This window comes from Martes martes (genome assembly GCF_963455335.1).
Source record: "Martes martes genome assembly, chromosome: 18".
Lineage (NCBI taxonomy): Eukaryota > Metazoa > Chordata > Mammalia > Carnivora > Mustelidae > Martes > Martes martes.
Genome location: NC_137906.1, coordinates 40,172,678 through 40,307,411, shown reverse-complemented (window position 1 = coordinate 40,307,411; position 134,734 = coordinate 40,172,678). Strand labels below are relative to the sequence as shown.

Below are 134,734 nucleotides of genomic sequence, written 5' to 3'. Positions count from 1 at the left end.
GAGCCCTCCCCAGGGTGCTTGGGGCCATCTGAGGCCTCCCCGGGCAGTGCAGCCCCCTGGGAGGGAAGGGCCGTCCTGTTGGGGGTGGGGCCCGGTGGGGTCCCAGAAATGCCCTGGAGCGTGCGCTGACCGCGGTGTCTCTGCGGGACATTCCACCAAAGCCTTCCTCCTCCTCTTGCCCGGAGCCGAGCCAGGCTGTGGCCCCTTTACCAGGGGCTGCGTCTCTGCTCCCCACTCCACACCCAGGCCTGGAGGGTGCGGGCACAGCGTGGTGCCCAGTAGGTGCCCATGGGCTGAAGCCTCCCCTTCGGAAACCTGGGGTAGCCTGGGAAGCAGCATTCAAAGTGCCCGTCACCTGGTGCCCCCGAAGCCTGAGACCGTGGTCAGGAATGGCAGCCAGCCACGGGCCCCCGCAGAAGGCCCGGTGCTTCCCGGGAGCCCGGGGGTGGGGGGACACACACTCACTCACCAACACTCACGGCCTCTGCAACCAGGACGGACATCACCGAGAGGATGTGGTCTGGGAGCAGCGGGTGGCAGAGTGACAAAGAACCATGGTGCGGCAGCCAGGGTGGGGGGGCTTCCTGGAGGAAGGGGCTTTTGCGTAGACAAGTTAACTGGGGTGTGCTGAGCAGGGATAGGGCTAGGACAAAGATTCAGTCTGCAAGGAGGGAAGAGAGGCCTGCCTGGCCAGAGGACAGAGAAGGCCTTCTGCCCGCCTCCTCAGGGCCCGCCCCAGCCCAGGGACTCTCCTGGGGACACACACAGGGGCCTCCGGGGTGTCTCTAGGTGAACCAGAGTCAGCCTCCGTGGCTGGTGAATAATCAGAGGGAGGCTCAGCCAGAGGCCCGGGCGGGGCTCGCAGGGCTGGGAGGGGAGGGGAGGCAGGCTGTGTCCCACGGCTTTAGCCTCAGGCCCTGCACAGGGGGGGAATCAGGACCGTGGAGGGGCTCACAGCCAGGATGGTGGTCCCCATTCAGGCGGGCTAGGACTCCCCGGGGAGACCATGGGGCCGCTGCCCTGTTGCCATGGCTCCCACTAATCCTCACCCTTCGCTCCAGTGCTGTCCTGACCTCTGCAGAGTGTACCCAGATGTCCCCTCACCTGCTCCTCCTGGGGACTCATGCCAGGAGATGGGGCGACAGGGGGGTGGGCAGGAGGGCGGGCAGGAGGGCGGGCGGGCCCCTCTCCGGGCGCCGTCCTTCCTTTCCCATTGCCTGCAGCAGCACCCAGCTGAGACCACCCAGGGGCGAGGCTGTCTCGCTGGCGAGGGGGTCCGTGTGCCTCAGGGAGCAGCCCAGCCTCCCCATGTGGAGCCTGCGAGAAAACAGGCCCTTGCCTCCAGGCTGGACTCCTTGGTTCCGTAAATGTTTTTCTTCAGTGAAACACATAAACCATGCTCCTTCCACAAGATGTGACATCTCAGAAAAGCACAGAGAAGAGAAGTACTTCTAGATGCAGAGTGGGTGTGCTGCCAGGCCCCCTGCCTGACACACAGCATGTGGCTGTTCTGCATCTACGGGGAAGGTTCCTGGTGTCTTGAGGTTTCTACCATCTAGGGGCCCCCTCTTCTTTCAGCCAGTGACCAGGCTCCCCAAGATGCCATCAGGGTCAGGGCGCTGGGGGCTGCTTCCTGGCGTGGGGAACGTCCAGACACCCACCCGGCCCTCCTGCTTAGCAGAGCACAGGTGCTCAGAACACCGGTTCGGATCAGTAGCTCAAAGGGAGGCCACCCTGACCAGCAGCCGCACCGGCAGCACCTGGAGACCCGTCTGAAAGGCAGATCCTCAGGCCTGCTGCCCCGCCGAGTCCAAGCCCCAGGTGTGAGACCCTGCAACTGTGTTTTGATCAGGTGACTGTGATCCCTGTGAGGGGGAGACCCTGCAGAGTGAAGACAGCATCCGGGAAGTCCCCAAACCATGCAGCCAGCTGGGGCCATCCCGTGCCCCTCCACCGTCCTGAACCCCATCCCCGGCACCGCTCATTCCACCCGTCTGACATAGGCCTCCCGGGCTTTTCCCAAGGGAGGACCACCTCCCCATCCTTAGACTTTCAGGAGGGCGCTACGGGGGTGCCCCTCTGGCCCTGCTGGGCGCGGGCCCCTCCAAGCTCAGGACGGTGGCCAGGGCAGACAGAAGAGGATGAGCTGGGGGCGCCGCCCTCCTAGGAGCGGGCGGGGCAAACGCCGTGGGATGAACGCGCGCTGGCTTCGGGAAGGACCGGGAACAGATCCGAGAGGCTCGGGGTGTCTAGTGTCCGCCCCGCCCTGCGCCCCCCGCCCCCCTCCCGCCGCGCTCGCCCCGCCTCCCAGCCCGCGCCCCGAGTCCCCGAGCTCGGAACCCGGAGCGAGCGCAGCGCGGGCACTTGGCTCCCGCCGCTGGGTGAGTGCCGCGCTCCCCTGCCCTCCGCGGTCGCCTGGGCCGCGCAGCTCGCGGTTATCCCCTGGGGGGTCTTAACTACCCTGCGCTAAGCCCCGCGCGGCCCGGCCGGAGGCGCCCCCTGTCCGCCCCGGCGCTTTCCCTGCTTTCCCCTGGGGCTCACCTGCCGCCGGCCCGGGGCCTCCCCTGCCCCTCCGTCTGCTCCCCAGTCTGGGTCGCTCCGTCCCCTCGGCTCCCTGGCTGCCCTCACCCTTGCTGCACCGGGTGCGCCGGGGTCAGGGCCGAAGCAGCAGGGAGACTGGGACCGCCGCTCCGCCCGCCGCGCCTCTGCCGCCCGACCTCCTCGCGGTGGGCGCCGCCGCTGGGCTCTCCCCGAGGCTGGCGGAGGGTGGGCGGCGCGCCTGGGATGGGTTCGTTCCTTCCGAGACTGCGGCTTGGGGGGGTAGTGGTGTGGGAAGCGGAAGCGGAGGGAGAGCGAGGCGCGGGGCGCACGGGGAAGCGGGTCCGAGGGCGCGCGCGCGGGGGGCCGGGGCACCGGCCGGTTGAGGTGGGGTCCGCCGGGGCGCACCGGGGGAGGCGGGCGGAGAGCTGTGGGACGGCGGCCGAAGAGCAGGCCTAGCTTCTGGGGGTCCTGGGCGCGGAGCCCCCGCATCTCCAGGGCTCGGCAGCAGTGCTCTGGAGCCCTGGTAGTCCTTCCCCAGAAGGGAGCGCGTGCCCCGAAAGTTCGCCGGTGCGCTGTCTCCTCACCTGGGGTCCAGGCGGGCCCTCGCCGCCCACCTGCCTGGAACACTGTCCCAGACTTGCAAGCTGACCTGGGGTCCTGAGGAAGGGCGAGGGGTGGGAGCCCCAGCAGGCCAGAGGGTGAGGCCTGTCTGCAGAGAACAGTTTCCTGGGCAGGGGAGGACGGGGAGCCTCCAATGCGGTGGCGATTGATAGCATCAACGACAATGACCCTCCATGGGTTCCTGGTAAAATGACCCAGATTTCCCAGAAAGTGTGCTGGAGACGGAACAGGGCCTTGGAAACACCTTGCAGGGCCTGGGTTCCCCGACGGGAATGAGGAGGGGGCTGTGCTGGCCAGCCCCCTGTTTGCTGCTCCAAGCCAGCCCCGTCCAAGCCGGGCTGCCCAGGGGAAGGGACACCGCTCTGACCAGATCTGCCTTAAAGCCCTTGGGGCGTGTGTGGGGGAGGGATGGGTGGTTGCCACTGGGGGCAGGCCTGAGCCAGGCCCCCCCATGGGGGAGGCAGGCCTGGATGTGGGGGCGTTGGACCACGCCCAGGGTTTGCCCCTGCCCCACACAGGCCGGGGGAACTCCAGGTGAGATGCGGACCCCAGGGGCACTGAGCCACTCCGGGCTGTTGCTGCCCCTGAGTGGACAATGCAGGCCTGCTGGCCTCCTGTGGGGCCAGTCTTGAAGAGGCTGGGCCCCATCCCCATCCCCAAACCCCTGGGAAGCCTCCAGCACCCTTCTCCTTGGAGCCCAGGGCAGGCCCCTTTTCTGACGCTGGGGAGATGCTGGGATCTTTGGGGCAGGCGGGTGGGGGGCATCACTTGGCGCCCACTGTGGCCGGCACTGCCCACGGCAGCTTGCACACCCGGGCTTTATTTCACGTGACCCTGCACCCACCAGGGCTCAGAGCTGTGGGCCGGGGTGTGGGGCGGGTGGGCGGGGGTTCTTCTCCCTGGGCTGTGTTGGTGGGGACCTCTGGGCCGGAGCGCCCCAGTGCTGGCCCATGGCTGATTCCACATCCCCCCGCTCTGCTAAGTCCCCTGCTGCGGGAGGAAGGGCCCCAGGGACAATTTTCCACGAGTGTAATTTCCGTGACTAACAAGATTGCCGCTTCTGAATAATGGCTCCTGTAGAATTATGTTCCCAGAGGCCGGCGCGCCCATAGCGGCCTAATTTTGCTCTTTACTGCTGTGCAGTCTGAGGGGTTGGGGGGTTTGAGGGGTTGGTAGCACGCCTAGGAGCGGGTCTCAGAGGAGCCCTGAGCAGCCTTTTTAGGGTCAAACTCATGTTCAGCTGCCATGTGCCAGGGACGCGTGCCGGGGATGCATCTGAGCTCGCAGCCACCCCTCCCTCCACGGGTGAACCAAACACATTTGGGGGCTGCTGCTTCTTCCCCACCCAGCACCCTGGGGTCCCACGCAGAATGAGCTGAAAGCCCCTTCTTGAGTATTTTTTTTTCCAAAATGTGAGCAGGGTCCTGGGGCACACAGACGAGCAGGTTGATCGCCACCTGTGGGAGCAAGCCTGCGGCCGGCCACCCTCCCAGCTGGGCACCCGGGGAAAGGTGGGCCTCCCGAACCCAGGAACGCCCCTTCCGCCCGAGGAGCCCTGGCTTTGTCTGGAAATGCAGCTGTCCCCAGAGATCGCACCTCGCCCTGTTTGAGTTACGGCCCCTCGCCTCGCCTCTGGTCACCACGTCACGCCGGGACGCTCAGCACCAGGAGCGGCGAACCCAGCCCGACGTGGGCAGCATCTCGTTCCCCCTGCTGGTGACCCCCCTCCGATTGGGGACCCCAGTGTGACCGCGTCTCTCCCCAGTGCTTGGCGTCCAGAAACCACTGGTTTTTCTGGTCCTGACCCAAGTTCTGCCTGGGTTTCTGTCCTGTTTCACGGCTGCCATTCTCTAGGATTTTCTCTGCACCTTGATGTTGTGTAGGTGGACCCTAATGCTATTTTATCTGTACTCGTCCCTGGGGCTGCTTCGTGCGCTCCAGGATTCCCCGGGGCCCGCCGCTGCCCGTACCTGCTCGTCAGCCTGCCGCGCTCCCAGGGGGTCCCCTCAGCCCCGCTCCCGTTCCCCGATTCTCTCTTCAGCTATATCCAGACCTGAGCAGATTCTGACTTTTGTGATTTTTTTTTTTAAGTCCAAATGATTTTTCACACCCAAGAGTTGTAACTTTCAAAAATACACACTTGTTCATTTTGCTTCTCAGACAGGAGCCAAATTTGTATCATAATATTTTTACCCATGCTTTACTGAGGATCCTACACATACTTATTTAAATAGATCTTAAACCTAGTACTTTTATTCCGTCAGAAATGAAGCCGCTGACCCATCTCCCCACTGCTGACTTTCTGGGGCACATGTCCTAGCGGCGGTTAGCCGAGTGAACTTGGACGGCTGAGTGTGTCTGCCCAGCGGGAGCCGAGGGTTTCTGTCTGACACGGCCACTGTGCTTTATTCTGGGCTCCCCAGCTTGTCTCATGGGTCTGGAGACCAGCCAGGCAGGGCTCTGGGGTGCCTCTGGGCCTGAGTAGCCCTGGCTGGGGCCCCCGGGGCTGCTGGAGTTCCCGGCTGGCCCCTGCCCCCTGGGTGACATGGCCCGCTGGGGTGTCGGGTGCCTACGCCCCCTCCCCTCTCCCTCCTGTCGGTGGAGATGCTTATCTTCTCCCGAGCACTATCGCTTTCATGAACCTCCTCAAACATACAGGAAAGTACAGAAACTGTAAGGACATGTGTGCCCTTGACCTTGAACTGAGGAATTTCAGTTTTCTGCTCTTTCTCTGCAAAACCCCACGTACACCGCGTCCCAGTGGCTGGCGTCCACTCACACAGGAGCATTTCCTCCCGGTCAGAGGCACGGGCTGGGGTTCTCTGTGCGTTCTCTGTGTTTGCTGGCTTACGGCATACGTGGAGGACCTCGTCTGCCCGTTCCCACTCGACGCCCTCTGCCTGGGCCTTGAGAGACGCCGCTGCCGTGGCCGTGGAGGTGATCGCCTGGAGTGCGTCCCTCGCCTCTCTGATGACGGCCCCCCGGAGCGGTTTCCTGCGTCGTCTCCTCAGCCTGAGACAGGCTACCTCGGGGGCAGCTCTGGGAGACCCGACTCCTCAGGCCAGTCTGTGGGCTCTTCGGGGGCTCTCAAGGGGACAGTGCTCCTGAGAGCCTGGTGGACGCTGCTAGAGCCTCTGCGGCCCGAGGTCTGGCTCCTGGCTGTGCGGAAGACCTGGCACCCTCCCGAGGGCCCCGGGTGGTCACCCGGGAGAGCGGAGCCCAGCAGGTGTAACTGTGCCTCCAGCCGGCATTGCCTGGGCGTGGGGGCTGTGTGTCCCGCCGTGGTCCCGGTCTTCCCGTCACCGCCCTGTCCTTCTCCACCTGTCCTGTGCCATCCGCCGTCCTTGCTGGCGAGATGGGGGCCGTGAGGCCATCCCCAGGCCCCTGAGCCCCGAGTGGACGAGGGAGGCGGAGGCTGCGCGGCGGGCTGTCCTGGGGCAGGCGGGGCTGTAGGGACGCCGTCCGGAGAGCAGCAGATGACACAGCGCCGGCTCTCTGCTCCTTCCTCCCCGGGTTGGTTTTCCAAACAATTTGCTTAATGTGACTCCCGGCCGAGCTGGACACGAGTAACAATGTTTACTCGCCGCAGGGTGATCCCGTGCCTCCCAGGCAGGCGGGGCCCTGGGGAGGAAGCACCCTGGGCCGTAATCGCTCTGCCGCCCTCCTTTTCTCCGCAGAGAGGACGCGCCGTGCTCGCGCTCACCCTGCCGGCCCGAGGTGGCCGCCATGGAGCCTCTGTTCCCGGCCCCCACGCCAGTCAGCTGGAGCCCCTCCCCAGCGGTCACCAGCGCAGCTGGCGAGAACGGGACGCTGGCGGGGCCGTCGCCATCGCCGGGGGCCCGCGCGGTGGTGGTGCCCGTGCTGTACCTGCTGGTGTGCGCGGCGGGGCTGGGCGGGAACGCCCTGGTCATCTATGTGGTGCTGCGCCACGCCAAGATGAAGACGGTCACCAACATCTACATCCTGAACCTGGCCGTGGCTGACGTGCTGCTCATGCTGGGGCTGCCCTTCCTGGCCACGCAGAACGCCGTGTCCTACTGGCCCTTCGGCCCCGTCCTGTGCCGGCTGGTCATGACGCTGGACGGCATCAACCAGTTCACCAGCATCTTCTGCCTGACCGTCATGAGCGTGGACCGCTACCTGGCCGTCGTGCACCCCATCCGCTCTGCCCGCTGGCGCCGCCCCCGGGTGGCCAAGCTGGCCAGCGCCGCGGTCTGGGCCTTCTCGCTGCTCATGTCCCTGCCGCTGGTGGTGTTCGCGGACATCCAGGAGGGCTGGGACACCTGTAACCTCAGCTGGCCGGAGCCTGTGGGCCTGTGGGGCGCCGTGTTCATCATCTACACGTCGGTGCTGGGCTTCTTCGGGCCCCTTCTGGTCATCTGCCTGTGCTACCTGCTCATCGTGGTCAAGGTGAAGGCGTCGGGCGTGCGCGTGGGTGCCCCGCGGCGGCGCTCAGAGCGCAAGGTGACCCGCATGGTGGTGGTGGTGGTGCTGGTGTTCGTGGGCTGCTGGCTGCCCTTCTTCGTGGTCAACATCGTCAACCTGGCCTTCGTCCTGCCCGAGGAGCCCGTCGCCGCGGGCGCCTACTTCTTCGTGGTCGTCCTGTCCTACGCCAACAGCTGTGCCAACCCCGTGCTCTATGGCTTCCTCTCCGACAACTTCCGCCAGAGCTTCCGGAAGGTTCTGTGCCTTCGCAAGGGCTCCGGTGCCGAGGACGCCGATGCCACGGAGCCCCAGCCCGACAAGAGCGGCCGGCTGCAGGAGGCCACACCACCCGTGTGCGGCTCCGAGGCCAATGGGCTCATGCAGACCAGCCGGCTGTGAGGGCTGCGGGTGGGGGCGGGGGGCGCCCCGCGGCGTCTGGATTCCCTGCCAGGCAGAGCCTCCCCCAGCATTGGGGCCACCCCCTGCGATGGCTGCATGCTCCACCAGGGCCGAGGCCATGGTGGGTCCCGCAGTGGGGTTCAGGGATGCGAGGGAGTGGGCGGGAGAGGCCGGGTGACCAGGGCCGTGCTCGCGGCATCTTGACCTTCTCTGTCCCCAGCTGGCGCTGCCCTGCCAGGTCGGGGAGTGACCCTCGGTGTGAGCTGGGGACCACTTGCCTCCGCCCTCTGGTCCCCCGTGTCTCCTCACATAGCCCTGCACTGGCTGGCCACGTCGAGTGTGAGTCTGAAATTAAAGACACGTGGATGCACTGGGCTCCCCAGGACCTGTGACTGCTGACTCTGGGGGTGGCAGATAAAGGAGGCAAAGCCGGGCACGGCTGGCAGGGCGGCAAAGGGGGGCTGGGACCCCAGGTGGGGCGTCTGGGGCTGCAGAGCTCTGTTGCCATGGAGAACCCCCACTGCTCACCCCCCGCCCCTGGCTGGCCACAGTCACGGTCGGTTCCACAGTGGGAGGGGGTTGGGGAGCGGCTAGCAAAGTGGCCGAATGGGGGGTGGAGAGTCGGCCCCCCAGGCTTCTGGGTCCTAGGGCATTGGAGAGGCCATCCTGGAGAGGGGGTGGGCACCCACAGCCACCTCTCCTCCTCTGTCGGGGGCTCTGGCCTGGAGGGTGTGGGGGACAGGAGCAGACGAGGAGAACTAGCAAGACAGCAGCGGGGGGAGCGGCCCCCATCGCAAGCAGCAGCCACTGGGAAGGATCTCTGTGTGGGTGCCTGCAAATGCCAGCCAAAGCCAGGCCCCGAGGAATTCTGCAGTGCCCAGACGAGAGCAGCCTCATCCACCCCCGGGGAGCGCCACCCGCCCACTGCCCCCGGCCCACGATGGGGTCCCGGAGAAGATGCCAGCTGGGGACCTTCTGGGATCCCATGTGCCTTGGGCCTTGGCCAAGGCTGGAGAAGGACCAGAACACGGGGGCTCACTCGGTCCACATGCTCCCAGCCCGGTCTAGATAGCCGTGCCTGGTGCCACCCCTCCCAGGCTCCCTGGGTCTGCCCGGAGCAGGACCTCCAGCCCGCAGAAGGGGACAGGGAGCAGGTGCGAGCCGGCCAGGGAAAAGGCTCGGTCCACGTGGCCTGGGCCGCACCGACCCTGGACAGAGGCCAAGGCCTGGAAACATGATAGCGTAACGAGGGCGCTTGTGTTTGACAACCTGATCTCCCGAATAAATTAGAGAATAAAGGTTTGACTCCTTCCCAAAGCAAATATTGTCCCTGGAGCCGATCGAAGCTGGTGCGGCTCAGAGCTCGTGGACCAGAGGAGGCTGGGAGGGGGCAGGCAACTGCCTGCTGGATGTGGGAGCCGGGACGCTGTGGCGAGGACAGCGGCGGCACCAGCGAGCGGGGTCTGAAGAAGAGCAGGTGTCCCCCACGGGCCGGCCTCGGGGGTGGCATCGGGCTGTGGTCTCAAAGGACGCGATGGGGGGCGTCTGATCCTTCCAGGGCCCGCGGACCAGGACAGCGGGAGGCTCGTTGGGGGCCCTCCCCAGGCATGTGGGGGCTGGCTGACTACACTGCTTTGTTCCTGGGGGGCTGGGGTGGCTCCCCCACAGGTGGGGCCTCGGAGCCTAGCTGGTGACCAGACCCACCCCTCCCCACACCATGGTCCAGCATCCCAGGGAGGGAGGGCGCCCTGGGAGAAACTGAGGCCAAGTGCGTTGGCTCAGAGTGGCTTTGGGGAGTGAGCACAGATGGCTCGGAGATCTCTGCCCAGATCGATTTCTCCCAACCGATTTGCCATTGTGAGCTGCCTCCTCGGGGCCACGCCAGCCCAGAGCGCCCGCGCACCCCTGTGTGCGCACCCACGTGTGGGCGACGGACGCTGGCAGCACCCCGGCTGGATCCTGCCGCGCAGGGGGCGGGTGTGAGCATGTGTGAGCATGTGTGAGTGTCTGTGAGCATGCATGAGTGTGTGTGCATGGGATGTCCCTGGAGATCCCAGGCAGCCTGGGGACCCTGGCTTGGGGTGGTTGCTGGGAACTAGGCTCGGCCAGAGTGGACGGTCCCTGAAGACTTGGGTGAGGGTGGGGCCCTGAGCAGGACACAGGAGGACCCAGACACCCCCCGAAAACCTTTGGGGGGGGTGTGAGGTGGGGGGTGCTCAGGAGGCCCGGGGACACGGCCCTCCCACACCTGGCACGGGCTGGGGCCACCACGCTGCTGGAAGCCCCACGTCTCCAGGCCCTGAGCGGGGGCGGGGCGGCACAGAGCAAACGGGCTTTTGGGGGGGGGGGTGACCTGCTTTATGGGCTCTCTCTCCGCCTCGATGAGTTTTATTGGCCGCCGGGCTCCAGTGGCTCCCAGAGTGACCTCGCTCAGGAAATCCGGCCTGCAGGGGCAGGGCTAGGCTGCCTCCAGGACGGGAGGGCAGACGCAGGAGGGGTCTGTTTGCCTGGCAGGGCGGGGCAGGGGATGAGAGGCATCCCCACAGTCAGGGAAACCGAGGCTGGCCCCAGGGCTCTGGCGGGCAGCAGCTCCTCCCAGGCCCGTCCCTAGCAGCAGGGTCCATGTCAGGGTGCCCTGGGTGGGGCCAGGAAGGGCCCAGCGCCCCCCCGGGGTGTCCCGAGGCAGGAGGGTGAGCAGAGAGCAGGTGGCACCAAGAAGGACTTCCCACGGAACCTGGGTGCCCCAGAGAGCTGTGGTGCGCTTTTGGGGTGTCAGGGAGACGGACATGAGGACTGGGTCTACGCTGGTCCCTTCTGGACATCTGCATAGCTCGGATGTCAAGAGCAGGGGACCTGGGAGACAGCTAGGCCTGGGGGTGACCCCCATCCCGGACACTTCCACATCCCCTCCCTGCGGCCAAGCACACTGTCCTATCCAGGCTGGCCAATGCCATCTGGGGTCCTGAAGGGTGTGTGTTGAATGATCAAGAGGACGTTGAATGACGGGGGCTCTGGCTAGGTTGGGGGCGTACCCACAGCTCCCCCTCCCTGCCCCCACCTCCCCTAGGGCTCTCACTCCTTCCAGGCCTGCCCTGTCCCCCTCCTCAGGCTACGTAGCCGCAGACGGCCCTGACTGCGGTGCTTTGGGTGCAGGGGCACCGTCCGGCACTGGGGGAGTCCCCACAAAGGGGCAGGAAGGGGCTCTGGCCCTCAACCAGCCCATCTCTCCCCCCACATCTGCACTTACACCGGTCGCCCAGCCCGCAGCCCCCTGGTGTGGGGAGGGGCAGGTGTGCCCTGGGGAGGGAGGAGCACACAGGTCCTCCTGCCAGGGCTCCATTGCTGGTTCTCCGGTGGAGGAAACTGATCGCAGGACAGTGGGGACCGGCCATGCTCTCTCCTGCTCAGCACTCAGCTGTGGCTCCCTCTCTCCCTCCATGTAGCCCGGGCACAGCCTGTCCGCAGGGAGCAGGCAGTCCCCGCACTGGGTAGTGCGAGAAGGCTTTAATTAACACATGTTTTGCAGGTCTGGGTAGTGAAGTTCCCTGGACATGACAGGTGCAGGGACGGAGTTCTGAGAGCAAGGAGGAGCCCCCTTCAGCCCAGGGCAGCAGCCGTCCTGAGAGCTGAGCCTGTGTGCCCAACCCCATCTCCTGCCTCCCATACCCTGCTGGGCTCCCTGTTGCCAGACACAGCCTGGGAGGCAGCGCTGTGGCCCGTAGGGGTCAGGGTAAAGCTAGGGAGGGGACCTGGGGGAAAGGGACACACCCGATGCCCCCCACCCACATCTCTGTTCTGGGGGCCGTCAGGCCTGGGTTGGAGGGCATGCCGGGAGAGGCCCCGGGTTAGCCTCCAGAGCCCCCAGTCCCTGGCCACGTGGGACCCAGCCTGTGCTGTGTGGTCTCCTCCCTCCCTCCTGACTCAGAGCCCCGCAGACATACCACGGTCTCCCTAGAATCAGACCGGGGTCTGGCCTGTGGCTGGTGTTGCAATGGGGTAGGAGACGGGCATCCCAGGAGAGAGGCTGCCGTTGCCTGGGGCCTCCCGCTTCTGACACCTGGCCATGGCCTCCCTGGCGCCCTGGATGGAGGGTCCATCCACCTGTCCTCTGCAGCCACCCTGCTGGGGCCCGGCCGAGCTGCCGCATCCGCCCAGGAACCCTGAGGGGACGGATGACGGTGGTGACCAGGCAGCCTGTGAAGGCATGTGTGTGGGCGCGGCCTGCCCGAGGACGGGACGGTTCTCACTCCTTCCCACGCCGACGAGTTGTGCCCCCTCCGCTCTCGCGCGTCCTGTGTCTTGCGTTGGGGTTTCGGGCTTGCTGTTTGCTGTTTTTACGGAGTCGGCCTGCCGCTGGGCTGCCGGGAAATGCTTCCACCTCAGTGTTTGGATGGAGAAGTCTTTCCCCGTCCACAGACTCGCGAAATATTTTCACGTGTTTTCAACTGTGGCCGAACACACGTCATAGAGAGCGCGCCCCTCCCCCGCTCCCGGGTGCGCAGCTCGGGGCGCACAGCGCGTTCCCACTGCCGCCGTGGGACCGCGACCACCGTCCGTCCACGGGGCTTTTCCGTCTTCCCAGGAACGTGCCCAGGAACGGCCCCCGCCCCTGGGGACCTCCGCCGACCGTCCGTCTCCAGGGATCTGACTGCGGGAGGGGCCTGGAGAAGGGCAAGCCCGCTGAGTTTGTCTCCCTGCGACGGGCTTGTCCGACCGCTGCCCTCGAGGGTGCCCCCGCCCCCCGTGGCGCCTGCGCTGGCGGGTCCTGAGGAAACTTCCGTTGTGCGGATGGACCACGTTTTGTCCATGCATCATCGACAGATAGCCCGAGTGGGTCCCCTGTTTGGGCTGTTGTGGCTGACGCCACTGTGGTCGGGGTGCGTCCCACGTGTTTTCTGTGGCCGTGTCTCTAGTGGCTCTTTCATTCCACTGGCACGTGCGTTAGCTCATGGGGTTCCCGTAGCGTGGAGGCGTCACAGCCCCCGGCCTCCTGGACACACTGGCCACTCTCGTCCTCGGGGTGCCCTCGGCCTCTGCTGCGGTATCCACTACTGTATCTTCAGGCTCTGCTTCAGCGTCTCCTAGGCTGGGTCAGAATGTTCTAGAATCCCATCTACTCCCTTTTCCAGGTTGTGTCTGGCATTAGTCTACAAAACTAAAAAAGTGGGTTTCGTTCACAAATGTCCCTAATAGCACTATCCGTGACAGCTCACCAGCCCTCGCATGGACACGCCGTGGTCCATCCACACAGTGGGACGGGGCCCTGACACGTGCTACAGCATGGCCCCAACTGGAGGACGCGGCACTCAGAAGCCACGGGCAGCGCCACGTGGCATGGGAATCCAATTTCTGGGAAACGTGCAGAAGAGGCCGATCCAGGGACACAACGAGATCAGGGGTTGCCGGGGCCGGGGGAGGGCTCGGGGTCTCTCTGGGGGGACGAGAACTCTCTGGAACTAGATGGAGGTGCTGGTGGTTCTGCCCCGGGAATGGGCTAAAGGCCGCTGGATCGTTCACTGTGAGGTGGTCAAGCCGACGTTATGTGGATCTCACCTCGGTTTTTTTTTAAAAGGAGGTTTTACTAGAATCCACTAAACCGGCAGACTTCTGTGGGTCACTGGCTCCCGACGGGCGTCCCCCCGCCGCCGGCAGCTCCCGCCCCAGGGCGCCCGTAGTCGTGGTTCTGCCGCGGACAGGCGGCCGCGCCTCTGCCACGCTGCGCCCGCCCGGCTCTTTCCTCTCTGCTCCCCACGTGCTCGGGGCAGCCGCGGCCTCCCACCCAGGCCCGCAGCCACACCGCTCAGCCTGGCCATTTTGGGATGCGGACCACACCCTGGGGTCAGTTGTTCCTTTTTTTAAAATAAATGAACCTGGAGGGGGTGTGTGTCGGGGGGGATGCCGGCATTTTGTCCTGGACCTACTGGCCGCATCCACTGGCTGTCCCCCCCCCGCCACGGTCCGTGGTTCTCAGACCACGTGGTGGCCTCAGCCCCTGGGGGCTCTCAGACGCCCTTCAGGGCCCAACCCATCGTGGCCTCCCGGGTCAGCAGCTGACAGCAGGGCCCAGCCCCAGAGGCTCTGCCGCTCTGTCCCAGCGCCTCCCTGTCTGGGCTCCAGGGACAGCCAGATTCAGGCCACCAGGTCAGCAGACCGCCCTGGACCCGGGCACCTCTTGGCCATGGCCGCTCTGAGACCCGACCTGTCGTCACCCCCATGCTGCTGGATGTGGGAGCGGAGGCCGCAGGAAAAGCTGGGAAGACAGACCCTTCCGTCTCGCCCGCCTGGCCTGCTGCACGCGGGCAGTCGCCTCCGGGAGGGAGGGCGGAGGGGGGCCGGGTCCTTCCGGTCCTCTCACAGGCGCCCCTTTTCTCTTTGGGTGGCTTGGTCCTGCCGCCAGGCCCTCTCTGCCCCTGCAGCCCCCGCCCCGCACCCTGCCGCGCTCTGAGCTGCTCCTGAGGGCCATGCCCGTTGCCGCCACCCTGGCTGTGTCCCGTTGTCGCAGCCGTAGAAGGGCACGGCCAGAGGGCAAAATTCAGTCTGCGGGTCCACCCGGCTTGGCATCACGGGTCGGGGGCCCGGGGCTGCTGCTTCCCATAGCTCCATAGTTCCCATAGTCCCACAGTCCAACTGCCTGGGACGCCCGTCCTGGCCCCCCTGTCCTGTGTCCTTGGCTGACACCTGCCACGTACACCAGTAGGGCCTGCTCGGGCTGGTGTGCTCCTGGGAGACAGGGGTCCCTGCTAAGCCCCCCATGCTCTGCCTCCTGGGGTACAGATCCCTGCTGGTGCCAACCTCCTAGTCGATGACTTCCTCGGGTCAGACCCCTGTCTGGGGGCAAACACGGACCCGGCGTGGGAGGCCTGGGCTGGCACTTTGGAGTGACAGGAACCCATGCCCATGGGACACCCCACTGGCCGGGATGGGCTGTAGTACCTATGGAGGGAGGGTCTGCTACTGGGGCCCCAGGTGTGCCCGTGGGTCATACCTGCTGCTCAAGAGGCTTCGGGACCTGCCCACAGGGTGGACTGCTGGCAGGGAGACCTTCCCCTATGGACAGGCCCTGTGTGGACAACAAAGGGGGTCTCAGCAGCCCCTCCCCAGTGAGGCCCCCTTCCTCTGTCCAGGGCCATACTTGGTGGGGGTAGCCCAGCCCCTGGGGGGCCAGCGCCCTGCACCATATACACTTGGAGGTTCTATACACCCTTGCTGGGCCGCGGTTTCTCCTCTGTCCTGGGACAGGAGGAGCCCCTGACTGTGTGTCTGGGACAATGATCCCTGATGACCTCCCCTTCCCCACGCTCAGCACCACCTTCCCGGGGTCTGCCAGGACTGGGTGGGCACGGGGAATTTATCTCTTGCTAGGCTGGGTGCTCTTTGTGGGGGTTCTGGCGTGAACGAGGACGGAGGGAACCCCACCTCTGGCAGCTGGCGGCACCCATGAAGCCCCAGGCAGGCCCGTGGGTGCTCTTGGTGCACCCAACTAAGGGAAAGGGCTCTGGGGCCTCTGGCAGCCACCTCTGCCTCCTCCTGTGCCCTGGCCTGTGGCCTTAGACCTTCCTTCTAGAAGGTTCCAACATCTCCTGCCCCGTGCGGCCCTTGTGCGGCTCCAGCTGCCTCAGCACAGCCCAGGACCTCACCCGGCTTGTCGGGCTCCACAGATGCCAGACGCTGCTCTGGCCACTGCCTCTGCAGTCTCATTGCCCCAGGATCCCTGCTCAGCTGCAGGGGGAGAAGAGGGGGAGGCCCAGGGAGGAGGCGGTGGCGATGGGGCACGGGAGGGGCTGGGCAGAAGGCCCAGGCGGGGGCACAAGCCAGGAAAAGGACTGGACTCACAGCGGCCCCACGCGGTGGATGGAGCCCTGCTGTGGAGTGAACACGGCCCCCCTCCAGCTTCGCCCCTGCCTGCAGGCGGGAGGTGTGCAGCCTGAGAGATGCTCTGTCTCTGCCAGGTGCCAACTTCAGCCTCCTCAAAGTACACGGTGACCCTGGGGTGTCTGGGGCTCCCCCAGGCTCTGGGCTGCACCTCGAGGGACTGTCTTCCTCCACCATCCAGACAGATGAGGGGACACGGGGCCCTACATTCACCCCGAGGACTAGACTCTCCCCTCCGGCCCAGGACCACACCCCCACGCTGCTTGACGCCATCCTGGCTTGGGGCCTTGGCCACCCTCGTACACCCCGGGGTTCTGTGTGTTTCTTTGCGGAGTCGGCCCTGAGCAGACCGTGTCTACAGGGGCCGCCCCCGCCTGCCCCCCAGCGTCCGCAGCAGGAGCTCTGCAGACGTGTCCGCAGCCCCGGTGTCCGGCTCAGCTATTCATAAGCAGAACGGATGGTCCCCCGTGCTGGGCCCCGCCGGCCTCCCTCCCAAACGTCTCGGTGTGGATACCCAGTCTGTGTGCACCCCATCGGGGGGCCCCAAGTCCGTCCGGCTCTGGCCGTGTCCCTGGCGCTCCGCACCATCGCTGTTCATAGTCGGAGCTCAGGCACGACTAGCTGGGCCGGGTGGTATGTGGCACAGCGAGCCGGGGAGGGCTAGAGCTGGCCGGCTTGACCAGGTGGCCGCTGAAGGTGATGTAGAGGTCGCCGTGCTCACCGTAGATGGCGTTGTCGCTGTCACGCTGGAACATGCGCACCCAGACGGCGTCGCCGGCGGCCGGTGGCAGCCGCAGGCTCCGGGTCCGCATGACACTGCGCTCGCTGGGCTGGGCGGACAGCACAGCGGTGGCCCGCCCGTTGCACGTGATGTGCAGGTAGGTCGCCTTGTGGCTCCGGGTGTGCACGCCGAAGCCCGGGAAGTGGACGCCCTGCGCGGCTCCCAGGGAGCGGCCGGACGGCAGGCGGAAGGCTCCATCCAGGTTCACCGGCTCCGCGTCCAAGGGCACAGCCTGGAAGCGGTCAGTGCCGTGCAGGCCCTCCCGCCGGCCCACCGAGGGGCCGTGTAGGTGCGTGGACACAGGGAGCCTGGCGGCCCTGCCTGCCCCTTCTGGCCTTTGTAGCCCCGGAGGCCGCGGGCGCCTGGCGGGCGCTCCTTCCCGCTGCTGCCGGAGGGACCTGCATCCCCGGGTTCGCCCTTCTCACCTGCAGGAGGAGAAGGGACCAGGGGCCAGGGCACGGAGTCCAGGGTCACGGGGCAGGAGAAGCCACGGCCCCAGGCTGTATCTCTTCTGGGGTCTCGACCGCCCACCGCGCGGGAACGGGAGGGGCAGCGGGGGTGGCGGGGACAGCAGGAGCTGCCAGAGGATGGTCCGCCCTGGTCCGTGCGGGACGGGAGGCTGGGAGCTTGGCAGGTCCAGCTAAGGGCAGCTGCTGCCCAGTGCCCCAGGACGAGGGCTTGTGCCGCTGGCCTCCTTCCAGGGGGGACCCGGGGCCTCCCTCCAGCCTCCCCCGGAGGCTGGGCCTAAGGCCCTGCTGCGGGTGGGTGAGCAGGCAGAGGGGCCTCGGACGCCCTTCTGCCACAGCCCCCTGCCCAGGCTGCCTCGCTTCCCCCTTTCTCCAGCTGCCGGGAGCCAGAGGCAGGTGTCCAGTGTCCCGCCCACGGGGGCCCAGCTGCCTCCATCAGGGCTCTCCTGCCCCACCCCAGCGTGGGGTGTCCTCACGGGAACAGGGCTGGGGTGGGGCTGCCTCCCCACAGACACTCACCTTTGAGGATGGAGATGTCCACAGTGGGACGCACGCGGGGCAGCAGAGTGGTGGGCTCCCCAGTGTGGTGGGGGATGGCAGGGGGCCGGGCGGGCGGCAGCACTGCACACAGGGACGTTGGGACAGCCCCAGGCCGGGCCAGGCCCCTACACGCAGCCCCAGGAGGAGCAGGAGGCCAGAGGCCACCGTCCGTCCCCGAGCCTGCGGGGGAGCAGAGGGGGTCAGCGTCTGAGCCCCGAGCCCCACAGCTGCCTGGGCCGTGCCCCCTGGTCTGGGGGAGAGGTCAGGTGAGGCCAGGGACCTGCCCGTGTGGGCCTCCTGGACCCTCAGCCCCTGCCCCTGACAGACATCACCAGTGGATCCCTGCATGCTTCCCGGGACCTAGAAGTAGTAGCCTCGGAGTCGTCCGGGGCCAGCACAGGGGCCAGCTCGCACCTGGCCCTCCAGAGCCCCCAGCAAAGGTGGCTGAGGCAGCCCCACGCTGTCCAACCTGGCGTGGTCGGGCCCCTTCCCAGGGTCTGCTCGGGGAGGCCCCCCCACCCCTCCCTGCGGCCTTGACTCTGGGCGGGGGCAGGTTCCCTAACAGCCTGCAGCCCCCGCGGCTGGGGCCCCGCTCCTGGCAGATTCAGGGGAGCTGTCATGGGGGGTGGGCTCTGATTCACTCCCCAAGCCCCTACCCCATGGCTGTTGGAGCCCTCGGGCTGCTTCGGGGAAGGGCAGGGCTCCAGGCTGGGAGGCTGGGCTCGGGGCCCAGGTTGGGTGGCGGTCTCCACCAGGAGGTTTCTCCCCGGCTGCCTAGCTGGGCAGAGGGTGGTACCCACATCCTGAGCTGCCAGGGGAGGGAAAGCAACTTGGAAGGCTCCCCAGGGTAGAAAAGACGGTCTTTAATCCCCACCAGGCCCGGGCCTCCCGCCTCTGCCTCCCCTCCCCCAGGAGACCCTGCCGGACGCCTGGCCCATCCACGCTTCTCCTGCTGCATCCAGGAGGCTCAGCCAGGGCTCCTCCATGTGAGGGCAGGAGTGTGAGGTCAGGGTCCTCACTCTTCCCCATCATGCAACCCTGCTGAAAAAAGACACAGGACCTTCCTCCAGGAAGCCCTCAGGGATTGCACCCCAGGATGGGTTTCTTCCTCTTACACAGCGAGGGCACAACCCATTCTCAGGCTGAGCTTTCCTGGAGGGGGGACCCCTTCTGTGTACCGCCTCACCCCAGAGCCCAGCAGACCCTGACCCGCCCTCCTGGCTGTGCTGGACCCTGCGAGCCCCTCCTCGATTCCTCCCATGGAGGGACCTGACAGGACCCTCTGGGGGATCCCACTCCATAGGTGGGCCCGTGCCTCGGGTCTCTGGCAATGTGGCCCCCTGGGCCTGCCCAGCAGATGGTCTGGGCTGCAGCCTCCTTCCTTCTGAGGCCTGGAGGGGAGCACAGACGACCCCCTCCGAGCCCAGCCTGCCTGGGGTACCTGGGGGACCCCCACCCACCCCCTACACTCCCCGTTACCATTACGCCGTCAGCTGCCGCTGCCTGCCTGGCTGTCTCCAGCGTCACTGCCCTAAAAGCCCGTGAAAGAGCCCTTTCATGCCTACTCCAGGCGCTCACAGCTTCGTCCGGAGCATCCAAGACCAACGAGCCCCGGGCCAGTGTCAGAGCTCCCGGGCCAGTGTCAGAGCTCCCGGGCCGGTGTCAGAGCTCCCGGGCCGGTGTCAGAGCTCCCGGGCCAGTGTCAGAGCTCCCGGGCCGGTGTCAGAGCTGCCTTCCACCCGGCCTGGCCCTCTGCCTGCCACCTGCCACAGGGGCTGTGTGGGCCTGCCCCGGGGGCCCCGGGGTCCTCCTGCCAGCCCTGTGCCACAGATGGGTCTGGGGGTCTGGGGTGTCTGGGACTGGTGAGAGATGCACAATTCTGTGGGCTGGCCGTTGTCCTCTGGGGTGCAGACACTTGGCAGGGAGGCAGGCCAGAGCTGAGACTGGTGGAGTCGGGTGAGGGCTAGAGGCCAATGTGGGGGGGCACAGACCGGGGCCACCATGCCTGTGCCAGGCCCACCCGGTGACAGGGACACCCTCACCATCTCTGGCTGGGGAGCACAGCGTCTGGCCATGCCCCTGGTGTCTGTCCCCTCCTTCCGCTGTGCCATGACAGGGTTCCGGTGTCCGGCCGAGCAGACGAGCTGTGACCCCTGCTCGGGGGTCCCCGGCCTTAGCCCAGCCTTTCAGAAGATAAAGGCCTGTGGGCTGGCCCTGCCCCAGGCAGCGCAGGAAAGGGCAGGGTCCGCTGCAAGCCAGAACCCAGCCCACACCAGGGCCTGGCCTTGTCTCCGCTCTGGGCCTGGACGGCTGGACACGGGGCCCAGGGACCAGTGCCTTGGCCTCTGGATGTGGGGACATGTGTTTCCCTGGTAAGCATCCCCCCTACCCAAGCCAGCAGCCTGTGGGGGAGGCCACAAACGTGGCCTGGGGGACAGAGGACCAGGGAGGGTCAAGGACAGAGAAAGGGGGAGACAGGAGCGCCGCCGCCTGTGGGGGACCCCGCGGCCAGGCTGAGGGGGCTCGAAGTGTGAGGGCCGCGGGCAGGGGCGGCGCCAGCTGGAGCCGTGTCCGGGAGCGGACGGCTCACACCGCAGCAGACGGCCCGGCGGCTCCCCGTGGGGACGGCTGTCTTCACGCCCCATCTGCAGGTGGCACAGACGGAGGAGGGGCGAAGCCCGGGGCCCTGTGCCCCGACGCACTGGCCCCGCGGGGCCCCACACCTCGTCAGCGCGTGCCGGGCGCGGGCTTGGCTCCGAGACCAGGCAGCTTCGCGGGAGCCACTCCTGGAGGCCCATACGCGGCCCCTGCTTCCTGGCGCGGCATCCCTGTGGGAGCCCGGGCCCAGGGCAGGCGGGGGCGTCCTCGCTGGCGGTCTCACTCCGGCCTCTCGGGCACCGGAGAGGAGCACAGGCCCGACCTCTGCGGCTCCCTGCACCCGAGCGTCAGTTTCCCACCTGTAAGACGGACATCGATGGGCTCGGCAGTGGCTGGGGGCGTCCCCTGTGGCGGGCGGAAGCGAGAAGGGCCTTGCCCCGGGGGGTCTGGGCGGGCTCTGGCCCTGCTGCGGGCCCCAGCGTCCCCTTGTCCTGAGCCTCCCCAGGAGATTGGCGGTCACTGTGTGTCCCTTAGGGGAGGGGACAGGGAGCTAAATTTGCCCGGTATGTGGGGGGCACCTCAAGAGGAGCAGGTGTGGGGTGGAGGTCCTGGAAGGAACCCTGGGGTCCCTGCGGTCCAGGTGCGTCCCTCGGCTGCCCAGTGTTCACTGAGGAGCAGGTGGTCAGCAGGGGCTGAGGGTGACTCAGCAGGTGGCGGGAGGGCCTGGACAGAAATAGCCGTCCTCAGACACGCCGCCTGACATCTCCGTGACGACGGGAGCGTGGCTGAGCGTCACGGCCCCACGGGTCAGCGGCCCCCAGGGGGCCACAGCGTCACCCGTGGCGGGGCTGGGCTCCCTCCCTGCCTCCAGCCCACTGCAATGCAGGAAGGCCGCGCTGACCGCCGCCTCGAGCCCGGGTGGGGGGACAAGGTGCCCGCACGGCCCCCAGTGCAGCAGCAGCAGCAGCCCTGGCATGGGGGCCCGGGGGGAGGCCAAGTGCCTGTCACCACAGACTCCACTAAATGGGGCCACGCAGGGGGTAGTGGAAGGAACGGACAGGGGCTCCGGACCCGGGCACGCTGCGGGGTCACTCACTCATTGTGAGAGTGACTGTGTGGCCAGGCTGGAGGGCTTCACAAACAGGGAGCCCATGGAAACCGGGGGTAACCCAGCGGTGCTGGGGCAGGCCTGGGGCACCAGGGGGCTCGCAGGGGGGAGTGGGGAGGGGGCGACACTGTGGCCCCGGACCTTCTCCTTCCGTTACCCCCACCACGCGTGCTCCACCCAGCGCCCTGGGACCCCGTCCCCAGATGGATCCTGCCATGCGGATCTGGTGGCCTGATGCGACCCTGTTCCCCCTCCCCAGGACCCTGCTGGCCTCAGGGCCTGGGTCCACAGCTGCGCCACTGCGAGCCCACAAGGGTCAAGGTCTCTGAGGCAGCTGGAGAACCCTGGGCTGTGCCGTGGCCTCACCTTTCCCACGAGCCTGGCCGGGCGGTGGGGGCCAGGATCCCGGGAAGCCGTCCCTCAGCTCCGTGGCCTGGTGGATCGTCCCTACAGGGGGACAAACCTTCCAGCTCCCCGGCAGCCACGACACAACCAGAGACAACGAACGGCCAGCCGGCAGCCCCGGGTCTGTCCCGCGCCCTCCCAGCCCGGGGCCCCCAGCCCACCCGAGAGACAATGAGCCGTGCTCAGCATCCACCTTGCCCCTCAGTCCCCTGGCAGCCGTCGCAGGGGGCAGGGGCTGGACGCTCCCTGAGTTCTGCTCCTGAGCTGCCCTGCACGGGCGGACAGGGACTGGAAACTGTGTGTCGTGGGTGGGGTGGGCGCTTACAGGGCCCTCCTTCACGGAGGTGAGGGGTGAGGGATGGCGCAGGGACAGGTGGGCACTGGGAGCCCTGTACCTGCCGTACCCCAGCCTGACTCACACACCGGTTAAGGAGAGGCCGGACGGGACACTGGCCACCCGAGGTGACCGAGGTGCCTAAGAGTGGGGGGCCCCCCACCCCTGGCTCAGAGTCCCCACGCATCTGTCCTCCGGGGTGCCCTCCCAGTGTCAGGGGGAGGTGGCAGGGAGGGGCCCCAGGGGCCTGCAACCGAAGCTCACAACCCCGGGCCCAGTCCCTCAGGGCAGAGCCAGCCAGCCGCACAGGGACAGCGTCCAGGGCACACAGAGGAGAAAGCCGGGGCTTTGGTCATGGCTGGGGTGACGACAGCTGTGGCTTCCACGGTGGCAAGAGGGGACGCTTCCTCGGCGGGGTCCTGCGGGCGGCTCAGGCAGAGGGTCCCCACCCAAGGCTCAGCGGGCTCCGAGCTGATGGTTGGGGGGGCACTGGTCTCGGTGAGCAATGCAGGGGCCTCTACAGTCCTCTCCAGGTGGGGACCGGGGCCGCCGCAGGCCGCCGGAAGTGCCCGGGCAAAGGCTCTGAGCCCCCACCTCCCACCGGCCTGGGCAGGAGGTCCGTAGGTAAAGCCCACCTGCGCAGGCTGCGGTACCTCCAGCCAGCACCACGCCGACAAGTAGAAAGCTAATACACTCTTTATTTGGGGGCCTGGGGACAGTCCCTACCCGCGTCCAGCCAGGCCGCAGACGCACCCACCGTGGTGCCAGCCCCAGTCACTGGTAGCCGGCCAGCTGCAGAACAGTGGGGTAGCGGGCACGGCGGGCCATGCACTTCTGGCGGTCGATGAAGAGGCTGTTGGTCTTGACGGCCAGGTCCTTCTCCAGGTGCATGCGCGTGTCCTCCAGGTTGCGTAGTGACTGCTCGGCTTCTAGAAGCTTCTCCTTCAGCGCCACGAGGGACGTGTTCAGCTCCTCCACCTCGCTCACCAGCCTGGGGGGCCGGGGAGGAAGGTGTGAGCTGGGGCCTCCAGGCTGGGAGAGGCAAGACCCGGGAGCCCTTGAGGGGTCCCAGGCCAAGCTGCGGGGCCACAGGAGGACCCGAAAGTCCAAAGGGAGACCTGCCAGCCACGTGGAGTGGGCCGGGCCAGGATGCCACACGGGCCCCGCGGCAGGTGGGAGAGGGGTGCAGCGTGCTCTCAGCCTGCAGCCCCACAGGGCCACGGCGCTGGGCCTGAGCTGGGACTTCTGCCGCCACCCCGTCCCCCGCCCAGCCGGAAGAGCCCACATGGACAGCACTCTGTAGGGCTGAGCTCAGTGACACCTGCTGCGGTTAGGTGCAACGCTGGTGGAGTGCAGAGGCTCCCAGGTCCCTGTGTTCCTGGAGCCTGGAGGCAGGCTGGACGGACCCCTGGTGCTGCCCAAGGCCCCAGTCCCCAGCGTGTGCTGAGGGCAGGGAGGGAGCCATGCCGGGGGGATTCTGCCAACAAGGGCAGAAACACCAGAGACCTCATCCCTCCTTGGCTTTGAGCCAGGGCCAAGGAGCCACCCGTGCCATGGGGGGCCTGGATGGGGTCCTCGGGGGCTCAGCCTCTCAGACCCTGAGATCCCTTGCTGGCAAGGCTGCCCAGCACAGGGCTCGGCAGGAAGCGCCACGCTGTCCGTGACACTCAGTGCCCTGAAAGCCACATCCACGTCTAGTTGTGGGGGGGGCGGGGTGTTCGTGGGGCCCAGAGGCCAAGGGGGCCGGGCTGGGGGGGACACAGGCAAGCCTGTCCTCAGGACCGCCCCGGAGCCACAGCCCTGGCGGGCACCTGAACTGCGCGGCGTCCCGGCACAGCTCCACGTTGGGCCTGTGCGAGCGCTGGTACAGACGGGTCTGGGCCACCTTCAGGGGCGCCTCCTTGTCCTTGATGGCCTGCTTCAGCATGGCTATGTTGTGCTCCTGGTCTGTGATCTCCCGCAGCGTCTGCACACAGGACAGTCCCTGGGGGAGCTGGCGTGACCCCCATCGCACCCCCAGCCCTGTCCACAGACTCGGGGGGATGTATGGAGGCAGGAAGATGTGTTCGGTCCCCTCAGCCCCACCAAGGGCACCCAGAGGGCCGGGGTGGGGCTGCAAAGTCTGCTGTCCAGCAGCTCTGGCCTGAGTGCCCCCTGCCCCCACTCTGCTGGCCACGGGGCCCCAACCCTGGTGAAGAACCAGAGAGACATGGCGGCAGCAAAGGGCACCCTGAGAGCCCAGGGTCGGAGCCCTGCTAGGCCCGGCCACCTCCTGCCACCTTCCCTCTTGCTCCTGCCTGACGGCCACACCCAGCGTCACCTGGTTTTGTATTGGCTTAGTGAGGGCCCAGGGAGGAGTGGGTGCCTGGAGCCAGGGGTCCCTCAGGCTGGACAGAACAGAGGAGGCCGGCCCGGTCCCGGCCAGGTTGCGACCAAGCCAGGGGTGGGGCTGGTCCACAAGGAGCTTGGGGCGGGGCGGGGGGTATAGGGGCGGGGCCTGATGGGGCGGTACCTGGGCGGGGTCTGGGTGGGACGAGAGACCCGACGTGGCCTGGGTGGGGCCGGCCCTGGTGGGGCCTGGGGGCGGGGCCTAGGGGCACGGACCGGGCCTGAAGGGCGGTAGCTGGGAGGGGCTGGAGTAGGGCGAGGGACGCGTCGCGGCCTGGGTGGGGCGGGGCCGGGGCGGGGCCGGAGGCGGGGCCTTACGGGGAGGGGCCGGGTCTGGGCGTGGTCTGGTGGGCGGAGCCTTGTGCGGAGGGGCCGGGCGTGGGGCGGGGCCGATCCTGGGCGTGTCTGGTGGGGCGGGGCGGGGGCGGGGCCTCACCTTGTGCAGGTGGTTCTCCAGCCTGTGGCGCGCGTCCTCCAGCTCCTCGCAGCGGCGCTCGAAGGCCAGGTTCACGGCGTCGCACTGCAGCCGCAGGTCCTCGGCCGTGTCCCGCAGGACGCAGTCGACGAGCACCCGCAGGTTGGCCGAGGCCAGGCGCTCGCGCTCCGCGCGGTGCAGGTTGTCCTGGGTGAACCCGGCCCACGTCTCGGGCGTGGAGGCGCTGCGGGCGGGCACGGCTTGCCGACGGCTCCTGCGACCGGCCCTCCCGCGCGCCCCGCGCCCCGAGACCACTGCGCCAGCACGAGTCAGCACCCCCAGCGCGGCCCCGCGGCCCTGTGCCCCCTCGCGCCCCCCGCGCCCCCTGCGCCCCGCGGAGTGGTGGCTGCGCGCCCCCTGCCGGCCGCCCGAGGAGCTGCAGGTAACCCCTCAGCCCCCTGTGAGCCGGGGGTGCGGGTGCTTGAGCCGGGGTCCTGCTCGCCCGCCTGGCCTGTGGGCAGAAGAGCTGCACACAGCGCCCTCCGTGCGAGGGCCTCGGGCGGGGGGCTGGGGGACGGTCCCCAGCACAGGGCGCAGGAGCACTGGCGCAGGGTGGAGACCCGGGTTTGGAGGGGGCTCCCTGGGAGGGGCTGGGGCGGAGTGGCCCACCTGTCCTCGAACTTGGCCGAGTGCGGGTAGAACTGCACCTCCGGGCTCTGGTTGTGGTAGAGGGCGCACGTCTGGTCGATGTTGTAGGCCTCCACCTTGTCAGACCGGTCCGTCTCACACGTTTCCTTGTGCTCTCGGTTCAGCCTGGGGCGGGCGGGGTCTGCGTTTGTGGAGGGGGCACTGGGTACCACCCCAGGAGCAAGCACACACCCCCTTCTCCACTGGGAACCAGGCCACCTCATCTGTCCAGGACGGGGGTCCTCGGGCCACCCAGGCCCTGCCTGGCCAACAGCGTCCAGGAGCAGATGTGGCTGGCCCTGGAAGGCTGGCCTGGGTTCTGGATGCCCAGGCCCCCAGGCCATGCAGGAGGCTGCACCCCCACCAGTTGCCCCTCCCTGCCCCGTCCTCCTGGCTGAGACCTGGGACAAGGCCCCACCTCTCTGAGACTCCCAGCCTGCTCACTCCAGCTTCCTGCCCAGGGCCAGCCCAAGGCATGAGGAGACAGGGGCAGGCATGCCACCACTGAGACCCACCGGATCTGGTTCACGGCCTGCATTATGGTCCTTTTGAGGAGCTCCTGAATGTTCCGGATAAGCTCGGCTTCCTGGGGGAGAAGACCCCACTCCCTGGTGAGGATCTGAGGAGGGCCAGGCCGGTGCCGGCCCATGGTCAGCCCCTTCAATGCCTAGGCCAGCACCTGGCCCTGGCTGTACTTGGTTGGGCCCCACAGCCAGCCTGTCGACCCCTGTCTCTTTCCTGGGAGGCTGGAGGGAGGAGCCCGACTCTTTTTCACTGGGTTTGTTCTGGGCTTTGGAATATTGTTTGGTGGGGCGGAGCGCAGGGTTTTTTCTGGGGGGCACCATGGCCAGCTCCCACTCGCCTGGCACCCACCCAGCAGCCCCTGGGCTCTAGGGGCCATCCCTGCCGCCCGCCCCGGGCCGGACGGCCAACCATCCCCTGGGCCCCTGGCCCCTGGGAACCATGTGCCCTCCCAGCAAGGGCCTTAGAGAGAGGTCCTCTCTCCTCCTCTGGCCTTTCAAGGGGGAACCTGTGTGTGTTTCTGCTCCTGCGATGGCTGTTCTCTGTGCACAAACAGGCCGCCACCCCCATTTGGATTTTTACCTCCATCTGGCTCTAAACCCACGCGTGTCAGGGTCTGTCCCCTGGGTCTGTCTCCCTGTACCTGGGCCATTGTTCATGTTTTCACATCGCGAAGGTGGGGCAACACTTGGGGAGGGGGAGGGGGGTGTCTCTTGGTTTAGGGCCCAGGGGGCTACAGCCAGAGCCCTGGAAGTTCGATGAGCAGCTGAGTGTGGGGGTGAGGTGGAGGGGGACCGAGGAGGGTGTTGGGGCTGGGACAGGGGGGATTCAAGGTTCTGGGCTGAGTCTGCAGCGTGCAGGGGGGGCCCCGCATCTCCCAGGAACGCCCACAGCCTGCAGTTCACAAGTAAGGCCCCCACGATCTGAGAGGTGCTTGGAGCAGAGGACCGGCCTGGGTCATTCCCTGGTGCTTGTGGGCCGCCCCAAGGACAGGCCTGCTGGCCTAGGCATTGAAGGGGCTGACCATGGGCCCACACCGGCCTGGCCCTCCTCAGATCCTCACCAGGGAGTGGGGTCTTCTCCCCCAGGAAGCCGAGCCTGGAATGGGGAAGCCTTGGGGTATGAAGGTGACCTCCATCCCACCCTCACCCATCGGCTAGCTCGTGAGTACTGGGCGGGGCCTGGATTCCCACCACAGGCGTCGGGGCGGGGGAGGGGAGCTGTGGTGCGCTCAGCCTCCAGGGGCTCGGGCTTAGTTTGCATGAGCTAGGATGACCCAAGGGGCTGCCCTTGGGTGCCAGGACCCAAGGGTGACCACGGGGCTGCCCCTGAGTGCAGGAGCCTACAGGATCCAACTTGCCAGCCCTGCCTGCATCCCAGACCTCAGGTGCCCCCCGACTGGGCTCAGCTCAGTCTCCGTCCCATCCATGGGGTGTGTGCTGGGGGGCATCAGGCTTGTGAGTGGGCCTCACCTCCGTGGCCTCTGAATGTCCCATCCTCAGGCAAATGTCCCCAACACACATCCAGGTGTGAATTCTGTCCCCTCACCCCAGGATGAGCAATAATTGGGGTGGGGGCAGCGCAGGGGCCCTGGACGTGGGATGGGGTGAGCAGACGTGAGGTCCAGCTCCAGCCCCCGTACCTGCTCAAACCCCTACACTGGGACCTACCCCCACTCCATGGTGCCCCCAACTCAGCAGGTCCAAGCTGGGGCCCACCTTGCAAGGAGCTGGGCCTCCCCCAGTGTCCACTGTGAGCACTGGGCTCGGGGAAGGTCAGACTGGGCACCCTTCCGGGGTCAGGGATGGCGCCTCTGTCCTGTTATGGCCTGAGCCCTGACCCTGTGGCCCCAGCACCTTGTTGGTCCCCAACCCGCAAACAGAGCTGGCGTCACTGTGCCTGGGTGTGGACCCGGGCGTGTGCTGCACACGTGTCTGTGTGTGCCAAGGGTTACGTGCTCTGGGTATTCCTGTGTGTGCAGAGGGGCGTGGGCTCCACGAGTCTGCGTGCACCCACCCAGCCTCAGCCCGCATCGTGGGGGCGCCCCGGGGGACCACCCCCCTCGACCCTGTGCAGGCCGCGCTCCCTGAGGCGGGGGAGGGCCGCGGGGCCTGCGGCTCCCGGAGCACCTTCAGCAGCTCCATTTCCACGAAGTCGCGGACGAGGTCGGGGTGCTGGCGGCGCTCGCGGCACTGCAGGTTGTCGGTGGCGACGGAGAAGGGCACGGCGGTGGCGTCCAGGGCGCGCTGCAGCCGCTGCTTCTGGGCCAGCAGCAGGTCGGTCTCCGCGCTCAGCTCGCGCACCTCCTGCTGCAGCTCCGACTTCCAGCAGTGCACGTCCTGCAGCCGCGCGCCCACCTTCCGGCCGGAGTCCCCCTGCGAGCGCTGGGCCAGCGCCTCGGTCTCAGCCGCCAGCTGCCGGCTCTCGTGGCGCTGCCGCTCTGACTGGTCGCGGTCGGCGAAGGCTTGGTGGTAGCGGGCATAGCAGTTCTGGAACCACTCGTCCGCCAGGTACTTGGCCGAGCGGAAGCCGGCGGTGGCCAGGCCGGAGGACGTGTAGGCTCCTGTGTTCCGGGCCACATCGTACAGCTTCCGGGGCAGCTCGCAGGCCGGCACCGTCTGCGGGGCCGGCTCCTTGGTCAGGAGGACGTCCGTCTGCGCCATGGTGCTCCCCGCCCCCGCTCCCGCGGGGAGGGACGGTCAGTGGCCAGGACAGCGGTCAGCGGGGCAGGTCCCGGCCACTCTGTGCCCAGCAGGACACTTCTGGTCTCCCAGCGACAGGTACACACGAGCCCTCCTGTTGCTGGGCAACGGGCCCCCTCCCCTAGAGGCTCTCTTAAAGGGCCAGGCAGGCCCCAGCCCCAGCACCCATCCTGGCCCACATGTGGCGTCTGCCCAGAATTGCACCGGGACGGTGGTCTGACGCCAGGGCCCGTTGTCCCCTGGCCATCTTACTCGTCCCAGGGAGCAGGTCCCCCGGACACGCACGGGGGTGGGCCTGTCTTTGAAGGAGTTTGAATTCAGCCTCCAGGGGATACCTTGGACCCAGACACCCGCATCTTCCCCACACGGGTAGAAGCAGATCCCGACAGTGTCCCCAAGGCCACGCAGGGCCAGGCTCATGGCCGAGGCCACAGGAGCAGGAAGGAGGCCTGGTCCCCCCCGGGCACAGCTCATCCGGCCCCATCCTGCCAGGCCCGGAAGCGCCAGGGGCGATCTCCAACACCACCGGCAGAGGGCAGCGTTGGCCGCAAAAATGTTCTGGGAAGGGGGCGGGACAGCGGTTGGGGGAGGTCTCTTCTCCTTAGGTAGCCTGTCCCCCACCCCGACCGGACCCTGGATGGCCCTTCCCACCCCGCACGCCTCATGAGCCCCAGGGGAGCCCCCCAACAGTGCACCTGCAGGATACCTATGTCCCCCCCACCCGCCCCATGCCACAGCCCCCGTCCCTCCGCATCCCATGCTGTCCTGTCCCAGCTTGGGCCACACCAGCCCCAGACCTCAGGTACATCAGCCTCCGCCTGGCTGTGCCCCCTCCTGGGGGCCTGACCTCTGTGCCCTGTTGGCAGGGGCCCGGGGGCCCAGCATGTCTGCCACCTGACCCAAAGTGAGTGCTTCATAAATGTGGGCCTTGGGGACTGTCCCCCCGGATTTCCCCAGCTGAGACTGGACCTGAGCCTGTCGTCAAGGGCAAGAGGTCAGGGGGGCCTCTCTGTGCTTTGTGTCTCTTGACGGCATTGCACACACAAGGCCCACTCAGGACAGGGCCGAAGGGGGGACCCCTGGCCCTGCCTTTTACTGGGACCCTGCTTTTCACCCAGCATCTGTCCTCTGAGGCCAGAGCTGCCCCAAGAACCTGCTGACCCAGGGAGCTGAACACGGGGCCGGAGCCAAGCTCAGGAGACCCTGGGGATGTGACAGGACGTGGTCCCCAGCAGGTCCCCGGCAGGAATGACCGGGTCCCCAGCAAGGCCGGTCCACAGGATGTGACTGGGTGCCTGTCAGGGGACTGGGCCCCCCACCCCGGACAGTGGCAGATCCGTCCCTTGTCCCGAGGCAGAGGTGAACATGCTAAGGGAAGGCGGCTGGGTTGGAGTCTGGCCCTGCCCTTGTCACCCTATGGCAAGGCCGGTGGTCCTGGGCCTGTTTCTCCTCTGCGGAGGGTTCACACCGTCTGCTGCGTGGGGCGGCTGTGCATAAACGGCTGGCCCGGTGCCCAGGGCTGGGAGTGACCGGCACCTCCCGGGCCCCTTCCCGCCCCCCAGCCCCCCAGACTTGCGGGGTCTCTGGGCTTGAAGCGGCAGGCCGACTGCCAGTGTCGGGTTCGAAGCAGTGGCTGAGTGATATGCAGGCTTATTGGATTTGCTGCCAAATTGCATTTGAGCCGAGAAAATTGAGTCTAGGGACACGCCGAGGTGCTCGCCCGTCGCCCTCTCCCCTGCCATGGTCAGACAGCAGTTTGGGACCTGCCATGGGGTCAGGGAGGTCCGGAGGCCCCCCAGCACTCCCTCCAGATCGTCCTCGCATGCCCCCGGGGACGGGGAGCTCCCTTCCTCCCAGGGCCGCTCTGGAGGTCACCTCCTCACACACCCCTGCCCCCGGGGTTGGCGCCTCTCAAGACCTCTCACTGGGCCAGTGGGCCCCTGGCCTGATCCCGAGAGTGAGCTGAGGCAGGAGGAGGCAGGGAGGGGATGGTGGAGGAACGATGCCCCCCAAGCGTTCCCTGGGGCCTCTACCTGTCCGCGACCCTGGGCCGCTACTCTCTGCTCGCACAGAGGGACACTGAGTCACGGTCAGTGCCGTGGGAGGCGGCAGGCCACTCGCCAGCCTCAGACCCGGGACCCCAGCAAGAGGAGAGAGGACGCAGGCGCTGGCATTTCCGGGAAGCCACCTGCAGGGAGGGGGAATCCAGCGGGGCCTGGAGGACGGCCTCACCCCTCCTCGCGCTTCCCAGGCCCGCAGGACATTTCGGTCACTGGAGGAACGGAAGCGTCTCAGACGGCCCTGAGCCTGGCCGGTCCCAGTCCCAGCAGCTGCCACCGGGGAAGAGGGAGGACTGTCCCCCGCCCCCAGGCAGGAGGCAAGAAGCACACACGCCCTCCTCCTGGTCCAGCAGCACAGAGTGTGGACGGGCCCGGGGCGTGGGCTCTAGGAATGGCAGCGCTGGGCAGCTGGGGAGGTCCCCTTCCCTGGGACGGGTCAGGCTGGGTGCTGCAGGAGAGGGCAGGAGGATGTGGGTGGGGGCAGACATGCAGGGGGAGGGGCAGTTGGCGGCTGCAGCCTGCAGCCCGACTGCCTGCCAGTCAAGGCTCTGTGCCACGTCCCTGCACTTGGCAGGAGGGAGGCCGACAGAGGCTGGGGGTTCACGCCTGCTCAGCCCCGGGCCTGTCCCCCGACCCGGCCACGGGCACAAGGTGGGGGCTCAGGACCTTGATGTTCCCCTGTCCACCCTGTGCCCAGAGAGGACACCACTCGATGACCGTGTTCCCGGCCTGAAGCTGGAACCACGTGGGGCTCCCACTCTGGGCAGCTGTGTCCCCCCACGGGGCTCGACCCAGGCCCTGGCAGCCTTGAGACACCGTGGCCCAGTCACTCAGGATGTCCCCAGCACCATGGCCTGGCTCTGCCATGCGAGGCTTTGGAGGACTGTGATGTGGGCGGCGGATCTAGACCGCAGCACTGGACGGTGCCCGGACCATGCCTCAGTTTCCCCATCTGTGAGCTGGGGATAAGGGCGGTCCCTCTCTCTTGGGTGTTTGAGGATGGAGTGACACGGTGTGCATGCCCCTCCCGATGTGGCCTGACCCCTGGCCTCGTTCCCGTTGGAAGTCTCTCCGTCAGCCTCTGTCCCCGAGGGGTCCTTCCCAGGCCGTCTGCGGTCTGTTCTGGGCGCCCACGTGGAGAGGGGGACACGGGGCTGGGAGCCGGGCACCATGCCCCTTGCCCTTCATCACCACTCGGGCCTTCCGTCCTACAGAACCGGCTCCGAGACGTCCGCGTTAAGGGGTTTTTGGAAGAGGCCACGAGGCTGCAGAGTGTGGCCCCGAGCTCCAGAAGACGGCTGCGCGGCACCGGCGGCCGGGGAGAGGCCCCAGCGGTGGGCGGGGCGGGCCAGCGCATTGGACACGGCGGCACACTGACCCGTCCACCTGTCTCTGGTTCCAGAACTTTCCCAGCCCCCCACATAGAAACGGCCCACATCACCTGTCTCTCCCCGACCCCTCTCTGGCTGTGCCCGGCCAGCCCGGGCATCGAGATGCGTTCCCAGGAGGCTTGGCCCTACCGCCTTCAGGAGCGTCCACGAGGCAGCGGGGGTCCAGCTGCGCTCCTCCCCGCCAGTGGTATCCCAGTGCCCGGGTGCGCCGTGGCCGGCTATCCACGCGTCCTTCAGGGACACTTTGGCGGTCATGGGCAGAGCTCTTGGGACCTCGGGCGTACTTTGAGCAATCATTTTCAGTTATTTGGGTACGTTGATATTTTTGTCACCCAGACACCGCTTGGAGACTCCCAAAGCCCAGGACTTTGAAAACACGGGGGTGCGTCGAGGGGCCTGAGGCACCGGCCACTGCCTCCCTGCACCCCATCTCCCAGGGGAAGGCAGAGCGCCGGACGCCCCGAGAGGGCAAGCCCTGGGGGAAGCGCCATGGATCTGTCCTGGGGCCTGACGGATCCGGTGAGCTTTCTAGAAGGACCATGTCGGGTGACCTTGAGAGACATAAGCTGTCCCAGTCCCTTCACGCTTGCCCTCGAACATGACGGCAAATAGGGGACATTTTTCAAAGGGAAGGGAATTGTCAGTGTCCGAGCTACACCACAGTGGGATTTACAATCAGAACAACGATGGAAGAGGCCGCGTAACACGCGGTTGGGTAGGAGAGCCCCAGGAAGGCTCAGCTCCGAGGCATCTGGGGTCTGGGCACAGGAAAGGATGCCTGAGATGTGATCGCGAAACAGTGTTTGTTCCCTAAGACGTGGAGCTCAGAGCCCGCACGGCTCTAATCTCTGCGCGTTGGGTGCAGGCGCTACTTCCCGCAGAGAGTGAGCTCCTCGTCCTTGGAGGTGTTCAAGCAGCCGCGTGTCAGGATGCGGTGAAGAATCCTGGAACAGGACGCCCGGGAGAGCTCATGCAGAGGGAGGGGGGCTCTCCGCAGTCTGTGTCGCGGCGAGGGCCGGGGGGCGCTCCTCCCACTGGGCCCTGTCGGCCCGCCCCGAGGAATGGCGGAGGCATCAGGACAGTGTGGGGGACCCCAAGCAGCTCTCAGAGCCGCCGCCGTCCCCGCCGATGTCCACAGGACTTGGGCCCCCTGCGGCCGTCCTGCACACACGTGTTCCTTACTCCCGTGAAGCACGTCTCCACGGGCTTCTGGCAGAGTCCGGGCAGTTGCGGGGAGAAGGGAGTGAGCTTCAGCTGCAGCGTAACGGCCTCGTTCTGCTTAGAGACACCTGGGTGCAGGCACGGCCGAGAGGAACTGTGCCCGGCCCACCGGCTGCGGGATACTGGGCCCCCACGCTCTCCAGCCCGTCCACACTCTGGGCCTGGCCTGGTCTCTCCTGGACCTCAGGGGCAGCAGGCTCTGTCCCTTGGGCCCACTCCTAGGTCCCCTTAGGCCCACGGCCTAGCACGGCGCGAGGGGGCTGAGACCCGGGCTCCCGTCCTTGGGCTCCAGCACGCATCCCCTCCTCCCTCCTCCCTCCTCCCCAGGCGTGTCGGCACTTGGAGCTCACCATGGAGCCCGTCGGGGCCCAGAGCTGCGCTCCGCACTCCTGTGGGCACCCGACCTTCGCTCCCACTGACCCCCACTCCGAGCCTCCCTCGGGCCCCGCCTGCATCTGTCGGACGCCCCCTCTGGCATGCAGTTGGCTCCCCGAGCACAGATGAGGAAACAGGCACAGAGCTGTGGGTCACCCCAAGGTCACAGAGCAGGGACCAGTCAGAGGACTGGAAGACTCCAGAACCTTGTCCCAAGGCTGAGGCCAGGACTGCTCTGGGCACAGCTGTGGGGGGGCAACACCCGCCCTGTGTTTAATTCCCCGCCATCTGGGGGGAGTGGACAGCAGCCGCTTAGGAGCTGGGGGAGAGCAGGCCGAGGACTAGCCCTGGGCCGGCGTGGGCCAGACCTCCCCAGGAGCCGCCGGCGGCCACAGGCTGCCCGCGTTCCCCTATGGCATGTCACTGTCCAAAGCCAGTTTTAGTAGAATATTCCCATCAGGACCTCAAGGCAGATTTTTCAATCCCGTTTCTTTCTAGAAAGTGAGTCTCCTGCGGCCGCAAGGCTCCTTGTCCTCATGGACCCCAGGGTGAGGCCAGAGCTCAACTCCAGTGGGGGGAAGGTGCAGGCTCCGAGGTCCCGGGGGGAGCCCAGGCTCCACACACCTGATGAGGGGCCCCATCCCCTCCGCTGGGGCCGAGGACAGCCTGGTACTTGGGGAGCTGGAGCCGGTCCCCAAGGGGCCCCGGGTCCTCTACTCCGCAGCAGGCACAGGGGCGGCCCCTGAAGGCCCCCCAAAGCCAGGTGAGGCTCTGTCCCCACTCGGGTGGATGACATGGGAGAAGTGACCCAAGTCCCTCGTGGACAGAGCATTCAAGAGCCAGTCCTGATTCTCCCCCGGCCCTGCCCCTGCCAGGGGGCCCGAGATATTCCACATCCCTGAATGAGGATGTCATGGGGCCCATCACAGTCCATGGGGGACCTGAGGCAAGACAAGATATAAACCTTTGCTGTGGGAAGCCATTGAGGTGACCAGACCCCTGCTACCCCGAGGAAACCCGGCCTATCCCGACTGACTCGGGCCCAGCCAGGATCCAGGGGCTTCTCACACACACCCTCCCCACAGTCCTACCCTCCCTGCCCCATCCTGGAATGCCCCGGGCCCCACTTCTTGCGAGTTCACCTCTCCTCCAGGAAGTCTGCCCTGATTGCCTCTCGCAGTATCGAAGCTCCTCCTCCTCCTTTGCCCTCCGTGGTCCAGAGCACACAGGCACGTCCTGGTGTTTATAAGCCTTCACTGTGAATAAAAGAGACTCAGACCCGCTAAGGAAATGAAAGAAATGCCGAGGACAAACCCAACAGTCATGAGGAAACCAGATGAAAACCTCCCTACCCCTGGGGGATTTTGAGACCCCTTGGTGGACATCAGCCAGTGGGTTTCAAGGCTGACAAACCCAGTGCCCTCTGAGTCACATTAGAAGAGGTATAGTGTCCCAGATGAGGGAGGTGATAGCCCTACCCCTCTCCACACCGGCCAGAACGTGCTTGGGAGACTGAAGGAGAGCGTTCCAGGGGGTGGGTGTTGGCTAAGTGGGGCCCGAGGCAGAGCAGTCAGCAAGGGCGGGCACTGAAGTGGGGGAAGGGTCTGCAGAGGCCCGACTCGGAGAGGAGGGCTCCGTGCGGTTCAGCCCCCCAACCTCTTGCAGTGTGCGTGGACCCCCCTGCTAACAGCACCTCAGGGCGTCCCTTGTGGTCTGGCCCCCGTACATGCTGTCGTCACCCTGGCGTCCTTCACACCTGTCACCTAGCAGGCTGGTGGGGGTCCCCGTGAATCACTGGGGGGCACCTACGCGGGACCCCGCCGACCTGGGCAACCCAGGCCCGCCGCCCGCCCGTCATCGGAGTTTCCGCAAGAACAGCCAAATCCCTGATTTATCAGCTCAGCTTTATCTCCAAAACCTCCTACAATTTCCCAGAGAACAAAATTAAATACGGGATTTGGGAGAGATTTTGCGTCTGCCCAAGCAGGGCCAGGAACAGGCTGACGTGGCAAGGCCACCGGTGCCAGGGCCGTGGGTGGGCAGGGGAGGGGGCGCCCAGCTGCCCGTCTCCAGGGGCCTGAGCAAGGATGAGGGTGTGCAGAGCCCCGTGCCCAAGTTCCCCTCTCCCGGCCCCATCCGGGCTGCCTTGCCTGCGGCCTGGGGGTGCCCTGGCTGGGGTGGGCTCCCACACGACCTTGTCACGGGCAGGCCAGGGTCCCACTTTGTTCCCCAGCAGCCAGCCTGTTCCCAGGGAAGGGACCCGGGGCCTGGCCAGGTCAGGGCATCTCCCAGCCCTCAGACCCCAGGCAGGCGACAGGGGCTGGGGGTTGGGGGTGGCCTAAATGCGCCCCGATCCCAGGGACCCAGGCCTAGGGACAGGACACAGCTGCCAAGAAGGCACAACTCACAGCGTCCCCAGGGAAACCCTGGGCCCCTGGGCTTTGGGAACTTGCGTAGTTGACCCTGACGGTGTGCCCTCGGATGTCCATGTGGGGGGCCCTCGGGGAAGCTCTGTACCCCACCCCCAGCTCTCCAGCAGCCCCAGGCCGGTTGTGGCCCCAGCGACCTTGGGCCACTTTGCGGGGGTGTCGGGAGGGAGCAGCGCTGCTCTGAGCCGCTTCTGATGCTAAGAGGCTCCAGAAACATCATCTGCAAATGCTTGTGTGGGTAATCGAACCGATTAGGGGTGTGTGGGCCCTAGATAAGAGCCGGGCGGGTCACTTGGAGGGCAGACTCCTAGGACAGCCGAGAATGTGTTCTCTCCCCTGCTCCTGCCCCGACCGCTCCTCCCTCTCAGTCTGCCCTGCAGAGCTGTCCGATCAAGGGCATGGAACTGTCCCAGAGTCAGGCCGCCCCGTGGGCCCCACATCTTGCCCATGCGCTGTGGGACTGCCGGCAAAACCCTAGCCTCTCTGTGTCATGTGCCAACCAGGAGCCATGGTGGCCTGACCAGGGTGTCCACGACAAGGTGTCCAGCCCTTGGCCTGGCGCTTCCTGCCCACCCCCGCCACTGACCTCTCAGTCCCAGGTCCCAGGGACCCATTAGGGAGCTCCCACGTGGGAAGTCCCACGGCCCGTCTATGCCTGCAAGTGTTGGGGCTGTGGGACTCCTGCGACGGGCCCTCTTCTGGGCATGGTGGGGCTGGGAGCCTGACCCTTCTGAAGTGGGGTTCTTTTGGGAGGCAACTTTGCCCCCAGGGGACGTTTAGCCGTGTCTGGGAGCATTGTGGCTGTCATAGCGGCAGAGAGAGGGATGCTCTGGCTTCTGGGGGGGGGGGGCTGCTGCCCAGTCGTCTCCAGTGCCCGGGATGGCCCCAGAGCGAGGGATGGCCCAGCCAGAGTACTAGCAGGGCTGAGACAGGGCGAGCCTGCCCAGGAGGGGTGCATTGGCTCTTTCCGCCCAGAGGTGCTAGAAGGAGGTGTTCTGTTCGCAGACCTTCTCTCTAAGATAACACTTGGCCAGCAGGAAAGAGGAGACGGTGTTCCCTAGAACCCCCAGCCCAAGGGCATCCCAAGGGTACCTGTGGGACCAGCAGGCCTGTGGCGGCGCCAAGAGTCCAGGCCACGTGCCTGTGGCCCCAGAGAGGATGCAAACAGCCCCGAGCTCCAGCCCCTCTCGGGACCATGGCAGCACTTAGCCCTAAGAGGCCCTGGAAATAGATGCAGAGGACGCTGGCTGGACAGAGGCACTGAGCCCAGACAGGGCTCATGGGAGCACTGGACACGGCATGGAGCCACTTAGCAGGTGGGCCCCGGGCTGCCAGAGTCACGGCATCTCCCCCAAGAGAAGCAGCCGCCGCCCAAGTGCTGGGACAGGGCAGGGTCACCGTGAGCTGCGGGCCCTCTGCCCGCCGGCCTCCCCAGTCTCCCCAGCCTGGGCCTCCTGCGCGGCCCGGCCTGTTCTGCCGGCCCCACCCCTGCCCAGCGTTCTGAGCAGAGTGGAGGGCAGTCCCCAGGTCCCCCAGGCCGTCTGCCCTGTCCCGTTCACATCTCTCGAATCCTGACTGCGTGCTGCTGTCAGCAATGGCCTCAGGGTCAGATGTAGCTCCTGGGTGTGGATGCCCCCCCCAAGCCAGGCCCCCCAAGGTGAGTCCGCGGACACCCCCATCTCTGCCTGGCCTGGCCGGATGGGGAGCAGGGGGGGCTCCAGAAGTCGGCACAGCCATAGGCGTGGTCCCCAGAGGGACAGGGCCCTTCGCACGCCAGGACGTCTGCAGGACCATCCCTGAGGGCGAGCAGGGCCCACAGGGGCGCAGGGGGCATGGGGGGCTGGCGCCAGACCTGGAGCCCATCCGCGGCCTGGGAGTTGGGAGTGGAGTGTGGCCGGGGCTAGGATGGGGGGCAGGGAAGGCCAGCCCACCCTCCGCCTTGCCCTCGGGTCCCCCAGCTGAGGTGAGGACAGAACCAGGGTGGGCGGCCCCCCGGTGTTCAGTGGTCATCGCCAGACACAGGTGCCAACCACAGCCATCAGGCCAGTTTCCTGAAAGTCATGGAGCCCCCAGCGTGACCCCAGCGTTTCTCTGGGCCCAGGAGTTAAGGGTGTGGGATGTGGACCGCCCCTGACCCCACAGACCCATGGCAGACCTGCTCTCTGACCACCCCCCTGACCTCCTATTAGGGACTCCCCTCCCTCGCTGCCCCCGGGCAGCTCTAAACAGCCACCAGTGAGCCACCAACCGGCCACCGCGTAGCCCCCACGAAGTGGCCAGGGCCAGCCAGTGGGGGAGGACAGGAGCCCCACGAAGTGGCCAGGGCCGGCCAGTGGAGGGGGGCAGGAGCCCACACGAAGTGGCCAGGGCCGGCCAGCGGGGGGGCCCACGAAGCTGATGTACATGGCCTCACTGCCCCTGCAGCTTTCCTGGAGGAGACAGAGGCCCCCTGGGGACCCCGCCCCTGCGAAGCAGGGGCACTGTTTGCTCCGTATTTATTGGAAGCTGCTTCCTGGTGAGCTCCCCAACCCCTCCCCGCCCCCCGTCCCCGGCTCCTGCCTCCCGCAGCTCCCTGGCCTCCTCCTCTGCTCAGGCTGACCTCATGGGGCCACTGCCTCCAGCCACCTCCACCCAGGATGCTCTCCCTCCCAGACTGTCCTCTTCCTCCCAGCTCCCTCCATCCTTGGGACCTGGCCCTGGGGTCTCCTCCTCCGGGAAGCTCTCCGAGCTGTCCTCAGATCCTCCTGTGCCCTCCAGCTGGGCCTCCAGGGCCGCCCACAGCTCTGTCTCCTACAGCAAGTGGCCCTGTGAGCTCAAGGGCCTGACAGGCAGAGAGACCTACAAGACTCATGGGCCAAGGGGCTACGGTCCCCCCTCCGCTGAGCCGGGGTCCACCCCCCGCACTGTGACCATTGCCAGAGCCCGGAGGGGCCACCACTGGCTGACCAAGAGCCCAGGGGAGGCTAGCAGGTGTGGGGTACGTCGGGGCTGGCCACCCCAGGCCCAGCTGACCGGTCAGCTCAAAATCACAGAGTGAGGCCCCGGCCAGACGCTGGAGCATCACTGGCTGCCCCAAGGGCTGGTACGGGGGTCCGGGGGACCTGGGGGGCAGCTAGGAGGGCCTGTCTACTTGGAAAAAGTGCCGAGGGAGGGTGGGGCTGTCCGGCGTACAGAGTTTCCTTTGTTGCAAATTAACAAAGGCAGCGAAGGGCTCAAAGACGCATGTATTCACATTTTAGATAAAGTATTAGCTGTCCACGTTCGAGATGACCGTGATAACCATTATTTAAGGAGACGCGTTCGCTTGCGGGGGCTGTCATAACAAAGGAGAGGAACTGGACGGCTTAACACAGAAATTTATTTTTTCCTAATCTGGAGGCCACAAGTTCTAAATCAAGGTGTCACGGGGCCACGGTCCCTCTGGAGGCTGGAGGGAAGGGTGCTTCCTGCCTCGTCCGGCTTCTAGGGGGTCCGGGTGTCCCTCGGCCTGTGGCTAATACGGGTCCTGAAGCTGGGATGGGCTCCGGCCCGGGGTATCTGCCGGCCAGCTGGGGCCCAGGGCCCAGGCGAGGCATTACAGGGAGAAGTTGGAGCAGGGGGCCTGTGGGATGTGATTCCTGCTTGATGGGAAGCTAGCACCGGCGGGGGTGCGGGCAGGGACCCGAGCCTATTTGTCCTGTTTCCCGATCTGCGGGGGAGAGGCTGCCTGTCCCTACCCACTCCCAGCCCTGGCCAGAGAGGGACACAGATGGCCCTGGTTTACTCTGGGAATGCGGTCTGTTTCTATGACGACGGGTCTCCGGATCTGGGTGGAGGATTGCTCACCAGGCCTGGGGACTGGGGGTGACGGGCGGAGGGCAAGCAGGAGGCTTGTCTCCCGGCGGGAGGCAGGGGCTTCCCCCAGACGTGCCCTGCTTTCTGGGCGTGCTGGACGCCGACGACGTGGGGGTCAGGATGGGCCCTGCTGCCTGGAGAGACAAAGCCCTCCCCGCCTTGGGGGACCCGATTTACAACATCCCAGCCCCCCCCCCATCAAAGTGACAGCCGCCTTCATAGAACCAGGCGCACAGCATCCCGCCCTGAACTTTGGCCCACCGCTGACGTGGATGATACATTGTTATTTTTAAAAACTCTTTAATGGTGCGTGAGGGACCTAATGGGATTTGCCATGGGGTAATTGTCTCCAGATCAATAGGGAGGGGCAGGGCCGCTGCCAGGGCGGCTGCCCCCTCAGTCCCTACCGTCTGTCCCCCTCCCCAGCTCAGCCCCAACATCCTGGAAGGACAGTTGGGGGTCAGGAGCAGGGGGTGGGGCTTGGCTGTACCTCAGGGTCCCCACGAGGACGTGCAGCCCCACCCAGGGGTCTCTGCACCCAATCCCATGCTCCTGGAAGCGCCAAGGGGCTCAGGGCCCCCACAAGGGCCTGTGGCAAGCAGCTAGCCCAGGGTCTGCGTGGGAGCCAAGGAGAGGAGGGGTTGCGGGGCCTCACTGTTGGGGCAGCAGTGACAGCCACAGAGGGTGGTGGGCATGATGCGCGGCCCCCACACTGGGACTGCCACATGAGACCTTCCTCTGTTCCTCCATTCAGGTCTGGAAGCACAGGCTTGTCCCCAGGGATAGCGCTTGGACCCCCATTTCCAGGGTGAGTAGGGCCAGTCATCAGCCCAGAGGGAAAATCCTAAATCCTCCGCCCTAGGGGGCACACACCCGGTCTCAGCTGTCAGCTGCACCGGAGGGGCACGAAGGAGGTTCTGCAGGGGGTTCCTGTGGGGGGGGGCGGGTTTCCCAGAGAGGAGAGCAACGGCCCCAGAGCCAGGGGAAAGGGTTTGCAGAGCCCCGTGCTCACCCTTGGGAGCCAGACCAGGCTGCTGCTGGCCGACGGGGCCGAGGGTCATGGAGCCCGGGCTCCCTGGGTCTCAGCTCCTGGGCGCCCCGACCAGCTCCCTGGCCAGCTCTTCCTGGGCCCTGACAAGGCCAGGGCTCCATGGTGCTCCGTCTCTGGTGCCAGACTGTGCCCTAGGGCCATATTAAGTGCCAGGATGTGCTCACTAAACGTCCTAGGGAATCAAAGCCCAGAAGGCGAGGCCAACACGGAGGGCTGGTGCCGGGGGCTTGTGCCGGGGGCTGGTGCCGGGGGCTGCGAGCTCCACAGTTAGAGGCTGGCGGGAGAGCTCGCCATCAGCACCAGGGGAGCAGCCGGGGGGGCTGGGGAGGTCAGCAGCAGAGGGCCAGGCGTGCGGGGATGCCCGGCCCTGGGCGGCGCCGGGGGCGAGCGGGGCCCCTCCGCACAGAATCCCCCAGTTCTGAGGGTATCGTCCACCGCCAGCACCCGGGACCAGACAGAGCCGACGTGGCCTATTCGAAATCTTACGCAAGCATTTTATGCTCAGTAAAGGGAAAATCCCTGATCTATCTGCCTCACGTGTGCTCGACAGCCGCCCCATCTCCAGACGGTGGCCGAGTGCTCGTGTGGGGCTGTGACTTCACAGGTGGGGGGTGTTGGGAACCCCCGGGCTTGACGAGCGGGGCCTCAGCTGAACCTGCCAGCCTCTAGGGCCCTGCCTCAGGGGTACCCTCAGACCAGAGACGCCCTGGTCTACATGAGTATGTGGGAGTGGAGGGGACGGGGTCCCCGGTGTGCGTGGGGCACGGCCGACCCCGGGCCTGGGGGAGACTCCTAGTGGGGGCAGATCTGGCACAGCCAACCTGCTCAGAGGGACTGGGCCCGTGCGATGGGTGGGGAGACCAAGGCCGTCATGGGGCGGACCCCGTCGGTGGACCCCAGGGGAGGATAAGGTCACAGGCGGTCAGCCCCCTCCCGCGCAAGCAGCCTTCACCCTCCTCCCAGCACCCTCACACCCGGGCGGGTCAGCGGGAGCACCGGCTTGGCGGGAGGCCGGGCTGGGGAGGACAGGGGACCATAGAAGGTGCCGGGGAACCCGGCTGCCCCACAGGGTCCTGAGGGAGCGGGGCTGGGGCAACCGGTTCACCTGGCCAGGGGCTGGAGAGGACCCTGCCCGGGGGCACTGGCATCAGGGGGCTTTCTCAGCCCCTGTATGAGAGCACAACGGGGCGCCCAGGTCGTGCTTTCTCCCCCTCCTGGGACTCCGCCACCTGGCCCCGAAGGACACCATCCCCTGCCCCGTCCACCGACAGTGACTTTGCTAGCAGCAAAGCGTGAGTTTTGGAACCCTTGGAACCCGGTGCTCCGGGCCCGGAGGAGCCCAGACAGCACAGCCGAGGCCCGGGCGGTTGCCTGGCAACCCGGCTGCCTGTGCCTGAGCCCCCACACCCACGCAGGCCGCCTGCTCCGTGCAGCACCTCCAGCTCAGCCCGTCTGAGCGGGGGCCGGGGGTGGAGGCCACCCCAGCCTCTCGGTCGGGCCCCGCGCTCCCCTGGGCGGGTGGTGTGGTGGGGAGGGCTCCTGGGCAGCTGGGGGGCCCGAGCTCGCTGACCCTCCATGTTCAGCGCCCAAGCCCAGAAAGAGGACGCGGGTCCGGGGCCTCACCGCACCACAGGTGCCCAGGCCCACCGGAGCCTGGAATGATCCCCCGTCCTCCGTCTCTGGGCCATCCTCAGACCAGGAAACCGAGACCCAGCGGCCTGGCTGCATCAAGGCCAGGAGCTGCCTGGCCCGGGGCAGAGGCTGAAACAGCTCCTCAGAGAGCCGGAAGCTTGAGTTGAGCCCCGCGGTGGTGTGGCCCTGACAGGAAGTGTGATCCGAGGCTTGCCGGCTCTGTTCGGGGTAGATGCTCGCAGGGAGAGATCTCATCAGAGCCGGGGTGGGGGGAGGCCCTTCCCCATCAGACCTGGAGGTCTCCTCCCCACCCGCTGCCCGTGGTGGACCTCTGCCTTCCAAGGGCTTCTAGCTCAGCCTCTGGGTCCCAGAGGAGGGGTGCGGGATGGAGGGCTCCCTCCGGGCTGCTTCCTGCCCGGGCATGTGACGTCCCAGATCTGAGCCACAGCAGCCTCTCCATCTCCGTGGCCCTGAGAACCCCCAGGCTCCCCACATGGGAACGGGCCCTCTACCCGACACCCCGGGGCAGCAGGGGGAGGGGCCTCTGGGGGAGGGACCATCTGAGCACCGGGTCTCGCGGAGGCGAGCCGGCGTGTCCAGTGGGCCAGGCGGGGGGGCCTCTGAGAGCCTAGGGGTCCCGAGACGGACTCCGGGGTACCACCCAGAGCCAGCCTCTGTTGCCTAACCCATTACACAGCCGGGGGTCCCACACCCACTCCCTACGTTGACATGGGGCCCGCCAGGGACAGTAGACACTGGGCATCTCGGCCAGGAGCTGGCGCAGGGCTCCGGGAGGCCCGAGTGTGACTGTTTGTTGGAAACAGAAAAGCAACATTTGCATTTCAAGGCCATCAGCCCTGGAAACCAAGTATTTTATTTTGGGATCAGGCCACGTGTGCCATGACAGGCAGGCGCCCAGAACCCATCTGGGGGAGGAGGTAAGTGGGACCTGACCTGACCTTGCCGCCTTGGTGCGCCCACCCTGACCCTCAGGGCTGCTCTCTGAACATCAAGGGGGCTGCCATGTACGGGCGGGGGGCTTGCCTTGACCGACAACCTGAAGGTTGTCCCCTGACCGGTCACTGGTTTCCTGAGTCTGTCCTGTAGCATTTGTGCCCAGACAGGCCGGGGTCGCCTCCTGACTGCGCCCACCCCCCCACCCCCCCAGCCCAGCCCTGGGCAGGTTTTCCTGGAAAGCTTCCATCAGAGCCCTCTGGCCAGAGTCTGCTTCCGGAAAACCCGGCTGACACGGGCCTCAGCCTCCCTGGGCCTCTGGTCCCCCAGCTGCTCCTCTCCCAGCTGCTCTCAGACCCCCCCTCCCCAGGCTCCAGCCCGTGCTCGGGGGGAGGTGGGAGAGACCGAGGCAGAAGCACCCTGTGCCTCGGGGGGTTGAAGCTGAATGGGTTGGTGTGGGCAGTGTGGGTCCCAGAACAGGAGGCTCCCAGGGTTGCCCACCTGACAGATACAGCCAGACGGGGCGTTCCTGGCATTGCCAGGGGTCCCCACGCAAGGGAGCCGGGAGGGATCCTGCTTTCCCGCTGGCGGGCTGCTCCGGGGCCCTGGGCCGAGCCTCGCGCTCTGCCTCAGTGCCGGCCCTCACCCCTCCAGGCCTCCCTGCGTCCATGCCCACATCCCTGGCTCCTCGGGGCACAGACCCAGACGGCAGGGGGCAGGCAGGTAACCTGAGGTCCTTCTGGGGGCACAGGGGAGGCTGTGGCTCTGGGGCCAGGAAGGCTTCCTGGCTGGGACCGCTTCTAGGGCCCTCCTGCAGCCCCAGTGGCCCCTGACCTCTCCCCTTGAGGTCTGTGTTGGGGGGGTGGCTCCTTCTCCAGGGCACTCCCAATGACCTTTGACCCCCAACATGCTCCCCACCCCAAAAGCCTTCCCCCTCTCACCACAGGGACCATAGGGACCACAGGGGCCAAGGCCCGGCCAACACACCCACCGTGTCCTAGCACCCACCGGGCTGGCCACCAGTCCCCACTAGCCCGCGGCCCCAACCCAGCACCGGGCAGACCTCGGGGAAGACGGACCTGGGGGGCGGAAGGGACTTGGGACAGGCCTAGAGTTGAGGAGGGCACGGGGGATCAACTCCTCCCGGGAAGGGCCCTCGCCACCAACGCCTTTGCCCCACCAGGTCAGCCCCTGAAACATGCCCGGGGACAGGCTGGACCATGGTGAGGGTGAGGGGAAGGGCCACCGGCCAGCCGTCCCCACCCTCGCCCTTGGCCACACCTGGCAACACTCCCTCCCCCCACGCTCTGGGGACCTCAGCATCGATCCAGGGCCAGAGCCGGGAAATGGGGCCAGAGCCAAGCAGGGTTTGCCGTGTTCTAAGCAGGAGCCCAGCTCCAAGGGACCTGCAGCCCTTGCCCGAGCCCGGGCGGGAGGGGTCCTTCCTGCACCCTGTGCTTTAGAAGCTCTCGTGCTGGTCCTTCCAGACTGAGACCCTCTCCACCATGCCCGGAGGACCGATGGCTGGGAGCAGGGCGCTGCCGCTGGTCTGTCAGACCTGGGGCACGGGGGCAGAGCTGGTCCGGGGCTGGATGGTCAGGGACTCTGGCGGCCACTGGGCCACGGCCAAGTGGTGCGTCCCCTCCCTGCAAGGAGGAGGCCTGCGGACGGAAAGCAAGAACGCCCCAACAACACCCTCTGGACGCAGTCTTGTTTCCTTTGCCCTCAGACCCGTGTCCGTCCTCTAAGTAGAACTGTGGAGGCCAGCCCCACCGTGAGAGCAGAGGGCCCCCCTCGAAACACCCCCCAGATCCTGAGCACCCCCCAAGCCTTTCCCATCTGACCCCCCCAGCCCTAGAAGCAGCTGCCCCACTAGGGGGACACTACACGCACCAGGGTCCCCAAGGGGAGCCCTTGGGTTTGGGTTTTAACCCAGCCCGATGGTCCTGCCAGACATCCATCCATCCAGATGGTCCCGCCAGACATCCATCCATCCATCCAGAACTGTCTGCGAGGCCCCCACAGGCCCAGCAGACCAGACAGAGCAAATAGCCAGGCCATTCCCCCCAGGGTGGGGTACGGTGGGGGAGAGTGGTGGTTCATGCCCATGAGCGGCTGCTTGGGCCACAATCCTACCCACCCTGCCCACCGTGTTGGCTCTACCGGGCTGTGCCTCAGTTTCCCTCAGCGGGTCTGCTGGCTGGCCATGGAGCCCAAGGCTGCCTTGGCCTTGGTGCTTCTTGGTCACTGGCTGGGTGGGGTCCTGCTGGGAGAGGACCCAGCCCTAGGCCTGGCCAGACTGTGGCACACCCCGCTCACTCCAGGACAGGACGGGAGGCCTCAGCAGCGGAGGGGGCCTAGGCCACGAGCCCACCCCTGGGACTGCCTTGTCCTGGCCTCCTTCCTCCCACACACCCAGCCTGGGGCACACGGGGGCCCATCCGACTCCAGCCTCCCCCTGCCTGCCCCCCTCCCTTTAGCCTCCGAGGAGCCCCAGGCGAGACCCCAGGGCTGGGGGCCTGCAGAGCCGGTCAGAGCCCAGAATGAGGGCAGAGACTCCGTGAAAGGCCTGGCCCCCGGGGGGCAGAGGAGCCCTGGCAGCGGCGGGGAAGTGAGCAGGAGACTCCTGCTCTGAGACCGGCATCATCGAGGAATCTGGGTCACAGCCACGGCTTCCTCGGGCTCAGCAGCCTCCCCAGCCTCCGGGGCGGAGGAGGGCACCACTGCAGACCCCCAGCGGCCAGGCCTCCCTCCTCCTGCCCCCTGTCTGTGCATCCACCCCTCCAGCAAGAAGACCAAAGAGGCTGGTCAGAGCACCGGCCTGTGCACTTGGCTCGTGTGTCTACGGCCCACAGCAAGGTCAACCTCAGGCTTGCCCGGCAGTCCAGAAAACCGAGGCTCGGTGCACCTCCCCCCAGGATTCAGGCTCCGTCTCAGCCTCTCCCCGCACGCTCTGTTTTGTCCTTCAGCCCCGGCCATGCCCTCCGGTCCAGCCCCAGACTTGGATGGACTCAGGAAGCCCTGAGTCCACCCGGAATCGCGCCGTCATCCTGGGCTGGGGTGTGGGCTCTGTCTCTCCGGGTTCCTGGGGTCTGCAAGACATCACGAGGGCCCGGCCGCCCTGCTCACTTCCTCCCGCACAGAGCTGACATTACACAGACCCGGCTCAGCCCGGCCACGTGGGGTGCTGTGTGCGGGAGACCGTCAGCTGGTCCCGGGCGCCCTGCCGCTGGGCAGCTGGGGGACAGGGACGCGGGACCCCAGGGGCTCCTGCCTCCTCACGCCCTGCCTGGCATGGGGTGGCCGCCCAGCTGCCCACTGACCTCCGGCCACAGAGGAGGGCCTGAGATCCCGGGCCCTCGGCTGTGGGGCCTCGCTCGTCTGCCTGGAGTTGACGGAGGCCCGGTGAGTCGAGAGGCTTTGCCGAGAGCGCTGCAGGGGCGTGGGCCCTGGAAATGGGCAACCACGTGTGGGCCACAGGGGGCCCAGGGGCTGCACCTCCCCCTGCCTGGCCGTCCAGTCCCTCCCAGAGGTCAGCTCAGGACACCCTCGCAGGGAGCCTGAGGGGTGTGGTGCCACCACCCATGCGTTCTAGAACACCCCTCCTGCTTCCCAGAGCTTTTGGTGTTGGGAGGGGGCAGGACCACACGCTCAGAAGTTTGGAAGGAAGAACGGTGAGGGTCGGCAAGGAGGACTGCCGCTCTGAGCCGCCAGGGACAGGTGGGGGGCTGCAGGCTGACGTCTTTAACCACCCCAGGAGGTCTCTGCACCCCAGCACGGTGCCCACACCCTGCCTACCCCCTGTGTCCGCGTCACCCTTCGCCTCGGACTCGGGGCCGGTGGCCACAGGCTCAGCCCAGCTTACCCAGCCACACGGAGAGAGGGGCCTCCACGGGCTCTTGAGGGCTGGGGCTGCCTGCTGCCCCCCTCTCCAAGCACTCGGGGAGGTGACCCCTGGCAATGGAGTGAATTGTGTCCCCCCAGCAGATAAGTCCGAGTCTGAAACCCCAGGGCCTGTGAATGGGACCTTATTTGGAAGTAGGGTCTTTGCAGGCAATGGAGTTAACATGAGGTCATTGGGCTGGGCTCTAACCCAGGCACCTGCGTCCTTCTAGGAAGAGGGGATCCGGCCGCACGGCCACCGGGAGGCAGCCACGTGGAGGCCGAGGTTGACAGATGAGGCCGCAAGCCAAGAGCACACACCAGAATCTGGACCAGGCAGGAGGGACCCTCCCCAGGGCCTCTGGAGAGCGGGCAGCCCTGGGATCCTGGCCTCCAGACCTGGCCGCCCCGGGGAACCCACACCCATGTCCGCACCGAGCGCCCTGAGGCCATCCCTCGAGCGCCCACCCCCAGGCAACCTCCCCAGCTGGGACCACACAGGCCGAGTAGGTCCGGAGCCTGGCTCAGCCGAATGCACAGCCTCACAGAGGACAAGGGTGCAGGGGAGGGGCGGGAGGGCAACCGTGTGCGGCATGGGGAGCCGGCCCAGGCCAGGCAGACTTCTTGAAGGAGGCAGCCGCTCCCAGCCTTCCAGGGGCCCTTGCAAGGTGTTATTATCCCCCCAGTTTGGCTTGGCATACAGTTGGTGCTCAATAAATAGGGCCCGCTGGAGGGGCTGGAGAGTCCTTGGTGCTCCCAGCCGGCAGAGAGTAGGAACACCCCCGCCCCCCAGTCCACCTTGATATCTGGGCGGCGGGCCTGGGTGTCTGAGGCTCTTGCTCCCCGAGACCTCCCCCGCACCTGCAGACCCTGTCTGCTGCCAGCGTCTCCCGGGGCTGCCCCGCGCCCTGTCTCCTCGCTCTGTTTAAATATTTAATCCAGTTAAATATTAACCCTCTTCCAAGACCCAATTACAATTGGATCGATTCTGGGCTGCCTGAGCTGATGAGTAGCCGGGAGCGTCAGCGGGGGGCCGCCCTTACGGCTGGGGTGCTGGGCAGGAGGCCGGGCGGGAGTCCACTGGGCCTGAGTCCCGGGGAAGCTGACAGCCAGGGACACAGAGATCCCTTCTCTGCACATGAAGCAAGCCTCCGTCCTCCCTCGGGCATGCGGGACCCCCGGGCCCCCACGGCCTTCCCGCGTTCCTGGCCCCAGCCGGCAGCACGGGACACATTCCCGCCGGGTGGGGGAAGAGGCGTCCCATCGGGAGGGGGCACCCCTGTTGGACGCCAGTTTGAAATGATGGGACAGTTCGAGCTCGCCGAGAGGCATGGAGATGAGCCACGGGCGCCCCGGACCCTCCCCGGAGATGAACGCGGCTCGTGGTGTCGGTCCACGCACACAGGTGGTGTCCCCCCGCCGTGGATTCCCCACACGTCGGCGTCTCTGAGGGAGGGTCACCGGGCCACTCACAGCCGTCTGCGCTGACACACACGCAGCAGGCGACCGCACACGGTACCCGGACACACAGTGTGGGGCCGCGGTCCGCAGATACTCATAAATGTGGGTCACTCTTGGTTGTAAGCCCCGCTCCCGTACCCAGAGCCGACCTGCGGCCGCGGAGCGGGAGCTCCACTCCCCCCAGGTGTGCTGTCTGTCGTTCACTCCCGCAAGTGGCCCTCCGTGCCTTGCCCTCACACGAACGACGGACGCTCCGCGAGCAGCGGCTTGCCCTCGAGCACTTGCTTCTCCGCAGCCGCCGGGTTGGACAGCCGGCTCGCCGAATTCTGGGCCGTGTCCCCCGGGTCCGCACGGGCCATCACACCGCGGCTCCAGCCAGACACCTGCTGACCCGGGTGCCTCCCGCGCGGGGCGGTCCGTGCGGGGCCCCCGGGCTCGCCGTCCGTCTAGCCTCCATCTCCCCAGGTGCTCTAACGACAGCGGTATGACGGGAAACCCCGACATGGGGTGAGGAGCCCTCCCTACCGTCCTTCCTGGGAACAAGGTTCCCCGTCCAGCCGGACACACGGTAGGGTCCGCGCGTCAAGGCTCCCGGGACATCTGTTGGGCTCTGATGGAAACGGTGTTGAGTTCGTGGAGTTAACTTAGCAGAGTTTCCCTCGCCGCGGCCTCGAGTCTTCCCGGGCGTGAGGATCAGAGCTCTCCGAGTACTTAGATCTTCTTTTGTGTCCCGAATAGCATTTTTATTCTTCTGCTCCGTCCCGCGCATCCCCCTCCCGGCCTGGCTTGTCTGAGTAGCTTCCTGTCTGCCCGGCGCCCGCCGGGGACACTACCCTGGTCTCTGGCCTCTCCCCGCTGGTGAGGCGTCTGCGATCTGTCACCTGCCGTCCCTCAAAACCACCTGCTTGCTCTACCTGTCCCCGTGGCCTCTCTTTGTGGGGGTCCAGAGGCCGAGCCAAGGGGAACGGACTCAAGCGGGTGTTTGGGGTTTGCTGTGTCCCTGAGTCCAGGGTCCGCACGCTTCACAGACTGCCCAGTGGCCCTCGGTCCTTCTGTGTCCGACCACGCCGCCTCCCCGTCCAGAGCTCCTCGTGGAGCAGGGATCGTCGCCCTCTCCTTCCCTTACTCCCTCGGCCAGCATTCCCAGACGTCCCTGGTTGGGACTTTCAGGTGCCGCGGGCTCCCCGAGGGCTCCCGCAGCCCTGGTCTGGGGCCCTCGGCCGCATCTAGACGCCCCCAGAGACCGGGACTCCGGGGACTCAGAGCACACGTTCTCCACCCGACGGGACATTAAACATGATACATTCCAAAGTAAGAGACGGAAGGCGCCAGTCCTGGCAACGCGAGGGGGTCCCTGGCCGGCCAGGCGGCCACTCGATAAAGCCGCGAGGAAGTTGCAGTGAAAGTCCGCCCATCGGCGTCAGCGGCAGGCATTCCCCAGCCCGCCTGCCCCCCTGGCCGCACACCCGGCTCTCCGAGGCGCTGGGTGTGCACAGGTGTGTGGGCAGAGAGGCCGGGGTGATGCTCCACGGCCGGGCCATGGACCCTCCCTGGGCAGGGCCCCCCGGGAAGAATCCTGCAGCTGCGAGATGGGCCAGACCGTCGCCCCCCCAGAAACAGCCGCGACCTGTGACTGGGACCTCATCTGGGAAAGGGTTGAGCCGTAATTACGTTAACGATCGTGTGATGCAATCGTCCTGGGTTTGCCCGGCGGGCCCTCAACCCAACAACGGCGTCCTCGCAGGAGAAGAGAAGGGGGACGCACAGACGCACCAGAAGGAGGCCGTGGGCAGAGATGTGGCCACAGGGTGGGGGACGCGGGAGCCGCACACCAGAGCCCGCGAGAGGAGGAAGCATCCTCCCCGAGAGGCGTCCAAGGGACAGCTGCCCTCCCGCACCACCTCGATCCCGCATTTCCAGCCTCCAGAGCTGGGAGAATGGGTTTCTGCCGATTTATGCAGCCCCTCCCCCACCCCGCCCGTGCCAGATTGCAGACGCCCCGACACACTTACCTCGCACACCCACACCGCCTCGGGGACGCTAGGACCTAGTGCTAGTCTGGGTCTTTCGCCAAGTGCCTTGAGCGGCACTGGCTGGAGATCCTGCGACAGAGCGGCCCTGCAGGGGTCGGTGGGGAGTGGCTGGTACCCCCCCTTGCACAGGAGAAACCAAGGTTCCCAGAGGTCAGCGCTGGCCCCCGGTGGTGTGGCCCCGGGGTCAGATGGGAGCAGGAACACAGGCCTGGGCTCCCTGCTCTCTCTCCATGGACAGGGGTCAGACCCCCGGCTGCTCAGCCCCAGCCTGCACGGCCCGGTCCTGTGCCGGGAGGTCCCGTTCATCTAGTTTCAGGCTGAAGAAGGTCCTGCCGCTGGAGGCCGGGTCAGTCTGCCGGGCTGGGCACGCAGGGCTCGGCTGCCTTGGGGGGCGCTAAGGGGCCTCTGCGCAGGGAGGGGCTGGGCAGGCCCGTTCTGGTGGAGACCCTACTCTTGACTTTCCCAGATGGCGTGAGCCTCCCTGGGGACCCTTGCCCACCACCCACGTCCGGTCGGGGCTTGGAGCCCCCCCAGTGGTGGGGGGTTTGTGTGAGTCCTGGAGGACTAATGACGGCGGGCGTCCCTTCCTGCGCTGATGTGCCCGCCACACGCCTTTGTTCGATGTTCTGATGTTCGGATCGCCCTCAGATGGGGTTGCTGGCATTGTGCGTTTCGGTTGGCTCTTTGTGCCCTGGACACAAGCCCCTTGCCTACCGGGTCTCCTGTCGCCGTTACGTAACAGCACCCTCGGGTGAGCGGAAGGCGTCCGCCCCATGAAGCCCAGCGCACCACTCTTTCTCTTTGACGCCTTCTGTGTCGTCCTTAGGAAATATCTGTCTCCCTCAGAGCCCCGCGACATCCTCCCATCCCTTCTCGCGGAAGCGTCACCGCTTGGATCCATGCCGCGTCTCGCTGATGTGTGTGCGGCGGAAGGTGGGGTCGAGGTCGTTTTCCTCCAGGGTTCGCCCACTTTTCCCAAAACCCCGGCCGCAGACGCCTCTGTTCCTCCCACTGAGGTACTCTAGCCCTTTGGTCAAAACGCGGCGGAGCCCACAGGGCCCTGTGTGCCCTTGAGACGCGCGCACGGCTGACCTGCCGCCCTGGGCTTGCCCCTCCCCCACTCGTGGTCACCAACCCGCGGCGTAACCTTCCGTAGAAGCCAGCGTGTCCTCCAGCTTTGTTTTCAAGACGCGACGTTGGCTCTTCTGCACCCTTGGCATCTCCATACGTGTCTTCAATCCGGCTGGTTACCTTCTACGAGTAGCCTTTCGGGGCTTGGTTTGGGATTCCCCCGAATCTCACAGAGCCACGTGGGGAGCAGCCCCGACCCGCACGCCCGGTGTGTCTCCGACCTCCCTCCGGGACTCCGGCTCTCCGGTTCATTCCTGAGGTCTGGCACATCTTTTGTCCAATTGATTTTTACGTGTTTTAAGACTTCATTGATTTATTTGCGAGAAAGCAGGAGCGGGGGTGGGGGGAGCCGCGGGAGGGAGAGGGAAGCTCGGGCAGACTTCCCGCGGAGCGCACAGCCCCGCGTGGGGCTCGATCTCACGATCCTGAGATCAGGACCGGAGCCCCGACAAGAGTCGGACGCCGGACGACGAGGCCCCCAGGCGGCTCACGTCTGCTATTTTTGGATGACATTGTAAATGGGAGTTTTCCAAATTTTATTTTGCGATCGTCGCTGCTGGCATATACTTTCCCATGTTGCCTGGAGCCCTCAGGAGCCGCTGCCTTCGTTCTAGTGGGGCCGTGTGGAGCGGCCGGCCCGAGCAGGCGTCCTTGGCTTGTTCCTGATCTGAGGGGAGAAGCGTCTGTCTCTTACCGTCGAGGGGGACGCTTGCCGCGCGGTCTTCCTACACACCCTGATCAGGCTGAGGGGGTTCCTGGCTGTCCTGGCCCCCAGCCCCCCAGGAGGGCCGCCTGCTCTCGCTCTGCTGACCCGAGGCCTCGCCGTGCTGCTCGGGAGTCGGCCGTGTCGGTGTTTTATCTGGATGGCTGGCTGCGTGTCCCCCGTGGAGCCTGGCAGGGATGGGCTCCGTCCTTATCTCAGTAATGAAACCACGGAAGAGGCCATAAATCCAGGAAAATGAAAGTGTCGGCATCTTCTGAGCAGAAACCAGTGTCTCCCGCAGCTGCTCTCTGGCCGGGGGAGGGGGCAGGAGCTGGACGAGGCTCCTGGAGGGGACGTGCCCCTGGGCCCCCACGCTGGCCCTTCTAGACGGTCCTGGGGCCTCCTGCGTCCGGGGGGCCTGTCCTGAAGGCACTGCCAGCTCCCTGAGGGTCTAGCTTGCACAGGGGAACCACTTTGGACCAAAGGGGGGACCCTGAGGGGTTGAGCTCCTGGTACCAGCCTCAAACTCAGCCCGGATGGAGCTCACAGCTACAAGCCCAGGTGCAGGGACTTCTCCCTGCCGAGACCCAGGCCGTAGACAGCTCAGGTGCCAGGGACCCCCCCACTTGACTTCGCGAGGTCTCCCAGGACCCCTGTTTCTCTAGCTGGACGCCATGTGTGGCCTGGCGCATGCTTGCTGTCCTTGTTCCCCGGAAGGGTTCCTGGGAGGCCCGATTCAGCCTGGGTCTGCCTCTGAGCTAAGGTGGGTCTCCCCTGGGAGCTGGGGCAGCTCAGACACGCAGACCCAGGCCCAGCTCTGCGTCACTGCCCACCAGCGCCCCCTAAACTCTCTGCCGTCGCACTCACCGTGGGGAAAGCACTTGAGAAGCTAACTCATACAACATGCGCATGGCTGCCACGGTGGGGGGGTGGGGGGTGGGGGGGGCGGAGTGGGAAGGACTTAATCCAAGGCCACCAGCAAGCGGCCAGACCTCAGGGGCACGGCTCCTCAGGGAGGCCAGGCTACGGGGCTCCCACATGCCCCGTGAGCCCTACCCTCCCGGGGAGGACGAGACACCTGTCACTCTCCCTGGGACAGTGGGCTGGGGGCTCTGCCATGGTCAGGGACCATCCGGCCTGACCCGCCGCCAGCTTGGTGGCCGTGGGCTGGTGCAACCAGGAGCCCCCACCCCCGCCCCCGGGCCGCCACCGGGAACACCTTCTCTGACTACAGTGAGAAGGTGATTCACTAATAATAGACGGGAATGCAAAAGGCCTCCATTGTTGCCTTGCCCTCTGCAGCCTGGGCCGAGGGAGAGGGGGAGTTACAGAAGGGACCCGTGGGGCCAGCTCAGGGCCTCCGGCCGACAGGAGGGACCCCACCCCACCTCCGCCATGTGCCTCAGAGAATGCAGGGCCCGTGTCGGAACCAGGATCACCGAGGCACTGGTCCAACACTCCCCCGGCTGCCTGCCGCACCTGCCGTGAGACCTCCCCGGCCGGTCTCCATCCCCACCTTTCATCTCCACACCACTCGGCTAGTCTTCGGGGCGTCCCCACTGCGTGTGGCCACTTTAGGCTGCAGGGCCCTGGCTGCCCACAGACCAGCTTTGGCTTCAAGGACCCAGGTTTCTTGAGGACCAGGCGGGCCGCGTCCTGCATCTGCTCCTTCCAGGACCCCCGGGCCAAGCGGCTGCTTGTCACAGGGTAGTGCTTGGAGGCAGACCCCAGGCAATCGGAAATTCCTTCCGCAGGAGGCAGGCGTCCCCAGAGCTGGGTGGGCTGGCAGGCCGGGTGTCCAGGCCAGCAGGAGAAAGCAGGCACCGGGGAGCCAGTATTAAGTGCAAGCATCAGGACAATAAACAAAAGACTGTTTAACACTAAATTATGGAAATGCCTTCAGAGCCCAGGCCTCTGCCGGCCTGCGGTGTGGTGGCAGGGGTTCGTGGGCTCCCCCCACCTGCAGGGGGGGATCCCCTGACCATGCGGGGGGGGGTTCCCCACCGCCCCACAGCAGAGCAGGATGTCTGTCCAGAGCGGCTATCCAAATATCCATTTAACAGTAAAGGTCAAACAGACGCCCGCCCTGGGGCCGTGGGTCGAATACATAGGAGGAGGCAGGAATCAGAGGCAGCCTGGCCTCCCAGCAGGGGCCGGCCCCCTCCCTCCCGGGCTAGGAGGACCGGTGTCAGGTGGGGGCCTGCAGGCGCTGGCTGGCTCGTCCTTCAGAAGTCGCGGGGTAGCACATTGGTCTGGGGGTGTCCTCCTGCCTGGGCTGTGAGCTCCTGCCCTTGGCCCACGGGGGTCGGAGAGGCGCAGAATTTGGGCAAGAGGCCAGCACGTGGACCACGTTTCAGGGTTCTCAATCCCCAGTGGGTGTGACTTGCGTCTCCTGGGGTCTCGGGGAGCGTCGGCGCACAAGGGAGCCTGCCAGGCAGAGGAAGCTGGGGCCCTGAAGTTTGGAGGGAGCACTGTGAGGGAGTCCGCCAGGCCAGGCCTCCCTGCAGGCAGAAGGCTTGGGGGGCCGGGGCTGGGGGCCCGGGGCTGGGGGTCAGTGGAGGAAGCAGGGCGGGGATGAGCGCCTGACATCTGCCGCCGGCCTCCCACTTTCCCACGGCCCCATCAAAGTCCTGGAAGCACCCTAGCCAGCACCCCCCCACTTCCTCCCCCCAGGTCAGCCCTCCCCCTCCCTCCCCCGGGTGTGATCTTGCTGGGGGCACCCCACCCAGCCCCGCTGCTCTCCAACCCCAGACTCGAGGCTGAGCCCCCCTCTCAGAGGAGGTCCCACCCAAAACCCCAGGAGGCTGCCCTGACTCCTTCGGGAGAGACGAGACGGCTAACGTCGCACGAGCCCGCCTCCTGCCCTGTCCCGCCCCAGACCAGATGCTGCTGCAGGCGCCTGAGAGCCCCCGAGGATCCGAAGGGACTGGCGAGCGCGGGGAGGCCGCCTCCGCCCAGGCACAGCCCCCTCGAGGCCTGCCCAGCTCCCACCAGGGCCACCTGCACCAGCACCAGCTCGGGCTCCCGGCTGCTGAGAACAGCCTTCCGTGTGGGCACCACCGTGGCAGCGTGGCCTTCTCCTTCGTGGCTCCGTTCACGGCCTCGTGGAGCTGTGATTCACACGCCACACACGGCCCCGTGTGGAATTCAGAGTGTGCAGGTGGTTCCCAGCAAAGTCGCGAGGAGGTGCGACCGTCACCCAGGCCCATTTTTAGAACGTTTCTGTCACCCCGAAAGGACACCCACCTCACTGCCCTCCCTCCAGCCCACGGCAACCTATCCACGTTCCACCTCCGTGGCTGCCCCTGTTCCCGACACTTTCTGTGGCCTTCTGTGTCTGCTTCTGTCCCTGAGCATCACCATGGCCTCGAGGGCCATGCTCCAGGCCGCGCGGCTGGCCCACTCCCTGTTCATGCCTCGGTAGTGTTCCCTCATGGGGGTGGCCTACATTCCGTTGGTCCGTGTGTGCACGGGACAGTTGGGTTGTTTCCAGCTTGGGGAACCGGAGAACATGGTAGGGGCCTCCTCCCAGCAGCCCTTCGGCCCCCACGGGATTTCCAGAGTTGCGAGAGGCCTGAGCCTCCCCCCACCCCCGGCACAGGGGGCCCCAGGGACCTGGTCAGGGCTCCGGAACATCGGGAGCCCCTTCGTGGGCCAGGGCCCCACGCTGGCCTGTGTCCCCTTCCGCAGCACGTCCCAGGCAGGGCAGGACTCCCACGGGCGTGGGCCACACTCGGGCTGTGCTCGCTGCCCTCTCCACCCTCCCTGCGCTCCGTCTGTTACGGTGGTGGCAGTGAGCAGGAGGGGTACAGAACAGGATGAGTGCCCTGCGGGGACAGCGGGAGGTCTAGGTGCCCCCAGAAAATGCTGTTTCCAACCCAGCGGTGATCGAACAGGATGGTTCCGCACCCAGTATTGATACCGACTGGATCGCCTCATGTCAATGCTCTACCGGACTCGCTGCTGCCCAAGAGCTAAGACCCCAGACCACGTCTGAAAGGCCGGGAGCCCCGAGCCCCTCCGGCCGTCAGCCAGGGTGGCCGGATCCCCCTCCCAGCACAGGGCCCTCGGCTGGGCAGGCTGCCCACGTGCCTTAGCACCTGCCGTAGGTCCCACCTGCGCCCACCCCTGCCCCAGCATCTGTAGCCCTGCGGAGCTGTGCAGCCCAAAGTGAGGGTCTAGACGCTGCTTCCCCTTCCGAGTGACCTGCCGTTGGAGTCTGGGGGCTCAAAGGGGCCCTGCCGAAGCCACACCCCACGACCTCCACCACCCCCACACTGTGACCTGAGGGGACCCGAGCTGGCGAGCCTGGGGCTGGGACGGAAGCGTCTGAGCCCATGGCGGGTGAGCGGGGGGACAGAGGCCGACTGGCCACGCAGGACACACACTCAGGGGGCCTCCCCTCCCCCTCCCCGAGCGTCTGCTCTTTCAGGTTGCTCTGACTCTGGGGGAGGGCACCCCAGGCCCCTGCAGAGTGCACCCAGCTTCGGTGGGGCCCGGACCCCTCCTCCTTCCCCGCCACGCCTCCCCTCCTGCTGCCAGGAGGAAGGTCACTGGGGAAAAGACACACCACCCGGTTAAATCAGAGTCTCAACTACAAACACGTTTTTTAGTATAAGTAGCTCCCAAACATTACACGGGATATATTTGTACTAAAAATTAATCATTGTTTGTCTGCGATTCAAAGTTAACTCAGAGGGACGCCTGGGTGGCTCGGTCCGTTAAGCATCCGGCTCTGGATTCCGGTTCAGGTCATGATCTCGGGGTTGTGGGACCGAGCCCCACGTCGGGCCCCGGGCTGGGCACGGAGCCTGCTTAGGGTTCTCTTTCTCTCCCTCTCCCACTGCCCCCACCACCCTGTCTCTCGCAAAACAGAACAGAAGTCAGCAGGGCCAACCTGTATTTTTAACTGCTGCATCTGACGGGCCGCACCCTGACGCCTCTGGGAGCGGAGTGGATGTGTGACTTCTGCAGCTGGGGGTGTGAGGTCCCGGGCACGTCCCCTGCTCGTCCCCGACCCAGTCCTGCCCTGCAGGGACCCAGCGGGCAGAGGAGTCGGGACCAGGCTGGGGCAGGGGCAGCAGAGGAGAGCTGCTCGTCTGGGAGAGGGCGAGGCCGGGGCCAGGGACACGCTCAGAGCCATGGGGGCCCCCTCCTGAGGGGTCCAGCCCCGTTAGAGTGTGAACTTACAGAAGCCCCTCCTTTAGCTGTTGCTTTGTCCTGGAGACTGGGAACGGGACGGAAGGGGCACCCGTGTCCAGCACTGCTGTTTAGGCTGGGCACATGGCAATCGTGGGCGGCCCCTGAGCTGGGGGGACACCAGGCAGGTGTAGGACTGAGACAACTGGCCAGGGGTCTGGGCCGCCTGCCCCAAAATCCACTCTCTGTGGAGCCTGGCCCAGCTTTCCTCACACTGAGGGAGGGGTCCCTCTAGGCCTGGCTTCCAGGCAGCATAGGGCTGGGCCCTGCTTGTCGGTGGCAGTGTCCTGTTGAGGTGGGCTTGAAGGGGATGCAGGAGGCCACGACGGGCTGACAACCTGCTGGCCAGGCCTCGGCACCCCAGAGGGCTCAGGCTCCCCGCTGCCAACGGCGCCGTGAGGACCACAGTCCGGCACACTGACCCGCTGGGTGACCCCGGGCTCACCTGTCCCGGCTTTGGCTCAGGTCCCTGCTCTTAACAATCTCCTTTGGGCTAGGCCTTCCCTGTCCCCCCCGCACCCCCTCCCCAACTGGGGCGGGCACGGGCCGAGCATCACGGGAAGCCACAGTCTGGCCAGAAAGCAGACAGGGACCAGCACACAGCGAAGGGAGGGCTGTAGGGCTGGCTTCGGAGAGCCCCGAGAGGGGCCTGGCGGGCAGATAGCTGGCTACACATGTCAAGCAGGGCCATCCCAGCGGCGGGCGCTGCGGGGCCAAGGCTGGTGGGTCTGTGGCCTGAAGCGACGGTGGAGGACCGTGCCCAGAGGTGGGTCCTGCTGGCTCAAGGAGGCTTGATCCAGAACCCGGGACCCCTGGGGGCTTCAGGAGGGAAGAGGGCCCATGGGGGCAAGGGGACGATCAGAGGGGGCAGCTGAAGGTCTGGACACGGGGAGAACGGCCTCGGGGGCTCCAGCCCGCCCACAGGTAGACAAGAGTGCCCTGAAGGGAACAGGTGTGCCCAGGAGGGACAGCACTGTGGCTGGGGGTGGGGTGTGTGTGTGTGACGGAGGTGCCCTCCAGGCCCCTGAGCTGAGCAGGGGGCCCCAGGTCCAGACAGCCAGGCCTGCCAAGGCAGAGGGACCCCCAAGGCAGCTGGGACGTTCCACAGCCGCACACCTCCGGGGTCTGAGTCCCTTTTCTGGGAGCGGGGTCTTGTCTCTCCCTTCTGCTGCCTGAACAAACGCGCCACTTGCCCCCCGCCCCCCCCCACAACACGCACACACCAGATCTTTGTCAAGGGAAAGCTTTGCCCTTAAAAAAAAAGAGTAAATAGCAAAAAGCAGAACCAAATTTTCCAGAGGCCTGGAGGATTTAAAAGACAATACATCTGAACACTCTGTACAGTTTAATTAAACAATTTTAATGCCAATTTCCAAATTGTCCAATGCTTCATCTTGCTTGAACATTCCTTTCTAGCGATGTGGACGTATCACTGTTTCATTGCTTTTAATGTCATTTTCTCCTATCAACGTATGATCTGCTTTTCATTTTCCCTCTGGGGCGAGACCGTCCCCACGTGGGGCAGAACCCTCCAGTGGGCCTCCGCTGCGTTCCCGTGCGCCCGATGAGGGCCCAGCGCAAGCCCGTGGCTGGGCGGCTCAGCCCCACTGGACGCCGTGGACGCAGAGTCGGCGAGCACCAGGCCAGGGGACACGGAACCTGGGAGGACCATTCCGGCAGGTCCTCAACTTGGGCAAGTGAAGGGGAAGGTAGTTGGGGATGGAAAATGCCCCTCTGGGGGTCTTTACAGCACCACCGGTGGTAAATGCGCCAGGGGTTTCTGAAGGCCATAGGCTTTGTCAGGTTATAGATGTTGTCTTTAAAAAATAATGTCTACTTTAAAAAATCCATGGCCCTGTCCCTTCTGCGGACAGCTGGAGGATGGAGCGTGACAGAAGAGGGTGACAGTCTCTCCTTTAGAATGACAGACAGCTTCCTCCCTGTACCACGAGATCCTGCAGAAGCCCTGTCCTGCCCTCCCATCCCCGGCACCACACCTCACAGTCCGCCCACCACATAGGCACCCCAGGCTCTCTCCGGGTCGGCGTTCTCCTGTCTGCCACAGGGCCTTTGCACAGGCTGCTCTCACTGCTGGGAATAACCCTTTGCTCCTCTTCTGGCTGCTTTCTCGTTCTCAATATGTCTGCTGCTTCCTTTCTCGGTTGTCCATGGCACTGAACACAGTTTGTAAATGTTTTTGTCCTGCATCCAAGGATGCGTTACTGGCTGCTCCTTCCTGGAATGAAGCTCCGGGGAACAAGGACAGGGCCTGTACTGGTCCTTGTCACTGCACCCCAGTTCCACCCCAGACCTGGCACACTGCAGACCCCCCACTAATTTTTGTCCAGCAAATCAGTAACAGCCTCCAACTAAATCCAACCTGGAGCTTCGCCCTAAACTTAATGAGTGTGTAGAAGATCAGGGACCTGCTTCAGCTCTGGTGTCTGTCCCCTCCTTGCAAGCCTCCCTGTAGGGCTGAGCTCTAGGCCCTGGGCTCTCCCAGAGCCTTCTCCTCCCAAGCTAGGGCCCTAATTGCTGTTTGAGGACCTTAATTACCGGCTGGGGCCCTCCAATGCTAAGTAGTAGCATTAAAATAGAGTAAATGTTTTCCTTTTCTTGAAAAGTTCACGTATACAAGAGAAGGTCCTGCTGAGCGGAGAGCAGCCTGTCCAGGGCACCTCCCGAGACCCACACCAGAGCTGCCCCGGCCATGTCTTCCTGTCCCTTCATCCAGTGCCTTCCCAGGGCACAGCTGACTCCTGGGACCTTCCTCCCCCTCTGCCCCTGCTCTGGCCCCTGCCCCACACAGCCCCTCCCCATCAGGGCTACACCTGGCCGTCCGCCCTGCAGGTGGGGAAGCTCAGGCTGGCAGGGACCTAACTGCAGCCTTGCCAGGTGGCCCTCACTCCATGCCATGCCAGCAGCTGGTGAGGCCCAACCAAGGCTCCTGGACTGGGCTTGTGGGGACCACCTGCCTGCTCTTTGTCCAGAGGAAGGGGCTTTCTGGGCGCTGAGGATGGGCTTGGAAAGAGGGAGGGAGCCGCCCCTCCAGGGCTGCCTGGGTGTGGGGAAGGTGCTCCCAGAGGCAGTCCACGGCGGGAGTGGGGGGTGGGGGGATGGAGTAGGAGCCTCCACCACGACCAAGGCGGGGCCCTGGGGTGGGGAGGAGTCACGAGCCACCGGCGCCCTCCCTGCTGACACCTGGCGGACAGGGCTCTCTGTGGGCCTGGTGGGGGCCGCCTGGTCTGGTCCAGGCTCTGAGGTACCGCCGGCCCTGCGCGCGGGGTTGGGCCCCGCGAGGACTCCGCTGCGGAGGGACCCCTGGAACACAGGCGCTCCAGTGACCTGTCCTGCATGTGCTCAGTGTGAGAGCGGGGAGGCTTGCCGGACGGCCTGGCCCCTTCCCCTTTCCCAGGCCCTCGCGGGTCTCCACCCGGGAGGGGTGGGCAGCGGACAAGTTCGCAGAAACTGCCTCGCGTTTGTGTGTGTGCGCGCGCGCTGGTGCCGGGGGAGATGCGGACGCAGGCGCGCCCAGAATCCCACCCACGGACACAGCAGCGCATCACACGGGCACGGTCACACCCAAAACACACACGCGGAGGGGGAGGGGCACGCGGCCTCGCAGTCGCGGCCGCGGCCGCCCACGCCCACGCCCGCCCGGCCCGCCCCCTCGGCGACCCCGGCCCCCGTCGCCGGGGTGTAGGGGCGGAGCGCGGCGGCGGCGGCGGCGGCGGCGGCGGCGAGGGGGAGGGGAGAGCCCGCCTCCGCGGCTCGGGCCGCCCCCGCAGCTGGGGGCGGGGAGCACGTTGGCGCCGCTCCCCGCCCCCCCGCCGAGCCGCTCCGCGCGCGCCCCATGGCGCCCCGCGCGCCCGGAGAGGGGGTGGGGGCGCGGTGGGGTCTAGCTCCGCCCCGCCCCCCCCGGGACCCTGGGAACCGGCGGGCGCCCCCCGCGATGGGGGAGGGTCGCCGCGCGCGTGCCTCGGGGCGGGGGCGGCCCCTCCCTCTCGGCGCCCCTGCGGCCCCGCCCCCGCGCCGGCCCCGCCCCCGCCCTCCGCGGCTCACTCCGAAGTTTCCTGCGCCGCGCGCGGACACGCTCCGGGCTTGCTCGCCGCGCCGCGCCCCCGCCCCGCCGCGCCCCCGCCCCGCGCCCCCCGGCCCCGCGCCCCGCGCCCCCGGCTCGTCCGCCCAGCGGTCCCCTCCGCGCTGGGGCCGCCGCCGTCGCCGCCGGGACAGCCGGAGCGGGAGCCGAAGCCGGCGGGCCGGGGCCGGGGGCTCGGGGCCGGGGGCGGCGCGCTCCAGCCGCGGCCGAGCGCCGTGCGGGGTCCGCGGTGACCGCGCCGCCCGGGCGATGCCCGCGGGGACGCCGCCGGCCGCCGGAGCGAGGTGAGACACGGCGGGGACGCGCGCCCCACTGCGCGGCGGGACCCGCTTCAACTTAGCGGAGCCGGCGAGGGGGCCCCTGGGGCCCCCGCCCCGGCGGTGGGGGAGGGGCGGCCCAGCCCTCGCCGGAGGGAGGGGGCGGGCGGGGGCGGGGGGCGCATTTGTCTCTAATAAGGGAAGACAAAGACATCCCGGCGGCCGCGGCTGTTTCCGCAGCTCCGCGGTGCCCGAGGCGGGCGAGGGGTGCCGTTCCCGGGTCCCGGTCACCGCCTGTCACCCCGCAGGTGCTGCCCGCTGCCACCATGACCGAGGGCGCGCAGGCGGCCGACGAGGTCCGAGTGCCCCTGGGCGCTCCGGCCCCGGGCCCGGCGGCGGCGGCGGCGGCTGGGGCGTCCCCGGCGAGCCCCGGGGTGCCGGGGCGGAAGGCGGAGCCGGGGTCCGGGCCCGGCGCGTCGCCCCCCGAGAGCCCGGCGGCCGAGCGCGGCGCGGAGCTGGGCGCCGACGAGGAGCAGCCCGTCCCGTACCCGGCGCTGGCGGCCACGGTCTTCTTCTGCCTCGGGCAGACCACGCGGCCGCGCAGCTGGTGTCTCCGGCTGGTCTGTAACCCATATCCTTCCAGGGCCGCCGGGCTGCGGCGGGGCGGGACGTGGGGGTCCAGCGCGCGGGACCTCCTCCGCGTGGCCCCCGCGAGGCCGGACTCGTTGGACCCGGAGCGGGCTGGGCGCGCGGGGAGCGCAGGGCAGGGCAGTGACGGTAGCGGGGGCTTCGCTCCATCCCCGGCCCGGGTGTCCCCCCGTGCCGAGCCAGCGCGGGATGGGAGAGGGTGGGGGAGAAGCGGCGAGGCCACCGCGAGCTTGGAGGGCAACGGGGTCGGCCGCGCGGGAAGTCGTGCCCTCTTGGGTGGCGGTCAGGACGGGAGTGCCGCCCCGTGGGCTTACAAAGTGTCCGCCAGAGGCGGGACCCTCGCTGGGGAAGGGGAGGCCGGCGGGAAGCAGAGTAAGGGGAGCGAAGTTTTAGCCTGTGCTTTGCGCTTCAGAGCGTCGCGGGAGACCCGTGGGGCTGGGAGGCGGTGCGAGTTTGCCGGCCCTTTTCCACGGAGAGATGCCGTGACGTTGGCTGTGAACTCTCCTCTCCAGGCTGAACTCCGTGCTGGGGCTGATTTAAGTCATGCGCAGCTGGGGGTGGGGGGCAGGGACGCAGCTGGCTCTGTGCGCTCCAGTCCCTTCCCCTAGGGCTTTTCCTGGCCTTGGAGGATGGGGCCCCCTCTCAGCTTCCAGCCAGAGTGGCACAGACTTTCAGAGAAGGTTCCAGAGTGGTGTCGGGGCAGCCAGGGGGCACTTCTGGGATGTAGGCGGCAGGTTTGGTGGCCCCCCAGCAGATGGTGTTTGGGGCTGTCCTGGTGGGCTCTGGAGGGCCCGGGGTCCTGCCTTTCTGGTTCTTCTGGCTGGTGGTGGGAGCCGGTTTTCAGGAGGTCGTGCCGGGGGTGCTGTGCCTTCAGGCCCCTTGCCTTGGAGGGATTGGACATCCTGGACAGACAGGGACAGGGGGTGGGGGTTGACCGAGGTGGGGACCTGCAAGTAAACTTTATTTATCAAAATCAAGACAGAGGCTAAAGCAGCAACGTGTGTGTATATTTTTCCTACCTTGTGTGTTCAACTGTATAAATATTAAATGTAAAAGAGGAAACTGTACCAAGAAAAGTATAAAACCCACGCTGCTTTTTTTCTCCAAATCCAAACATCGGCCGAGTCCGGTTCTGCTCCCGGTTGTGAAAAAGGGGGCCGTGGTCGCAGCCCAGTGGCCAGCTCAGGGCCTGGCCGCCTGCACCCTCGGCAGCCGGCGGGCGACACCTCCCCCATGTCGCGGCATGGTCCGTCCTCTCTGGAACTCCATCCTGGAGATGGCCCCAGGCACCTCACGGTTGGCAGGAAGGTGGCGTGGCTGGGTGTCCTGGCGGGTGACGGGGCCGTGTCTGTCTGAGCACCCTGGGCTGGGACGGGCCTGACGGTCGGCTTTGCATGCGTGTGCGGCATTTCCAAGCGTGTGCAGAGACCAGATAGGGAAAGAGCCGAGTGGGGCCTGTGCTTTGTCTCCGCTGACAGCCCCGTGTGTGGCTGCTGCGGGCTCTGGAGGCTGAGGGAGTGTGACGGTCTGACCCAGGGGTGCTGGGTGTTCTGTGTCCCTGAGCATGTGTGACAGGCGCACGTGTGTGTGACTCCATGTAGGGGAGTGGGGGCGGGGGTGGTCATGCAGGTAGGGTGAAGCCAGAGCGGCTTGGGGGATGGGGCCGGCCGGGCCTTGTGGTGGCGTCCCCATCTCTGTGCGTCCTTGTGACCCAAGGAGAAGGATGCCTTGTCGCTCTGGGAGCAGGAGGGCCACCGGGCTGGAGGGGGATGGCACTGGCGGGAGGTGGGTTCAGATCCCGGGAGGCGCTGATTTGTGTTCTCTGGAAATCCTGCATCTGTCAGGCAGGGTGGGCACGGCACAGCTTTCGGCCTCGTGGGGGCGGCTGCTGACCTCCAGCAGACGCCAGGCTGAGGCAGTGGGGGCGTGTCGGCTCTGGGGCAAACCTAAAATAAGCCGCGCGCCTGGACAGGTGGGGACCGGTTCCCCTGGCAAGCCCATGGGGCCTCTGCGCGGCTCGGCGGAGCGCTCGGATTCCTGCGGCTCGGCGGGCTGGCCTCGGGCACACACAGGGTGCGCCTGCCGCCGCCAGCTCCCTGTCTGCTCTGCTGCAGGGGACAAAGTCAGAGAGCCAAGTGGGATAATTGGGTTTGCTCTGGGAACCCACACTCGACGGAGGCTGGCGCAGTCCCAGCCAACGTCCCAGCCCCACACCGGGATTCAGTCGGCGACTGGAACGCGGGAAGGGGCCTTCCCCAAGCCCCGGAGCTCTCAGGAACCCCCGTGGGGGTGACCCCAGCACCCACGATACCGCGTGGTCTGCTCGGGCTCTAAGGGGGACTCCCGACGTGCAGCCGGGGAGCCGACAAGGGCAGCCCGCGTCCTTATCGATTGACTTGGCTTTTTGAAAATACAGCGGCGCTGGAACTTTCGGGGCAAGCGCTGTTTCTCCTACACAGGTTTATTTATAGAGGAAGGTGGGTGGGATCTGTGTGTTGTAGCCCGCGTGGCTGGGTTATGTTCTGCCCGGGCTCCCCCTGGGTTCCTGACTCCGCGCCTGTCTGCCAGCTGCACAGCTGCTGTGTCCTAGCACCCAGCCCGTGGGGCCTCTGGGGACGCTCACTGCTCGGGAGGGGGCACCAGGGGAGGCCGGCCGCAGCCCAGCGAGGGTGTAAGGGACCAGGAGGGCGCCGAGGAGGCCCCTGGGGGCTTGGGTGGCACGCACCTCTAGGAGTCACCTCCCAGGGGCCAGGTACAGGGTGCGCCTCAGCCTAGGGCTCGGAGAAGCCAGAGGACACACCAAGGTCACGTGGCTGCTGGAGGGCAGAGCTGGGGGAGCCCGGTCAGACTCTCAGGTCCCTGTGTTGGGCAGGGGTGCGAGGCTGGGCCAGTCCAAGTTTGTACTCATGAGAGCTGCTGCTAGCCGTCCAGCTGCTGCGAGCACGCGGGGCTCACGGTGGGTGTGGGTGTCCTGGTGAGGATACTGAGGGCATTGACCTAGAACAGGCCTGGTCCTTCTCTCCATCCTGCGGCCCACTCCGCCCCCGCAGACCGGAACTGAGCAGGACAGTTACACGTTGTGCTCACCTTCCTGACCTTGTGGCCGTGCTCCCCGGCACACTTTGCCTGACGCACAGGGCTTCCTTCGTGTGCTCTGGGGACGGAGCCCTGGGGGTGCTCCCCTTCCAAGCCCCTCCTCATGCCAGCATCTTGTTCTGGACCTGGGTCTCTGTTCTCCTGGCACCCTCGTGTGTCTCTGCTTGGATTCAGAGTCCCCAGGCTGGCCTCTCATGGGGAGTCCTTGAGAGGTTCTGAAACAGGTGCTGGACGGGCCTGGGGTGGGTCAATGGGAAGGCCATCCCGTGCCTGGTAGAATGAGGGGCTGTGAAGGCAGAAGGGGTGTGTCCAGAGTGGGGGGCCTCACCTCTGTGGGCTGGCCAGGGCATGGTGTGTCTGCACGGGCCTTGGGCTCCCCACGCCGCAGGCCAGTCTCCCAGTGGCTCCCTTTTTCTGATCAAAGAAGCAAAGGGGGACGGTGAATGTTCCGTGTGTCTGGATTGCGCCGCTGTTCGTTCACGCACATGCTGAGCCCTGAGCGTGTGCTGGCTGGGACGGGCCTGTCCCTGCTCTCCAGGCCGGCGTGAGCGGAGACAGGTATGGTGGGGGGCTTCACAGAGAGACTGCTGGTCCCAAGCGCTGGGGCGGGCGGCGGGGCGAGGCGGGTCTGAATCCCTGCCAGAGGCAGGTCGGAGGAGCCCTGTTCTTAGCGTGGTTGCTTCTGGAGGGCTTGGTGGGAGGGGGGTGTCCCTGGACGCGGACCTGACCTCTCGTTGGCCCCTGAGTGAGACCTGGACAGCAAGGTACTCTTTCCTGGGTTCTGTGCCCTCTCCTGGGTTCTGTGAGCTGCTAAGGAGGGCTTCCTGGAGGAAGTGAGGTTGGGTTGGGCTGTGTGGGTGGATAGGAGCTGTAGTAGAGAAAGAGCGGGAAGATTTTTGTGGGTTTTATAAGGGTTCCTGCTTCCCACGAGGAGGCGCAAGGGTTTGGTCTTTGGGAACCCGTCTTTGATGAAAAGTCTGGGTCTGTGGCAGCCTCAGCCTTTGAGGGGGGCAGGCAGTGGAAGGGGGGTTAGTGTGCGCTGAGGTCCGTCTGCGGGGACGGACCTGGCTTCTTGTGTCTCTGCGGCTTCCTTGGGACGGTCCAGGAGGGGTTGTGGCCTAGATTTTTCTCTTCTCCTGTGTCCCTATCTGGGCACCTCTGGGGCCCTGAGCTGAGCAGATGGTGGGTGTTCATTGAGCTTACTGGCGGCCTGCTTAGTCGGGAGAGGTCGGGAAGCACTGATTAAATGGGGTGTGCGTGTGCCGTGGTGAGGCCAGGTGTGGCCCCGTCCCCACATCTGCAGTCCAACTGGACCCTGCGGAGGGCCTGGGGTCCCTGGGGGCACAGAGCCCGGCGGGGGCTGCAAATTCTCTTCACTCTACAGACCTCTCTTGGCCTGAGCTCTGTGCTGGTCCTTGTGCTGGGCCTGCTGTGGTTCTCCGCAGGACTCGGGGATCTCCCGCTGTGTGCTCAGCGTGTCCTGCCATCGGTCACTCTGCATCAGGGCTCCGCTGGCCTGATCTCGGTGGAGGCAAGGCGCTGGGCTGGGGGGACCAGATAGCGGCTCTTGGGGGCTGGGGGCTGGGGAGTTCGCAGCAGCTGAGTGGCTGCAGAGACTGGTTGTGGGAGGATATGGAGCAAGAATGTCGCCTGCAGGGGAATGGCACAAGCAAAGGTCCTGAGGCAGGTGGGATGTATCCGTGAGCCTGGAGCTGTTCGGGTTTTGCTGCGAGGTAAAGGTGATGGGAGGCAGGGAGGCCAGGAGAGGCCTGTGAATATGGTGGGTCTGGACCGTGTCTCAGGGAAGAGCTCTGCGGCCGGGGGGGGGGTGGTGCGGTTTGGACTCACCTCTCAAGGGAGCGGTGATGTGGGGACCACGGTCAGGAAAAAATAGAGGAGAGGTGGGGGGAGGAGCAGACGGAGGGCGCTGCAGGGACAGATGCCAGGAGGCGGGAAGGTGCCAGTGCCCCCCCACCCCCCTGATGCCCAGGCAGGACACAACGGGTGCCAGCCCGTCAGAGGACCCTCTCAGACCCTGTGGGTGTTCTGTCCTCCCTGGCATGGCACGGCCCTCAGAGGGGTCCAGGGAGCTCCCTGCGCCTTCCTGTGGTGCAGCGGGCCAGACGGCACCTCCCGGAGTGGCTGGCAGGACTCCTGGTCCAGGGTCAGGATGTGGGGGAACGCGGGGGATGGGCTAGCCTATCAGGCGTCCCGGAGAGGAATGCAGGGCGGCTGTGCTTGTCCCACTCAGCCTGCTCTCTGGACTCTCAGGGGCCAGACCTCGGCCCCAAGCCATCAAGGTCAGGGGGGAAATGTTATCTCTGCATCCACGTGTCCTCGTGTCCAGTCCCTGTCCCCCTCTCCCGCCATCTCCCCATCTCCTCTTGCCCCCCTCCCCGCCAGAGGCCTGGTCAGGAACAGGCTTTCTCTTTCCACGGCAAGTGGGTGGGGGGTTAGGGTCGCGACGACTCGGTTACGCTCTTTTTTCGGTGGTGATACAGGTAGGAACAGGAGCACTTCTGAGTCACAGGGAGGAGATGGGGGAGTGGAGTCCGGGGACAGCCCCACATCGTTATTTAAGGTCTGGATTCCCAGACGGGATGGGGTGCAGAGGAAGACAGCCCAGCCCTTGGGAGCTGGCAGCGGCTTCGGGCACCGTCCCCAGAGCACCGTGCCTGCCACAGATGACAGATGGGGGCCCTCCGCTGCGCGTCTCCGCTGAGTGAGTAGCAGCTCTGCTCACAGGCCCCCCCGGAACAGACGCACGCCGTGCAGGGGAGGTGAGGCTGTGTGTCCCCGGCCCCCCCGGCTGCCGGGAGGGGTTGTTGGCTCCTGGAGTTGTGATTAGTGGGACCATGGATGAGGGCGTGAAATCAGTGCGCAGGGTGGGCGTGATGCCCCCCGTGCGCCCCAGCAGCCGGCAGCCTTGTGAGGGGAGTCCCGGAGCCGCTCCTGGGTGGGGGAGCGTTCGGGGGCACCAAGAGCCCCCTGCGTTCTTTGTAATGCACACGAGGACCAAGTGTGTTGCACAGCAGAAGTGCTGTCCCCAGGCGTGGAAGTCTCAGTCCCGGCGTGGCGATGGCTTCGGGTCCAGACTGGTACAGGTGGGCCTGCGATCTGGTCGACATCTGGCCGACGCGCTTATGCTGGGCGGCCCCAGGCCCGGCCTCCGCGTCTGCCGACCGCACCGCTCACGCAGAAGAGGGAACTGACGTTAGAGTGCTGGGCCCGGCAGGGGTGGGTGTGGGTGGGCTGGGCCGTCATGCTCGGGGTGCCCAGGGGCCAGCAGCTCCCCTGGCCCGCTCAGAGCCCGGAGCAGGTGAGTTCTCCTGGCCGGGTGCCGTTCCCTATTTTGCTGGAGCTGAGCGAAGCCGGACCCTGGCACGGGTGCTGAGACGTGCTTGGCCAGCCGCGGCCAGCCTGCTTGGTCATGCCGTCCTCTCTCTCCGTGCTCTGCCGGTGCCTCCCCCACTCCCAGACTCGGGGAGGTCAGAGCCCTGGACGCTGGGGACGTTGGTGCGGAGGGTGTGGCCGCCAGCGGGACCCTGTGTCTCAGTTCCTGGGTGGCCTGAGGGCCTTGGGCGGAGAGGTGGGGACGACACCGGCTCTGCAGGGTGTGTGGCCCGAAGTCCGAGCCCCCTCATCCCGGGAGGGCCCCAGAGCCTTCCAGGATTCCTTAGGTGTTCCTGGCACCCCTTCCTGTAGCCTGGTGGTGGCCCCATGCCAGCTTTGGTTTTTCCTCACAGGGTCCCGATTGTCATCTTGGTCACTGATAGCATGGGGTCACCGGGGACCCTGATCAGTGGGTGAAGGGCCCAGGCCAGTGCACTGCTGGCCAGGGAGAGGGCCTCGGAGACCCCTGGGTTTGCCCTCCGTGCCGTCCCCGGTTCTGAGAGCACGCGGGGCTCCCCTGGGTTCCCCCATCCCCGGACTGCGTGTGGGGTGTGCAGTTGCGGACATGGGAACGCGGGAGGGAGAGGCAGAGGGGGGGTTCTTTAGCAAGACCGGAGCTGTTGGGGCGGACAGGGTGTGTGTCCCTGAAGTCCGACGGAGCGAAGGAGCGGTAGTCTGAGCCTGGGGGGTCTCCTGCTCCAGACCTCATTCCTGTGTCGGAGGCTGGGGCCCCTTGGGTCCCCACCCCGAAGCTGAGAGCCGTGGTGGACAAGGGCTCGTTCTGGGGTTGTGTTTTCTGATCTGAGGGAGGGGCCTGCGTCCTGGTCCCCATCACTACTCGGTCTCCAGCCATTGGAGTGGTAGCATCGAGTCTTGGCCGGGGGGCGGGGAGCTGGGGACCACCCGCTGGCTCGTGGACGGAGGGCCACGTATCCCCTGGGAGGATGGCCAGGGAGCTGGGCTGCAGGCCCGGGCCGTCGGGGACAGGCAGGGTTTGGGTCTTCCCCGATGGCCTTTGGGTGGTGCCTATGGGAACAAGCCCCCCAGATTCTCGGGTGTTCCTGGCACCAGACCTGAGGCCGCAGCCCACGCTGCCCACTTGGTGCCCCAGGGACGACCTTTGAACCTCTCCTGCCCCTCGGGCGACCCAGAGGGTCTGGGACCAGCTGTCTCTCTCCCAGCTGTGTGGCCTTTGGGTGACCTCTCGGAACTTGGTTAGGGCCCGTCCTCTGGGCCCTGCCCTTGGTGCTGGCCCGGGGAGGGTCCCTACCAGCCCGGGAGCTATTGGCGGGGGCGGAGGGAAGCAGCAGCAGGAAGGTGGCAGCGCCCCTGCTCTGCGGCAGGGCATCGTGGGGCAGCCCGGGTCAGGGGCAGGCGGGGGCACCGCACCTGGGAGGGGCTCTGGAGCTGTGCACGTCGCCCACTCCAGGTAGTGCGTGGGAGCCAGTGTACTGGCGTGACTAGTATCCCCCAAGTTCACGTCTACTAGGAACCTCAGAACGTGGATTTCCATGGCGGTTGAGTCTTTGTGGCCTAACCAGGGTGAGACGAGGTCAGTCTGCAGTGGGGCGTCCTTGGCATGGTGGCCGTGTGCTCAGGAGAGGAGCAAAGACAGAGGCAGACCGGGCACGAGATCATGGGAAGTTGGGGTCGTGGGTCCGTGCTGCTCAGGTTTTCCTGCGGCCACTGGAACGGGGGGACCGCCAGAAGGACCTGGCATGCCGACACCTCCAGACTGAACTCCTGCTGCCGCAGCTCGCACACCCCGGGCGTGCCCTCTTGCTGTCCCCCCGGAGGGAGATAGAGGGGGTGCTGGATGTCTGACCGGGAGGGAGTCCTTGTTAGGTTATGAGTCATGCCAGCTGGGCCGTGTCAGACTCTCTGACGAGCCACCCGGGGAGAGGGAAAACCGACCGTGAAATCAGCCACTCGGAGCAATTTGGGGTGGATGGAGTGTGTGCCCCTGAAGTCGCAGGCAGCAAGGCAGGCCTGGGCTCTGAGCCTGGGGGATCCCTCCTGCTCTGGGCCCTGGCAGGGTGTCAGAGGCCGGGCTCCGCGGTGAGGAGGGGCAGGGGCGGCGCCTGTTTCTGTGCCCACGTCCTCCGGGCTGCTGGGGGGGGGCTTCCCCAGGGAAGGGCCTGTCCCGATGTCAGCTCTGCAAGTCCCTTTCCTCTGGACTGGCCCGCCCCCCCAGGATAGAGCCCCACAGAGATCCCTCTGGGAGTCCGAGGCCCTCGGACCAGTGTCCTCCCCCGCCCCCGCAGGTCCCTGCAGCCCCAGGGACACACAAATAGAGTGTCAGGACCAGAGACAGAGCCCCAGGTTGAGCCCAGCATGACCCCATCCTGAGACCTGTGGTCGGGCGGACACTTTCTGCAGGGACTGCTAGCCAGCTGAGGACCCACCCTGTCGCAACAGAGACTCTGGGGGCTGGCCCTGTTCCCCTCCGAGAAGCCGCAGAGGGGCTGGGGAGTGGCCAGAGAAGAGATTGTCTCCAGTCTGGGGGCGGCCCCCTGAGGACCCTCCTCCGGCCCCGGAGCCCAGCGCCCCTTCATTCTTGGGTGACAAGGGCGTGCTGCCTTCCCGGTGAGCCCCAGCTCCCGGGGGCCTTGTTTGGGGTGCCGCGGCAGGGCTTGGCTGAGTCATGGGGGTGGGGAGGGTGGAGGAGAGCCAGGCCCTGCGGGGCCAGGGTGTGCAGGTCCGGGGGACGGTTGCTCCTGGGCTGTGGGCCACTGTGGGCAGAGGGGTGGGCAGGTGGCACGTGGGCCCTGGGGAGCCGTGTGACGGGCGGTGGCCCAAGGACCTGGTATGGAGGGCATTGGGGTGTGGGCCCAGGCGGGGGCACTGGGCGTCTGTGTGGCCTGTCCGTGGCCTCAGCCCCCCGCAGAGGTGGAGCCCATGCCTGGAGGCCCAGAGGACATTCCCTGGGCCAGGTGGGGGCCACGTGGCCTCGTGAGCCCGCTGCGTCCCTTTGTCTTTGCACCGGTCCCCAGCCGGCCGCAGTCTGATGAGTCAGCCTGCATTAGCGCCTCGTGGATGTGGACTGGGACGCGGTCTGGGGCACAGGTTGCTGGCAGGGCGGCTGTGCGACCTGGCCCCGAGCTGGCCTGCCGTGTCTGGCACGCGTGTGACGTGCCCTCAGGCGTGGCAGGCCCAGCCCCTTAAGTCCTGAGCTGGAGTGCCCTGTAGGCGCCTCGGGGAGACCTGGTGCAGGGCGTTCCGGGTCCTGGAGGACCGCTCACATGGGGCGCATGGCCTGCCCCCCGGAGGCCGAGGGGGGCTGCTGGGGGCTGGGGGCTGGGGCCGGACATGGGAAGGGGCTGGCAGAGGGCGCGTCGGGGAGAGTCGCGGCGGGGAGGACACCGTCCGATTGCAGGGGGACAGGGCCACCGTCTGGGAACTCTCCGCCTGGCCCCGCTCGCTGGGATTGCCTGGGGGCTGGGGGCCCCGGCCACTGCCCGGGAGCACTGTAGAAGTCTGAATCCACACCAGGGACGTGGCCCGCTGGAGGGCCTGGGGCCAGAGGCTCACAGACCCACAACCACAGACCGCGGTGTCACGTTTTAGAACCGGGCGTGCCTGACGTTTCTGAATGTTCCAGAGCTTGCCTTTTTTTTTTTTTTTTTTTTTTTTAACTTTACTGTGAAACGGGGGTCGCTTGGTTAAGGAGGGGACGCAGGCTGTGGGAGCTTGCGGGCAGAGGCTGGGGGGGGCCCGGGGGAGGGGGCACCAGGGCAGAGAGGAGGGTGTTGGCTTTGGGGGTTCAGAGGGCCCAGGCTGACACCTGAGCACACCGGGGTGGGGGGCCTCCGTCCCTGCACACACCCTGTCCTGGTGTGCCACGTCCAGAGATTTGCTGGCCTCCCACCCCGCGACCTTCCCTTCTCTTCCTCCGGGGCCGGATCCAGCATGACCGAGCAGGGCCCTGGGTTTGCGACTCCGGATCGGGTCAGGGGCCGTGCTGGGACGTGACTGGCAGCAGGCGGGTGCAGTGCGGGACGGCTCATGCGCCCACTGACCGCGGGTCTCGGCGTCCCTCTGCTCCGGAGCCGGCTCGCGGACAGGCAGCACCGGGAGAAGCGTCCTGTCTGCCGCCTCAGACCCAGTAACCACCTCTCAGTGTCAGGGAGTGCTTGCATTGTCACGTTTTCTCGGGGCGCCCGACCGCCCCGCGTGGCCAGGACGGAGCGGGGGGCCCCTGCCGTGCCAGGAGGCCGTGGCCGGGCTCTGGGTCACATTCCCGCCTGCGGCAGGTGTGCACGCCGCGTGGGTTGGTCGCCAGTTCCCGCCAACCGTGGGGCAGGGGTTGGAGGCGAGCAGTCGCCCTGTTCGCTGTGGGGAGCCCCTGCCTTGGTGTCAGCCCCGGGGGTGCGCAGCACTGGAGTTCTGTGTCCCGACGGGAAAGTGTGGCCCAGTGCAGGTCCCTGCGCGGCCTCGGGAACTCCGAGCACACGCCGGCTCGTGCTGTCACAGATGTGTCCTCGCACGACTCACGCAGAAAGCACACAGTTGTCTGGTTTTTACAACCCGCAGAGCTGTGTGGCCCTCACTGTCAACTCTGGAACGTTCTACTCCCCCCAGAGGGACCCCAGCTCCTCCCCTGGCACCCCCGATCTCATCGTGTCCCTGGACGTGCCTCTTCTGCGTGTTTCCTAGAAATTGGATCCCACGCCGTGTGGCTCTTTTCCCGTGGCCTCTGAACGTCGCCTTCTCCAGCTGGGGCCACGCCGTAGCGTCTGTCAGGGCTCCGTTCTGTTGGTGGCTGAGCCCCGTCCCGCTGTGTGGACGGACCACGCGTGTTCGTCCGTGGGAACGTCAGCTCTCGGGCTTTTCCGGCCTGTGCGGCGCCGGGAGCAGACCAGCCGTGTGGTCACCGTTTGGCCCTGATGTCGGTGCTCGTGGGTGCGCGCCCGAGAGCGGACTTGCTGTGTGGAGCTGTGCTGGGACCTGCTGCCGCATTTTCCAAGGCGGCGTCTGCTTGTTGAGCCCCAGCCCCACCGCACGTGGGGTCTCTGCGGAGCTCTGTGGGGGCGCTGGCGGTCGTCCCGGAGGAGGCAGCCGGCGAGCAGCGGGCACGATGCCCAGCCTGATGCAGCGTGAGCGGGGCCCTCCCCGCCTCCCTTCCTGCACACACTTTGGGGTGTCCCCGCGGAGGTGGTCTTGGCTGCCCCCCAGGTCAGAGCGGCCCTTCTGATGGGGCTGCCCTGTGGGGGGCCGTCCAGGCAGGTCGGGGCCGTCGGAACCCCGGGGCCAGCCAGGCGGGGCGAGGCGTGTGCTGTGCGGATCTCGGGGTGGGGTGGGGCTGGTGGCAGGTGGGAGTAACAGGCGTGTGCGTGCACACGCGTGTGCGCGTCTGTCCGTCCGGCATCCGTTCCTTCATCAGCTCTCTGGAGAATTTCAACACCCACACTTGGAATAAGAAAAAAATTATTAATGAGCTTGGAGCGGTTGCCATGGGAACCTGTTGCTAATGAATCTCTGGGGTTCCTTTTACCTTTGCCGAGCAGCGCTCCCAAAGACGACATGTTTCCCACTAACCAGGTTGCCGTGGCAATGCCTGTCACTAATCCCCAGCCGGGCTCCTGGTTTCCTGGCCTGGCCCCGCTTACGTAAAGCAGTTCAGCGAGTGCAGGGCTGCTCCCAGAATGGAGCCCCCTCGGCCCCCAGCCTCCCCAGACACCCATCTCCGCGAGCAGCCGGCCATCCCCCTCCCGCCGCGGGCCCCACGTGCAGTCCCGCAGCCGCGGGAAACAGAGGCCCCCGGCCGGGGTGTTTGCTAGAAAGAGAGGCGGTGGAGGGTCCGTTTGCTGCCGGGCTCGCCGCACGTGCTGCGCGGGGAGGGCTGGCCCAGAGTGGGGGTCGGTAAATGCTGAGTGGGGGAGCAGTGTGCCACTCAGGGCGGGGGGAGCTGGCTGGGGCCCCGGGGCCGGTACCCAGGCCTCTGTCTGGCCCAGGCCTGGTGATGGGAGAAAATTCCAGAAGGAGCGTGGACACCTGTACCCTGAGAGGTGGTGAGACCCCTTCAAGGCCAGGTGTTTTCCGGCAACCCCCAGTCCACGCAGACATCCAGGAGGCGTGGGCGGAATGCCACACCGACTGACCGCGGTGTCAGTTTGGCCAGCTCCAACGCTGGGGCCTCCGCGTGGGGGGGCGACGGTGGTGCGTGGCCTGGGCACCCCCCCCTTGCGTCCCGCCCGTTGAGTGTCTGTGCCGAGGCTGGAGCTTAGGCACCTGGGGCAGGTGGACCCTGCTGTCGGTAGTCTGGCCGCCTGCCTGGGCCCGGCTCTCAGACAGGGCCAGCCGGGTGGGGAGGCTCCTGACTGGAGGGTGTGGGCTCCTTCGGCAGTCGCTCTGGGATACCCTCCGGCTGCCTGAGTGGGTGTGAGGTAGGGAGGCGGGCGGCTCTGTGCAGTTGTCCCCATAGGAGATGTGATGGTGCAGGGAGGGCTTCCTGGAGGAGGCTATCTTCACACAGCTCTGGGAAGAAGGGGGGCCTCCGTCAGGGCGGTTTCCGGTGTGTTTCGTGGGCCCTGACTCCCCTGAGAGCCCCTCCTCCGCTGTGGGTGAGCTCTAAGTGCAGCTCAGGGAGCCGCTGGGGGCACCCTCTCCTGACTCCCTTGCTGTGGTGCTGCCTTGTCTCTGTGTGCGTGGGCTTGGGCCGTGTGACAGAGGACCCCAGCCCACAGCATAGCACAGGGTGTGTCGTCTCCCAGTGCTGGACGCGGGGCGTCCGAGACCGAGGCCTGGACGGGGCCGGCTGCTCCTTGTGTCCTCAAGTGCTCGCTCCAAGTGTGTGTCTGTGTCTCCTCCTCCTGGTTACAAGGGCGTCAGGGACGCTGGGTTAGGCCCATTTTACCCAAATGTCTTGTCCTGTCGAAACGTTCCTTTCCAAGCATAGTCTCTCTCTGAGGGTTCCGGCCTGGGAGGTTCTGGGGAAGGCTGCTTCCCAGCGCCCCCATGGTCCTGGATCACCTCTGGGGCTCCCTGTTCTCCCCGAGCCTCCCGGAGCACCAAGCAGGGTTCCTGGCCCACGTCGGCTCCTCCAGCTACACCTCCTCCATCCAGCTTCTGCAGCCCGCCCTGGGGCCCCCGAGCAACAGCCCCTGGCCAGTGAGCGTCTGGGCAGCAGGCCTGACGTTGGGCTCCCTGGGGCAACAGTTGGTCTCACAGGCCCTGGTAGTAAACCCACCGGCTTCCTGTGGCCCGGCCCAGGGCTTCCTTCTGTCGACAGCACCCTCGCAGGGCACTGCTGACCTTGGTAAAGGTAGGGGGCGGCCTGTATCCCCCGGTGCCTCCGCCCCCCAGGCAGCATGTGGAGGTAAGCCCAGGCTGGAGTCTCGGGTCCTGGAGAGCTCCCCGCCTGCCTCCGGCGATGCTTCTGCCTGGGGCCCGGGGCTGATGGCTCAGGGGTGCTCAGGACAGCAGGGAGGATGTGCGGAAGGTTCTAGATAATTCTAGATGGCAGAGTGATCGACGTTGGGGTTGCAGTCCTGGGGAGTGGGGACCAGAGAAGGGAGGGAGGTGGGCTGCTGGGCAGTGATCCCGGGCCGAGGTCTCCACTCCCCACGTTGCTGTTGGAGCTCCTGGGCCCGTGGCTGCGTCTGGGTCTCCAGGTCCTGCCAGGCCCAGCCTCCACCTTTCTCATTTCTCAGGCTGGCCCGACCAGGAGTCATGGGACATCTGTTCTGAGAGGAGAGGAGGCTGGGGTCTTGTTTTAGGGGCAGTAATGGCCTGTGCAGTCGTGGCTGGAGGAGTGGGGTTTGGTCCTCGGAAGAGCAGCTGGTGGGTGGAGGGGCCGTGCTGGTGGGACGTGGAGGCCTGAAGTCTCGTGGACTCTGTCCCTACCTGCGATGTGTCTGAGCCTCGGGGTGTCCCCTCCCCAGGCGGACACCACGGGCTGAGGGCAGCTGTTACATCAGAGGGTGGGTGCCCCCGGGGGGCCCATGGCCACCCTGCACGTGTCACCCAGGGGCCCCTCCTGGCCATGTGCTCTGCCCCTCTCTCTGCTGTTGCCGAGCCCGATGTCTGCACGGCTCGTCGGCGGCCGCCCCGGCCCAGTCCGGCTTCTCAGCGCTGCCTGGTCTCCTTCCTGGAGGAAAGTCAGCCTCAACTCACTCACGGAGACGTTGATCACAGGCAGAAAGGCTGGGCAGCCGTGACTCCTCTGGGGCCAGGCTGTCTAAGCAGACGTTTGGAGAGGGGCCGTGTGAACGGGTGTCCCCTGGGGCTCGGTGACCCTCCTGGCCTGAGGCAGCTGGGTTGGGAGCTGGTGTTTGGAGCCAGAGCCCGGTGTCCCCTCCCGCCATCGGGATTCTGTGGGTCAGACGGCCTTCCTCTCACTGTCGCCGTGCTCATCGTGGCTGGGATTGACAGGGGTGTCGGGGGGGCAGCCTGAGAGGGGCAGGGGCAGGGGCCCCATGCCTGGCCAGTCCCCTGCATGGGGTACTGGGGGAGAGCTTGGAGCGGACACACCCCTGCCCCGGCGGCGGTCAGGCGGTGGCTGTGTTGGGCAGGGGGCTCTGAGAGGGACCCGCCTCTGGTGCAGCCTCATCCCTGCCTCTGTGCTCCCCGTTCCTGACATGCCGCCTTCTCCCACCTCTGCCTTGGCTCCAAGTCCTCTCCCAGGACCACCCCCAGGGAAGGTGGCGTCCCCTGGACTAGCCCCAGTGGCCCTCCCCTTCCCCCGGGGCCACCTGCTGACTCCTGGCACAGCAGACAGCCCCAAACGCTGGGCCAGGCGTCTGGAATCCTGGGGTGAGCCCCTCTGTTATGCTGCCTGATGCCCGGAAGTTACCCCAGAGCACCCTCTGTCCCAGAGCTGCACCCTGTTCCGGGCACGAGCCCTGCCATGTCCCACTGGGAGCGGGGTGGGCAGGAAGCCTCGGTCGGGGGGAGTCCTGGATTGGAGCTCAGGGAGGAAGGGTCCCCACAGTCTGCCCCCCCCGTGAGTCCCAGCCAGTGCCTGAAGGTGGGAATCTTTGCCCTGTGCCCACCAGGCCTTCCTCTGGGCTGGGAGGGGGCTGTCGGGAGGGTTCTTTCTCCCGACATCCCCCTCACGGATAGTCACAGGGCTCCCCGCGCCTGCTGCGTGACCACGGGAACCCCCGGGGCAGCGGGAGGAGCCCCGCGGTAGAGCTCCGTACCCGTTCCTGTCTTCTCGGGGGCTGACGGCAGGTCTAGGCAGGGCAGCTGGACCGCGGTGTTAGCAGGGGCCTGGGACCCCTTCCACGGCCCTTCTCCCCTGCTGGGAGATCTTGCAGGGTCTGGCTGGGAAGTCTGGGGCTCGAGGCAGCAGGCATGTTTCCTGCACGTTTGAAATACGGCCTGCCGGCTGGTGGGAACAAGGGATGTTTTAATTCCTAATTTAGACTGTTTATCTGCAGAGTTCTGGAGGCCGGGCCGGGAAGAGACAGTGCCCCCCCCCAGGGCGCCTCCCGCCTCCAGCACTCTCCAGCTGCCTGGTGGGCACGGGAGGGGGGACCTCGCCTCGCGATCCGGCCCCCCGCCCCCCACGTGTTTCCGTGTGGTCAGACCCACGCCACCTGCTCCCCGAGAGGGGAGACCCCTCCACACGTCCTCCAGCCTTTTTGGGGCCCGTGGCCGTGGCCAGCAGTCTGGGAGCAGGGTGGGGGTGGGGGGCGGGCTCGTGGGACCTGGGAGTTCTGAGAAGTCTGGCAGCCGGGCTGGGCTGTTCCGCAGCGGCCTCTGGTCAGCTGGGAGTTTTACCGTAAAAGAGGGATTCGGGGAGGGAGGGGTAGGGACCAGGTGGTTGAAAGCATCTCAGCCACTTCCCTGAGTCACCTGTGGCTGCCCTGGGGTCGATGTCGTCTCTCTGACTCCAGCACCTGCTCTGCAGGGGGTGCTCAGCGGGGTGGGGTGAACACCTCGATCTCCTGCTCCCCGCGTGGGCTCGCCCCTCCACTCCTCGCCTTCGGGGCGTCCCCGTCCTAACTCCCAACCGGAGGGCTTGGGGCTCGGGGATCTCTCACGGCTACACAGTGTGTCGTCCCTCTGGGCTGGGAAGCTGCATCTTGGGGCAGGGGAGACTGGCCCAGGGTCCTGCGGCTCTTGGAGACCATGCCCCGGGGCCCCCAGGCTGGGCCGGCTAGGGGACATCCCCAAGCCTAGCTCCGCCCCCCCACCCCCTGCCCTGGCGCTCCCCACCGTCATCGCCCCGACCCAGCCCTGGCTGCCCTGTTCTGGTCCCGCCCCAAGCCTGCGTCACTGTGTGCCCCCCACCCGCACTGGCGTCCGTCTCCCCATTCTCCGACAGTGTGCTGTGGGGTCCGCACGTTGCCCTTCTGGGCAGCCCCACTCCTTGGGGGTGGCGCCTCTGGAAGTTGGGGGCCTGCAGCTGTGGGGGTGTTCCAGGGGGCCAGCAGGGGGGTACGAAGGCCAGGCCAGAAGCGGGGTGGGGGCTTGGGGACACCCTGTCCCTGGGAAAGCCGGCCAGGCTGTGTGGGGCCAGCCTCGGGCTGCCTGACGTCCCCCCGACCCCATGGCCGCTGTCCCTAGGTCCAGCCTGCCCGAGTCCCCCCCCCCCCCGGAGGCATGTTGCAGACCCGCACCCTCTGGAGCTCCTCCACGGAAGCTTCCGGATACTTGCAGGAGGGCTGCGGGTGTCAAAGGATCCTCTGGAATGTGCCTTACGTGTCCGATGGGAACAGCCCTTGCATTCCCCCCGGAGCTCGGCATCCCCGGGTTTCGCCTGCTCCCCCCAGGCCCCCCCACCAAGAGGGCCGGGCCCCCCTCCCCCGGGCAGCACGCCCCACGACGGGCAGAGGGAACCCCAAGATGTGGGCACAGCAGGCGACCGCGTGCCCGCGCTCCTCTGAGCCCGGGGATTCCCTAATTACGGGATTTGTCACGAAAGCGCCGGCTTCCGACAGCGAAGAGACGTGCGTCCCTTTGCCCAGTGCTCCCCCCGGGCATCCGCAGCCCCAGCCCCATGGAGCCTGGGCAGATGCGGGAGGGCGAGTCTGGTGCCGCTTCGGGGGCGTGGGGACCCCTCCGTGTGGCTGGGAGGGCCCAGAGGTGCCTGTGTCCCGGTGGGTGTTGGCGGTGAATCGTGGCCTGGTGGTTCCAGAGACCAGTCAGGACTCTGGGTGCAGGGACTGCACACCGTCGGGGGGTCCCTGGGCAACAGGGGTGTCCTTCAGGGCGCGGGAGCCTCTGGCTCGGGGTGACTTGGGCCGGGGTGCTGGAGCGTGCTTGCTGTCGGCTTGCTGATGGCCTGCGAGCCCCGTGTGCGGCGTCCTCTGCGCCGGGAGTGCCCGGGCCGCAGGGGACGGCAGACGGACGGCCCCGGGAGCGCGTCTTGCCATGTGCCTCACCGGGACTGGACGGCAGCAGGCCTGGCCGTCCTCGGGTGGTGAGCCGCTCCGAGTGTCAGCCTTTCTTCTGTGGCGACACGGAGGCTGAGTGAGGAGGGGCCCGTTCACAGCTCGGCGAGCCCTCGGCCGGCTCCCGCGGACGGACCGGGCGGACCCGCGGGCGGACCGGGCCCCGTCCTGCTGCTGTGGGGTGAGGTCAGGGAGCTGTGGGGAGGCTCCTCGTCTGCCTCGCCTTCCCACGTGGTATTTTGTGGGGTGGACGTGGTTCCCTGTCGTCTGGGCGAGGGGGATCCGCGGTCCCTGAGAACACACACGTGGAGTTCCCGGGGGCCTGACTGCCCACCCTGGCCCGGGCACTGGGAGCCGCGGTTCACCCTGACACTGGGTAGTCAGGCCCGTGGGTCTGTGTGGGTCGCTCTGGGCTTCACAGTCCCTCCTTTTTGACCCCATTCCTTCTTGGGGCCATTCCTTTGGTGGGGACTGGACCCCAGGGCAAGGGAATAACACCCGTGGGCAGCTGGATGGAATTTTGCTCACAGACGCTCGCAGATCTCTCTGCTGGTGGACAGCCTGACCCCCAGCCAGGCTGACCTCGGGGCGGCGGGACGGGGGAGAAGCCATGCCTCGGCCAAGCCGGAGGTGGGAAGGATGGGGCCGCGAGCTCTGGAGGGGGGTTGCTGCTCTGCCCAGGCCCCCGGGGTCCAGTGGAGCTCGTGACCCCCACCCCTCGGGGCGCCTGGTGCCTCCTGACCAGCAGTGGGGGGACAGCAGCAAGCGTGGGCAGCCCGTTGCCCTAGGGAGGGGAGAGGTGCCCCATCGTTGGTTTAAAAAAAATGACTCGGATGATTCACAGAAGCCTCCCCTTTCCTGCTGGTTTCCAGGAACTCGACTTCAACATAATGGATCGAGTTATTAGGGGATCAGCTCGGACTCGGGCGGCTGGAGGGGAGCCAGGCTAGGCCGACCGGCACGCCACAGGGCTGCGAGACTCCCCAGGGCCCCCCTGCGGTTGGGGCTGGTGGGCCAGTGGGCTGGGCTCTCAGCTGGGTACAGGGAGGCTGGGGCCCAGGGCACCAGGGGCGCAGGTGCACCCTTCCAAGGAGGCCTTCCTGGGGGCATGACTCCTGGAAGGTGAGGCCCTACTGTGTGCAGAAGCCTGTATCTGGAGCCCCAGCTGGGCTGAGGCCCTACTGTGTGCATGATCCACCGCTGTCTCGGTGTGCGCACAGGCGCACCTACTGAGCGAAGCCTGCGGTGCGCAGGGTTTTCCTGAGGCTCTGTTCTGCCTTGAGGGTTGAGCAGGCTGTGCTCTGAGAGGCCCGGGAGGACCCCTCACCCCCAGGAGGCCCCAGGTGTGGGGTGGGCAGTCCCAAGGACCCTGTCCTGTCCAGTGCTGCGCAGGGGTGAGGAGTGGGCTTGTCTCGTGAACTCGGGACACAGCCCCGTCACTGGCCCTGGCTCTGCCCCGCCGCAGGTCGTCCTGTCCCTGCTGCTGTGTCCCCTGCCTCCACTGCCGGGCCTTCACACAGCCCAGCGCTCCTCCGTCCCCTCACTTAGGCCTGGAGCGGTTCTCGCCGCACTGACGTCCTTGCCGGACGCGTCACCCGCTCCTTGCCATCCTCCGGCTGGCTCCCTGAAGGCGGGCCCTCGCGTGCTTACTCCTGTCCAGGGACCCGGAGCAGGCCCGACGCACAGTAGGTGCTCAGTGAGGGAGGTCGAGGCGCGCTTTGTGGCTCCCGAAGCAAGCGTGGCGTGTTCCCAGGCAGAAGGCAGACGGTGCGCTGTAGGGGGCCGGCGCGTTGGGATGAACCCCGGCCAGTCTGAGCAGGTACCCACACCTGTGTCGGAGCCGCCGGGCCCCCATCTCCCACCAGCTCCTCCCGCCCTCTCCACCCTGACAGCCTGGGCTCTGCCTCAGGGTCCTCTGTCTGCCCGTGGCCTGGGGCTGCCGTTACCTCAGGGACATCCTGGTGGCCATCTAGGGGGTGGTGCCCGGTCCAGCCCACTGGATTCTGGGGGGGGGGGGGTGCCTGTCCCCACAAGGTTGGTGGCCAGCCACCCGGCTGCTGCTGGAGCGGCACCCCCTCGGGCCAGACCAGGCCGAGCCTGTGTCTGGGAGGTGTTCACAGAGAGCTCGGGGACTGAAGTGTGCCCGCCGTCCGTCTGGGCAGCAGGCCACCACCGATTTCTGGAGCTCGGTGGGGACAGGGCGTCAGGGCCACACCTGCCTGCAGGGGTGCGGCGGCCACCGTCTTTGCTCGCAGCTTCTGTGACAGACACCACGGAGTGCGTGTGTTCCTGCCAGGGCTGGAGGCCGGCGAGGCCGAGGTCCAGGCATAGCTGGGCCGGGTCCTCCTGGGCGTCCCCTCAGCTCTCGTGAGGACGCCAGTCGGAGGGGATTTGGGCCCATCCAACTGACCTCAGTTTACCTAAATCACTTCGAGACCCATTTCCAAACGCAGGCCCGTTCTGAGGTCCTGGGAGTTAGGGCTCCTGCAGGGGAATCGGGATCACAGTTCAGCCCGCGGCAGCGGGGGCTGGGGGCAGGGCTGGGAGGGAGCGCCCCATCGCTGGTGGCTGAGCAGGGAAGGTGCCTGTGGCCCGGGTGCAGGGGGCCGGAATCCCCTCAGGCCTGGCACTGTGGACTCTGCCTGGACCCCAGGATTCCTCACATGAGCGAGTCCCGCCCCCGCCTCCGCTCGGGCCGGAAGGGGCCTCTTGTACTGTAGGTGCACGCGAGGGACCCCGGGCCACAGTCAGATCCGGGCCGTGTTCTGTGCGTTCCGCCGTGGTCAGAGGGATGGCGTCAGCCCTGAGCTGTGGGCAGGCGCACCAAGGATGCTGGCAGGGGCGGCCCTGTGTAAATGTCAGGGCCAGGGGTCGGGCCGGGCTCGGCGGGGGCCCCGGGGGCCCTGGAGGCACCGAGGACAGCAGCACCGGGTGCTGAGCTCAGTCCTGCTGCTTTCAAGTTGAAACCCACCATCGGAGGTTCTGGGCGGTCCTTTGCAAATGTCACCGCTATTAATAACCTGGGGGCGGGGCCAGAGGGCCTCTGGGGTCCCCAGCGGGCTGGGCCAGGGGAGGCAGCTCCCTGTGGGGTGTGGGGGGCCTGCCTAGGCCTTCCCGAGGGGCTGGGCTCAGCACAGGTGGGGGTCTCCTCAGGGGCAGTGTGCTCTCCAAGGGCCAGGAGAGGTGCCCAGCGGGCCTTGAACTTGCCGCACGAGCAGGAGCTTGCTTCTCCCGGGCCTTCCGGTGTCCGTGTGTAAGATGGGGTTCGTCGGAACCCGTGGCTCCGGAGCCTTTCCGGGGGATCCTACAGCTGCCTCACGGGCGGGTCTGGACTGCCTGTGGGTGTGGACGGCCAGCGCCCTCGCAGGGAGGAAGAGCAGAGCTGGGCATCTGGGGGTCTGGGGGGCACCTGCCGGCTCTCAGTGGGGGGCTCCCTGGCCTCTGCTGCCGCGGCCTCCGGTCCCAGTCCCAGCGCAAGCATCTGAAAGCCCCGTGTTCCCATCTACCACCAGCGCCCCAACCCCGAGTGTCCCTGGCCGTCGCTTCTCAGAGCGGAAGGCAGCCCAGCTGCGTCTCGGGTCGGGGGTGGGAGCCGGGCGTCCCACTCTAGTTGTGGCTCCTGCGGCCAGCCCGAGGCTCGGTCCTGCTTGGGGCCGATTCCCACAGTGCGGGGGACATGGTGCTGGTGGGGCCCGCAGGACCGCAGCCCCCGTGGCTGGTGTCTATTGGACATTCATCCCTCGGGAGCCAGCGAGGGCTGGAGCTGCTCTGGGGGGCCCCCGGTGCCCGGGACTTATCCGGAAGTTTCTAGATGCTGCCCTCTCTGCCAGTGGTGAGATCTCCACCCACCCAGCCTTGGACTCTGCTGAAGCGTCCTCCTCGGAGCAGCCCCGGGGCCTCTGCCCAGCAGTTCTCAGCCCGCGGGAGGGCAGGCCCCATCCGGTGGGGCGGCTGCTGCCTCGGGGGCCTGGCGGGAGGGCAGTGCCCGGTGGTGGTGGTGGGCGAATCGCGGAGCAGGCAGCCGGCTGTGGAGGGCGCGTGGCCCCCGAGGCTGGCAGGCTACTTTGACCAGCCAGAGTGGTCCGAGTGCCCTGCTCTCAGGGCCCCCAGGTGGCCCTCCTGTGCCCGGGACAGGGGCTGCATTTCTGCCCAAGCCCCTGGGGATTCTTACCCACGGGAAAGTCTGGGAAGGAGCCCTGTGGGCATCTGTCATGTGGGTGGGTGGGGCTTGGACTCTGGCGTCCCCGATCTCAGCTGGGAGGTTTGGGGGCCCCCCTCCCAGCGGGAGGCTCGGGCTGCGGTGCCCCCGTGGGCCATGTGACAGCAGGTGGCCAGAAGGCCTGTCCCCTCAGTACCCAGGTGCCAGGCGACGCTTGGGAGGCTGGGATTTCCCGGGGCGGGGGGAGGGCGGCGGCTGGTGTTGGGGGCGGGTGTGGGAACAGCCCGGCTGCGGGGCCCCCTTGCCTACCTGTGGGGTGAGCCAGGCTCCCACGTGTACAGAGTGGCGTGTCTGCACATGGTGCATGTCCCCGCCACGGTCGCCGTGTGTGCCGGCGTGGGCAAGACTGTGAGGGACTGGGCCTCCCTGGCTCCAGCCCTCCGGGCCTGGTTCTGTGGCAGCAGGACCTCCTCCAGCTTCCCTCGGACCCTGGGGCCGTGGTCTCGGAGGCCTGCCGGTGGGGGGGGGGGGCGACGGCATCTTCCAGGCTGGGCTCCCAAGGAGGGGACGTCCAGTCCCCCGGGGTCGCTAATTCCGGCCTCGGGCAGTTGTGCGGAGGGCTGAGGGCTGCTATTCCTGGCCCGGAGAATTCCTGTCCAGAGCAGGCCCTGAGGGCCCGTCCCCGCGGGCGGTCTGTCCTCTCCCCGGGGCCCTCCTGGCTCTGTGCCCCCTGCCCACGCCTTTCTCTTCCAGGGTCTGGGGGAAGACTTCACCTGGCAAGGCCGGCCCTTCCAGCCTTCTGCATTCAGGACAAAGCCAGCCTGAAGGGGTGGCCAGGTCCTGGGAGCCCGGCAGGCCCTCAGCTGTCCCAGCAGGAACCAGGCCAGGGCTGTGACCTGGGGATCCGTCAGGAAAGCTGGAGCAGTGGGAATGAAACAGCTCCATTTTCAGACAGGAAAGTCTCCGGGGGAGGGGGGTTGCAGGCCCTCAAGGCGCTTAGGCACGCTGCCACCAAGTGGCTGACAGGCTCCCCGTGAGGCTCCGTGGCCAGCACAGGCAGGCGCCCTGCAGGCACAGTGATGGGAGGTAGGAAGGGGTGCTTTTCCACTCAATTATGCCTTGAAAAAAAAATCCCAAATCAAGCTCTTTATTAAGAGCTAAGTAGAGACATTAGCACTCTTCCTAATTAGTATGGTCTTTAAAATTGTGTGCAATTAGAGGGAGCTGTGGGCATGTGCTCGGGCTCCTTGAAGTCTATGTCAGTGAGCGTTTCATGTTGTTTGAGGGGCGGGGGGCTCTTCCTTCAGGAGAAAAGCCAACCACGGGCCCCCCTCCTTTCAAGGCGAGCGCCGGAAGCTGTGTGCGTGTGTCATTGTTCACACACAGCCCTGCTCAGGTGCATGTGTACGGGGCGTGCATGGTGCACAGGGATGAGAGGTACGCATGCACACGCCCAGACACGCCCCAGGCTCACGCTGGTGCCGGGGTCTGGGTGGCCAGGGCCATGCCCGGCCTGCCTGTCCTCGTGCCCCCCTCCTGTGGCAGATGGACACAGGTGCCACTCGGGCCAGGACAGTGCCGTGGCTGCATTGGCTCGGAAATCACGCGGGCGGGAGGGGCCTCTGTGCCTCGAGCCACGGACAACATACCCAGGCCCTGGGCTCTGCTGGGGGTACGCGGAGGGGCCCGGGGGTCCAGAGAGCGGGTTCATTGTAGGTCAGGGTCAGAGGTGCTGAAGTCTCCAGGTCGCCGGTACGGGGAGCAGCTCTCAGAACAGAGGAAGAATATTCTGGCAGTGGGAGCATCCCCACATGGGGAGAGGGCTTGTAGCCGCTCAGCTTCCCCGGAGAGGTGCTCTCCCAGGAACAGCCCAGCCCCCTGAACTCCCCGTCCCCCCCGCCGCCACTCCCCCCACCGTGTGACCCTGAGCCGCTGGCCGAGAACAAACAGCTCCATGTTTGGCCAGCCATGCCGCCTCCCCACCCCGGCCAGAGCCGAGTGAGCATGAGTCACGCAGGCCTAGGCTGTGGGTGGGGGGACAGGGACGGGGACAGAGTTGGGGAGGAGGGTTCCCTGCAGCAAAGTCTGGCCGGAGGGCAAGCGGGGAGGCTGGGGCTCGGAGCAGAGGGAACCATTTAGGAAAGGCCATGGGGGACAGACTGGGCACAGAGGCTGGCCCCTGTGTCAGAGCAGGGAGGGGACGGGGTCCCGCTGCACCCCACAGGGGCCGTGGCAGGTCCCGTCACTAGGGTGCTGGGTGAGCCACGTCCAGGGAGTTCTTGACAGGTGGCATCCCCGGGGGCAGTGGTCCTGTGTCCACGGCGGTGATGAATGGGGGCTGGCCACAGGGGACCAAGGCCCTTCCCTGCGCAGAGCCAGCGTTGTGTGGTGGGAGAGGCTGGGAAAGCCCTTTATTTGTGACTTCAAAGAGTGTGTCTTCAGCTGCACCTGGCGGGGACCCTTGGTCCCCCGGACCCCGCTCCTGTCCTCCCCTTCTTCCCGGACACTGACAGGACTTTCTGGGCTGCACTCCTTTCCCCCAGATAAAGCCCTGGGGTGGTGGTCCCAGGGGAAGGCGTCCGGACAGCAGGGTCTGGGCTGAGCTGTGGAGCTGGTAGAGGGTGTGAGCTGGGGGTTAACCAGCTGGGGGACCCCTCCCAGCGCCCCCCTCCCCTTCCCAGCAGCTGGTTATCTTGGCAGCAACCTTGGGAAGGAGAGGAACTTCCTTCCACCGTGGTCAGGAGTGGCTGCCTCCTGCCCCTTGCAGAGGGCCCCCTGGGCGACTGGACTAAATGCCCATGTGGGCATCGGGGTTGGTGGCACAGAGGCCCTATTCCAGGAGCCCCATAGGCACCGTCGGTTCCCGCAGCTGCTGGAGGACGCCCCCTGCTCCCACGGCGGCAGGTCTGGCGTGGCTAGCCCTGTCCACGGCTGTAGGGGAGGGTGCCTGCTTCCCCCCATAGCCCAGCATCCTGTCCCCCCGACATCCGGGAAGTTGGCACGGCTGTCAACGTGTTCCTGCGGGCGGTGGCCTGGGCATGCCGGGGCAGGGAAAGGTGATCGTGCCACCAGGCTGCCACAGAGGGGTGTAGCCACGGACACGTCTGTGTGCCCACTTGGCAGGCCCCTGGCAGAGCTGAGCAGCTGCCGTGGGACCCTCCCACCACTTGTTGAGGCTGTGCCGGCGTCCTCAGTCGCCGTGGCAGCCTGCAGTGTGGACACCAGCCGGCTGGGCCCGAGGGTGGATCCCACGTATGGGGGAGCCTCTGCAGCAGAAGCATCCAGGCCCTAGCAATGCCGTGCCGCTCCCCGGGGACCCGGTGTGTGAGCAGGTGCACAGGTGACTGTCTCACTGCCCCCCGGCCCCACGTCCGCAGGTGAACATCCCAGCCTGGGCGGACCTGGCGCGACAGGGAGAGCCTTACTCCGTAACATCCCTAGTGAAGTAAACGGGAGTGTTTGTAACTCTGCCCAGTAGCAAGGGGAGGTCCGTCTGCCCCGGGGGGCTGTGCCGGACCCCCAGGCTGGGGCAGAAGTCTGGAGGCCTCAGGGGACCCTCCGGCGGCCGGGAAGTGGGCAGGATCCACAAAGGTCTCCGTTCCACACCTTCTGCCCAAGGGGGCCTCTGTGCTCCAGGGATGAAGTCAGCCGCGGGAGCCCAGGCTGCCCTGGAGGCGGCGTCCCCACTGGGGCACTGATACCAGGGAGCGGCCCCCCGCCTGCGGCTCCAGCTGGGGCCTGGGGGCCCTGAGGCTGGGGGCGTTATTGGCAGATGCACAGGTGTGGACCCTCCTGAGGCACGGGGTTGTATGGCCAAAGCCTTGGGCCCCACCAGGACCAGGGGTGCCCTGCGGGGCCAGGCCCAGTTTGCAGGTCACGGGGGTTAACCGGGCTCACGGCCCAGGGTGGGGGCTGAGCGACGCTGGCTTAGTCCCGGCCTGCAGCTGCCACTGTGCCTCCGAAGGCTCCCCCGTGGCCAGACTCTCCGGCCCCGGCACCCCGGCTACCAGGAGCTGTGGGAGGCGTCCTCGGATGCCCTCCCTGTGGGCAGCTGGACCCATGGTGGGGAGCTGCCAGGAGGACTCAGGAGCGCTGGCCCCAAGGAGGACTCGGTGGCCCCGAGTCGGGGGGTGGCTGTGCCCTGCAGGAGGGCTGAGAGTTTGGGGAGCCGGGAGGGGACCCCCACCCATGCCAGTGCAGGGCCTCTGTGTCTGCCCTGTGAGTGAGTGACCGCAGTGATGGGACTGGGACTCCCGCAGGATGGACATGGACTTTTCTGGTCACCGAGGTGACCTGCGCCGGCTGTAAAACTCCCCGTCCTCCGTGAGCAGTCCTGGGGAGGGGAGTGCATTCACACTGCCATGCAAGCTCCCGCCCTCCCTAGTTCCAGAACATTCCATCACCCCGAAGGGAGCCTGTCCCATTAACTCTCACCCCCCTGCCCCCGGCAGCCATGGGTCCCTGGTCTGCCCGCGTGTCTCTGTCCTGCTTCGTAGACTCGGGGTCTTACAGCCCTGTTCTTGTGCGCCTGGCTTCTCCCTGCGCGTCCGGTTCTCTGGGTCGGCAGTCGCACCAGCGTCGGCACGCCGAGCAGCGTCGCGTGGATGGACCACATGCTGCTGTGCGTTAGTGGACGTTGGGGTGGTCTCAAGCCCTGCTGCTGGGAACACGCGCGTGCTAGTGTGTCTGAGGACCCGGTTCCACCTCTGGGTGTGCTTGAGGGGGGCGCTGTCGAGCCACGCGGGAATGTCAGGGGGCACCATTGGAGGGTTTTGGACAGTGGGCTGGGCCCGGCCCCCGGGGCAGGGGGAGCTGCCCGGCTGCCCAGCTCAGCCGCCGTCCGTCTTGCGTGTCTCCCTTGAGGGCTCCCTGGAGGTGCTCACGGAGGCCCAGTGGGTCTCTGACGGTGCAGCGGAGCGGGTCCCGCGCGCCGAGGCTGGTCCAGGAGGAGCCGTGTCGTTAGTGGTGTGCGTCTCTGGTAAGAACATGCCGCTTCCCGTTCAGACGCTGGGCCAGGAGGAGGCTGTCGCCAGCGTGTTGCTGTGGTAACGTTGGAAGGTGGGCTTGCCAGCCGGGTGCGGAGCAGAAGGCCCGTGGACTCCCGCCACCGTGAGCAAGGGGCCGAGTGTCTGCCCTGGTCGGGGGGGCCCTTCCCAGGCCTCCCCCGGCCTCCCCCACGCTGGCAGCCATGCAGTGTGGGTCTGGGCAGTGAGACGCCTCACTGTGGTGGTCCCACGCGGCCTGAAGAGGCCCAGAGGACAGAGGTGGGGCAGAGCCCAGGTCCCGTCCCTCCTGCTCCCTGCACTGAGCCGTGCCCCCCCCCCACGGGAGCTTCTCCCAGACGTTCCACATGCCTCTTCGTGCATGTATGTCCACCCATGTCCTAGGGAGCCGGGCCTTTCCACGGTGATTCTCTCCGTGCGTGCTTCCCGCCACTGCCATGTTCCCCTCCGTCCAGCCAGGATGGGTTTCTGTGCTCATCCCCCAGCCTCCCGCCCTGACCACAGAGATGTGACGTTTAGCTTCCCTGGCTGTCGACTGCACTTCTGGGCTCACCGGCCTGGCCACACGCACCCTTGGGTGCCTTCCCCAGCTCCCCTGCACTGCCCTTGGCCCAGCCGTCGGATGGGGGCTGGGAGGGGCCCGGGCCGGGGAAGGCCGCGCCGTGCTCTGTGAGGTCGGCCGGGTCGGGGGATCCCCGGGGCTGCCCGCGGGGCCCCAGGATCTGATCTGCAGCTGGCTGGGTCCCATGTTGGGTGTTCCTTCCCGCCCCAGAGCCGTTCTGTCTGTAGCCACCCACTCAGATGAGTGGGGACCGCATATGTCTTCCTGTTGGTGACCCAGGATTGTTCTGTCCTGCAGAAGGGGCTTTCTCCCCCCCGTGAACAAACACAGGCTTTTCTCCTTGAACAGATTGCAAAAGCAAGGTTGAACGCTCAAGAGATGGGAGGCTGGGGGGGGGGGCCAGGGGCGGGAGCAGCAGGCCTCGTGTGCGCAGCCGCAGGGAAGGGGTTGCCCACCAGCAGTCCATGGGGTGGGGGGAGCGCTTGGTGCCGAGTGTGGGGCCACTGTGCGTCTGAGGGCAGGTGCGGGCCTGTGGAGTGGCCAAGCTCATCCCCATACCTCCCCAGCCTGTCAGGGCCCTTCATCCACACCACACAGGAAGACTGCCAGCCCCATCGAGGTCAGAGGCTGGTGCCCGAGCGCTTGGAGTGGGGGGTTTGGGCTCGGTGTTCCTGATGGGCAGTGGATCAGGGTGGCCCCGGGCTGCCTCTTGGCTGTGCCCTGAGTCAGTAGATCCTGGCGGCGGGGGGCTGCCGTGGGTACAGGACGGACGACAGGGAGGTGGGGGAGGCTGCTGGCCTGACCTGGGCTGAGGCCACGAGGAAGAGACAGATGCCAGCCTGAGAGTTTGGAGGCTGTGGGCCGCCCCGCCCTGTGCCCCCTCCTTCCTGCCGCACGTGCCCCACTGCTTTGCCAGGCGCAGGGACGCTCACCAAGCTCTTGTGGATGTGGTCTGATGGGGTTTAGCTGGGGGAGCAGATTGCTCTGGGGGGCGGCAGGCGGGGCTGGCCTGCTTGGGGCTTTCTTATCTTCTCTCTGTCCCTGTGAGCTCACGGCGGCCACTCGGGGAGCCCAGCCTACGTGGTCAGGGCCTGGTCCCCATGAAGCCTGCATCGTGGCCACCCTCCACAGCCTTACAGCCACCATGTCCCCCACTGGTCTGCATCCCTCAGGGAGAGGTATCCAACTCCCCCATCTATGCTCCTGTCGAAAACACGATGTCCCCTTCCTCCATGTCCACAGCCAGCCAGGGAAGCTGAAGTGACATCATCAGGATGAGGAAGGGGCCCTGGAGCCTGCTGGGGGGTCCCCTCCACGTCTGATGATACCCGCCATCTCTCCCATGCTGCAGCTGGGGAAACTGAGGCTCAGGGTGAGGGGTGGATAGTGGTACTGTTGGGCCAGGCTGCGACCTGGGCGGGGGGCGGGGGAGAAGATGGCCACTCCACGGTTCTGGAGGCCCTGAGCCAGCAGGGCTGGGTGGCCATCAATGATGATTCGGCTCAGAGGTGCAGGACCACCCTTCAGTCACACGGTCCTGTGCCCTACAGGCCTCCGGGGGAACCTCCCAGAGCGTCAGGGTCCCCCGTTGGCACAGCTGCTGGTGAGGGGCTGACAGCCGCTGAAACGTGGGCTGAGTGTCCGTGAGCCCCTTCTGGCTTCCAGGTCCGGTCCTAGCAGCCTCACGCTTCCAGCCGATGACGCCTTCGTGCAGAGATGACTGTGCCTGCCACGGTCACCCCCACTTCCTGGCCGTCCCCACCCAGTGCCCACAGCCAGGGACAGGGGGGAGAGGCTGCTCTCAGGCCAGCACTGCCTTCAGAGCCTCGGTTGGTGCGCTTTGCTTAACCAGCTGGCAGTCTGAGGAGGAACGTGGATCGGTGGGTGGTTCCCCGGGAAGCCTGGGTCAGGGGGAGCAGCACGCCCCACTCCCACCACCTCGGGGCTGCTCAGCAGGTGGCCGGTCCACAGCCTCCTCCCCAGCCCCCAGCAGGCCTGGGGCAGGATGTCTTCAGCACCACGGACAGCGGTCACCTGGCTCGGCCCTGGACCCCACCTCCTCCCCCGCCGGGCCTGGTTTTGGGGTGTCTGTGTGGGGTACATTGGAGCCCTGGTGGCATGAGAGGCCATCCGTCCAGCACCAAGAGTGTCAGGACAGGACTGGGCTCCTCCTCCACCCCAGCTGGGAGAGGCCTGGCCTCGGGCGCCACTGGGAGAGTGCGAAGGTGGTGCAGCGCTGGCTGGGCACCTGCTAGCCCCGCCGGACCCAGCAAGACCTGGTGGGGAGGGAGGCAATGGGAAAGGCGGGCATCAGGCCAGGCCGGGGGGAATATGCTGGAAGGGTGGTGCCCGCACCGTGGGCGCGGTCCTCGAGAAGTCCCCAGCAGACAGGACCTTTGTTTCCAGGCTGAGAAGGGCTCTGGGACTCCTCGTCAGGCCTGTCTGGGCCCTGTCTCTCATTAATGGGCCACCCCCCACCAGCCTGGGTGGTGGTGCAGACCCAGCCCGGGCCCCGGGAGTTCCCTGGAGCTGGGACGGCTGGGCCTGGGGTAGTCGCAGGTTGTGGGTCAGGGGGCTCACGGCCAGACTGAGCCTGCCAGACCTCTGGCTCTGGGGTCCTGTGGCAGAGACAACGTCAGTCAGCGTCGGACTCGGCCCCTCCCTGTGCTGGTGTGGCCGCCGCCTCCTGGCTGTACATCACCGAGGCTTTCTTGGAACCCTGGTGGAAACTGACTAATTTGTAGAAGTTGGTTCAAACCTACAGGATTTTTAATTAAAATCCAGAAAATCCATCTGTGTGATTAAGTCTCTGGGAGTCGCCGGGCTCTGGGTGAGGAGCAGGTTGGCCCTGCCTGTCCTCGGCTGCCCGCTAAGGTGTGACGGGGAGGGGGTGGCCTTGGTGTGTGGTGACCCCTGGGCCGGCTGCCCTTTTCTCTGGGGAGCCCCCAGCCGTCTGCAGGGTGGCTCTGGAGGTCTCGGGAGAACCGTGTGTACATGTGCGCACCCTTACACACCCCCGCACAGACCAAGGCGAGGTCTTGGGGTCCAGGTGCAGGACCCCAGGGTCATTTCCTCCCGGGGGTGTGTCTGGGCTGGTTGGGGGCGGGGGGGCGTTATCATTAGGAGAGAAACCCCGAAGGGGCGAGAGCTCTTGGCAGTGGATGGAGAACTTCCGAGGTGCTGGGCTCGTGCTGACCGGTTGGGTCATCACAGTCACCCCAGTAGTGTCCCTACTTCTGCGATGAACCTGCACGCGTGCCCTCCTGGCTGGGCACCCGGGCTTCTGCCTGAGGGTTCCTGAGCCTGCCAGGCGTGCCTCATGGGTGGGGCAGGCAGGCCCGCGCCCACAGGACCAGCGGAGTCGGAAGCCACGGTTGGTAGGCGGGCAGCTTGGGAAGATGTGGAGGTAGGACCCCAAGCGGGGCTGTCCTTTCCTGTTACAGGGCCCTGGTTTATGGCTTGTCTTGGGGAGTGAGGGCCCCTCCCAGCCCTTGAGCTGAATAGTCTTGTGGGTCCTGGCCTAGAGGAGCCCGGGGCCTGGGTCTGCCCGGTGGGTCCTGGCCTAGAGGAGCCCGGGGCCTGGGTCTGCCCGGTGGGTCCTGGCCTAGAGGAGCCCGGGGCCTGGGTCTGCCCTGCTTTTGAGGGCAGAGGTCCTCAGCTTTGCCCGACACCAGCTGTGGGGTCTGGGGCGGGTCCCCTGCAGGAATCCCTTAGACCAGGAGATGCCTGTACTTGCCTCTTTCATCCCCACCTGCCTCTGCCAGGACCCCGAAGAGTGGCTAGGGGTCTTGAAGTAGTGAGGGTGGGCAGCAGTGATGGTTAGGGCCTTGAGGGTAGGTGGTGGGCTTCTTCCGGGCCAGGGGCAGGGAGGGGGGCGCGTGCACCTGCATCCACCTGGGTCAGGGGTGGGACGCACTGCCTCACACCCTCTAACCGTCACCCACCCAGAGCCTCCTGCTCCCCGGCTGGGCCTCGAGGGGATGTGGGGGTTCATCTCCTTGCAGAAAGGTCTGCTGAGCCATTCTAAACTGGGGACACCTCCCCCCGCGGTGACACGCACAGGTGTCCCTCCTCAGAGGTATGGCTGCAGCCTTTAAGGGACAAAGGGTCAGGAGGTTGGTACAGCCTAAGCACCCCTTGACAGCCTGGGACCTACCTGGTCAGTGCAGGGGGGCCCCAAGACGCCCCGGTGGAGGCTTGCTGGCGCACTGCAGGTGTGGTCGTCAGCCACAGGTCTCTGGCCCCGCATTCCCACCCGCCGGCAGGCACGCCAGGCCCCCTGGGTGGGGGCTGAGGACTGGGGCAGTGTGGGTGGGAACGGAGTGACGGTGCTGGCTCCGCCTCTGCCCAGAGTGGGGGTGCTGGGGGAGAGAGGGGAGGGGATGGGCTGCTTCCAGATCCTGATGTGGGGACAGCGTGTGGGGTGCACAGAATACCGCAAGCCCTGCCGGCCGCCGGACGTACCTGTCCACATTCACAGGGTTTGCATGGTGCCCGGCTCCCCACGCAGCCTGGCCCGGCCAGCCCCGGCCAGCCCAGCACAGGACGCCCCGAATCCCTAGTGCACCAACTGGGGTGGGGGTGCTGGGTACACCCCTTCCCAGAGACCCCCCACCCTGGGCCAGGGCACTCTACGATCTGTGGGGCCCTGGCGCCCCCTGGTGGCTGCTCCTGGGATGTCTGGGAGGTCGCAGGGGGGCTCTGGTCCCCACACCAGGGATACAGGGGTGCAGAGTGTGTGGGGAAGCCGCATTGCCTCCCGAGCCGGCTTCAGAGGCTCCCACTCCACTGGGACGTCCTCCTGTCAGCCAGAGTCCTGGACGGGGCTGATCACCATGGGCAGCTTTGGCTCTGGGACTGGGGGGGCTGGGGAGGGGGCGAGGAGGTGTCTTCCTGGGTCCCCGTTGGTGCAGGTGCTCAGGAGGAGTGTGGGTCCCCCGTGCCCAGCGGCTGCGCGGATTGAAAGCTCTCGGTCCCCGTCCCAGCAGCTGTGGTCGGGGCCCCCCGTCGGCCCGCTGGAGTCACGTAGGGATTAGCGCCAAGACGCGTTCTCGCTCCCCTCACGGTGTGTGCACGTCCGCAGCACGTGGGGGCCCAGGCTGGATGGAGCCCGTGAAATGACTCCCTAAGTGACCGGCCTCCGCTCGGGGCGCCAGTGTCGGGGGGAGCCCCGCGGAGGGACAGGGGACAGGGGCCCACGGGGGGGAGTGGGGTGTTGGCGTGGCACACGGGGGCCAGGGTCGTGGCTCTGCCTCTGCAGGCCCAGTGGATTGGGTGCTGGGGTGGGTCCCGGGACCCCGCTCCCCGTGCCGCCGCTCCCGTCCCCATCGTTGATCCTTAACTCGGCGCCCGGCCCACGTGGTTTGAGCACGTCAGCATGCTGGTCATCATGCTCAACTGCGTGACCCTGGGCATGTTCCGGCCCTGCGAGGACGTCGAGTGCCAGTCGGAGCGCTGCAGCATCCTGGAGGTGGGCCCGGGGCGTCGGGGGCGGGGGCCGGCCCCGGGGGCTGCCGGCAGACCCCGGTGCTCAGGCTCTGTCTCCCGCCAGGCCTTCGACGACTTCATCTTCGCCTTCTTCGCGGTGGAGATGATCGTCAAGATGGTGGCCCTGGGGCTCTTCGGGCAGAAGTGCTACCTGGGGGACACGTGGAACAGGCTGGACTTCTTCATCGTCGTGGCGGGGTACGCCCGCCCCCCGCCCCCGCCCCTGCCCCCCCGCTCCGTGCCCCCCGCCCCCCCCCCCGGGCCCTGCTAGCGACCGGGTCCCACCAGGAGGGGCAGGTGCGCTTTGCAGGGATCCGGTGGAGCCAAACTGGGAGGCAGCTGGGGCTGGGGTCAGTGCGGCCTCTGACAGGGAGCAGGATGCTGCCCCATGGCCGGCGGGGGCGGGGGAGGGGGGAGGACAGATGCGGATGGTCCATGAGTGGTGAGGGGCCCCAGGGGTACCCCCGGGAGGCACGGGGACCAGGCCCTCTGGCCTCAGTGGCAAGGTGCTCTGGAGAAAGGTGGTGTTCAGCCCTGCCCCCAGGGCCCTGCCCAGCCCCCAGCCGCCGAGCTTCCCTGTCCCTCTGCCCCTCCCCCAGCATGATGGAGTACTCGCTGGATGGGCACAACGTGAGCCTCTCGGCCATCCGGACGGTGCGCGTGCTGCGGCCCCTCCGCGCCATCAACCGTGTCCCCAGTGAGTGACCCTCCCCCAGGACAGGACTGCGCGTCCCGCTGGCCCTGCAGAGAGCTCACCGGGGTCTGCCGGGGCTGCTCCCAGATGCGGTGGCCCCAGCCCCGGGGTGGGGGGATGGCAAGCCTCCTGCCGCTCACCGCGGGGGGGCTCCTGGGGACTGGCCACTTGTTTTCTGGAGAGCACACAGCAAACCCGGACCAGGGTGGGGAGTGACAGTCTGCGCAGGGCCTGGGCTCCCCACCGTGCTGCTGGGCTAACCTCAGGCTCCCCATCTGCACTGCCTTTGAGGGTAATGCCGGGGGCTGCATGGGCCTTTTCTGCCATGTAGCGCCCACCCCCCAGGTTGCTGCTCTCCGAGGCCTTGGCACCTGCACCCCACTTCTGCTGGCCCAGAGTGCGGTTTGCTGACTCAGCCCTGCCCTTGCTTGTTCCGGGGGAGGAGTCAGTCCTCCTTGCTGAGGTCTGGGAGGGGACAGGCCCATGTGGGTAGGGGTCACACAGGGCTCGGCTGACCCGCTCCCGATTTCGTTTGCATCTATCCAGCACCAGGCGCCCAGGCTTCAATACTGCCTCTCAGCACACCGCCCCTGCCCTGGGGTCCCTCCCTCCAGGGCAGGGCTCGCCTCCGGCACGGTTCACGCAGGGCCTGGGAAGAAATGCTTCCTGGGCCCCGTACTCGTTGTACAACCCCGGGCTCCTGAGTGCTGGAGGCAGCCCAGAGCCTGAGCTCCTGGGGGCCCCGAGGCTGGGGCTGTTGGACTCCGCCAGCCCCCAGACCTTCTAGGCCCACGGTCTCGCTTTCCTTCACGTAGGTCTGATCCACAGGCGTCACGGGCCCTCGGGGCCTGCTGAGTGTGTGGGGACCCACTGCAAGTCCTCCCCAGAGTTGCCGATCCCACGTGTGAAAAGCGGGAGGGCTGAGGGCGCTCTGGAGGGGTGCGGGCTAGAGGGGGCACCGGGAGGGCTCTGCTGGGCTGACTTCCTCCCCTGCCCCTGCAGGCATGCGGATCCTGGTCACGCTGCTGCTGGACACGCTGCCCATGCTCGGGAACGTCCTTCTGCTCTGCTTCTTCGTCTTCTTCATCTTCGGCATCGTGGGCGTCCAGCTGTGGGCCGGCCTGCTGCGCAATCGCTGCTTCCTGGACAGCGCCTTTGCCAGGTGTGGGGCCCCGCGGGCTCTTGGGGCCACGTGCCCCCAGCAGGCTCCTCCCCTCCCGCCCCGCCCCAGATGCTTCGGCCTGGCCCCTAGATGCTCGCCCTCCGGTGCTCCACCCCTGCAGCCCCTAGGTGCCTCGCGCCCTCAGGCTCCTCCCCTCCAGTTCCGGTTCCAGGGACGCACTTTTCTTAGAATACTGTTAGCTGGGGTTTCTTCTGGGTCTGTTCTTTTCTCTGTTTTCACGGGTGCTTTTGTGTGCTTCTCTGTGAATCTGCTCGTTTCACCCTTTCTGTCCGCCCGTCGCGCTGTTTTCGGCACTCTCTATCTCACCCCTTGTTTCTCCGCGTCCCTCTGCTCTTCGGTCCGTCTGTCTCGTCTCTGCGTCCCTCTCCGGCTCCGGGACCGCCGTCCGCCCACAGAAACAACAACCTCACCTTCCTGCGGCCGTACTACCAGACGGAGGCGGGCGAGGAGAACCCGTTCATCTGCTCCTCTCGCCGAGACAACGGCATGCGGAAGTGCTCGCACATCCCCAGCCGCCGCGAGCTGCGCGTGGAGTGCACGCTGGGCTGGGAGGCCTACGGGCAGCCGCAGCGCGAGGGCGCGGCCGGTGCCGCCCACAACGCCTGCATCAACTGGAACCAGTATTACAACGTGTGCCGCTCGGGCGGTTCCAACCCCCACAACGGCGCCATCAACTTCGACAACATCGGCTACGCGTGGATCGCCATCTTCCAGGTGGGTCCCGGCTCTGCGGCGGAGGGTCCGGCCTCGGGTTCCCCATCAGCCGGGACGGGGCGGGGGGGCATTGCGTGTGCGGGGCCGCAGGGGGACCGGCGAGGAGACCCCGCCGCCCTCCCGGGGCCGTCCGTGTGTGCAGCCACCTGCCCCCGCAGGTGATCACGCTGGAGGGCTGGGTGGACATCATGTACTACGTCATGGACGCCCATTCCTTCTACAACTTCATCTACTTCATTCTGCTCATCATCGTGAGTGCGGGCGACGGGTCGAGCCCCGGGGGCTGGGCGGGGTCCTCACCGGTGCTTGCGGGTGGGGGTGCCCCGGCAGCGTGATGGCTGGCCCCGGACCGCCAAAGTCCCCTTTCGGTGGGTACTGTCGTGCCCCTTCCGAACGCCGCACCCTCCCAGCCCCCGCTGATGCTCACGGTCGGCTGAGCTGGCCGAGCCGCAGGGCAGGGCGGCAGAGGGCCAGGGCTGCCCGTGGGGCGGCGGGGGGCTTCTGCCCGGCCCCCAGCAGGACGGCATTGCTGGGGAACGCCCACCTCCAGGAGCCCTCCGGCAGCCCCCCCGCCCTCCCACAGCCGGGCCCCGTCTGGGGGCTGCAGGGGATGCAGGGCCGTATCTGGGGCTCCCGGACTGCCCCCGTGTTCATGGGCCTACAGACCCAGTCCTTCGTAGAGCAGGCTGCCCCAGAGGCATGGGTCTCTCTAGCGTAGGTGCCCTCACCAGGCACAGCCCTCCACAGTGTACGTGGGCCTCCAGGCTCGGAGGTGACTGGAGCAGGGTCTGCGAGGACCCCGCTGTGAACACAGGTGGGGAGGTGTCCTGCCCCCTTGCTTCTGATCACGAGCACGAGCAGAGAAGTATTGTTTGGTGACCCCCCCGGAGGAAGCGAAGCTGCAGGGTCGGGGTGGGGGTGGCGAGCTGCACAGATTATGGGAAGGAGGGTCTCCCCCGCCACCCCCACCCTGTGTGTCACTCACCTGTCCACGTGTGGGCCGTGCAGATGGGCAAGGAGCACTTGCCCTGAGCCGCCCATGGCGGGTGCTGGGTTCCGGCTTCACATCAGCAGGGACCCCAGCATCGTGGGGCGCCCGCCCCAGCCACGCTCACAGCTGTGGCCCCAGCCCCGAGAACAAGCAGCGCGCGGTAGGGCTCGGTGTTCCCTCGGGGACTCGGTCACTGCCCTGCTGGCTGTCGCCAGCCCCGCCCAGCCCTCTTCTCCAGCTGCCTGGTCAGAGGCCGGCCAGGCGACGGGTCGCGGCTGGCCCCCGGAGGCTCACCACTGCCCGCCTGCCGCAGGTGGGCTCCTTCTTCATGATCAACCTGTGCCTGGTGGTGATCGCCACGCAGTTCTCGGAGACCAAGCAGCGGGAGAACCAGCTCATGCGGGAGCAGCGGGCGCGCTACCTGTCCAACGACAGCACGCTGGCCAGCTTCTCAGAGCCCGGCAGCTGCTATGAGGAACTGCTCAAGTATGTGGGCCACATCTGCCGCAAGGTCAAGCGGCGCGGCCTGCGTCTGTACGCACGCTGGCAGAGTCGCTGGCGCCAGAAGGTGGACCCCAGCAGCGGCCTGCACGGCCAGGGCACCGGGCGGCGGCCAAGGCGGGCGGGAAGGCCCACGGCCTCCGTCCACCACCTGGTCTACCACCACCACCACCACCACCACCATCACTACCACTTCAGCCACGGCAGCCCCCGCCGGCCCGAGCCCAGCCCCGGGGACACCCGGCTGGTGCGGGCCGGGGCCTTGCCCTCGCCGCCCTCGCCGGGCCGTGGGCCCCCCGATGCCGAGTCGGTGCACAGCGTGTACCACGCAGACTGCCACGTGGAGGGGCCGCAGGAGAGGGCCCGGGTGGCGCCCACCGCGGCAGCAGCCGCCGCCAACCTCAAGCTGGCCACGGGGCTGGGAGCCATGAACTACCCCACCATCCTGCCCTCATCCGCAGGGGGCGGCAAAGGCGGCACCGGCCCTGGGCCCAAGGGGAAGCGGGCTGGCGGGCCTCCAGGCGCCGGAGAGCACAGCCCCCTGAGCCTGAGGGGTGCCGACCCCTACGAGAAGATCCAGCATTTGGTCGGGGAACATGGTAAGGACCCAGCCCCCCACCTGTGGTGGAGGTTGGCACCCAGGCTGGGTGAGCCGTGAGGAGACGGGACTCTTGGGATGTCTTCATTTCTCCTTTCGAGCTTCATGGGAAGGGACGGGGGCGGGCCCCGGGCATCTTGGGCTGATGCCACTGGCCTGGAGAGAAGGCACCGGGTCTCTTTCCACCTTATAGCAAGCCCCAGACAACCCCAGTACAAGTGAGACACAAGCTTCTGCCAGCAAAGATAGGAGAATTCCAAGACTGACGAACGCCGTCAGAACCCCAGGCCTGTGCCCCGTTGCCCCACCAGGCCCCGGGAGTGGTTACATGCCCGAGTCTGTGGCTGGTCACTCTAGAGGAGTGGCTCGTCCCTTTTATAGGCAGAGATGCTGGGGCGCAGGGTACAGAAGGTAACATTGAGGTCCCAGAGCCTGCAAGCATCTGGGAAGTGGCCAGGTGTGCCCCAATACACTCCTGGCTTCTCCCAGGTGGGGCTCAGCTGCACCCCCCCAGACAGGCAGTCGGAGGGACACTGGGTCCCACGCGGACCGAAAGGCCCTCCCGGGTGATGTGTGCAGGGGTGCGGGCCATAGTGCATCAGGAGCAGGTGAGGGGGGTGGCCAGCCCCCCGTGGTGTGTGCGCTGCAGCCCAGCATGCCCTGTAGGGCTCTGGAGCTATGGCGCGTGGAGGCCACGGGGGGCCGTTGGTGGGAGCCATGCCTCCAGCTCCAGAGAGTTTGCACGAGGAAACTGTGCGGTGGGTCCTGGGTGACGTGTGCGTCTCTCGGATCAGAGCAACGAGGGTTCAGACACGTTGGGGCAGGTGGGGCATTGACGTTCGTTACATCTGTCCAGCGTGGGCACGAGAATGGCACTCGCGTGCCTTTTCCACGGACAACGCAGCTGCCAGCAGATAGAGCGTCTCTGCGACCGGTCGAGCAGCGCGCCCGGTGTACCCCACAGGAGCCCCGCCAGGCCGTGGCCTGACCCTGCCCGTGCCCTTCTCCCCGCAGGACTGGGCCGGGCCCCCAGCCACCTCTCGGGCCTGAGCGTGCCCTGCCCCCTGCCCAGCCCCCAGGCAGGCACGCTGACCTGTGAGCTGAAGGACTGTCCGTATTGCGCCAGTGCCCTGGACGACCCCGACTTTGAGCTCAGCGACTCTGAGAGCGGAGGCTCTGAAGGCAACGCGGTGTATGAGTTCACACAGGACGTGCGGCACGGGGACCGCCGCGACCCCATGCGGGCCCCCCCGGCGGCCGACGCGCCAGGCCAGGGCAGCGCGAGGCCACGGGTGCAGCGGCGGGCGGCCCCGGGCGAGCAGGGCGGGCTTGGCCACGCGTGGGCCACCTTCAGTGGCAAGCTGTGCCGTATCGTGGACAGCAAGTACTTCAACCGTGGTATCATGGTGGCCATCCTCACCAACACGCTGAGCATGGGTGTGGAGTACCATGAGCAGGTGAGGGAGGGGCCGGGACGGCCCTCGTGCCCCCCGGGGAGCTCGTGCTCCCGTGGGACCCTGCGGAGGGGCTGTCGGGCGGCGGGGGCAGGGACGGTGTTGGAGCAGGTGTGCTCGGCCGCAGGAGGTTTCTGTCCGTCGCTCCAGAGATGCTCGCGTCTCCTCGGGCCGGGTCTCTGTCGATAGCGAACGCGGACACGTGCCACACTTCCCGCAAGGAGCTTCCTCCCGACCCGGGGTCCGGGGAACCAGCACAGACCAGAGGCAGCAGGGGCCAAGGGCGTCTGGCGCTTCTGAGGACGGGATGCCCCCGGCTTAGCTCTTGCAGAGGGGACGCCCCTTCTACAAGCTGGGACCACTTGGTGCTCACAAAAGGCCGGAGGGTGGGGTGGCCCCCAGGAGGAGGCGGTGGGGTCATGTCTGGTGCCCCCAGCAGCCGTAGAAGCTCTCAACCGGGCACACTGGGCCTCCTAAGCCCCTGCCCCAGACCAGGGCCACAGCAGGGAGGGGCAGCGGCTGGATTGGGCAGGGAGAGGGGGTCGTTTCTGGGGACCAGGCTGGGTCACTTTTGATGACCGAATGGGAGTTCCTTGTGTCTGACTTCTGGGGCTTTGCCAGCTGTTTAAGTGATTTCTTTCACTCTGGAACAACTCATGGATCATCTGAGCAGTGGTGGTCTGTGGCGGCCCCGTGTCGAGGCCCTTTCTGGGGCGGGGGATGGGGAGGCCAAGGCAGGGACACCGGGAGGTTTCGGGGGAGTCCCTGGTAAGGAGGAAACTTCGTGCGTGTACACCCACGTTTTCGTGTACTTCGTCACGTCTGTGTGCACGTGGGCGGGTACACGCGCGTGTGCACGCGGCAGGCCTCGTGTTGGGAAGTGCTCAGGCGCGCACACGGGTGGGAATATCGGTGCTAGCGGTGGGCGCACATACGCACATGCAGGTGCAGACACACAGGTGGGTCAGTGTGTCCCCGTTCAGAAAGGCCCTTGTAGCCTCTATCACCAGAAGGGGTGTGTGAGGCCACCAGACACCGGGGCAGCAGATCCGAGGTGGCTCCCGTGCCCTCTGCACCCTGGGCTCCCCCTTGCCCACCCGGAACCCGGGAGGGAATGCTCCGGGCCCAGTTCCCATGGCCCGCACGTGCTCCGGAGCTTGGACGTGCTGCTGGGCTGGGCCAGCGGGGAGCCGGGGACAGCCGGGGTCGGAGCACGGGTCCGATTTCTCCCGGGGGGCAGCGAGGTCAGGTTGCCTCCCAGCGCTGCCTGCGTGTAGCCTTACCTGCTCCTGGATTCCTGGGGGCAGGGAGGCCTCGTCCCCGGTGGGTGGGAGCCGTGGAGGGGCACTGACGGCCTCCCCGCCACCCACAGCCCGATGAGCTGACCAGCGCCCTGGAGATCAGCAACATTGTCTTCACCAGCATGTTTGCCCTGGAGATGCTGCTGAAGCTGCTGGCCTGTGGCCCGCTGGGCTACATCCACAACCCCTACAACATTTTCGACGGCATCATCGTGGTCATCAGGTGCTCCCCTGCCCCACAGAGCTGAGCCCCAATGGGGCACCAGCTGTCACGGGCCATGTCCCTCCCTGCTGGCAGCTGCACACAGCCCGCTGCTTCTCGGGCAGGTGTTGTTAGGATGCAGGGGAGCTGTTCCCTGCAGGAACAGGGTAGGCGCTCAGCCGCCTGGCTGGAGGTCACTCAGGTTTTATGCCCTGCAAGGAAGGCCACCTCGCCCGGGTGGTGTCTGCTGCGGCCACGTCAACACAAAGGAGGGGGAAAATCTGGAGTGACCGTCCCCCAGGAGGAAGCAGGGCTGAGTCCAGGGGTCCCCCCAGCGGGGAGGGAGGTAGGCACCGCTGTCCGTGAAGGACGCGGGTGGGGAAGGCCAGAGCCCGAGTTCCGGCAGCTCCCGGGGGCCGGCAGTTCGCCAGCGGGATTCGGCCACCCTGCCATGGCCCCTCGGCCCCCTGGGTGGCCAGATACGGCCGCACCCCCCCCTTTGGGACAAGGAGGGGCCCCTGCTGACCCCCGGCCCGGCCCGCAGCGTGTGGGAGGTCGCGGGGCAGGCGGACGGCGGGCTGTCGGTGCTGCGGACTTTCCGGCTGCTGCGGGTGCTGAAGCTGGTGCGCTTCCTGCCGGCGCTGCGGCGGCAGCTGGTGGTGCTCGTGAAGACCATGGACAACGTGGCCACCTTCTGCATGTTGCTCATGCTCTTCATCTTCATCTTCAGGTGGGCGCGGCCCCGCGGGGGGATGTCTGAGCGCCGCTACTGCCTACTTGGCCTGGCTCGAGCCCCCAGGACGGCCCAGGCAGGCTGCGGGGGACGGGCACCCCGGGTCCCTCCCGCCCCGGCCTCCATCTTCCCTCCAACCACTGGGAAAGCGGGGCCGTGGGCACCAGGAGGGAGGCCCTGTGAACTGGAGGGCTGGGGGCGGAGCAGCCCCTAGGTGTGGAGGTGACTGCCGCCCGCCTGCCCGCACCCCTCCCGAGTTCACGCACCCCTGCCCTGCCCTCAGCATCCTGGGCATGCACCTCTTTGGCTGCAAGTTCAGCCTGACGACGGACACCGGAGACACCGTCCCGGACAGGAAGAACTTTGACTCCCTGCTGTGGGCCATCGTCACCGTGTTCCAGGTAAAGCGTGTGCGGGCGTCCCCCGACGGGACGGTGGTCCCCAGGAGAGCCACCGTCCTGCTCCAGGCAGCCCCCGAGGGTGTGCCTGGGCCTGTCTGAGGCCGGCGCTGCGGAGAGCTACCCCCGCAACCCGGACTTGGCCGCGCCCCTCCCCCACCCGCGGCGCTCCCTGTCTCACGGCCCCTCCCCCCAGATCCTCACACAGGAGGACTGGAACGTGGTCCTCTACAACGGCATGGCCTCCACCTCCTCCTGGGCCGCGCTCTACTTCGTGGCCCTGATGACCTTCGGCAACTACGTGCTGTTCAACCTGCTGGTGGCTATCCTGGTGGAGGGTTTCCAGGCGGAGGTGAGGGGTGGAGGGTGGAGGAGTGGGAGTCCCGCCCAGACCACTGTGGAGAGGGGGCTTTTCTCCATCCTGCAGCCACCCCCCCACCGCGCCCCTGGCGGTAACTCGGAGGCCCAGCCCTCCCCGCCACGCCTGCCTGTAGGCTGGCCCGGCCTTCACTGGAGAGTCTGCCCGTGGGTGCTGGGCACAGATGGCTCCCACCTGAGGGGACTGCGCTCTGCCTCCCGCTGTGCGGGGCGCAGGGGGACGCCAACAGATCCGACACAGACGAAGACAAGACGTCCACCCACTTGGAGGAGGATTTTGACAAGTTCTCAGATCTCCGGGCCACCGGTGAGCACGTGGGCAGCAGGGCTGGGACAGCTGGGAGTCCCGCAGGCGGGCTCTGGGCCGGCGGATTCCCTTCCTGGAAGCCGTGCGGGGGCGAGCATCCCCCTTCTCCTTCCAGAGATGAAGCTGTACTCACTGGCTGTGACCCCCAACGGGCACCCAGAGGGCCGAGGCAGCCTGCCCCCTCCCCTCATCATGCGCACGGCGGCTACACCCATGCCCACCCCCAAGAGCTCCCCGCACCTGGACCCGGCTCTCGGCCTCCTGGACTCGCGGCGAGGCAGCAGCAGCTCTGTGGACCCCCAGCTGGGCGACCAGAAGTCGCTGGTAGGAACCCTTCCCTGCCCCGGCCTCGGGGCACCCCCTTCGCCTGGGTCCTCGTGGCCTCTCCCCAGGATGAGTGTGGGCCCCCGCACACACCCTAGTCACACTGCACAAATCTCAGTCCCCAAGCGGAGACAACCGCTCTGTTTCTCTGTAAACGGAGCCGGGAGCCACTGCTCTCGAGGGAGGAGCCCACGTAGAGCAGACGCGGGAACACGTGGCCCCGTCCTGTCCAGCAGAACACCAGGCCGGGAGTTAGTCTCCTGACCGAAGTGAAGGTTAGAGGCTGGCAGGCAGAGAGCGCACGTCCGAGGGGAAACGAAGATGCCATGACAGAAGCGGGGCAGGTGTCCTGCAGAGCCCAAGCCCCGGGGCTTCCTGCGGACCCAGGAGATGCGGGAGAAGTCGCTTCTGAAGGCGGGGAGGGTGGGCGGAGGAGAGGGCGCAGCTCACTGCTGGGGTGGGGAGCAGGGGGAGGAGGGAGGGGTGCCCCATGGAGACAGGATCTCCTGTGCCTGCAACGGAGGCCCTGGGCAGTACGGCAAACAGATGCATCCAGCTGGGAGGTGGGGATAGGCACCTGGGGGATGCCCAGCCCAAGCTGTCCCCTGGGAGGGGACGTGAGTGACGGGAGGGAGGGTGAAGCAGCAGAGCCAGATCCCTAACCCTGACACAGCCGCTCAGTTTGTCTTTACACGTCCCAGACGCTGCCCGCTCAGCGCTGATGTGGGCCCCCGCCCTGGCCACTGGCACGGTGTGTGAGGACGCCCGGCCGAAGGCTGGGCGCAGGGTCGTGGATAAGCACCTGTGCCTGCCCTCCAGCCCACAGCAGCCTCAGGAGGCCAGCCGCAGCCCAGTTTGGCTCCGGACATCGGCTGCCTGCGTCTGTCACTCACGGGGGATGGCCTTGGTGCCACAGGGATGTGCTGAAATGCCGGGTCGCTGGGGGCTCCCCGGTACAGTCATCTGCGTAGTCGAGGGGGCGATCCCTTGCAGGTGCCACCACGGTGTTCACAGTAATGCTGCTGGTCAGGAAAGGCCGTTGTGGCCAGGGCCCCAGGAATAGGTGGGGGGACTCGGGGCGCTGGCCCTGCTCACTCCTTACCCCCCGACACAGTCCAGCCTCCGAAGCTCGCCCTGCGCCCACTGGGGCCCCAGCAGTGCCTGGAGCGGCCGGCGCTCGAGCTGGAACAGTCTGGGCCGCGCGCCGAGCCTCAAGCGGCGGAGCCAGTGTGGGGAGCGCGAGTCCCTGCTGTCCGGGGAGGGCAAGGGCAGCACGGACGAGGAGGCGGAGGACGGCAGGCCCGGGGCAGGGGCCTCCCTGGAGACACGTCCCGTCCCGCTGCGGCGCGCCGAGTCCCTGGACCACCGCAGCAGCCTGGACGTCGTGCGGCCCCCGCGGCCAGCTGCGCTGCCGCCCCCAAAGTCCCAGGACTGCAATGGGCAGGTGCTGGCCCTGCCGGGCGAGTTCTTCCTGCGCATCGACAGCCACAGGGAGGATCCCACGGAGTTCGACGACGACATGGAGGACGTGAGTGGAGGCCCATCCCCACACCTCCCTCCCATCGTGGACCCGTTCCCCACAGCAGAACGGAGAGGCAGGGACTGGGGGCATGCGACGCATGGGGTCTCGGGTGCCCCAGGTCGGGGGCGGGGGGGGCAGGCCTGGCCGAGCCAGGCTCAACAGGGGCGACGTGGCCACAGCTCTTCCACGGGGACCTCTGGAGCAGGTTCGCCCCAGGGTGGCCCTGGCCTCCAGCCAAGGGGAGCCCCCAGATGGGCAGGAGGGCAGGGCTCCCTCAGGGAGGCACTCCCCTTGCGCAGGGCAGCTCTGCAGGATGGAGGTCAGCTTGGGGAGGGGGTCCCCGTGGATTCCCCGTGTGGGTCTCAGTGCCCCGGGTGGGCCAGCGGGGAGCCCAGGGGCTGGCTGGCAGGGAGGGGCCCTGAGGACCTGCACCCCTCCCCCGCAGAGTTGCTGCCTGCGCCTGCACAAGGTGCTGGAACCCTACAAGCCCGCGTGGTGTCGCAGCCGCGAGCCCTGGGCCCTGTACCTCTTCTCTCCGCAGAACAGGTGAGGGGCGGGGCGCACCGGCTGGGGGGCGGGCCTGCGCGGAGCCGACTCCGCCCCCTGCGGTCCCCACCACGTGGGCCGTGTCCCGGCCCGCCCCGCGCCTCACGGGCCCCGCCCCTCCGTCCAGGTTCCGGGTCTCCTGCCAGAAGATCATCGCCCACAAGATGTTCGATCACGTGGTCCTGGTCTTCATCTTCCTCAACTGCATCACCATCGCCCTAGAGAGGCCCGACATCGACCCGGGCAGCACCGTGAGGCGCCCTTCCGGGCCCGGGGAGTCGGGGGAGTCGAGGGGGCGAGGGGGCGCGGGGGCGCGGGGGGCGCGGCCGGCCCGTCCCACCGCCCTGTGCTTGCAGGAGCGCGTCTTCCTCAGCGTTTCCAACTACATCTTCACGGCGATCTTCGTGGCCGAGATGATGGTGAAGGTACCAGGCCTGGGGGGGATCCCCGGCCCGCCCCCGCCCGCCCTGCAGCCCCCGGCTTCCGCGCTCCTCGCACCCCCACACCCACCTGCGCTCCTCCGCCCCTGCGCCTCGCAGGTGGTGGCCCTGGGCCTGGTCTCCGGCGATCACGCCTACCTGCAGAGCAGCTGGAACGTGCTGGACGGGCTGCTGGTCCTGGTGTCCCTGGTGGACATCGTCGTAGCCATGGCCTCGGCCGGGGGCGCCAAGATCCTGGGCATCCTGCGCGTGCTGCGGCTCCTGCGGACGCTGCGGCCCCTGAGGTGGGCGGGGCGGGGGCCGCGGGGGCGGGGCCTCGTGCCGGAGGGAGGCGGGGCCGGCACGGGCTGCGGGCTGGGATCAGGGACCCGCCTGTGCTGTGTGCGTCCAGGGTCATCAGCCGTGCTCCGGGCCTCAAGCTGGTGGTGGAGACCCTGATCTCGTCCCTCAGGCCCATTGGGAACATCGTCCTCATCTGCTGCGCTTTCTTCATCATCTTTGGTATCCTGGGGGTGCAGGTGCGTGGTCCGCAGCGGCCCCGCAGCCCGGAGAGGGTCGTGTGCGGATGGGTCTCGGGGGCCGGGGGCGCGGGACCAGGCCGCGGGGTGACCTCTGCACTGTGGTCAGCTCTTCAAAGGCAAGTTTTACTACTGCGAAGGCGCGGACACCAGAAACATCTCCACCAAGGCCGAGTGCCGGGCCGCTCACTACCGCTGGGTGCGGCGCAAGTACAACTTCGACAACCTGGGCCAGGTGGGCAGGGCCGCGGGTGGGGGCCGGGTGCAGGCGGCGGGGGCCCGGCGCCACGGTCAGCCTGGGTGGTGTGGTCCCCTGGGTGGACGCGGAGCTGCGGCGACCAGCCTTGTTCTGCCCCCACAGGCGCTGATGTCCTTGTTTGTGCTGTCATCCAAGGACGGCTGGGTGAACATCATGTACGATGGGCTGGATGCCGTGGGCATAGACCAGCAGGTACGGGGCGGGGGTCAGCGCCCACCTCCCACGGGGACCCCTGTTCCCCCGGCTTCTGGGCATCTCGAGGAACCTCTTCCCAGGAGGCTGCTTTCCAGCCTCAGAGTTTCCAGCCATCTCGGGCCCCGTCTCTGACCCCGGGGGGCACGCGCCGTCCTTGGGGAGGGGTGCCCCGGAGGTGGGGGCGGGCACCTACGTGTCACTTGTGTGCTGCAGCCCGTGCCCAACCACAACCCCTGGATGCTGCTCTACTTCATCTCCTTCCTGCTCATCGTCAGCTTCTTCGTGCTCAACATGTTCGTGGGCGTCGTGGTGGAGAACTTCCACAAGTGCCGGCAGCACCAGGAGGCCGAGGAGGCGCGGCGGCGCGAGGAGAAGCGGCAGCAGCGGCTGCAGCGCAAGCGCAGGAGTAAGGCGCTGCTGGCGGCGGTCGGTCCCCGCGTGCCCCGTGCCCTGCGATCCGGGCGCCGGCCGATAGGCGGGCTCCCGGCCCCAGCGCCCCGGCACCCCCGGATGCCCGGGGCGGGGCGGGGAGGGCCGCGGGGCAGGAGGAGGGGGTCTCCTCCTGAGCGGCTCCGGACGTGAACGAGACCCCCGGTCTTCACGGCCATCGCTGTAGGCGCCGGTGCGCACCCGTGAGAGTTCGTGGGCCACGGGTCGAGCAAGCGAAGCTGCCAGCGGTAGTCAGGATCTTAGGGAAGTCCCGGTCAGCTTGGGGGCAGCAGGGGGTCTGCTGAGTGGCCCCGCCCGGCCTGCCCCGTGTGGAGTGTTCTCGCCCAACCCCACCGAGGCCAGCTCAGATCATCTCCTTGTCTTTCCAGGCACTTTCCCCAGCCCAGGTATCTGCCCCCACCCCCGCCCTGCACGTGTCAGCCCCTGCTTCTGCCAGCCGGCGCATGGGGCTGTGGGCGGGCCCAGCCTCGGCTCCCCCGTGGCTGTCGTAGGGAGGGGTGGACGTTGCAGGCCCTGGTGCCAGGCCTGCTGGGGTTGCTTGCCGGACGGGCACGGGGTGGCGGGGGGTGGGCGCCGGGCCTCAGTGGGAGGGAAGAGGCTTTGCTGGCTCACCCGCCCGGTGTCGCGCCGCTGCCTCTGAGCTTGGGTCCCGCCCTCTGCCTGGCTGCATGCGTGCCTGCGGCTCTGCGCTCTGGGGCCCCCCGCCCGCGTGGGGCTGCTTCGCCTGCCCAGCTCTGGCCTCGCCTGGCTGGCTGCCAGCCTGATGAGCTGAACCATCTCTCTAGTGGTTGCACGCCAGCCCGAGGGGCATGAGGGTCCCGGGGAGGGGTCGGTGCCCATCAGGCCCTGCCCTCCCAGGCCCTGGGCCATCCGGCCGGGGAGGCCGTAGCTCTTGCCACCCTGGGCGCTGCCTTTGCGGGGCTCTGTGGCCCAGGATCGTTCCCATGTCCGGTGGTGGCAGCTGTGCCCTCACCCAGTGCTCAGTGGACTTTGACAAGCTCCAAAGGGTTTAGTGCAGGCAGAACCGTTGGCTGGCGCAGGACCTCCCCAGGTCGTGGCCATCAAAGTCAGATGGAACAGAGGTCCGGCAGAGCCCAGACAGCAGGGAGTGGCCACTGAGCTCTTGGAGTACAAGGAGGGGAGATACTGTGGGCCTGGTGACCAGAGGCAGCTCGTGTCCAGGCTAAGGTGGAGCAGGGGGCAGTGGGTCCCCGTGCCCAGCAGCCGCTGGGGCTGGGGACGGGACTGGCTCTGCACCCAGGAAGGCTCCTGTCTGCTCAGTGTCTATCATCAAAGTGTCTGCACCCCGACGTGAGCCCAGGAGAGTGGACCACAGGGCCCGGGTGGGGACCGACCAGGGCCCAGGTGGGATCTCCACTGCTTGGCCCACACCTAGCACCTGTGCCAGGGCCAGGGCTCCCAGGAGATCACACGGTGACCTGCCCCAGGCCCTAGCCTGTGGTTCCAGCTAGGAGTGGGAGCTGGGCTCACAAGGAGCTGTTTTCGACCTAGAAGGGTTCCCCTTCCTGGGAGAAATCCTTTTCTCCAGGCTCTGGCAAATGCCTCGTGTCTGAGCCCGGGGCCCTCCCCTGGCAGTCCCCATGCTGCAGCCGTCCCAGCAGACAAGCAGGGACATCCCAGTGCCACCAGGGCACAGGCAGCCCCACCCCAGCTCACGGACACGCTCTCCCCGCAGAGGCCCAGCGCCGCCCCTACTACGCGGATTACTCGCCGACCCGCCGCTCTATCCACTCGCTGTGCACCAGCCACTACCTCGATCTCTTCATCACGTTCATCATTGGGGTCAACGTCATCACCATGTCCATGGAGCACTACAACCAGCCCAAGGTGGGGCCCGGTGCCTGGAGATGCCCGCTCAGCCTGCCTCCAGCACAGCTGCGGGGACACAGGCCCCCCGGGGTGGGGGCGGGCCCTTGGGTGGGGCCCGGCGCTCGGGGGCTGGCCTGGATCAGCGCTGGGGGTCCTGGGTCTGTGGCCTTGTCCGAGCCCTGCCCGGGCTTCCCAGGGTGTGTGGAGGTGTGGTGTGGGGGACACTCCCAGGGTCACCGGCCCCGAAGGGCCCTCCCCACAGTCTGGAAACACTGGCTGGGGGCGCATCTGTGAGCGCAGCTGCCCAGAAGCAAGCTGGCCAGGTGGGAGGCGCTTAGCTTTTTATCTCGCTGACGTTGTATCTGTAAGAAGGGACTCCTCTCCCCGCCCCACTCTGCAGAGGAAGGGAGCGGTCTCAGCTGGGTTTGGCGTGTGGGTAGGGGCCGGGTGCAGGTGGGGCCGGGGTTCTGGGCTGGGAGGGGCAGGTGCCCCCCACCCGCAGGCTCAGAACACCACAAGGGAACCTCCAGGCCGCGCCTCGGGGGCCTCGCCCAGCCCCACGTGCAGAGGAGAGGGGGGCGGGCTGAGCGGGACAGGGGTGCTGCGAGCCGGGGCCTCCGCAGCCTGACGCTCTGCTCGCAGTCGCTGGACGAGGCCCTCAAGTATTGCAACTACGTGTTCACCGTCGTCTTCGTCTTCGAGGCCGCGCTGAAGCTGGTGGCCTTCGGGTTCCGAAGATTCTTCAAGGACAGGTGTGTGGGGCCGGGCCAGGGCCGGGAGGGTCCTTCGGGCGCAGTCAGGTGAGGGCTGTGCCCCTCCTCTCCCGCAAGCCCACCTGAGGAGCGCAGGGGCTGGGCCGGGGGTACAGGCGGGAGACAGCGCTCAGCCCGCCCCGCCCCCGGCCCAGGTGGAACCAGCTGGACCTGGCCATTGTGCTGCTGTCCATCATGGGCATCACGCTGGAGGAGATCGAGATGAACGCCGCTCTGCCCATCAACCCCACCATCATTCGCATCATGCGTGTGCTCCGCATTGCCCGCGGTAGGCGGCCCGCCTGCCCTTCCCGGTACCCCGAGGCCGGCGGGGGCGGGGGCGGCCCCGCTGCCGGGCTCCCCGGCTCCCCGGCCCCAGCCCGGTGTCCTTCCTCCGCTCACCCTGCAGCCTCTGCCCGGGGACTGTGTGACGTCGGGGAGGTTAAGGGACGGGGGTGGCCCTGGTCTCTCCCCCCGCAAGGGAGGGTCCGCCCGGCCCAGGCCGCACGCCCCCTCCTGATCCTTGGCTCCTGGCCGTAGTGCTGAAGCTGCTCAAGATGGCCACCGGCATGCGGGCTCTCCTGGACACGGTGGTTCAAGCCCTGCCCCAGGTAGGTCCGCGGCCGCGGGCCCGGCCGCCGTCCCTGCCTGAGGGTGCGCGTTCCCGACGCCCCCAGGAGCACAAGCCGCGGGCGGGCCTCGCTCGGTAGCGCTCGCGTCCTCGGGCTCGCAGGCATCGCTCAGCTGTGCGGGCACGGGGGCCGGCGCCCTCCGGGCCTCAGCCTGTCTGGGAAAGACTGGAAACCAGTGCCCCCAGCCCAGCTCTGGATGCGGCGGGCAGGGGACGTGGTCCCGATGCGCTCGTCGGACTTCAGGGGACCCCGTGTTGGCCACTGGTCCCGCTCCTCTCCGGTGCCAGCCCCGATGCTCTGCGGCCTCCTCAGCTGAAGGAGTCTCAGGTCCCCTTTATGCTGTGCCCAGTCCCTCTGCCAGCCCGTCGGCCCTTCAGCCACCCTGTGTCCTCTTGTCTGTCCATGCAGCCATGCCGGCTGTCCCCCTGTCCAGCCGCTCACTTACCCCCACAGTGCCTCACCGTCTCCCCCCTTCAGTGGGCGCCCAGCGATGCCCTCAGCAGTCTCTCAGCCTGTGTCCGTGGGAGCGACAGGAGGGGAGGAGGGGAGGAGGGGGACAGGGTCACGGGGTGCCCTGCCGAGTCAGGGGAGGACGGGCCGGCAAGACCCACAAGCAGGCAGGGGACAGGTGTCGGGGCCCCCTCCATCCGCACGGCTGACCCCCGTGGGGCCCCCGAGGCTGGAGGCAGGCCCTGTGTGGGGTCCGCCGGTGGGGCTCTGAACAGCGGAGGAGCTGTGGGCAGTGGGGTCTGTGGCCCAAGGTGCAGCGTAGGTGTGAGGAGAGCAGGCGCCGAGGTGGGGGTGCCGCGGGCGAGGCTTTGGGCATCAGACGGGACGAGAGGGGATTGCAGAGCTCAGGTGCCGGGACACATGGGTCCGGAGCAAAGCCCCGAGGCCGTGTCGGGGAGCCTGGCTGGGTCGCGGGGGAGACCAGCGAGGCGGGGCGCCGGGTGCCCCGCGGGGGGAGGGGCTGGGGCGGCCCCTGACCTCATTCTGCTTCTTTCCCCGTGTAGGTAGGGAACCTCGGCCTACTTTTCATGCTCCTGTTTTTTATCTATGCTGCCCTGGGGGTGGAGCTGTTTGGGAGGCTCGGTGAGTGTGCACAGCCACGTCCGCGAGCCCGGGACCCTGGGCGCCAGCGGGGCAGACGCACACGTGGACACGCACATGCCCTGTGCGGCCACAAGCGCGTGCTCGAGTCTCCCTGAGTTTCATGTGCTCTGCAGGGTAGACGCCGATCCCTGCCCTCCCTCCTCCCCCAGGCCCGAGGCTCCGGGTGGGACCTTGGCAGGGCTTCCTGGGACCGCAGAGCCCCTGGGGCATCTCCTGGGCACCAAGTCCAGCTGAACAGTCCCCCACCCCCAGCGGGCCTGTCCACAAGGTGGCTGACACGTTCGTCCCAGTTTAAGTCTGCCCAGAGCTCGGCGGCTGGTGCCCCAGACCCCCGCCCTGACGACTCGGGGCCTGGCCCAGCATTCACGGTGCCTCCCTCTCCCCTGTCCCGCTGCTGAGGCCCGAGACCGTGCTGACCCCGCAGGCAGGCTGGGCAGCGTGGGAGCCCTCTGCTGGGGCTGAGCCGTGCCCAGCTGCCCCAGAGGGCTTGGCCTGTGGACCCACGGGGACCGTGTCCGTCGGGAAGGCCCCAGGTCTGAGGCTCCAGGCCCAGAGGCAGCCTCCACTGCGGCGAGGGGAGCGGTCCTGTCCACCCCCGCCCCCGCCCCCATCATGAAAGGACGCGGCCCCCACAGAGCCCCGCGCCCACTTGCCTGGGCCCTCTACCCTCAGAAAAGAGGACTTTCTCCCCAGGGGAGGGCGGGGCCCACCGTGGGTCAGCGTGGTCCCCCGGGGCCGGGGTGTGCCCTGCCCCTGCCGCGCCCGTGGGCTAACGGCCGAGGGTCTCCCTGCAGAGTGCAGTGAGGACAACCCCTGTGAGGGCCTGAGCCGGCACGCCACCTTCTCCAACTTCGGCATGGCCTTCCTCACGCTGTTCCGCGTGTCCACCGGGGACAACTGGAACGGCATCATGAAGGTACCGGCGCGGGCCCGGCGGTGTCCCCCTGGGGAAGGCGCCCCTCGGGGGCTGCGGGCAGGGAGGCAGGGCGCCCCTCCCGGTCCCTGAGCCGCCGGCCCGCCCCCCAGGACACGCTGCGGGAGTGCGCCCGCGAGGACAAGCACTGCCTCAGCTACCTGCCCGCCGTCTCCCCCGTCTACTTCGTCACCTTCGTGCTGGTGGCCCAGTTCGTGCTGGTCAACGTGGTGGTGGCCGTGCTCATGAAGCACCTGGAGGAGAGCAACAAGGAGGCCCGCGAAGACGCGGAGCTGGACGCGGAGCCGGACCTGGAGGAGGCCCCGGGGCCCCCCGCCGGCCCCCCGCCTGCGGCCCCACACAGCCCGGACGCCCCCGGCCTCCTGGTGGTGCGCAAGGTGTCCGTGTCCAGGGTGCTGTCCCTGCCCAACGACAGCTACATGTTCCGGCCTGTGGCACCCGCCTCGGCCCCACACCCCCGCCCGCCGCGGGAAGCGGACGCCGCCGGTACGGCTCGTCCAGGCGGCCCGGGGACACAGGCGGGACAGGTGGGATGGGCCTCGGCAGGGTGCTGGCCGCTGCAGGGTGCTCGCTTTTCTGCCCCAGGCCCGGCGACCTCCGCGCACCCCCCGCCCGGGGAGCCCTGCAGCTCTCTCCAGGTCCCCTCGACGGCCACCCTCTCCCCGGCCCGAGACAGCGACGCGCTCCACGCCCTGTCCCCGCGGGGTGCAACCCGCTCCTCCAGCCTCAGCCGGCTGCTCTACAGACAGGTAGGTCTGCGGCCCAGAGCTGGGGGTACTGCTGTGGCTCCCCCACCCAAAGGATGAGGGACGGGGACCCCAGAAAAGAGAGCAGGAGTGCGTCCCTGGAACCCGAGACAGAGTGCAGGGTCCTGGGGACCCCATCTCCTTGGGCAGCGGCCTCAGGGCCTGGTGGCACCCCCAAGCCTCACTCCAGCCCCACGGCCTCAGACCCTCTCCCTCCCCACAACCCCTGGTCTCGGGGTGGTGGTGGGCAGGGTGAGGCTCCGCCCAGAGGGGCTCGGCCCCACAGCCCCCCATCCTCACGGTCCCGCCAACGTGACCAGCGCCGGTGGAGAGCACCTGCGCACAGCCTGGTTCCGAGCCCTGTACTTGGCACAGGCAGGGCTGGGCCCAGGGTGTCATCCCTCCCCTTCCGCCCGCACCGCAGTGGCTCTCAGCCACATATCAGGGCTGATCCCTCGTCTGGGGCTCATAAGCCCAGTCTGGGGCTTCTCCGGGGAGCACAGTTACTGCGTTCTTGGCTGCCGACTGGGTCCTGCCTGGCCTCCTTCCACATCCAATTCCGGGTCCTTCCTTGCAGGAGGCTGTGCACACGGGCTCGCAGGAAGGACAGGTTGACAGCCCCAGGGACAGTGGCCCGGACTGGGGGGAGTCCGGCAGGAAGACCCCCGTGAGGCAGGCATCCCTGGGGCCCTCCCTACGGTCCCCACCCCGGTCCCCGCGGTCCCCGCGGCCCAGCAGTATCCGCACCCGCAAACACACATTTGGACAGCACTGCGTCTCCAGCAGGCCGCCAGCCCCAGGAGGGGAGGAGGCCGAGACCCCAGATCCTGCTGACGAGGAGGTCAGCCACATCACCAGCTCGGCCCGGAGCCCCTCAGCCTCGCCCACTGCCCGCGGAGGGGGAGGCAGAGACCCGGACCTGTGCAGGCTCTACGGCGTGGACGCCCAGGGCTTTCTGGAACAGCCGAGCCAGGCAGATGAGCAGAGGCGGGCCTCCGGGGAGCAGGGGGGCGGGGACGGGCCCCCGGAGGCTCGGGAGGTGAAGGCTCGGGCGCCGGAGGCTGAGCCAGCCTTGGGGGCACGCAGGAAGAAGAAGATGAGCCCCCCCTGCATCTCCGTGGACCCCCCCGTGGAGGACGAGGGCACGGCCCGGCCCCCCCCAGCTGAGGGCAGCTGCACCACTCTGCGGCGGCGAACCCCATCCTGTGAGGTCGTGCCGCACAGGGACTCCCTGGAGCCCGTGGAGGGGGCGGGGGTGGACCCTGGAGCCAAGGGGGAGCGGCGGGCTCAGGCCTCCTGCCGTGCGGAACACCTGACCGTCCCCAACTTCGCCTTCGAGCCGCTGGACACGGGGGGTCCTGGCGGAGGCCCATTTTTGGACGGTGGCCACAGTGTGGCCCCAGAACCCAGGGCTTCCTTCTCAGGGGCCACGGTGCCTCCTGAATCCCACAAAACAGAGCCTCCTGTGTTCTCCAGCGACCCCCCAGAGAAGGAATGGGGGTTGCACCTCAAAGTCCTCCCAAGTCCCCCAAAGAAAGCAGGGTCGCCCCCAGCCACCCCCACCCCCGGGGACAGTGTAGACAGGCCGGTGTAGTTCAGGGCACGGTGCCACACAGGTCTGAGCAGCAGGGCCGGTGTGCACCCCGCGGGGTGGCAGCCGCGGGCAGGGCTGTGCGTGGTCCCCAGCGCGGGCCCCGCTGCAGCAGAGAGGCCCGCGACGCCGTCCGCCCGGGGAGGGAGGCCGACGCCAGGTCTGGGTGGAGCAGAGCGCAGGGGGCTGCCCCTCAGCCTGCCAACTCCAACCGGTGGGTTTTTCCAAGTGCGCCCCCGTGGTCTGAGGCCATGCCGGTGCCCGGTCGGGGGCCCCTGACAGCTGCTGTGCCCCCGCGGCAGAGATCAGGAAACAACCAGAAGGAGGCGGTCCGAGGCTGCCCGGCAGCGCCCGTTCTCACGCCCACTGACTTTTCTAGGGAACACGTGCTTGGGGCCCCCTGTGCCCTCCTGGGTGGCAGCTTGGTCCCCGGGGTCGCCACCGCCACACTCACTGTCACTCAGTCTGAGTTCTCACCCGTCTGTCCCCACTCCTCGTCACCGTCTCTGACACCCCACGGTTCTGCCCTCGGGTGTTCCAGAAACACCCGCATTGTGGGGCAGTGGGGTCCCTGCACGGCCGGCGGCCCCACCTGGGCCCGGGCTGAGGTGTCCGCCGACCCCCTGCGTCTCGTGGACCTTTCTTTCATAAATTCAGGTTAAACGTTGCAATAATATGATACGGGACGTTTGGCTGCTTAAGGGGACGGAAGCGGGGGTGGGAGGCAAAGCCAAAGGGAATAAATATTAACTTATTTAAGAAACGCACTGGATCACCGCCCGCGGGACCCCCACCACTGCACGGGAGCGTGGCGAGCCGTCGCTTTGCCGAGAGCAGGGCTGGGGGATGCGGGGCTGCGGCCGGCTGTGCCACCAGCCATGGGGTCCCCGAGAGGCTCGGCCTGTGCCTTCTGGTGGCTGAGGGAGGAGTCAGGCTCCCGGTAGGAGCCAAGTTCACAGGTTACCACTCATGTGCTGGGGAAAGTTCAGGGTAAGTTTTTGCCAGGCTCCAGGCATGCAGGGGTGTGAGGGCAGAGCGGGGGGCCCTTGGGGAGAGCCACTGAGGCTCTGCAGGGTGCCGGCTCAGCCTCTCCCTCCAGGCTCTGGCCCTGACCTTTCACGGGCCTGGTGCCCTACTGGCCTCTCGGGGCCAAGGGCTCGTGGGAGGCATGAGAGTGGGTACCGGTGGCCCGGTACCCGATCCCAAGGGTAGGACTTGGGATCCCTGCCGGCGATGGCTGTGACCGTGCTGGTTGGCGGCTGAGCCAAGTGCAGACTAGCTCCAGGGTGGGCTCCAGGCCCTTCCCACCATGCAGCAAAGCAGGAACTCGGCCGTGACCCACCACAGCCGCCGCCGGGGGGGTCTGGGTGGCGGGAGACCCCACTTGGCTGAGGCAAGAGTCCTGTGCTCTGACCCCAAAGGGGAGGGCAGACACCAAGCCTACAGGGACTCTCTCTTGTCTCAGCCCCCAGGTTCACCCCAATCTCTTTCAGCCGCAGCTTTCCTGGGGCCAGGGTGTCCAGCTGAGGGGCTCCAGCTCCACAATTGCTGGGAAGGTGACCCCAGCCAGAGGCCCACAGAATTGGCAGAAGCCCCTGCCCTCCCCCCAGCCACTCACAGGGTCCCTCATCAGGTACAACCAGCTGGGCAGGGGTTCGCAGTGCCCCAGGTTCACGATGGCTGGGTCCTGCAGGGTCAGGGGCTACCTGAGCCCTGCATGCGTCGCCTAGGGCAGGGATTGGAGGGAGCACTGTACCCCTGTGGTGCGGGGAAGGGACAGAGGAGGGGCCAAGGGACAGGCCCCACCTGCCCCTGTGCAACCCGAAGCCGTGGGCTTTCGTCCACCCTTCGTCTGGCGATGAGTGGCCGGCTCAGGGACACAGACCACAGCACGACCAGGTCAGACCCCAGGTGCCCTGTGTGCTAACTGTGGCTTCCTCGGCCAGGCGGGGGTGGGGATCGGTGCCCCCCACCTCCAGGAAGCCGTCCCCAGACTCCCCGTCCCCACACCCGCCCCGGGCTCCCGTGGTCTCCGCCGAACATCAGATGGGCACAGCGCCCAGCTGCCTGGCTCAGGGCGGGCTCTTCCTAACGGTCCTCTGTGTGGCCAGGGCCTCATGACTGAGCCGCTGAGCGGCCCTGGGAGGCCCGGACTTGCCTGCACCCGCCCCCGGCTCCCTGCCCAGCTGCAGGCCACAGGCCAGGGGGGAGGGTCCCTCTGAGACCCTCTAGGTCAGCGATTGCCTCTTAGAGGCGGGGAAACGAAGGCACGGGGTGGTTGCCTGACGATTTCTCGGTGTGTGGGTTCTTGGGGCACACGCTTGTTTCCCTCTGGTGGGGAGCTGAGGCTCAGAAGGTGTGTTCAGCGTTTGTCCTGATGAAGGACACAGTGGCGTCACCTCTGTGTGCGGGGCCTATGCTGAGCCCGATGGCCCCCCACCTGGGGAGTGGACCTCGGGAGAGGGGGCACCTGCCCCTGCCGGCCTGGTTGGGGTGGCAGCGGTTAGGCCCAGGCCGCCCTTCCTGGAGCCCAGGGGGCCTGACGGCACCCAGTGTTGGGGAGCAGGGCAGGCCTGGAGGAGCCCAGCCCAGGACTCCTGAACCCCCAATGTCATCCCCGGGTCCCCACAGGAAGGACTTCAGGGCCCTCGCTGTCCTGGCTCAGTTTACTTCCCCTAGTGGGGACCCTTCTCCCTACCGGCACCCCCTCACTCGGCTCTGGGGGGCTGTCCTGTCCCGAGGTGACCCCCTCCCCTGGCCCCGGGGATGCCCTCCCAGCCCAGCGGGGTCTCCTGTCGCCCGGTGGTGGTGGGAGGGTCGACCCCCTCGTGCTCAGCCTGCCCTGCAAGGGTGGCCTGACTTCCCCGGGAAAAGGTGTCTCACCCGCACTGCGCTCCTCAGCTCCCTGGACCAGAGAGGGGGAAGCCAGGGGTCCGAGGCCCCCTCCCCCCTCCCCCCTCCCCAGGTTGGGGCCCTCACCCCCATCTAAAGGAATCCAGGGGCTTCTGGGTCCATGCCTTGGTCTCTCCTCACACAACCTGCTCTTAAGGAAGTTTAAGTGTGGGGGTACCTGGGGGGTGCAGTCGGGCCCCCGACTCGGTTTCGGTTCAGGTTGGGATCTCAGGGTTGTGAGGTGGAGGTCCGCGCTCGGGGCAGGCTGCTTGGGATCCTCTCGCTCTGCCCCTCCCCTGCTCATTCTCTCTCTCTCTCTCTCTCTCTCTCTCTCCAATAAATCTTTTTTAAAAAAAAGGTTTGAGTGTACGTATATGAGGCTGACAGTCGAGGGAGGGGACCCCGAGGGGTGAGATGGCGGGGGGAGGAGTGAGCTCTCCGGGTTCTTCCTTTCACGGTCTTGGAGCGGACACGCAACCGCGGTGCTGAGTCCGGGCTCACAAGGGAAGGCGGGCCGAGGACCTCGTCTGTCTCGGTGGCTCCAACAGCGAGGGCGCTGTGCGTGCCAGACCGTGAAGACCGGGTCCCCTGCCTTCCTGTGACCCGGGGCGGCTCCTGGCGCCCGCCCCCATCCCCCTCCCCGCTTGTCTGCCGGCAGCCCCATCCCCCGTGCTCCTGTGTCCCCCTCTTGTGTCCCCTGCAGAAGCAGCGGGCAGGGCTAGGGAAGGAAGCCAGTGGACAGCTGCAGAACCTCCTCTGCTGAGCACAGAGCTCACAGAGGTCATTTCTAGAGATTCCAAGATTAAATGTGCATCTTTGCATCCGACAACTGGAAGAAGAGAGGTGAATGTTGGATCTAGAAAGTTCTTTCTGGCCTGAAGAGCCCGGAAAACTCCCGAAAACAACCCGTTGATTCAGCGCTCCGTGTGTTCACGCGCACGACCGCGTCTGCGCCGAAAAGCAGGGGCCGAGAGCACACACGCCCAAAGGCGGGCGTTAGCCCCCTATTTAGAGGACCCGAAAACGAATGAGTTCCTCGATCGGCGGAGGACAGGAACGGTTTGCACCAGCCACCGGCCCTTCCGGGCGGGCCTGGTGGGCAGCGGGAGTTCGCCCAGGCCGCGGGGCGAGGGGCCGCGTAACCCCGAGTGCGAAGCAGCCCAACGAGAACACGCGCCTCGTGTGGGCGTCAGCGGCGACCTGGCCACGGCCAGGGTCATCCAGGAACACCCCCAGGCCGGATGCCTGTGTGCAGGGGAGGGGGCTCGGGAAGGATCCCCGGGCTGTGGTGCTGCCGCGGTGCAGGTGGACAGCCGTTCCCCTACCCCACCCTGGCGAGGCCGCCTCCTGCTGAAAGGACTGTTCTCACCCAAACTCCAGAAAACACCAACTAAAAACCGAACGAGACCACCACCCAGTCCAGCAGGGAGGGCGGCAGGGTGGGGAGGAACGGGCACACTCCCCTCCCCTGTGGGGGGCGAGGGGGGCAGCGTGCCAGAGCCCGTGGCCCCGTCTAGAGAGGGGAGGACGACGCGCAGGCCCCAGACCTCAGCAGTCCCCGCCCGCACACGCCACCGTCACCGGGGGGTGCGCACACCAACGGCCACAGCCACGTGGTCCCGAGACCCCCCAGTGTGGACAGTCCGCACCCTGCAGCAGCCTGGACGGCCGCCCAGGACAGGAGTGGGCGCGGCCGTGAGACGTGACAGTGTGCGGGGAATCGGGGACAGGGCACAGGGGCAGTGCCCGCTCTCAACCCCTTCGCAGTGCCTGGGTGTCCCCACAAGCATCTTTTCAGGGTCTGCCTTGCTCTCCCCATTCCGAGTGGGCGCTGTCATTCCCCAAGAGACGAAACCGTGAGCTGAGAATGGACCCTCGTCCGAGGGGCTGGGCAGGGGGCATCTCGCAGCAACCCCCACGCCGCCCCCCGTGCTCAGGCCCCACGCTGACAGCAGCAACACCCGGCTGTGCCCTGGACCCCCTCCCTCTCTCAGTGACCCACGCGACTCAAGCCTGTGGCGGCCACCGACGACCATGTCTGCTTCCAACCACTTTAATGAGGGTTTGCGCCCAACAGGGCACGGGGAAGGTGGACGGAAGGATGCCCCCCGGGCAGTGGTGTGGGACGGCAGTGGGCTGGCTTCTGTGCCCGTTCGGGTCGCAGCTCCGGGGCCTGGGCTCAGGGCTCTTTGGGGACATACTGGTGGATCCAGTCCAGGTAGTAGGTGACCCGGGTGTAGATGCCGGGCCGGTCGGGTTGACCGCAGCCCTCGCCCCAGCTGACCACGCCCGCCTGCAGCCAGGTGCCCCTCACCTTGCAGACCAGGGGCCCTCCGGAGTCGCCCTGGGGAGGGGACGGGTCAGTGGAGCCTCACGAGGCAAGGGGTTGGGGGCTGGGGGAGGACATGAGGGCCCACCTAGCAGGAGTTGCCCGGGGTGGGGGACCGGGTCAGTGGGGGCTCGGGGGGCAGGGGGTGGGGACTGGGGAGGACGTGAGGGCCACCTGGCACGAGTCCCTCTTGCGGCTCCCCGCACACAGCATGTCTTCACGGATGATCTGTGTGTTGTCCCCAGTGTTGAGGCCAAGGTGGTACTGTGCGTCACAAATGCCATTTTCCACGATGGGCACCTTCACCTGCTTCAGGGGGAACGGCGGTGGGAGGGGCGCTGGAGGGACAGGTGAGCGCGCAGCGTCAGGAGGGCAAAGGCCAGCGGGGGTCCCAGAGACTGGGTCGGGCCGTGACCCGCCCCTGCTCACCCTCGCCCTCCAGCTGCCCCTGACGCTCACTTCCACTTTTCACGTCCCCCCAGCCTGTCACCCAGCACGGCGTCCCCGTGGGGAAGGTCTCTGAGGCCGGGGGCAGGGTGGCCAGCTGCCCGTGGTGGGAGATGTTGACCGGGTCCTCGAGCTCCAGCAGGCCGATGTCGGCCCCATTCTCGGCGACGTAGAAGGAGGGGTGCGCGATGACCCGGCTGACGGGCAGCAGCGTGTCCCCATAGTAGAGGTGCTGCTCCCTCAGCTGGACCCTGACTTCTTCAGGGTATGTGACGTGCCTGGGGAGAGCAGGTGGCCCCCCGGGGCCTGAGCAGGCTGCTCCAGGGGAGCTCCTGGCAGGCCCAGCCCCCCCCAGGCCCCGGGGTCACTCACGGTCCCAGGCAGTGCGCTGCGGTCAGCACCCACTGCGGGTGGATGAGGGAGCCCCCGCAGATGTGCTTCCAGTAACCTTCGTGAAGTCTCAGGCTCACCTGCCAGGGCCATCTGCTCCCGGGGGCCTCCTTCCCCCCTACGATGCCCACTCGCTCCAGCGCCCGGCCAGAAGCTGGGGTCAGAAGCACCTTTAGCACAGGACACAGCCTGGCCCCGGGCCCTTCCCTGTCCCACCCGACCCTGGGTTTCTCTGCACCACCCACCCAGTCATCGCTGGGCGTGCGGAGTGAGGGAGCAGGGCCAGGGCAGGCCCACGGTCAGAACTCACCAGGGGACAAGTGGACCAGGCTCCCCAGGAGGGGCAGCACCAGCGCCAGCAGACTCGGCATCTGAAAGGAGCAGTGTGGGGTGGGGGGCAGTGGGGCCTGGCTGGGGTCTGCAGGGTATGGTGTGCGGATGGCATGACGCCTCCCCCCAGAATCGGGGGGTCGGTCAAGTCCCGGGGGGCTGGGTCTCGATGCTCTGGATCTGGGGCTCCTCTGCTCTGTTCCTCATTAGCACCCAGATGATGGGGTCTCGGGTGGGGGGCTTACCTTGGCCGACCACTGCTGCTGTGAGCTCAGCCCACTCTCCCCTGCCCATTTATCCTTCCTGGCTGGGATGTGGTCAGAGGAGGGGCCTGGCGTCCTCCAATCTGGGGTGAAGGGAGTGGATGATGCAAAGGAAGGCCCTCATACGGCAGGCGTGTGTCCCCACCACCCAGATGCCCATCTGGGTGTCCCCAGGCCCCAAGGGTGGGCGTACAGCCAAGCAGAGGACGAGTCTCTCTCACACACACACACACACACACACACCCCTGCCTAGGGGGGCATGGTTGGCTTCCTAGTCTCTGGATAACTAGGATGCCTACCAGTCCGCACGTAGACCCTGGCCCGCCACCCCGTCTGTCCACCCGCCCACCTCCTCCCTCTTCCCTGAGCCTACTGGTCACCGGGCCCTCCAGCCCACCTCCCCACCCCACAGCCCCGAACCCCCTGCAGCCCCCACGCTGCCATCCGGGAGGCCCCCTTTCCGCTCGAGAGTTGTGTGAGTCTCATTCCTGGGGCAGCTGGGAGCTTCCCTGTGCCGGTCAGTGGCTTGTCGCCTCCAGCTCGGCCCTTCCTTTGCCAGATAGAGCTCTAGGCTTCTTTTCAGCATTTGGAGATTTTCAACTAAATGAACACCTTTATGCTTTGGTTGTCACAGTTGCTAAAAACTGTTTTGTCTGCTTTTTAAAATTGGAGGTGTTTGTGTTATCGACTGCAGATTTAATTATTGTTCATTCACGTGTACACACACGTTTGCCTCTAATCCTTCTAGAACTGATCTCCATGTCACCTGAGGCTCTAGGACCAAGTCAGGAGCCTTCTGCGCCTTTGCACGTCCAAGCCCTCCTCGGCCCACGAGGCTCAGCGGGGACGGGGTGGGGGGAGGTGCAGGAAGTCAGGATTAGGCTCCTTCAAGCCCAGAGCTGCAGACCTGAGCAGGCCCAGGGCGGGGAGGGGAGCAGGGCAGAGGGTGAACCCTCTGGGGTGTCCCGTATCCCTGAAAACCATACCCACCCAGCCCAGCTCCTGTTCCCAGACACAGCTAAGCCCAGCTCAGACCAGGAAAGGTCAAGGCCAAAGGACAGCCTGAGCCAAGTGAGCAGCTAGTGTCAGGGTGGGAGCAAGGAGGAGGGGTCCTCCTGGACTGAGGGGCCACTGCCCAGGCCCACATGAGCCACATCCACTGGGCAGCAGGAGAGCCCGCCCACCCAGGAGGGCATCCGGGGGCCGGAGCTGGGAGGCACGCAGGGACAGAACACCCCTCCCTGTGCCTCCTGTCAAAGGGGACAGAAAGGGCACGGTGTCAGGGACATGGAGGGGCTCCCCAGATGGTCTTCGCAGTTTCCTTCTCAACCCCAGGTCGGGTGCAGGCAAGTCCGGCCCCTCCCAGGGCCGCTCAGCGGCTCAGTCATGAGGTCCTGGCCACAGAGAGGACCGTTAGGAAGAGCCCGCCCTGAGCCAGGCAGCTGGGCGCTGTGCCCATCTGATGTTCGGCGGAGACCACGGGAGCCCGGGGCGGGTGTGGGGATGGGGAGTCTGGGGATGGCTTCCTGGAGGTGGGGGGCACCGATCCCCACCCCCGCCTGGCCGAGGAGGAAGCAACGGTTTGCACACAGGGCACCTGGGGTCTGACCTGGTCCTGCTGTGGCCTGACCTGGTCCTGCTGCGGCCTGTGTCCCTGAGCCGGCCACTCATCGCCAGGTGAGGGCATGCATGGGGGGACAAAGGCCGACAGCTTCAAGTTTCGCAGAAGCAGCAGGTGGGGCCTGCCCTCGGCCCCTCCTCTGTCCTGCCTCCCCCTGGGACTGTTCTGCTGGGGTGCGGGAGGCAGGAGGGGAAAGAGGGAGCGAGGGAACCGTGTGTAAACTTAATTGTGGTGGCAGCTACTTGATTTCATGCATTTGTGTGACCCATTGATTTGGACCCTTGAATTTTTTTAAAAGATTTTGGTCAGGGCGCCTGGGTGGCTCAGTCAGTGAGGGGTCTGCCTTTGGCTCAGGTCCTGATCTCCGGGTCCTGGAGTGGGGCTCCCTGCTCAGCGGGGAGTCTGCTCTCTCTCTCTCTAGCAGATGAAGTCTTTAAAATATACATATTTATTTATTTATCTATTTGAGAGAGAGGGAGAGCCGGCCCCCAGCCAGCAAGCCCCTCCCTTCCAGCCGCCAATGGGAGGGCGCGGACGCGCAACCCCGCAGACCAGTCAGGAGGGGCCTGTGTGCCCCCTGCGGGGCCGGGGTCCCTCTGCGGCCGGACCACCCCCCTCCGCCCCCTGCGGTGAGCCGGCGGGAGGTCGGGGTTGCGGAGAGGGGGCGGGGCTCAGCGGGGCGGGGCGGGACCGCGTCGAGGAGGCGGGGCCGCGTCGAGGAGGCGGGGCCGCGCGCGCTGGGGGCGGGGCCGTGGAGAAGGCGGGGTCGGCGCCGGGGCTGCAGGCGGTGCGGCGAGGAGGGAGCGGCTTCCCGGCCTCTGCGCTCCCTCGGCGGGTGTCCCGTGCCCGGGGGAGCCCGGCGTGAAGCCGCAAACTGAAAACTCTTGCAGAGAGAGACGCCGGCAGGAGGGAGAAGAATGGTTCGACCAGCGGCCGCCGCGGCCTGGCGGGAGCCCCTGGTGTCTCCTGGGAGGACCGACCCCGCCCACGCCGGCCCCGCCCACGACCCCCGCATGCCCCGCCCACGTCGGCCCCGCGACGACCCCCCCGCCGGCCCCGCCCACGTCGGCCCCACGACGACCCCCCGCAGGCCCCGCCCACGCCGGCCCCGCCCACGACCCCCGCAGGCCCCGCCCACGTCGGCCCCGCGACGACCCCCACGCCGGCCCCGCCCACGACCCCCCGCAGGCCCCGCCCACGCCGGCCTCGCCCACGACCCCCGCAGGCCCCGCCCACGCCGGCCCCGCCCACGACCCCCGCAGGCCCCGCCCACGCCGGCCTAGCCCGCGACCCCCGCGCGCAGGGCACCCGCGCGGCCTCTGCCTGGGGCAAGTGCGGTCCCGCCGCTCTGCCGCGGTTGGAAGGAAGTGACCGGAGGAGCAGGCGGCCAAGCATTTATTCCGCGCGGACGGGCGGTGGCCGCCCCGGGCCGCCCCCACGCCCCCCTCGTGCTTCCATCCTTGTGCCCGGCAGACTGCCCGCCTCCCGCCCGCTCCTCTCTCTCCGCGAGAGCCGGGGCTTGGGCTCCGGGGGTCTGCTGGCCGCTCGGGGGCGGGTGGGGACAGGGAGCACCGCGCGGGGCGGGCGGTGGTGTCTGAGCGCGAGGGGCAAAGCCAGCGGGACGGAAGGGAGAAGGGGCGCTCGGGCGCGTGGGAGACGGTGGAAGGATGCAGGTGAGAGGGCAGGGGTCAGCCCCTGCGGAAGTTCCCGCGAAGGTGCCCGGGCGGGAGCAGGTGGTGCTGGATCCAGGCCCAGTAGGCGGAGACCCGGGCATACACCCCGGGGAGTCCGGGCTCGGCGCATCCCCTGCTGAAGCTCACCACCGCTGCCTGCACCCAGCGCCTGTCCCTCAGCCGACAGACCAGGGGGCCCCCGGAGTCGCCCTGCAGGAAACAGGAATGACAAACAGGGGCAGTGGGACTCGGGTCTGTGCCGCAGGGGTGGGAGCTCTCGGACTGAGACTGAGGCTAACGTCAGGGAGCAGGTCGGATGCCGGAGGCAGGGCGAGGTCCCCTTGGGGCTCCAGGTAGCAGGCGTGGTCGCCCCAGGTTTCCATCTCGGAGCTGTTCCTCCTTGCAGCCTGTGCATCAGCTCTGGCTGCCTCTTTTTTTGTTTTTAACAGTTCAGAGAGGTCAAGCAATTTGCTGAAGGTTGCACAGCTCGTAAAAGCAGTGCTGGGATGCAGTCGCTTTGTTAGGGTCGCTGTTGTTGTTCTCCCAAAGCCTGCCTGCTTCTTCCAATGCCCTCTGCCTCCCTTACAGGTCGCCTGGCGTCTCTGGGCCTGGACCCCTGTCCCTCTCACCCCTGCCACACCTGCTCACATCCTATGACAGCTGGAGCCCACCCACTCTGCTTTTTATTGTCAGGATGGCTCTGGACTCATTCTTACAAGAAATATTGTCAAGTCCAACTCCAAGCCAGACGCTGTTCTCCTTGGGTGAGAAAAGTCCCCAGCCTCGGGGAGCTAGATCAGAAGATGCCACCCCTGCCCCAAGTCCAGGATCCAGCCTGCTTCCCAGGGTCTCTTAGGGTTAGGGAGGTGACCAGAGCCTTTGGCTAAGCACGGAAGAGGGAGGTACGTCACAGGTTCCCTGTGAAAGGGAGGGCTCCGCTCCCTTACTCCCGCTGCACTTTTGGGGAAACTGAGGCCTGGGGGGCGGTCCAGTGACTCTCCCAGAGCCTGCAGTGCATCAGGGGCAGGAATGCGGGCTGGACGGGACTGACCTCACAGAATCCCTTTTGGCCCTGGACGTCACCAGCACAGAGCATGTTCTTGGTGATAGGCTCTGGGTAGTAGAGCCTGCGACAGCTGTCTAGGTCAACCACACGCACGTCTGCCTCCTGCAGCCTGCGGGGCTCAGGCAGGGCCACTGTGGGACACAGGGACAGCGGCTTAGGCACTCTCAGGGGCCGCACGGTGGTGTGCCGCCGAGCCCCCAGCCAGCTCCCTGTGGACAGCCCAGAGCAGCAGCACCACGGCTTGTGTCCCCGGGGCCCGTGTTCCTGTCCTGCCAGTGGGGAGCTGGATGCGGGACCAAGGCAGGGCTGAGTGGTGCAGGATGAGGCCTGGGCCGGCCTCTACCATGAGGTGAGGCTCAGAGAGGAGACTGGGGTGACTCGCTCCGCCCCTGGAGTGCCTTCCCCTCGGGCCAGCTCCCCGAGCCCCCAGCCCCTTGCCCCTCACCCACCGTCCTGCTGGACGTCCCCCCAGCCGGTCACCCAGCAGAGGGAGCCTGCAGGGAAGTCAGAGCCTGGTGGAGCCAGGGCGATGGGTCTGATGGTGCTGGAGAAGGGCACGGGGCGTGCCAGCTTCACGAGAGCCACGTCACCGCCCTGGAGGGCGTCCCCGGTGAAGGAGGGGTGCTGGATGGCGCGGACGGCAGCCACAGAGATCGAGTCCCGGGGACGGGAGTACAGCGCAGCCTCTCCCAGCTGGACCCTCAGGTCCCGCAGGCTCGCGGAGCTGGGTGGGAAGCAGAGAGGACGTGGTGGGCTCGGAGGGCGGAGGCTGGTGGCTTGGCTTCACCCGGCTAGCTCCGCTGGGGTGGGGGTGTGGCGCCGAAGGACCCTCTGCTCTGCCCTGGCCCTCTGAGTCGGATCATAGGAGCACAGGGCCCCCCTCTGGGCCCTTGTTCCCGAGAAGTCTTGTCTGGCCCCGGAGAGACTCCCGAATAAAGTCCAGATCTCGGTGATGGAGTTCAGCCTTGGGCTGTGGCGAGCCCTCCCAGCGGCAGGGCCTGTCCCGGTGGGGACAGAGCGGACACAGCCCTGCTCTTCTGGGCCAGACGGACAGCCGGGGCGCAGCGCCAAGATGGCGGGTCGGGGTTCTGGGGGAGCAGATCAGGCTGAGCCAGAGTGGTGGGCAGGGAGACCACATTCTCGGCAAGGGCTGGGGTGGTGACCCCACAGAGCAGGCAGGGGTGCGAGCTGGGGGAGCTGCATTTGGGGGCTGCAGAACTCATGGAGCGTGTCGGCAGGCCCCCTCCCCAGCATCTGAGGACAGCAGGTGGGCAGGGACCCGGGAGGGGCCGCGGGCAGCGTGTCTCCCGCGGGGAGGGCCCATTTGGGAGGCTCGGAGAGCAGGAGTTTGTGCTGAAAGTGCAGGTCCTCCGGGAGCCGCGCACTCTCTGCCTGAGGCCTGTGCCCCGGAGGGCTAAGCTGTCCCAGCAGGACTGCCCCTAACCCCAACGTCCCCTTCCTTGGGGTCCACATCCCGCAACTGCCTTTTGCTTATCGTATGGTCTTAAGCAAATTACTTACCTCTCTGTGCCTCAGTTTCCCATCCTGGAACCTGGGGGTAAAAGTGTCTACCTACGGAGGTTGCCCTGAGTGTGCCTGGGACTGTGCCCTGCGGCGGGAAGCCCCCGGTAGCCGTTTCCAGAACTGGAAATCTCCCGAGGACATTCCAGGAACAGCCCCAGCACCGAATGGCAAAAAGCTTGTTTACCCCAAAATGACACCTGGAACCAGCCGATTATGTTTTAATTATCGTGTCTGCTAAAGTTAAGCTGACACCATAATTTAGCTCCGGGAGGGACCCACCTTGATTGTGGAGTCTTTTTTTATAGAATTCAGTGCTCGATTGCCTTACGATAGTTTTGTTCTGCTTTTTGTTTTCAAGTATCATGAAGGGGCATCTAGCTCTGGAACATTCTCTACTTCCTTATAGCCCCGTGCTGGGCAGCGAGACTCACAATCGCTGAAACGGGGAGAAATGAATCAACTAAATGCAGCCCATGCACACAGCGGGGCGTCCAGCGATAGGAAGAGGGAATTTCTGACACTTGCTGCCATAACGTGGTTGACCCTCGAAGACCTTCCGCTCCGTGCGACAGGCCAGACTCCGGAGAACGCGGACTGTAGGATTTGGCTGCGATGAGGTCCCTGCGGTTATCAGAACCACAGAGATGGAGGTGGAGGGGGGGTGCTGGGCCGGGAAGGGGGGCCTGAGAGCTTAATGGACATAGAGCTTCAGTTTGGGAGGACAGAGGTGTTCCGAGGTGAAGGGGGGGGTCCCTCAGCAGTGTGAACCGTGCACCGTGAAAGGATCGAGGTGATCAGTTTTAGGCTGTGCCTTTAACCAGAATCCCCAAAATTGGAAAAAAGCTCGTGACTTCCAAGTACCTTCAAATAAGTAAAGTGTGTTTTCGTTCCTAGTTTGAAGGGAGTGGCTGGCGTCCGAGGCGCCCAGCACCCCCCGCCCCCGCGGGGCTCCGAGCCACCTGGGCCCAGGCGCCGTTCCGCAGCCACGATTCCCTTCCCTGCGTGAGGCCCAGTGGCATCTCACGGCCCGGGCCACCCATTACGGGGAGGCAGGACTCACCTGGAGACACAGTGGGCGGCGGTCAGCACCCACTGGTGGCCGATGAGACTGCCCCCGCAGACGTGCTGGCCCCGGTCACGCAGGCTGACCTGCCAGGGCCACTGCCGGGGCACAGCCGCTGCACCCCCAACGATGCGGGCCTCCGGGGTCAAGCCGCTCCCTGGTGAAGAGACGGGGTCACCGGCCGACCTCCTCTGGGAAAACAGGGCCCAGGTCCGGGGCGGCGAGCTGGGCCCTCCTCCCACCTCAGCGCGGACGCGGACGCAGTAGCCCGCGGTCCACTCTCTGAACCGCAGATAGCACGGCCCAGTGGAACTTTCTACAGCGGTGGGCCTGCTCTGCGTGCAGGCCAGTGCGGGCCAGTGCGGGCCAGGCCCCTGGCCACGGGAAGGAAGTGTCCCCTGGGACTAAGGACCTGACATTTTCATCTGAATCATAAGTAATCGAGACGTCAGCAGCCCCCGTGGGTGGCTGGCGGCACCGGCTTGGAGAAGGAGGCAGACCTCCGGCTTCCTGCCCTTGGGCGGCGTTTCCAGGGCTACGATTTTGAAGCGAAAATAACACGAGTCCGCAGAAAGCCCTGCCTGCGGTCCTGGCCCGGCTCGGGGGGGAGGCAACCCGGAAGCCTCAGTCTCCCGGCCCGTGCCTCGACGTCCTCCTGAGTCCCACGCGGAGGAGCTGCTCCAAGGGAAAGGACCCTGAGAGTTGAAGGTTACGGGAAGGCACACGGGCGTGACGGTTCTCGCACACAGACCCGCTGGGGCGAGCTGTGGGGCCCCAAGGACGGTCTGGATCGAGTGTCCCCCTCCCCCTGCCCTGTCTCCGGGGGAGCCGGGAAGCAAGGAGCCGGGGAGGGAGCGTGGAGGGTGCGTGTGGCTGCAGGAGGCCCCAGAGGTGGGGGGGGCGTGGACAGGGTCCCCCCAGTCAGAGGCCCAGGTTCCAGGCAGCTGGGCGCTCTGGCCTGGGGACTCACCCCTTTCTCCCAGGAAGGGGAGCATGAGGAGCACCGGAAGGAGCCTCATCTGCAGGCAGAGGCGGGGTGGAGGGTGTGGGAAGGCCAGCCGGCACGGGGGGCTGCGGGACCAGCCTCCCCACAGGTCTCCCCACAGCCAAGACCGGGGGCTCCAGAGAGGACGAAGTGGGTGGCCCCCAGCCGGTGACCCTGCCCTTGTGGGGGTCCATACCACCCCAGTCCCGGGAATGAGCCCAGGCAGACGGGGGCGGGAGAGGGGATGCCTGCTCCTCCTGCTCCCCACGGCCCCCTCCTCACCTGGACAGACACCGGCCGAGGCCCGCCAGGGACTACAGGTTCTCCGTGAGCCTTGGTGGCATCTGACTCTGGCATGATGTCACACCGGCCTGGAGCGACACGCAGTCCCTCCCCTTGGCGTCCCATCTGTTCCCTGTCCCTGGCGGTCTTGGATGCATCAGAGCAGGGACGGAAGCCACTGGCTGCTGGTGTGGGGGCCGCACTGGGGCGTCAGGGTGGGGGTCAAGCAGAGGGATTGAGGCCACAGGGATCCCGGGTTCCCCAGGCGCCGGCAGCCAGCCAAGGTGACTGCTTAATTCCTGGTGTTCCCCGGAGAGCTCTTCACCCCTCACTGCCTGCCAGGGACAGATGAGAAAGGTCAGCCGTCGCTGCCATGTGGGCTGTGCCACAGCTGAAGACCCAGGCCTCAGGCTGGGACCCGCTCCCTGATGCAGAGCTGCTCCCTCCTGCTCTGGCTGTAGCTCCCATCAGGCTAGAGCCCTGTTCCCTCTGCCCGGAAGTGACCCTAGGGCCCCCCTGAAGGTAAGTTACTGTCCCCGACACCGCCGGCATCCTCCCTGGGAGACTCCCCACTTGTGGCTGCTGGCTGGGTCCCACTGATGGGCAAGGTGGTCACACAACCGTGGTCGCACAGCTGTCCCTCCCAGCCGGCCCTCTCGGGGTCCTGCTGTCAGCTCTGTCTCCTGCCCTGCACTCGGGGAAGAGGGCCTGGTCCCTCCCTGGCCCCCCGGGGCCCAGCCCCAGGCTCTGGGTCACAGCCGTCCCAGCAAGGCAAGGCCACACCAGTGGTCCGGGATCGGGCTTCAGGGAACGGGGTGGGATCAGAGGTGAGAAGCCCAGGCCAGAGTGACCTTCAGCACCTGCCCAGTCCAGGCGCAGAACAAACACGGCGAGGGAAGGAACCTGGGAGGTTCCGGGAGCTGCCGGCCCGGGGAGCTGTGTCCTTGTTGACTCTGGCGAGGTGGGAGACACCCGAGCCCGTCTTATCTCCGGCAGCCACTCCCCTTCCTGCCCCCGCCCCACCGGGCCTCTGGCCTCCCGCAAATGCAGTCCTTCCGGGGAGGGGGAAGGCGGAGGGGCCAGCCCCGGGGGGCGTGGGGTAGCCGTGGGCCGGGAGGTCTGGCTCTTCACAGAGCAGCCCGTGCTGGGCAGGCGGCCCTCTGTCTGGCTCAGGCTGTGCCCTCGGCCCTCTCGCCGGGCCCCTCATAAATGCAGGCACAGGCGTGGGTCTTCGCGTGTTTAAGCATGTTCTCGTGCACGAAGCACCGATTCCGCCCCGGGACCAGCGTGAGCGCATTCCCTGTGCCGCCCGCCCTCCCGCCGTCAAGCTCTGGGGTGTTTTGTTTTGTTTTGTTTTAAGATTTTATTTATTTATTTGACAGAGAGAGAGATCACAAGTAGGCAGAGAGGCAGGCAGAGAGCCCGACGCGGGGCTCGATCCCAGGACCCTGGGATCATGACCTGAGCCGAAGGTAGAGGCTTTAACCCACTGAGCCACCCAGGCACCCCAAGCTCCGGGGTGTTTTTCCCCACCAAACTGGCACCACAGCCCTCCACAGCCGCTCAGCCATGCCCTCCCCAGCCCCAGGGCCTTTGCACGGGAGCCCTTTACCAGGTGGCTCAAGCTCGCACTTAACGTGGTTTAAAAACCCAACCAGGGGGACCTGGGTGGCTCAGTGGGTTAGGCCGCTGCCTTTGGCTCAGGTCATGATCTCGCGGTTCTGGGATCGAGTCCCACATCGGGCTCTCTGCTTGGCAGCGAGCCTGCTTCCCTCTCACTCTCTCTGCCTGCCTCTTTGCCTACTTGTGATCTCTCTCTATCAAATAAATAAACAAAATATTAAAAAAAAAAAACAAAAAACAAAACCCAACCAGAAGGGCGCCTGGATAGCTCAGTGGGTTAAGCCGCTGCCTTCAGTTCAGGTCATGATCCCAGGGTCCTAGGGTCGAGCCCCACATTGGGCTCTCTGCTTGGCGGGGAGCCTGCTTCCCTCTCTCTCTCTGCCTGCCTCTCTGCCTACTTGTGATCTCTGTCAAATAAATAAATAAAATCTTTATTTTATTTTATTTTTTTTAATAAATAAAATCTTTAAAAAAAAAAAACCCAACCAGAAAATTTCTGTTATCTTGGTGATAAAAATCGTAATTTGTTTCCTGGTTACAGACACGTTATTCTTCAGAACAGAAAATGCAGATGTCGGGAAGGTCGCAGCCAAGAAGTAAAACCACCCCAGATCCTACCAGTCGTGCGGCCTGCCAAGGACCCAGCCTCTCCCCTGTCGTCAACAGTCACGAATGTCCTGCATTGGCCCCTCGGCCCCTCGGCGTGTCCCCACGGCGGGCCGGCAGATCCCCA

At 66.8% G+C, this 134,734-nt stretch overlaps 6 protein-coding genes across 6 annotated transcripts; 2 read left to right on the top strand and 4 right to left on the bottom strand.

Annotated features, from left to right (window-relative positions):
* Positions 1–6,888: 6,888 nt before the first annotated feature.
* On the top strand, positions 6,889–8,355 carry SSTR5 (somatostatin receptor 5; the record flags this gene model as incomplete). The annotated part of the gene is made up of 1 exon (XM_080830573.1): positions 6,889–8,355. One exon carries the CDS (start codon positions 6,889–6,891, stop codon positions 7,984–7,986), a length of 1,098 nt encoding a protein of 365 aa, XP_080686699.1. The 3' UTR covers positions 7,987–8,355.
* An 8,120-nt stretch (positions 8,356–16,475) lies between these two features.
* On the bottom strand, positions 16,476–21,220 carry C1QTNF8 (C1q and TNF related 8; the record flags this gene model as incomplete). The annotated part of the gene is given in 7 exon segments (XM_080830869.1): positions 16,476–16,918; positions 16,921–17,064; positions 17,626–17,721; positions 17,724–17,826; positions 20,237–20,291; positions 20,370–20,603; positions 21,006–21,220. Coding segments are annotated over 7 exon segments (1,290 nt in total).
* A 1,549-nt stretch (positions 21,221–22,769) lies between these two features.
* Positions 22,770–28,776, bottom strand: TEKT4 (tektin 4). Its single transcript, XM_080830491.1, has 6 exons — positions 28,233–28,776; positions 26,097–26,167; positions 25,564–25,707; positions 24,916–25,138; positions 23,903–24,057; positions 22,770–23,082 (listed from the first exon to the last, which is right to left on the bottom strand). The coding sequence occupies exons 1-6, from the start codon at positions 28,764–28,766 to the stop codon at positions 22,866–22,868; spliced, it is 1,344 nt and encodes a 447-aa protein (XP_080686617.1). The 5' UTR covers positions 28,767–28,776; the 3' UTR covers positions 22,770–22,865.
* A 34,067-nt stretch (positions 28,777–62,843) lies between these two features.
* On the top strand, positions 62,844–118,264 carry CACNA1H (calcium voltage-gated channel subunit alpha1 H; the record flags this gene model as incomplete). Its single annotated transcript, XM_080830403.1, has 34 exons — positions 62,844–63,148; positions 96,079–96,190; positions 96,272–96,405; positions 96,807–96,904; positions 97,904–98,063; positions 98,480–98,798; positions 98,957–99,049; positions 100,103–100,889; positions 101,903–102,345; positions 103,715–103,866; positions 104,390–104,575; positions 104,862–104,979; positions 105,173–105,328; positions 105,571–105,661; positions 105,777–105,985; positions 107,100–107,513; positions 107,953–108,053; positions 108,181–108,304; positions 108,410–108,478; positions 108,593–108,777; positions 108,885–109,011; positions 109,121–109,246; positions 109,373–109,462; positions 109,679–109,871; positions 110,284–110,301; positions 111,612–111,763; positions 112,388–112,497; positions 112,653–112,786; positions 113,038–113,108; positions 114,143–114,221; positions 115,037–115,158; positions 115,269–115,662; positions 115,762–115,925; positions 116,500–118,264. The coding sequence occupies 34 exons, from the start codon at positions 62,844–62,846 to the stop codon at positions 117,514–117,516; spliced, it is 7,053 nt and encodes a 2,350-aa protein (XP_080686529.1). The 3' UTR covers positions 117,517–118,264.
* Positions 118,265–122,443: 4,179 nt separating this feature from the next.
* LOC308359145 (tryptase-like) lies at positions 122,444–124,162 on the bottom strand. Its single transcript, XM_080829880.1, has 6 exons — positions 124,147–124,162; positions 123,882–123,942; positions 123,554–123,725; positions 123,194–123,459; positions 122,909–123,072; positions 122,444–122,749 (listed from the first exon to the last, which is right to left on the bottom strand). Exons 2-6 carry the CDS (start codon positions 123,940–123,942, stop codon positions 122,585–122,587), a joined length of 828 nt encoding a protein of 275 aa, XP_080686006.1. The 5' UTR covers positions 124,147–124,162; the 3' UTR covers positions 122,444–122,584.
* A 3,311-nt stretch (positions 124,163–127,473) lies between these two features.
* LOC308359659 (serine protease 27-like) lies at positions 127,474–132,453 on the bottom strand (the record flags this gene model as incomplete). Its single annotated transcript, XM_080830868.1, has 6 exons — positions 127,474–127,668; positions 128,510–128,655; positions 128,974–129,248; positions 131,109–131,268; positions 132,082–132,130; positions 132,379–132,453. The coding sequence occupies 6 exons, from the start codon at positions 132,451–132,453 to the stop codon at positions 127,474–127,476; spliced, it is 900 nt and encodes a 299-aa protein (XP_080686994.1).
* Positions 132,454–134,734: the final 2,281 nt, after the last annotated feature.

Bases quoted from the DNA above. Each gene is read 5' to 3' on its own strand.
- TEKT4 (XM_080830491.1), bottom strand. From the start codon at position 28,766: ATGGCGCAGACGGACGTCCTCCTGACCAAGGAGCCGGCCCCGCAGACG. The intron at 26,168-28,232 runs GTGCTCCGGGAG...CTTCTCCCCCAG, and splicing joins TGGAAATGGAGCTGCTGAAG to GAAGCCGAGCTTATCCGGAA. The intron at 25,139-25,563 runs GTGGGCCACTCC...GCCCGCCCGCAG, and splicing joins TCGGCCAAGTTCGAGGACAG to CGCCTCCACGCCCGAGACGT.
- LOC308359145 (XM_080829880.1), bottom strand. From the start codon at position 123,942: ATGCCGAGTCTGCTGGCGCTGGTGCTGCCCCTCCTGGGGAGCCTGGTC. The intron at 123,726-123,881 runs GTGAGTTCTGAC...TTCTGACCCCAG, and splicing joins CCTGGTCCACTTGTCCCCTG to CTTCTGGCCGGGCGCTGGAG. The intron at 123,460-123,553 runs GTGAGTGACCCC...TGCTCTCCCCAG, and splicing joins GCAGCGCACTGCCTGGGACC to GCACGTCACATACCCTGAAG.